This window comes from Rissa tridactyla, chromosome 4 (assembly GCF_028500815.1).
Source record: "Rissa tridactyla isolate bRisTri1 chromosome 4, bRisTri1.patW.cur.20221130, whole genome shotgun sequence".
NCBI lineage: Eukaryota > Metazoa > Chordata > Aves > Charadriiformes > Laridae > Rissa > Rissa tridactyla.
In genome coordinates this window covers 31,769,319-31,907,148 of record NC_071469.1, presented here as the reverse complement: position 1 = coordinate 31,907,148, position 137,830 = coordinate 31,769,319, and the positions used below count along the sequence as shown (strand labels likewise).

Below are 137,830 nucleotides of genomic sequence, written 5' to 3'. Positions count from 1 at the left end.
TCAGTCATGTTTTGGATGGCACAGAGGCTCACGAGGGACATACTCCAAAACAACAGCAGTACTGTGGCTCTAAAGGTGCTCTGTACCAAATGATACAAAAACTGCTAAGCAGCGATACTATCCGTGATACTAATCTTTCGTCCTGCCCTGATCGACTCATCCCAGCTCCATGTCTTGCCCTACTTTTGTCCCCATGCTCCTCCCCACTGGCAAAGCAAGGCCGGCTGCACGATGCTTCTGCTTCAGCGGCTGAGAGACAGATCATATTTGCCGTGGGGACATCCTAGCTAGTAGGTGGGAGAAGAGCACTGTCTCTTCTCAGCACTCTTCTGTCAAGACTCAGTTTGATAAGCCTGCTCGGAAGCTGCAGGATCACATTCACTCTCCTTTGAGCCCACCCCACCTAAGGAGTTTCCATCTTGGCTGTTTGCATACTCTCCTCTGCGTCTACACAACGATAATAAACCAGGTCAATGAACTAAATATAACCCAGCAAGAATGAAATTGCAGGTTGTAACGGAGGCAATCTGACAGCCCTTTGGTAACATTGCATTCCTCCCCTCCTTCTCCACACAGCTGTCTGTCTACTTTACACCAGCTCTGGTCTCCAGTGGGCCCTGACTCCAGTCAACCTGTCTCACCAGCAGAGAAATTACACGGGATAAAGGAAGGGAAAACTGTTTTGACGGGTGAGTTGCGTTGACTGATAAGCTGCATAGATGGCCCAGGGGAGGATGCAGGAGTTTGAAGCCAGAAGAAAGGAAAGTCTTGGGGCTCTCAAATTACATCTTGAGAAATTATTCCCTTTAACAACAATATCTCACTTTTGCTCCAGGACACACTCTGACTCACTCAGCTACTTATTTTTTGTCTCATTTTTTGTCTCATTTTTCGTCTCATTTTTCCTCCCTATTTTCTTCATTTTTTCTTGTCTCTCTGTGCGCAATTTTGTCTCATATTTAGCTGCTAAACTCTTGAGGCAAGCTTCATCAGTATTGTGAGATTACAGAGCAAGAAGTAGAAAGAGAGACCGATTCTGCACCAATTAGGGGAAAACTGCTGCACTCTTGCAACACACAGCCCTTCACATTTTTTTTTAAAAACATTCCCCTGCAAAGACTCGTCAGTAGATGGTGCTATATACACATCTTTAGGAATGCTTTTTGGCCGAGGTTTACCCAACCAATAACGTTTCCTTTGTGTTTGAGTGTGATACCCCCGGAAACCTAGAAGCCACACAATTTAAGAAATATTTGGCTTTTAGCAGGGAATCACTGCAGAGATCTAAAGGCTTTCCACTCCTTGACATCATGTCGTAGAGTACTAATCATGGAGCAATTCGATGAATGCAAGGGTTTCATGCGTGCAGGTGCTGTAGTTCTGCTATTTCATTAGCTGTTATGTATTTAAAAAAAGTATGAGGAACTATTCTTCATGCGCTTTTCTCTTTTGAGAAGTCCCTGGACTTCCCTCTCCAAACCTAATTACTCTCAGTTTCCTTGAAACAACGTCATGTGTCCTTCACGTGGAGTTGAAATGCAACATCTTGCAGACAAACGGTGGTCATCAGGACCAGCTTTCCTGGGTCTCAGTACCAGATTGATTCCTGCTGTCGTTTCATCTTTGAAATGAAAGTATTTTGTTCCCTTACGTACTTCATTTAAATTTTCTCTGCTGCTGCTAACTGAAACTGTATTAAGGAACCATATCATTAAAGCTGTATTGCAAGACTTTTTTGTGGTAGAGCAGAAAATTACATTTTAAAAAGATGAATCAATATTTACCTTTTATTTCTGTGGAAAACTAGAGCTTTTAAGTGTAGTGCTTTCAGAAGATTAAGGCTGAAGGAGAAAAAGACTTCAAAATCTTATTATAAAACCAGTCTAAAAAGCTCAGTTTAGCAATAGAGGCTTTTTACCTGTTACGGAGATAGATCACTTTACAGCAAAAAATGGCTATGAAACCGATCATATTCCTTTAGAAACATAAAGAGAATATGAGCTGTAGGTTTAAAAGAACAGAGAGGGGGGAAAAAGTATAAAGTTCTAGAGAAGAAAGCAAAATCTGGCTTAGTACAGTATGTGCCTAGCGACTTCTAGCCACTCTGAAGAACAATAATTTCCATCAGCAAAAAAAAAAATTGGTTTCTCAGTGTGGAATAGACTTCTGTGAATTCCAAAGCATAATGGGGCCATATGCAAATAATAAGGATGTGTGGGTTTCTATTCAGACTGCAGGGACCCTGAAAAGGCTCGCTCTGCAGTTTTGAAAATCCTGGCCTCCTTGTGCCAGATGCTGACTATACGTATGTATATACATTGTAATGCAATTCAGCACGCTTCTTCCCTAGGAAAGAATCAGATTCTTTTTTTTCTTTTTGCCTTTTTAAAATTCATTTATGTGGCATTATAGACACATTCTGTCTTTGTCTGCCATGAATGACTTAATGCATGTATACAGCTACACCGATGCAGAAAGCTGAACTATCTAAAGGCTTATTTTTCAGCAATACCATGAATTAAGGCCAAGAAGCTGTAAGGTGAAGACTATATTACCCAGTAAACAGAGGTAAAAATCACTTATTCTGAGCTCTGAACCTTTTGAAGGTTTTTGTCTTCTTTGGATTGCATAGTTATTAACCTAATCATCATATTTCTGTAACAGATTGTAGACAATCATTGCTCAACACAAATACTTTATTGCAAATGGGTGTACAAGGAGACTGCATCTTCTGTAGCTCCTATAGGATTGTCTAGGAAAGAGCCTATAAAGAAGCTGTCTCCTTCCCTGGAACACAGGGATGCATAGAAATGTTTATAAATAAAATCACAGACTGATCAGCCTTTCATCTGCCTACTCTGTATTTAAAGCCATTGAACTCATCTCTTTTCCTAAACTCCAGTCCCTTCTCCTTTATAAACCGTGTGAAATATGGAGCACTTCAGAGAATATTCCGAGAGAATCCTTTTTTATCACTCTTCCCAATCCTTAATATGTCTTTCTTTAAGAGAAAGCCAGAATTTCTGGCACCAACTTTGCTCCAATCTAAGGGTTTTACTCGCACCAAGTACTAGCACAAAATTCTTTAAATTATTGTAAGAGAATTAATTATTATAACAGAAACAGAAAAACCTTTTTTGTTGACATCACAGCTGAAACCAGGGAGATTCTTTTCCCACATTGCTTCTCAGGTTTTTAATTTTAGAGCTGCCTGGTTTAAGCCCTGGGTTGTGGAGGGCAATAGGAGTGCTTTGGGATACCAGCCTCACAGTAGAGTCTTAACTCTATCAATCAGGAACTGCAATGGTAGGAGCACTATGGGAGACTTCTCCGAAGCAGTTTTATTACTCTTTTCACATCAGATTTGACGAGTCTGAGGTAGAAATACCAGAAGGTTTTTACAGTGGTGCTTTCATCAGGTCACTGATGATTCTCGTCGGGGCTAGGGAATATTAAAATAGATTCAGAAAAAAACCCTCAGTATAAATAAGGCCTTGTTGATGAAAGTGTGACCGAGAAGGATAAAAAGCAGATTTGCTAACACTGACCTCATACACGTCATTCCCCAAAGGCCAGCTCTGCCCCAGCAGGGCAGCACCAGGCGGGGCAGACAAAGCCGCTCTTGTCATGTCTCGCTGCTGGCACAATAACGGGTATCAGGAAGGACTGCACAATGCTGCTTATTTTGCCAGAACAGACTGAATGACACTTTCTGCCTAATTCAGTAGATACCTATTGTTGGGGACTACTAGTCATTATTCTTTCTCTTTTGCTCCCTATTATCTTATTTCCTTTTCTCCTAATACTTTTTTGTTTCCTTTTCAATTATTTTTCCCTCTTTTTTAATATTTAGCATTTTTTTCTTCCTAATCCCTCATTCTCCTTTCAGCCTGTCTCTTCCTTTCTTTTCTTTGTTAGTGCACTCTGTTCCCTGTTCCATTTTCCTTTGGTCTTGCCTGAGGCCAACTGTCTGTTCTCTCCAGCTCATGACACCTCTCTCCTCACTCCTGCGCCTTCATGTCCTCTCTGTAATCAGTCCCAGCTCATTCCAGTTTTCTCTCTCTTCTTACTCTTAATCTTACATTCAATCTTCAGTGCTCCTCGCTGTCTTCTTGCTCACTTGAATTTCACTGTTGCCCTCTTCCACGTCTGGCAGACAGACACACACTCTCTTCTGAGTTCTCCCCTAAAAACCTGAGATGTCTCCTAGCACGTCCTATGAATGCCAGTAGTACGAAAGCATCACTTGCAGCAGGAGAGAATTGAGACAATGTGATGACCACTAACCTGGTCTGCTTGAGGCAACGTTCACAAGCTCGCCAAACAGTAACCAGGTGTCCTTTGTCTTCCTACACATATTGGGTGAGCCTTACCTGACCAGCATGCTGAAGACTTTCTGACCAAAGGGGTCTCATTCAAAATGATCCAAGATAAGCCAAGAAAAAAAACCAAAAAAACAAACGTTATTTCTGATATACATTTGTCAGAGAAAAGGCTCAGTTTGATAGATGCCATCAGCCAGCATTAAAACAACAATCAGCTGAGGCATTATTTAGTGGCCAGGGGCAGCTCTTCAAGCATGATGATGTCTGACTCAAAACCAAAGCTGCTTCCATCCCCAGGTGAATCTGTTGTGACACTCAAGTTACAGCAGAGCTGCATGGGAGCTGCCACCCTAAGAGACATCCTATGTTTCATTCACTGTCTCAATGCCTGCTTGTCCCCCCAAAAAATAGAATAAAAATTCTATGCTGCATCCAAGTGTGTTGCTATCTGTATAGTATCTTCAGAGACAGAGGCTTTAGGACTGACTTGAGGGGTAGTCTGAAAAGAAAAATAAATCGGGCCACACAGACATTGGCTGGCCAAACATATCACCGTCTAGGTTCTCTTTTCCTGACTTAACGGCTATGGAGATGCAGATGCTTGTTAATTTTAAATCGCGTTGTATAGCCAGCTCCAATAAGAGGCATGGGCTAAGATGCAGCTGCACAGAGCATTCACTGTTAGGCTTCACTGCAGTTTTACTTCCGGCTGTCTGCTTTTGAGTTAACATCTCCTGAGACAGTTTGCCGTAACTGATGGTGCTCACGCTGCAAAACAGCCAAGATGTGCAGGGCGATCATAATAGCTGCGCTGAATAACAGATTCCCACAGTGTGACCGCCAGCACTTGAGTTGCAGCCCATGCTCCCGGACAGGCCAGCTCTGTCTGGTTCATCACACCGGCTCTCTGGGCTGGAGATGCTGAACGTGAAACAACCATAAAGCGCAGTTTGGATTAAGCCCATCAAAGGCCATGCTGCTGCAGGAGGCGAAGTCACGCCTGCCCCTGTGCCCCCACTCCTTTTGCTGTCCCAGCCCAATTTACCTGTGTTTCTTGCAGGATCATTTTTCAGCCGGATCACTTGAGCCAGCATGATGGGAACATAGGGAGAATATAAAGGGTAGCCCCACTTTTCAGCAGCAGTGCAGTTTTAGATTGGCTTAAGCCAATCAGGAAACCTCTTGAGGCATTACTAATGGATTATTTCAAATCGCACTTCAGCGAAGATGAGCCCACAGGTGCATTACAATAAAGCCCCCTGCTGTGAAAACCCAGGGGGCACACCGGGAAAAATTCATGTGACTCCTGCTATGGTGTTTTAGAATAGTGCGGTGTTTTTCACTGAAGGACAGGACATGCCATGGGGCAAATGCACCGAGCCTGTCTCAGCGCAGATTCAGCTGGGAGAGCTCGCGTCACCGTGGAGGTCTGCACAAAGCATGCCTGGCTACAGATAACAAAAGCCCTTGTCCATCAGCCTCTAGCCAGCACTTTATGATCTTGACCAGGCCAGGCTATAATCTGGAATGAAGGCTAATGGAACAGCATTTGGATCTCCATTAACACTTTATTGAGTTGCAATAGTCCCGCGGTCACGGCAAAGATAATATGATACTATGGGAGGTTATATCTTTGTAGGCAGAAATTAGAACTGTAATTCTGTATTTGAAAGCAAACAAGCCTTGTGTTGCAATGTGGGGAACTAAAGCGTTCGGTATTTGAGATACTGATCTGTATTGCATGGGGTGAGAAAGAGAGCTATTTGTAATGCTCGTGAGCAGGTCCAGGATCAGGTCTTCAGAGGAGAACTGAGCACTGTTAAGGGTCCTTTTTGTCCCAGCTGGTCAGTGTATGGTGGAGGGGAGAAAGGAAAGTATTGGTGCTTTGACTTTTTTTTTTCTTTTTCCCCATTCATGCCTTTTGACTTACAGATTTTTGCATCTGGGTGGTTGGATCTGATGGTGAGCAGGTGAACCCACCTCACTGAGAATTTGATATGTGGCCAAAGGGAATGCTGGGCTACATGGGTGGCTCTGCGAATGGCAGCTGAGCAATGGGAACCAGCCTAGCAAACACTTCCAGTCCTCCTGCTGGGATCAAGCTCTCTCCCTCCCAAGGTACAAAACCAGATCCAGAGCATTACTTTGGGTTTGGGAAGGTCAGCTGTGTTATCGTAACTGCTGTGTTCAGATCTGTCCAGGATTATCACAGCAACTGTGATATATAGGGCCAGGCCTCCCTGTTAAGTCCCTGCCCCTGTGGTAGACACTGTACAGGTTCACAGAGCAGTACATCCCAGGAGCGGAGCTGTGCCTCAGGACTGGTGAGGCACCCTCATCCAGGCCAGGAAAAAAAGGAACTAATTCAGATCCTCCTCTGGAGTGGGTTTAGTGCACTTTGCGCACTAGGGCTGTTAAAGACAGCTTTGGCACTGAAAGTATAAGGCCCTGCAGAACGGAGCTACAAAAGAAACAAAACCCCTTAATAATCTTTATTTTTGAGAATTATTTCGGGGAGATTACCCACATGAGCAGGATAGTCAGGAATGCACCTCCTTCCTCTCAGCTCTTCTGCTAGTGCAAATCAATGTTTTTTCCATTAAAGTCAATGGAGCTTTGCTGATTACATGAAGTCAGGATCATTATGTACAATTTATTGGCTCTAGTCATTTGATAATACTCTACAATGGGAAATCTTTTACCTCTGCTTCTTTTATGAAACACAAAGGACCCGTACAGTTTCAGATCATTATATTTTGCTCCAGTCCCACCTTCTCAGAAAAATTCCTTTTGTTATTTCTCACTTGAGGGGGCAGCTATGACTAAGTGGCTGAACAAAACCTTCAGTTTTACCAAACCTGCAATGCAGCTCATTTCCCACCATTTAAGGCAATGCTATTCTTGGAATTCACACTTTGAAATCTCCCCACCCAGAGGATCAGTGCCTTAGGACAAAGGTAGGCACCAGCATAAAGCCCAATTGCAAATGCACCAAATGAAAGTTTTGGGTTAAATTTTGCCTTTCACATCTCATAGAAAAAGAGGTTTTTTGCTGTATTTCTTATTTTACACCTCCATATAATCACCGAGCTGTAGCACTGGAGACTGATGAGTTTCAGAAATATGTCCTGGCAATGGATTTCCCCTCCAGTCTGGGCTGAACTTTTTTATCTCTGGACTTCATGTAATCCTGTCTCCCAGTCATAGAGTCGCAAAATCAGCTCTGAGCCACCAAAAGCTAAGACTTCTGCTTAATCATGACTACTTTATGTTAGAACATACATTTATTTCTGCTCTGTAAAACACCCCAGTGCTCTGTAGTGGTACAATACTGTATCAAATCCTGCAAGCACAACAGAATTGAGTTACACCAAGTCGGTACCTGTGGGACGAGCTTATGGGAAATGACGGCAAAAAGTGTCATGTTGGTGATTCCTGTGGTGGTGCTCTTCCCTCTGCAATGCTTCTGAACCAATGCCCCAAAGTACAGGGAGCTCTGACTTCCACATGAATCATAAGATGTTTTGGCTGCTGGAGATGTGATTGTGTGTGACATGCATAATCTTTATGATGAGCTAAAGCAAATACCTAGAGCAAGTAAGGTTCAATACGGCTCTGCATTAAATCTACACATTTTCAGCTCAAGTCCCCACCTAGGATTCTAGCAATTCTTCTACCTCCCTCCTCTTTGGGCCCTGGAGTTCACATCTGGTTCTGAATCTAAAACACATCAACGCTAACATTTATTTTAAGGGTGTGCAATGTCACAGCTGAGTCTGAAGTGCTACCAGCAATTAATTCATATCGGGCAACCAGGCTTTCATGTGGGGCTCTATGGTAAGGTGACAGCATGCCCCATAGTTGAAAGTTGGCTAAATGATGCTTGTAGAACTTGTGAATGCCACCCACAATAAAGTTTATAGCTGTTTCATTGTTTTCATATTTCCCCTCTTTTGAACATTTCTGAGACACTTTTATAATTACTGATAGAATATTAGAAAATCATGTAATAAGTTCTCATTCTCAGCATTTTTATTTTGAATGATGTACCAAATATTTGAGGCATAATTTATTAACAATAAAGTGAGATACCAATCTCTTAATATTATTTTTTAGATATATTCAAAAAAGGGAATGAGTGACCTAGGGAGCTGCCAAAGCATGTATGTCTGAGCTGAATAATGATCAGGATTTTATGACACATTTGGAAGGGAAACGTAATAAAAGATAAAGAAGGATATGGAAGCATGATAAAAATACCCATTTATCATTGATAAATTATTCTAGACTTGTTTGATATATTTATTTGATAAAATGATTGCGTATTCTTTACAGAGATGGACACTAGACCTGACGTTGCTGAACTTCCTGCGTGTATTCTGTATAACATTAATTAAGATGAAAATCGAGACTAACATATGAACTGCAAAACATATAAGAAACTGACTGAAGAGGAGCCTTCCGTCAGGAGAAAGGGGAATTATTAATTGAGTTTCCTAGATTCAGTCTGGGAACAATCTTATTTAACCTTCTCACTAATGACCTCGGCACAAAAAATAGGAGGTAAATGAGCTATTGAAATCTGCTGACAACACAAAACTGGAAGGTACTACTGGTACAGAAGAGGGCTGGAGTATCACGCAGGAAAACCTTCCTGACCTTGAGGATTGCAGTAATAGAAACAGGATGGAATTTCATAGTGAATAATGCGTTGATGATCTTAGGGGCCAAAAGAAATTTCTATAAGCATGAGGAGGAGAAAGAAGTAGATGTATCAGTCACATGATATATATCAGACTTTAATGGAAGAAGGCATAGGATCCTACAATGCAGAGAAAGGAATGCATTAATATCTTCATAACATGTAGTGATAAAGCATGGTCAAACGTGTTCAGGAAAGAGATTCAAACTCAACCAGGTACCAAGAAGTGCTGCTAGGACAATTAAGGACATGAAGAAGTCTATCTTACCGGAAATATCTTTGTGTGAACAAATGAAATAAGAGAATATAATATCAGGGGGTACAAAAATGGAAAGGGAAGGCTATTCAAAGTAAAGAACAGTATAGGTACAAAATAAAATGCCCAAGAATATATATTTAGTCTGAAATTAAAATAAGGCTTCAAAATGTCAAAGCAGGATTCTGGAACACCATCTCCCTCATAGCAGAAAGACAAAAATTCACTAATTTTAAGGTGAACTTGCTAAATTCGAAAAAAAAAAAAAGTGGGTGGGAAGGGTGATATATGGCTTGATAGCTGGCAGTAGCAGCTGATTAGAATGACAGCCCCATTGGGTGGCATCAGGTTCTCCTTTCCTGTCAGCCGATTTGTCATAGAAAAATGATGTGCAAACTTTGACGTGTGCAGCATGGAGTCCTGACCTGTACCATCTCTGCTTACAGCGGGTTTGGAGCTCTGAGATCAGACTTGGAGATATTTCAGGTGCTGTGGTACATCATATGGCCAGAATACGGATAGGGAAAGTTTGTGTTCCTTTGGCTGTGGTGGCCCGATGCTTCAGCAATGCACAAGACCAAACAATTCCTTCACGGGAAGAACTGAACAAAACAGCTTTGGTCCTTTCAGTAAGTCCAAGCCCTGTGCAAGCCCTGGCAACACCAGTAGTGCTGTTATTTGCAGCAGTAACTGATTTTTATAGAAGCAGCTTACAGGGACACCTCTCTCACTTCCCAGACTGTGAGTGTGTGGAAGTATTTCTTGGCATCTCATCATTGGAGCTTAGACTGAGAAAAACACATTCACCTCTGATCAAAGACAGTGACTGAGGGTTGATTTCTGGAGGGAGTAAATTAAACACGCAGTGATGTTACACCATAAAAATAAATAAAGAATTCTTCCGGCAGCTGAATCTGATTCTTCAAAAAAAATCACCAGGCTTATTAAAAGGAAGTACTAAACAGACAAAAATAACATGAGTAAGGCGTGTGTTAGACATGGAGATGTTCATGTTATAATCTCGAAGAGCTGAATCTACGGAGCGCGAAGTGGAGTAGATGTGATGACACATCATCACCAGGATGATACAGACATCACCACCTCTGATTTCTAGATGTCTGCTCCCTAATCACTAACTAGCCGCTTTTTCATACAAAACATTTGTGCAGTTCTGGAGGCAGAAACGAGGCAAACAAGACCCTAACCAGTAGCCAGTGTCCTTCAAGATGTAAAGTTCTGCTGCATTCAATGTAAGGGTGACGGTGTGTCAAAGCACTTGAGAGGGTGACGTTTGTACCTGGGTGGCATCAAAGGATGATGAGTCTCAGCCATCAGGCGAGGCTGACACACGGAAATACCAGTGAAGCCCCTTAACCTGCACTCCAGAGACTGGAGTCCACAGATCTAGTCAGGGTGCTAACATGTGAATTAGAACCACATCTAGTCGACAGAGAGGTGAATTCCGACCTCTTCCAGAATGGGTGGATTATAAAATAATAACTTATTTAAAACAACCTTTTGATTAAGAGAATCGAATCATGGCTGCATTTCTTGTATATATTGGGACCCATTACATTTCAGTCTGGACTATTATCTTTGCTGTCTAAAGCTACAGATCCATGATGCACGCTGTGAAATATGTATAATGCTGGTAAAATATTGGTCTTCATCTACTGTATACCCAGAGCACTTCCCTGCAGCCATTACATCTCTCCAGGCTGTTCCAATGATTCCAGACACTAAAGAACTTGTAATAAGCGTTTCCGACTTCAATTGATTTTAATGGAGCTGCTTCTGATTATGCCTGGATTACATCAATCCTGACAAAAAACCCCAGACTTCATATATCCTTAGCACATGTGTGCACGGGTTGAATTCCAAATATATATCAGGTGAGCCATTTTGCCTGTTGCTCTTGTTTTCTAACTAGTCTGTAGTAAACTCATCATTTACTTCTCCACTCGAAGCACCACTAGATACAATTTACCTGGAATGCTAACAGCTGAAGCTGGATAAGCAAATTTTGTCTCCCTAGGAACTAAATGAACAAAGCAAAACTCAAAGTCTCTAGAAGTGCTGGATAGTCAAAGCTCTGCGATGTGCTGTATATGGAGCAAGCATGCTTGCCTACACCCTCAGGAATACTATGGCATGGCAGGACTCCCAGTCTCTGAAACGCTTGCAGTCAGCACTTCAGAATCTGAGGAATTTAGTTAATTCATATCACTGATCTTCATGGGGGAAGGGTGGCCAAAATACTATTAAAAGGAGAGGAAGCAAGAGCTGGAGTCAGGCATGCACATGCCTGATGTAGCGCAACTCCAAGTTTCATCTGAAGTTAAACATTAAAATGCCTTTACATGTCTTGTGCAGCGTTACCAGTTACTGAGATTTGATGAACTGATTTTCACCACTGCCGTATAGAGGTACAGGAGTCAGAGTAACAAAGAATATGCAGTTTAGGGTATGTTTGTGACAAGAAGTTGAGATGCAAGCAATCATCGGGCTTTACAGATTTTTTTTCCCTGAGATTTGCCAGCAGAGACGTAGAATCATAGAATCATCTAGGTTGGAAGGGACCTTTAAGATCATCAAGTCCTACCATTAACCTAACACTGCCAAGTCCACCACTAAACCATGTCCCTGAGCGCCACGTCTACCCGTCTTTTAAATGCCTCCAGGGATGGCGATTCCACCACTTCCTGGGGCAGCCTGTTCCAATGCTTAATAACCCTTTCGGTGAAGAAATTTTTCCTAATATCCATCCTAAACCTTCCCTGGCACAACTCGAGGCCACTTCCTCTTGTGCTATGTATAACCATATCAGAATTATTTCACAGGCCAAAACATCTGATGCTTCTTATCTATCTTAAATATACTGTGAATGTACATATCTGCTGTTTAATTTACGGACAGAGAATGTCTAATTCTTCCTAGAAGAGCTGGACTTACTCAAATGTACAAAATGTACATATGTAATACAATAGCCTGGCGTTGCCTGGAAATGCACGGAGCAACACGCAGGAGCACAGTGGCTGTCATGAACACAAAGTAAGTTTGACTCCTCCAGAGACAGCCTGCATACCACACACGCTGAGTTACCAAGGCTGAGGCAGTTCTCAGAAACATCTGAAACATTTCAGGCATCGTGTCTTCCTAAACAAGCAAAAAAAATAGCCTTTCCAAAATAAGGGAGAAGTGCAGGTTCCTAAATTCACTGGCTGGTGAGGCAGGGTTAAGCACCAGTAGAAAAGAGGGGGAACATCCAGCCCGGCTTCTGCAGGAATCCCCCTCTCATCCCACACGTGTCATTAGACTTGCCTTCGCTATGTTGTCGAACAGCACCCTCAGATGGCCCTACTTCATATATCTCTTCATCACAGACTTCTTTTTCTTCTCTTTTTGAGATCAGGAAAAGGAAAGAAATCTTCACGGCAGTGCCGTCGGCTTCTGGTGCTCGTGACTGCAGAGAAAAGCTTGAGGAGATGAATTACGCATAATGCCAAGGTTTCAGAACAGGACGAAGATTAAAACTCTTAAAGGTCATTATATTAATATAAATTCTGATTATACAAAAGGTTACTTCATGCCTTTTTTTATTTTCAGAACATATAAGTAGGTAACATGGACTGTAATCCTTGTGGCAGTTTTCTATACATTCTATATTCTATACATTCTATATAATACAGAGATTTTCTTGATTTGACTATTAAGTCTTAATCAATGAGCCACGCAATTAACTTTCAGGTTTCTATGTTGGTACACAGTTTATTTCACACTATTTCTACAGCTTCAGTTTTCAATATGACATAAATTCATGCATCCGTAGCATCTCCCCACACTGTAAGTACTTATCACTTTTGTGAAAGTTAATAGCTGAAACCAGATGCTTTAATGATTGCAAAAAAAAGGACAGTTGAGGCTTCTGGCACTGAGGAAAGCATAAAATAACCCAATATGGCAATTCCCCATCTAAATGGTGGAGTCTGGATTTCCGAGTAAAACTCTAGGAGCGGAATGGAACCGTTCAAACATCTCGAGAGATTATTTCAAACTCTGCCACTTTGGGAAACTGTAGCCAAGTTTACTCTGAACAATTTCTTCATAAGTATAAGGCTAAATATTTTTAACAAGAGAAAACGGTAAAGGGATCAAAAGTGATTCGGGTGTTGTTTTTTTTTTCTTCTTCTTTGCTCTATGTTTCTGATAAAGACTAAAGCACATTGCTAATATGAGGGAACAGGAGCAGAGGAGAATCGGAGCTGGCAGGGAGCGGAAAGGATGGTGATGAGAGGAGGTGAGAGCGAGGGAAGGGAGGTAAAGGGGGAGGACTGGAGGAAGCAGGTGAGCAATTCCTGCACGTAGGCCAGAGCGGGGGGAAATGCTTTGGAGGAGAAGGGACACGGAAAGCAAGCCAAAGGGAGGGGAAAGGCTCAATTTTGCCATTTTCCTCTTTAAGGAAACAAAGACACAGCGGGAAACTTACACCTGTTTAAAGGTAACAAAATGATACTGTCTATGAAAATGACAAATTCTGATCTGAGAATATTTTTTATTCCTTTTGCATATGGCATGACGTGTAACTTCACTACGATTAGATGCATTTAACATCACAGATAACAGATACTATGTCACCACAACACCCTGTGTATGCACTCTTTCACGCTGTGCCCAACAGGTGGAAAAGCAAGCCTGACTGATAACGTTATAGCAATCCCCGAAATAGATGAGGTGAACCGGTTGCTTCTATAACCTTCACTTCAATTTTCAGCCCTAGGTGAACTGGTTGCTTCTATAACCTTCACTGTAATTTTCAGCCGCTTTAAAGAGGTTAAAGAACTGCATTTCCACTAATTATGAATCATCTTTTAAAAAAACATAACGTGTGACAACATCAAAGCAGTCATCACAGGTATAAATATTCCATTCTATATTTATCTGGAGAACTCCAAGTTTATAACAATGGAAAATTATCTCAGACTAATATCATAAAGTAGCTAGAATATTCATCTCTTTCAAAGGCTGATGAGATGGTCCATGATTATTTCAGGATTAAGCACTGCAATAATAATCCCATTCCCACTGAGTGCTCCTAAATACTCTCAGCAAACCCATTCGTCCCTTTTCCTTAACTGTGATCCCATCCCTGTAGAAAGAAATAGCTCCATAAAACTGGGTCAAGCAAACAGTTTATTCTTTCCTACAGTAACTGTATATTTTATATACATAATGCCTCCGTCCCTTAATAACAATTTAATCCGGTCCATATTAGACTGAAACATGATGCAGTGTGGGGAAAGTGAGAATACCAAAACCAAGTAACTAACGAAACAGAGAGAAAAGATCTGCATGGGCAACTTGCAGCATGGAAAACTTTTTAGCAGAGAAAAATATAAGCTTTAAAAAGTTACTATTTTTTCCCCCAAATATGCCCTTTGGTACTTAAACGGTTTTATCTCATAGCTCAAAAACATGTGCATGTTCATATTAATACTGTAAAACGTGACTTGCAAAAATCCTGTCTTCTTGTCCGTTAACCACTGAATGTGATCCAAACACTATTTTAAGAAGAAACTGAGAGGATCTGTGTTTGCACACAACGTAAGATGCTGATGCAAAGAGAAATAACTCTTCTCATCTTCCCACAGTTTGCTATTACAGCGGAAAGACTGGTTATTAACACCTTTTCCAAAAAAAAAAAAAAAAAGTGGTAAAAGCAGGAAATTCCAGGTTCCTTAAATATCTAGACAAATAATATTTAAAGCACAAACATGAAAGTATATTATTCCATTTCCTGGATAGTAATTAGTAAATCTTTGGAAAAATCTTATTCTCCCAGTTTTCCAAAGAAAACAGCTGTTACATTAAAGTAAGAGTCTGAATTACTATGGGCATTAAATGTATTTTTATGTGTCATTATTACTTTGTGCACAGGAGAACTGCAGACAAACACAGGGGCACGTGCTTCTTGAATCTGGTGTGCACAAAGCTATTCTTGGAAACATCTCAACTTTGTCTTTCACTATTCGCAGCAGCAGCAGCAGCAGAAGTCCTGGTGTTCTTGAAGATGTCTAGAGCTATCGGTCACCCTGACTTCTGAAGAGGAGGGTAGAGCAACAATCTCAGCTTCCCGAAGAAGAAAGTCTAGAGCAGACGTAGCCTCGGGATGTTAGAGAGGTGTTGAAGGGACAGAGATGGAGCGACAGATACTCAGACTCTCACCACAGCTCTTTTTCTGGGCTCTACCAAAACACGTGCACAACTCAAGTTTGACACGATCACATTTTGTATCTGCTGTGACAGCCCCAAAATGGTTATGATGCCCGCATCTAATTCCAACGCCGTATTTTGGCCTTATGCTGCACAGCGCTATGGGAAGTGTGGCAGGGGGGGTGGAACTAGATGATCTTTAAGGTCCCTTCCAACCTAAAACATTCTATGACTCAGGTAATCATGACAGAAATAAAATTCATAGCTGAGGTGGTTGACCGTATTACCATAAGAAAAAGCTGTAATTGCAGCCTGCCCATTCCACGCGGAATGCAAAAGGAGGTGAGACGCTTGAGACATTGGCGCCACAGTAACCTCAACATATCCCAGGGTAGGGAATTTACCCATCCACGCAAGAAAGCAAAGCAAACTGCTCCGATGCGAACGCTCCAACCCTTCTCCAGCCCCACCATGACAATCTATGGCGGGTGTTCAGTCGGGAGCTCACTGGAACACCACCCGACTTTTACAAGAGTTGTCATCCTCCTTGCAAAACTGAGACCAGGCTATAGAAATTAAATTGATTTAAATTATTACTCGTTTTGACGATGATGACTTTCAAATGTTGTTTATGCTGTGTTACGAGCACTGTATTGGCAATGCTGAACTCCAGGCAGTTAAAATTGTAATGGAGTTGAAGTGACTGAATTAAAATGAGACCGAAGCAACTACCACAATTATCGAAAGATTATCTATCTAAATATAGCTTGTCCTGAAGATATTTGCGGCCATCGCACCTGTCAAAATAAATCTATACAACTGGCTAGAATCAGAGACAGGTGTTTTTGTCAAAACAGGTAAAAAAAAAGATTTTAAAAAGTGGTTATATCACTGTGACCCCGACAGCTGTTTCACTCAGCCTTACCAGTGAACAAGGCACTCAGCCAGCTTGTAAAGCCTTTACCTGAGAACAAATTAAGGCATCCTTCTCTGTTTCCACAAGTTTTGTGGGCCAGGCTGTTGCACACAAACCCAAATGGGTTCTGAGGTTCTCGTCCGAGTAACCCAACAGTCAGAGATGACACGCAGGGACAAACATGTTCAGTGGCCACGTAGGCTAATGCCACGCATTTGTTTCCTATGGGCATTCTACAAGATGCCTTTCTACTTCAGTCACGCAGAATAAATATTGTTTAGGAATTCTGGTTACTTGGAAGGAGAGTTCTGGGAACTGGTTTTGAAGTGTGGATGCAGAGAAATAATGCAGCACTACAAAGGGAATTCACCAACGCAGAAGAATAAAAACCTTCAGGTGACAGATTCTGCATCAGTATAGTCAACAAAGAGCTAAAATTATGCTACTGCTTCGTAAAAGAATTTATGCAGGCAATGAATTCTGTGGACCGGGAAGTGTTTCATCTCCAAGTCATGCTTAAATAACAGGGCTAAGGCTCTAAAATATGACCATAAATTACATTTGTCACTTGCAGTCACCTGATTAAGAACTCCCTCACCCCCAATGCAATAGCTTCATTATTGTATTTGGTGTAATCAAAAAAATACGCATTTTTAAGGGGTTGTTCCAATGCAGCTTGGGTGCATGGCCTATATGGTATCGCCAACCAAAAGCCCCATCATAGCACGGCTTCGCATTTATAGGAGCAAAACGCATTTCACTGATACAGAGCTGTATGTTCACGTTTCATTGCTTAAAAGCACCGAGGCAGTTGACGCTGTGGAATCAGTATGTTCAGGCAGAGCAAAAGATAACATAAGCTCAGTCTTTACAGTTGCAAGCTCGCCCTGAAATTAAAAGGAGACAAACGCTGTGCTGTAACCCTCTTTTCCCCGCTCAGACGCACAGGTCTCTATGAAAACCTGCTTCTTCTAAACCTTCCTCTGCTTCCCCCCACCTTGTTTGCTACACGCACGTTCAATTTTCTGTTGAAACAGCTAAAATGGAAGAAAAGCTTAGCTCTCCCATTAGCCTTAATAGAAGGTCACGGATGAAAGCAGCGCTGCCACAGAGAGGAAGCAGACACAAATAATGCTCTCTAAACCGGTTCTCAAAATCACATCTCTTTTTCTCAAGCCAGTGTATACCCTGCAGCTGTGCTCACCAGAGAGTAACTGATGCTTTTAACTTGCTGCATAATAGAAAAGCTTTTGAGGAGCATAATATTACAGCGTTCATTTTTTCTAAATCAAATCCCTACAATCACAAACAAGAGAGGGGGGGAAAAATAGATACTAAAAGGTACAAGTGGAGATTGTCTGTAAAGCTTTCCAGAAGATGGTGGGCAGATGGTAGGGATTTGCAGTGACACAGCTGTTTTTAAAAATAAAGAGGTGGAAGAGGAGAAGGCATGATTACAGCTACACACACATTCCTAAGCCTGTTCACACAAGAGCAAAAATTAAGCTAACAGCAGGAAATTGAAGTCGGCATTTTTTTAATCATCCGAATTGACATTTAGAATCCTTTTAAAATAATCAGCAGCACCTTCAAGTTTCTTTTCCAATCATTAGTTTTCTAAGTAACTATGAAGTAAAGCTGACAACAGAAATATTAACCTACAATAAGATATTAAAAAGACAGTGTCAAAATTACTTTCAGTACCTCCAAATAGGGCACATTTTTGCTGTAAGCCTTACAATATAAAAAGAAAGTTCTATCGTAGCATCAAACAAACAACATAAATTACGTTACCTGCTTGGATTTCCTGTGAAAGGCTTTCATTTTTCACTTTTGGGGTTTTTGCCCAGATATTATCAGTAGATGGCAGAGATACGCAATACAAGGACCAGTGAGATGTATGGGGGTTATTGTAGATTTAACAGCATGGGGGGGTGAAGCAGGGAAATGCCCAAATTCAATAGGGTATCAAGCACTGGATATGAATATATTAAGGATAGAGCATTTTTTAACTAAGCAGTAATTTGTATAGATGCTTAATTTCACAGAAAACTTTCACTCATTTTTAATGCATAATCTCATATATGTCCCCTACAGCCACAGAGAAAGCTTACGTTAGGTAAACACTAAAAAGATTGTTTTTCTATAGTGTGAAAGCCTGTCTTCCCCAGAGAATCCAATGAAGCTGTTTCTTGACGGCTTTGTCTACAAAATTAACCCTCTCCCAGCTAAACTATTCTAGATCCAAGAAATGTTACGTTAACAGGAGAGACACCGCTGATACCAAAAGGATCATCTTTTGACCATTCTTCATGGAGTCACCTTTTCCACACTGCGGCAGCTCACTTTCTTCCAAGTATTAAAAATGACTTGTCAGTGTAAACGTACTTTTTGTGACCTTTTTTTTAAAAAAAACCCAACACCTAATTTTCTGAACATAAGAGTGGGGACCCAACACAAGCAAAAGGTTACCCAGCACCGACCCACTAAAAACTTCTTTATACCCAACTCCAGAGCCACCGCTGCTGGCTTTTGCTACAGCTGGGTATTGAACTGAAGGGGCTGGTGGTGAAAACCATTCCAAAAAAGCAGCCCTTCCACACATTTATACTCCACGATCTCTCCTTTCACACTGTCTGGGCAATCCAAAGACAACAGCAAAGTGATTAGTGTAGGCGCTGCCTAGCACACAAACATACTCGACGTCGGGAAGACATTTAAATTAATTTTATTTATACCAGGTTTTCAAAATCAGAAATATTTCAAAGAAATTCAATACTTATAGACAGGTGCTACATTGATGATCTTTCATCCACCATTAGTGCTGTGTTTTCACTCGACAATCATTAACTCGCCACCACAAACTAAGGGGAACTTACAGAAGTTTATAAAAAATAGGCAGACATGAAAATTTGGTTTATACTGGAATTGGCATAAGAGAGTAAAGCTTATTCTCAAATTGTGGCAATTGCTGTATTCCATCACTCGTTCTGAGGGAATGGTACAGCAGAAAAACTCTTCCACTTAGAGAAACACTTTAGGTTTTAACTGAACACACTCAAAATGCATTGAATGACCCGACTAGGAGTGATTCTTACACTCAAGTCCATACAAATTTAAGCTTTGCATTTCTAAAATTGCCACAAACATAAACCTCACCTACTCACACTCATCGTGGACCGATTTCCCTTTTCAGAGAAATCAAACCCGTACGTCTATACCTCTTCCAGGATTTACCAAATCAAACATAACGAACTGTTGGTTTCAAGCCTTTTTTTAGAAGAAAAAAAAAAAAAGCCATTTCTGCGCAAGCTACTCTCATGAAAATTTTATTTAATGTTTCTTTATCAATAAAATAACTGAAGCCAAGATACCCAAAAGTCACGTCTACACGGAGATACACAGAAGATATTCAACTTGAGAGGATTTTCCTCCGCTTCTCGATCACAATGAGGCCCTCACCATTTTGCATAATGACAGAAAACAACAGCTGACAAACCATTTTGGAACAGATGCCAGCTGTCTCTCATTTGTTTTATAATTCAAACATTAACAGTTCTGTAGCACTTTATTGGGTTTTTTTGTTTTGGTTTGGTTTTTTTTTTGTTCTGTTTTGTTTTTTTTTTAAAAGCAAGCCATCCGAATTGGACCTCGCATCAGTCAGTCAGTCATTTCAAGAACAAACTGAAGGCAGGCTGATCCTTTCGGATCCAAAACTTGTTTTGGTAGGAATCTTACATAAATACAGTTTGTGCTTCAATTTTATATCTACTTGGACTGAGTGAATACACACCTAAGCTAGTTTAAAAAAAAAAAAAAAAAGAAAAAAAAAAGTAACCCTTAATATTCAATTTCAAAGCCACAGACATCTTTCCAGACTGTTTGCAGCAGAGACAAACAATAAATTTAAACACAGTACTGCTTAAAAAAGTTTACTGTTTAAAATGAAATTCAAATGGTTTATTAAAATTTAACTTTTCAGTTTTGGCTTTTTCTAAAGAAACCATTTATACCTTGTGAAAATCAGTTAAAAGATCATTTCGTTATACTGTACTGAACTCAAGTCAAACATAAAGCACAAAGTAGATCTTTACATTAAACTGGGCTTTGCACACAACATGAATAATCAGAGAGACTATTTTGAGGAATAAAAAGATTTTTTTTTTTTTATCTAGACAACATGCATACCATCAGTTACTTTTCAACTTTAAAAGGTACCTGAAAGGAGAGTTTTGTAGAACAAAACCAAGACTTATTAATACACATAGTAAGTCAGTGGTCATCATGCCTTTTTTGTTAAATTCTAGTAAAGTTTAGTCTACGTAGAACAGCTAACACAATGAGGTGTGCAAGTCAGAGGGACAGCCAGAAGCCTGAAACAAAGTCTTAAAGTTCTACAGGACAAGAGAGCCTAAACACAGTACAACTAGGTTATTTCAACTATTAAGAAGAAAAAAAGAAAAAAAGGTTTTGATTATGATCTGCTTCCTTTGTTGAAAAGGGGCTATGGACTGAACATAAAAGAGCCCGTACGTAAAAGCTCCCCGGTTGTACTCTACCAACTTTTTAAAATAAGGTAATGATAAAGAGCATTCCTGCTAGCAGCATGTACAGCTCGGCTGCGAGTGGCTGCCCAGCAGCGCTCCTTTACGCATACCAGGAGAATCATGTCCAGTTTTGCCATTTGTGGATAACGATGACAAGATACAAAAGCATGTGTTTGCCATAAATAGCTCTGGCTAAGGGAGGATTGCTCACACAGAGCAGATCAAATTCTCTATAAGGAGAGCATTATTTGGCTCCCAGCCAAAACATGTCCCCGATGCAAGCCTCGGTAGCGGCACTTTCCAGTTCTATTTACATAGAAGCTCACAAGTAGAACAGTTCATTTACGCTATTTCTTGTACCAAGCCCATCTTAACTGCAACACTCAAGAAACAAACAAAAAAAACAAAACCAACCTATTTACCGGATTCATATTTGCGTATCGTGTAACTCTCATTACGCATCATCTTACCGAAAAAAGACGGCGAGCTGTAAGATTTCGTGCAAGGTTTTACTCTGACATGTAGAACTTTAAGAACATTCAGGTGCGAAACACACTGCGTGGCTAATTACTTCATATTTTGACGTTTCTGACACAAGTGTTCCATGGAACTAATGGTCTCTAGTAGTGGTAGCTTCATTACTTTAACGGTAAACTAGGATCAGGTCCTTTATCGAATGATCGGAACAGAGCCGCAAAGTATTGTAAAGCAGTGCCTAAATCATGATTAGGAATGAAAAACTTGCATTAAGATGAGATTAATGATTGTTTATCTTTACAATACTTTCCACAGAAGTTATTTGAAATATGCTTAAATTAAACATACTTAAAAACTGTATTTTCCAATGAAAACAAGGCAACGCTCTGTAATAAGCCACAAGTTTTATTGCAACGTGGCCAGTTTTTGATCTCAAAAAAAACAATGTTCCATTTAAGGCTCTTTTTAATACAGAAATTGCCACCATGACTTGATGTTTTACAAAACTTTAGTGTTTCAAGACTCACATGGTAAACAGATAACTTCTACTCCTGTTCAGTAGTGTACATTCAATGGAAAACAAAAGGCATCGTTAACAGCTACTTCATTTATAAAGATATGCATGTAACAGGAATGAAACTGAGGTACTACAATAATTTGATGACACAGTTACAGCAACTTAATTGGCATTCCTTTGGGGGGGAAGGGCGGGTCAAACGTATTACAAAAAAGTGCTTTAAATGCATAGTGTTGTGTGCTGCCATGTCACAAAAATAGGCTTGTCAAGGCAGGTGAGGTGTATGAATGCACAAGAGCCTCATGGAACTGCAATCAAGTGCAACTGTAAGTAATACTGTATAGAGTCTACCATCCGACCAGTGGACAACACTTTCAAGGCATTCAATTAGCTTACCCTTTGCTGTCTGCTAGACTATTCACATTAACTATCACATTCATTGTACATGTTGCAAGGAATGCCTGCAACGTCAGTTTTGGCTAAGAGTATGACGTGAAAGCATTCCTTGGATCCTACATAAAACTACCAGGATTAAACAGTCTAATGGCAATCACTGGTAGACTGCTTAACAATGACATCTCCTTCAGGGGCATTGGGGAAGGGACTTATTTTTTGAGGAGGGAAGGGGACGGGGAGACTAATGCTATTCCAATTGAACGAGCTGCAGAAATGGAAGCTCCTTAGATCCAGATGGCACTTGTCTGTCTTTTTATAAGGGTTTTCCTTCAAGTGAAACTACCACGTTGCCTCCCAATTTCTCTCCAAGTGTTGAACGGTCCTTAATATCATCCAAACCATTTACTTGCCACTCATGTTTAATACCTGGAAGACAGACGGACAACAATGTACTTGTGAGAACCTCAACATCTAAACAGCATTATAATTAACGAGCCAAATATTTTTAGGTCTGTACCTGTAAATTTCTTTTTAATGGCATCTTTAGAGCTTGCGTAGATCATCTTGCTTTTTAAAGGTGCGCTTTCAGGAGCCCTTTAAAGGAAACAAGAAAACCACAACAAAGCAGTTATTCAGTCATCCAGTGTTAACTCCAGAATATTCAATTTAACAGCAAGCTTTGCTTTTACACACCAGAATATAAATACCAGGTCTTCTTTCTTAGATTCCTTTGTCTCGTATGTGGCATCATACAAAGCGTATCGGCAATCGTTCAAAGGTAGCAACTTCACAAAGGCTGTATAGGGGTCCTCCACAGTATCTCCAATGTCACCAACCAATATCTGCTTTGACTCCTCTACAATTATTTGTTTTTTGTCATCACTTAAGCAGAAAAGAACGGCTTTCTTCCTTTTTTTAATCTCTTCTGGGGTTGAAGATTTCCTTACTTTCATGTCATTAAAAACCTTTATGACTTCATCATTCACTGTTACTCCAGAAGCCTGTAAAATGAGATCAAAGGAATAATTTAAACAGCAAAAATTAGAAAAGATGATAGCCCACAGCGCTACATAAAGAAGTCTCCCTGCCCCCGTAGGAATAAAGATACTATACTCAACCTGAACACACTATGCATTTATTAATCTTTGCAGGACTGGAGCAGAAGACACAGAGGAGGTGTAAATTCCATACTCTCTTGTTGCAGATCTCAGCATCTTCAGCTGTGATTCTGGATAGCAGTTTTATACAACCAGGCACACAACTGTACTACTCAAGCAGTTTTCCATTACCTTATCATGCATTTGGCTTTTTTTGGGGGAGGGGGAAAGCAGGAAAGGGGGTGTGGCGGGGCAGCTGAACACAGGAGAGGAGTTTGTAGTTTTGGGTTGGGAGGGGGAGTGGGGTTTTTTGTGGGTTTGGTTTTTTTTTTTTTTTTTAGTGGAATAAACGCTACAGCAGCAGTTCACATCCAACAAAATGAGAGTCATGACAGCGCCGGGTGATGTAAGGCTCCACAAGCAGCAGAGATGTTTTCTGCATTGTGTCAGCTTCAACACCGCGCTTTAAAAACTCCTGAATTCTACTTGGTGCTGCCGCAGGAGTGCGATGTGACTGCCCTTCCTCCAGCCAAAAACACCGGCGACAACCCGCCCAGCTCCCCATCAGCCTCGCAAGCCGTTCAAAACCCGAGCCTCCGACAGCACGAAAACTAGACACTGAGACAGGGCACACGGGGAGCTCAGGCCACAAAAAAAATTTAAAAAAAAAATAAAAAGAGGGAATAATTTAGCAAACCCCATTGCGAGCGAGGGAGCTAGACCCGTCTGCAGCGTCCTGGCTCCAACGCCCTCCCCGGGCTGCCGGGGGCGGGCAGGTGCAGGGCTGGCCGGGAGCCGCCGGCTTTGTCCCCGGGGGAGCCCGCCTGCCCCCTTCCCCGGCTTTGTTCGCGGGGACGCCGTTCGCCTCCGGGGAAGGGGGCTCCCGCCGCCCCGCCTCCCCCAGCCCCGCTCTCCGACACCCGGCGCCGGCGCTCCCGGCCGATCGCGACACCCACTCCCCCCCGGCCCCGGGCCCAGGCCCCGGGCGGGCCGCGGCTCCGCCGGGAGCCCCCCCATCCCCGGCTGCCCGCCCCTCCGGCCCCCGGCCCGGCACCCGCACGGCCGGGCGATGCCGCAGGGAGCGCTGCACCGCCCGCCCGGCCCCGGCCGCCGGCCCCCGGCCCCCGCCGCGGCCCGCCCCGCCGCCCGCTCCTGCCCCGCGGCCGCTCCCACCGCCCCTTCCCCCCGCACCCGGCTAAAATTAGACTAAAATGGCCGCCGGAGGCCGCGGGGCCGGGCCGCGCCGCGCCAGGCCTGCTCGGCTCAGCCCCGCGCCTCACCGGGCCGCGCTGCCCCCGCCGCCGCCCTCCCCGCTCGGCCGCGCCGCCCTTACCATGGCGCCGGGTCCCGGTGCGGCGGCGGCTGCCTGCGGTGCGGGGCTGGTGCAGGCAGGAGAGCGCTGCGCTGCGCTGGGGGCGAGGCGGGCGGGGACTCGGGCCGGGCGGGGGATGAGCCGCGGCGGCCGGGGAGGGCCGGTCACATGGGCCGCGCCGCCACCACGTGCCGCCGGGCCGCGCCGCGCCGGGCCGCCCCCCGCGGGGCAGGGCCGGGCCGGGCCGGGCCGGGCCTGAAGGCGGCGGCGACCAGCAGCGCTCCCGCCGCCCGGGAGCGGACGCCCGCAGCGGTGCGGCTAGCAGCGCCCAGGCGGCCGGCCTTGGCCTCGCAGCCCCCGCGGCGTCCCCGCCTTGGCCGGCCCCGGGCCTACCCCGGCGGGTGGGTGGATGGGTGTTGAGGGGGCGGTGGAGCACAAGCAGCCGGGAGTCACAGAATCACGGAGCGGTTTGGGTTGGAAGGGGCCTTAAAGATCATCCAGTTCCAACCCCCCCTGCCATGGGCAGGGACACCTCCCGCCAGACCGGGTCACTCAAAGCCCCATTCAGCCTGACCTTGAACACTTCCAGGGATGGGGCACCCACAGCTTCCCTGGGCAACCTGTTCCGGTGTCTCACCGCCCTCACAGTAAAGAATTTCTTCCTGACATCTAATCTAAATCTACCCCCCTTCCGGTTGAAAACCATTAGTCGCTCAGGCCGGGGCAGGATGGCGGCACAGCTCCTTCTGGGGCCAGCCATGACCACCCGGAGGGCGGCAGCTCCCTGCCCTGCCCCACACCTCCTGCCCAGCGCTGTTCCCCTTGCCAAGGTGCTTTCTCCTGCTCTAAAGTCACAATTTTGGCATCCATCCCCTGTTCAGGTTTCACGGCTGAGCGCTGTCTGTCTGCACATGAGGTGTTGTGTGGCTACAGGGTGCCGTGGCTCCTTGTCCCCCCTTGGAACAGGAGCTGTGCTGCTGCCATGGCTGCTGGTGGTCTCTGTGGGGAAAGGCCGGGAGACCTGGGGCAGAGACAGCACCATCTGTGATTTTGAACGAGCTGCTCAGACCACAGGGTGGGACACAGCACAACACGGAAGGAGCAGCATTAAGAGATAGGAAGATGACAAACAGGAAAACCAGGAAGGATCAGCCTCTCAGGAGTGTTTCACTTCTCCGTACTGAGCTGGACGGCGCTTCAGGCACAGGACACCAATGATGTGGAGTATTTTATCTCTAGGCCATCCAAGTGGACAGGAGGACTGTCAGCACTGTGCGGCGCTCTGCTCCCCAAACCGCCGTCTCCGAAAGCCAAGAGCTCCTAGACAAGCAGGACCTCAACCAGCGGGACCTGTGAGCACCCAGCCTGTGTTGTGGCTGGTCAGCCGTCTCTCCCCAAAACACATGAATTCCTAATAGGACAATGGTGGAAACCAGCAAACTAGTGTTTCTCAGCATGCAAATGCATGTATGTATATATGTACGTACATACATATATATATGTACACACAGACACGTTCATGTTGCATTGCATGAGGGATGTGGGATTTTTTCCCTTTTCTCCCTTACCATATGACACCGTGTTGACCAGATGTTCCCAAAGGACTCCTTTTTTAATTACATCCCACCCTCTCTGTATGCAGAATTCTAGACTGAATTGCATTAATCAATATTCGAAATTTGGCCCATCAGCCTTGAAATCACTAACCTGGAGCTAATCACTAACCTCCTGCTGCTTGCATCCATGCATTCAGGAATCCCCACCACCACTCAGCTGAAAACAGCAACTCTATTAGACTCAACATTTTTTTTCCAGCTGGTGGCCACTTGTTCACCCTTACTGCCTGTTCACTGCCAAGAATGTGGGACCCAGGAAGGAGCACCTTAATTCCTCATTGCTTATTTGCATTTAAAGAGTCAGCCATTACCTAATTCAGTTTTCAAATACAGCACATGCCGCTTTTTGATCAAACAAGCAATGAGTTAGGTGAAGATTTGTTACAGGAATTAATGGGACAAATCCTAAACCAGGTAACTCTCAAGACACATTATGGTTGGCCTAAACCAACATATAAGTCCATGGGAACATCTTGACAGTCCCGTTTCTGGGCATCTGCTGCTCTTGCACAGCTTCATGGACGGAGGTGGACTTACGCAGCTTCAGATCCTCCTCATCAGGATGGTTTAATGTATCCCAACACAGCCTTCAGGGCACGGTGTGCATGACACATGCCCTTCTCAGTGTCCCAAAGAGAGGTCTGCCTCCTTGTAGCCATACACAACGTCAGGAGGCCATTGGGGCAAACAGCAGCACGAGGGTTCCTTCGCCTTTGTAAGCAAAGGTAGCCGTGCACGTGTGCAGTACATCCTCCAGTGCCAGCCACCACAGCCCCCCAGTCACCTTGGGGGCTGCTTCTAAGGCTTCTTCAATACCATGAAATGGCCATGTGCGAGTGCCCCCATCTCGTGCCCTTGCAGCACACCCTCAGCTGCCCCCGCAGGGCCTCTGCACTGCACACCCCAGCCTCGTAAAACGAAAAACCAACCAAAAACCAAAGGTGGAGAAAGAGTTACCATCTCCAGAGTTGTACGGCCGGGGACGGGGAGATGCTCCAGGGATGACAACTCCAAAACCGTGCGTGACTCACCCTCCATCTTTACTACCATGGAAACTGAATAATGAATCAGAAGCACTTGTTATTCTCCTCACCTCACAAGGTGCGTACCTGAGGCACCCAGGGCTGCTGCTGCACATCACTGACCGGTCCCTGGCAGGCGTCAGAGTACAGAAGCAGCAAGGGCTGAAGATAAAGTCTTTTATGACTTTGTAGAAATCTCTGAGAAAGAATGACTTTACCAGAATCAGAGAGCATTTCTCAGGGGTGGAAAAACAGGTCACAGGTAAACAGAAAGGGGCTCCTCATTTTCAAGAAAATGGACAATGGTCTCTAGGTGACTGCAGCCATTGGAGAAGGAACTTGTGATAGAGCCCAGCGTTGACCTCGGAGGCCACAGAAATGGCCAGTATCCAGCCACGAGCAATAATGACCAAGCAAACCTTACTGCTGGAGCACACGCAGACAAAGCCGGTTCCCCACCTTGGCATCTGGCTGCGCTCAGGCAGCGTTGAGTTTCACTGCCCTTGTGCCACAAGACCCGCATCCCACCAGGCACCACCGAAATAGCCCTATGATTCAGAGAGCCCAGCAGCAGCGGCACTGCAGGCTACGCGGAGCGCATGCCTCTGAGGAAGCCCTCCAAGCCTCCCCTCACCCTCCGGGCGCGGAAGAAATGACTCACTGTGAGGCAGAAGGCACTGTTCGTTTGGATTCAGCCCCTGGATGCTCATTAGCGCGAAGTGATTATAATGCACTAAGTTACCTTATGCATTGAGGCTCTCTGAAATCATAGTCTTGTCTTTATGTATCCTGTGCGTCCTCTTTGCTTCTCTGTCGGCGTCACTAAACTCAACGTTACCATTTCAGCCTCATTTCCCATGGAAGCAAGGCCTCTGCCTGGCCTCCTCGGGCATCCCCTCTCTCGCTTGGGCTAGTCCTTGTCCCAGTGACTTTTTAACTTGTTAGCTTATTTGAGTTAAATCTGGCAGAAGGATAGAGGTCACAAGAGTAATTAAGATCCTTAATTAAGTAATTAAGTTTCATAAAATAATTCATTCAAGATAGCAGAAAGTGGGGCTGTATGTCTACTGGTTCAACTCGGGAACTTGCTAGTTTCTGCTAGGAGACATCGGATTTCTTACAGTGTAGCCAGATTACCTTCAGGAAGAGAACTACAAAGGGAAAGCAGAGGAACTTGCGTAGGTGTACACTGAAATAGCAGAAAGTCTTAACACTGTTCAGTTTAAAAAAAAAAAAAAAAAATCAATCAGTCAAGAGAGAGAAATCCATAGGAAACTGCATTTGATAAGATCTGTTGCTCAGGGCACTTCCTTTTTCCCTTTGCTGTCCTGCATACCTCTGGAAAACGTCCATTTTCCCTCCCAACAATTCTGTGTTTTCAGTGGGAGTGCAAAGAATGACAAAAAAAAAAAAATCTAAGTTCTAGTCAAAATTTAAGTTCTTCTAATGTAAGAGAGTATTGGAGAAAACCCCAGCAAAAGGCGAACACCGAATTTTTATGTCTTTCTTTACACTGTGGATACATTTCTTTTAAAAAATTGTACAGTAGATATGTTTCACTATAAATGGCGGATCCTAGGGTGAATTTGTGGCAAGTCAGCAAGACTTGCCATGCCTCCCCCGCGTGCTGATCCCGAGAGCCTGCAGCGAGGGGCAGGATGTATGGGCTGGTGCGGAGCACGGATGCCCAGCAAGCCCTGCTGTCAGACCAGGAGGCGGATTTCCCCCTAAGAGAAGCTCCGGCTCCACCGTCCTTGGCAGGGTCGCTTCTGCTGGCTTAAGCAGCCTCTTCCACTGGTGTGGTCCCAAAATCCCGCTGGGGCTCCGAGCTATCAGTCAGCTTCTTAATGGCTTTGGCCAGGGGTGAGGATGAGTGAGGTGCTGGCTGCCGCTCCCTGAGGAGCCTGCTGGCCTTTGCCCACCTCCGAGATGGGAGCGAGCCGGCCCCATTGCGTCACCCTCGCCGGGCGCCCTGGCCACCCGTGCCAGGACATTCCTCCGGCTGAGTCACGGCCCGGGCTGCCGCCCAGCTCCCACCACGCTCGGCAGCCCCAGCGTGTCCCCGAGGATGCTGCCCGCCTGCCAGCTGCTGCCCCCGGTGTGGGGGGGCTGCCTGCCTTCCCCAGCCACCACCCCAGGCTCCAGGAATCCGACCCTCTGGCCACAGCAAGGAGATACGGCTCTCGGAGGTGAGGCAAGATTTCCTCAAGCTGCAATGCCAGTTTGAGAGCTGTGATACTTCGGTTGGTTTCCCTGCCAAGCGGAGCTGCTTTTCTGACCCAGCAGCAACGTGGCTGAAGAAAAGCCCTTATTTTTTTCCTCCTCAGAAAGCTCTTCAACCATCGGCGTTCCCTGGCTAAGCCCACCTTACCCCAGGAGAGCGGGCAGAGGGAAGCAGCAGGAAGCGGCAGCAGCGGCGTAAGCCCAGCACGGCCAGCGCAGATGCGCGAGGAGCAGCAGCCACATGTTTTTTTGGGGCAGGGTGGAATTCCTCCCTCTCCCCCCGTGACTCTCAGCGCCGTGCTGGTAAGTCACACGTGCCGGTGAATCATAACGCCGGGCAGCCACAGGCCTGTCATTGGCCAGTGGACAATGAAAGGGAGATTTAATTGAAATGTTATGTCTCATAATGACATCATTTTAGGGATGGTATTTAAACACAACAGAAAAGGAAATAAAAATTCCTCCTGTGAGAGAAACATAGAAACTAATGGCAGAAAAATGGCTAAATGGAACCAAAAAATTCCCCCAAAGTCCAAAATACAAGGAAACTTTGCTCAGCCTTATTCATAAAAACAGAAGATAAAAATTACTTTTAAGTAATTAGCACATATTCAACATTCACAAATGTTTGCCCATTTATAGCACTAGAAAAAGCAACTACTGTTTACCCTGCTAGCCTTCATAAATTCCTGTATGCCCTGCAAAATGCGTTTTCCCAGGAGCAGTTTCTTCCCCAGTCTCTCTTCTTGCTGCCTCTTGTTCACAGCTGAGATAAATTTACAGCATAACCTCAGGTAAGGAAGGATTTATAAGATGAGCCCCTGACTCCATCAATTATTCAATTAATTAACTTTTTTTTACAGACAGCTTTCACTTTCATGGTAAAGACAGCATTTTTTTTTTTTTTTTCAATTCTACTTGTAGCGTTTTTATTCCGAGGTCTCAAAGCTCTTTATTAAAATTATCAGTGAAGTATCCCTGCTTGATGAGTGTTATTTATCCTGTTTGATGGGTTGCCTGGGGTCACCCGGGAAGGCTGTGGCAAGCCGAGGGGCAGGGCAGGCAGGCTGGGGTCCCCGTCCCCGCTTTAAACCCCAGCCCGTCCCTCCTCCTAAGGAAGGAAATGTCAGGCAGAACAATCCTTGTCTTGAAACCCCTGTTTCAAGCAAACAGCAAAGCCAGGCTTTCCTTCTCAATAAGAAACACTACGTCCGAGGAGTTTGATGTTGGCTGTTATCTCCAAGTGCTGATGTGTCAGAGACGCATATATCTCTATGTACAGTGAAGCAGAACTCCGGCTGTATAGCAGACATGGATGCAATATGGTAAATCCTCTCTAAAGAGAGGAAATGTAAAAAGCAGCATAATTTTCTGGGAGCACGGTAGCTGCTGTGCATCACAGAATAACGCTTATTACAGTGAAATGGCAAGAAGGGAGCCAAAGTGACCTTTAGAAAACCGGGCACATATAGCTGACCTATACGCTGGGTAAGTGGATTAGGGGAAAAGCTGCCAGGGTGATTTGGAAGAATAGGCTGTAACACTAGACAAGATATAGATTTTATTATTTAATTATTCTAACAAAATAAAAGTCCAGAAGTGTTCTTCAAGCAGCCAGAAAGCAAAGGAGTAATTTGCTAGATGTATCGGTCACCTGCAAAAACCTCTTCTGGATAATCCATTTTCTTCTTTCATATGTGTAACTTTTTACTATAAAATGAGCTAATGGCGGAGTCCCCTGAAAGTGAAAATCCCTCAGCCTGGAAGCGTGCCAGCTGTGAAACCAGTATGAAGAAAACCCAAAACATTTTCTGGTACTGCCAGCTTGTTTTCAGCCGAAGAACGCCGCTTTTAGTTTGAAATATGTAATTCTGCCTGTCTGTGCCTGCAGCAGAGGAGCTGTGGCGCAGAGGAGGGTGATGCAGGAGAAGTCACACCTGGGGGCTCTCGTTGAAGCACCTTTTCCCCGGCCCACAGTATCCCCTCACAGCTGCACGTGAATCCAGCAGCCTCGTACTCCTCCCCGGTGCTACTCAAGGACACGCATGCGAGTAACACAGAGGAGACGCCATGAATAACTTGCTGGTTTCTGTCGGGAATTTCTAGTGGAGCTCTGAAACTGGGATGCCTGAGGTTAGCAGGGATGTTCCTGGGGAAGCACCCAGGAGGTGCTTCTTCAGTAGCGATTTCACCCCTGGCTAACCTCGTGAGCACGCCTGTGGGAGCTGCGCCCAGGTAGAGGAACTTCTCCGCTTGGTGACAGAGCTCCAGGAGGAGGGGAGTAGGCTGAGGAGCTTCAGAGAATCCAAGAGAGACTACAGGAACCCCACCCTGCCTTCCCTGGGACAGGCCCAACGGGCAGACAGGACACATGACATGGAGGATTCCCTATCCTCCTTCCACCTGGCTGAACATGGTGACTCAAGGGATAGGGGACAATGGCGACAAGTTCCTGCCCAGTGCAGCAGGCGCGTCTCCTCCATGACTGCTCCACCTTCCCGGGTGCCCCGGTACAATAGCGATGAGGCTCTGCAAGTGGAACCAAACAATGACAAGGACGATGGTTCATCTAGCTTGGAGGTGTTGCCGTGGTTAAGTCGGCCTACGCCCTGCATCAAAACTGCTTCCATAAAGAAAAAAGATGGGTCCTTGTCCACTCCTGAGGGGAACAGAAGGCCCAATATGCAGCAATGTGAAGGTCCAATATCCACTTCTCAGGGAAGTCTGCTGCCTCCCTCGGGCACGGGTTAAAGATGTGGAGAGAAAGCTTCCTACCCTTGTATGGCCCTCGGATTGCTATCCATTATTGATTTTCCAGGTAGGCAGCGATGAAGTTGTAACGAGAAGTCCAAGGGCAGTCAAGGGAGACTTCAGGACCTTGGAACGACTGGCTAACAGATCCGGAGCACAAGTGGCATTCTCCTCTATCCTTCCAGTTGCGGGGAATGATGAGAGAAGAAACAGGAAGAGCTGGCAGATAAATACCTGGCTCTGAGACTGGTGTCACCGGCAGAATTTTAGCTTTTTTGACCATGGGTCAATTTACACAACCCCAGGCCTGCTGGCCACAGAAGGTGTACACCTGTCTCAGAGAGGGAAAAGGATCATTGCGCAGGAGTTAGCAGGGGTCATTGAAAGAGCTTTAAACCAGATTTGAAGGGGGAAAGGGGTAAAACCAAGCTCACCAGAGATAAGCCTGGGGGCAGCACACCAATGTGTGAGGGTGTGATGGTTTGGGCCGGACTGGCACTGAGATGAATGATAGATGCTCTCCCCCACCTCTCTCTCCAAGGAGAGGAGGGAGAGAGAGAAAGAGATTTATGGTGAGCTAGCGAGGTCCTTCAGTCTGCCATCTCAGTGGAGGCAGGGGATGGAGAGCCACGCAACAGCAAAGACGCAAGGGTTATTGATATGTTCGAAACTACGGAAGCACCGGAGAATGGTTATGTAGGAATTAGGGCTTCTTCTCTGCCAAAGGTGATGGGATCAATAGCCCAACTGCAGTGCATCTCCACCAATGCACACAGCATGGCCAACAAACAGGAGGAGCTGGAAGCCATTGTGCAGCTCGATAAACAATGATATAGTTGCCATCACGGAAACATGGTGGGATGACTCGCACAACTGGAGTGCTGCAGTGGATGGCTATAAACTCTTCAGAAGGGACAGGCCAGGAAGGAGAGACAGCGGGGTAGCCCTGTGTGTTGGGGAGCATTTTGACTGTCTGGAGCTTAATGATGGTTATGAGAGGGTTGAGTGTTTATGAGTAAGAATCAGGGGGGAGGCCAACAAGGCAGATATCATGGTGGGAGTCTGTTATAGTCTGCCCAACCAGGTTGAGGAGGCAGGTGAAATATTCTATAAGCAGCTGGGAGAAGTCTCACAATCACTAGCCCTTGTCCTCATGGGGGACTTCAACTTATTAGATGTCTGCTGGAAATACAATACAACTGAGAGGGAACAGTCTAGGAGGTCCCTGGTGTGTGTGGAAGATCACTTCCTGACATAGCTGGTGAGGGAGCCAACTAGGGAAGGTACCCTGCTGGACCTGTTTGTGAACAGAGAAGGACTTGTGGGTGATGTGACAGCTGGAGGTCGTTTTGGGCACAGCAATCAAGAAACGGTAGTTTTTCATTCTCGGAAAAGTAAGGAGGGGGGTCAGCAGAACTGCCACCTTGGACTTCTGGAGGGCAGACTTTGGCCTGTTGAGGGGTCTGGTTGACAGAGTCCCTTGGGAGGCAGTCCTGTAGAGCAGCGGAGTCCAGGAAGGCTGTGCGTTCTTCAAGAAGGAACTCTTAAAAGCACGGGAGCTGGCTGTCACCATGTGCCGGAAGATGAGCTGGCAGGGAAGAAGACCGGCCTGACTGAACAGAAAGCTTTGGCTGGAACTCAGGGGAAACAAAAAAAAAGAGTTTATGACCTTTGGAAGAAGGGACAGGCAACTCAGGAGGACTATGGGGATGTTGTGAGGTTATGCAGTGAGAAAATTAGAAGGGTCAAAGCCCAGCTAGAACTTAATCTGGCTACTGCTGTAAAAGACAATAAAAATATTTCTATAAATGCATCAGCAACAAAAGGAGGACTAAGGAGAATCTCCATCCTTTAATGGATGTGGGGGGGGAACATAGTGACAAAGGATGAGGAAAAGGCTGAGATACTTAAGCCTTTTTTGCCTCAGTCTTTAATAGCAAGACCAGTTGTTCTCTGGGTTCCCAACCCCCTGAGCTGGAAGACGGAGAAGAGGAGCAGATTGAACCCCCCATAATCCAAAAGAAAATGGTTAACGACCTGCTACACCACTTAGACGCACACAGGTCTATGGGGCCAGGTGGGACCCACCCAAGGGTACTGAGGGAGCTGGCAGAGGTGCTCACCAAGCCACTTTCCATCATTCATCAGCAGTCCTAGCTAACTGGGAAGGTCCCAGTTGACTGGAGGTTAGCAAATGTGACACCCATCTACATGAGAGGCAAGAAGGAGGGTCTGGGGACCTACAGGCCTGTCAGTTTGACCTCAGTGCCAGGGAAGGTTATGGAGCAGATCATCTTGAGTGCCATCATATGGCACATACAGAACAACCAGGTGATCAGGTACAGTCAGCATGGGTTTATGAAAGGCAGGTCCCGCTTGACTAATCTGATCTCCTTCTATGACAAGGTGACTGCTTTAGTGGACGAGGGAAAGGCTCTGGATGTTGTTTACCTAGGCTTTAGAAAAGCCTTTGACGCCATCAAAGGAGGTTTGCATTGGATATTAGGAAAAATTTCTTCACTGAAAGGGTTTTCAAGCATTGGAACAGGCTGCCCAGGGAAGTGGTGGAGTCACCATCCCTGGAGGTATCTAAAAGACGTGTAGATGTGGTGCTGAGAGACATGGTTTAGTGGTGGACTTGGCAGTGCTAAGTTGGACTTGATGATCTTAAAGGTCCTTTCCAACCTAAATGAGTCTATGATATTTGAATTTTATGGCAAAAATTTGCTGCCTTTGCCACCAGAAGAAAGTTGTCTGTTATTACAGTAGCGTTCAGCACTGTCGTACGCCGCACTCGAGTCACGTGTCTCTTTCTGCTGCAGTATCCTTTTGCTACGCACGAGCCTCAGCAGCGGTCAGCAATTTTTGTTTTTTTCTCCTGTGTCTTACAAATTCGGTGATAGCCCTTACGCTGGCAGTCTCCGAGCACCGCTTCTCTCTCCAAGTTTAGGAAGTCCAATTCTCTTACACCAGGATTTCAGTAGACGTGCCACGGCACAGAAGTAGAATTATTTTGTTTCTCTTTAAAATCATATCGAAGATAAAACTGTGGCCTGTTTTCTTACTCTCAGTGCTGTGGCTCAACGGTTTGTTCTTCACTTGCTCACAGTATGTAAAATTTAGTACATAAATATAATACAACTTATCTACAACTTTCCTAACAGGGATTTCATCTTGTTTAGGTTTCTGAAAACTTGTTCAGCCCCAGAGCATTGACTCCTCTCAGCGGAGGAGCAGGACAGCTGGAAGGGGCAATTTCTGGAATGGCTTCAGCCTGGTTTGCAGGAGGACGACAGACAAAAGTTAGGATGCGGTCAGACATCTCAGCAGATGACACAATTGAAACTGGTACGCCTCCGGGAGAAGGTGGCAATGAATTCAGAAAGCTCTTTCCCTTCTGGATAGATGCTTCCAGACCTTCAAGACACTGGGGCTGGCTGGCACGTAAGGAATACAACGATTCAACTTTGTTACGCTCTTCTTTACAGAAGAGCCCCCCAAAAGCAGGTCCCCTGAGACAGCCAGGGTTCCTGGTGGGACAAGGAATCCTTGTTTTCCTGTGCTGGGCAAGTGCAAAGCAGCACCGTACACATGTTGCACGCAGATTTTGGGCACTAATCCCAAGTCTTGCAGCCTTGGCCTGATTCTGCTACTAACCTTCATCGCTCCGTGCTTCCCCTCCTACTGGGGTTATGTCATCACGTTGGAATAAGATCCTTGGAAAATGGACTGTTTCTAATCACAATCAGCCCTTCTATGACATTGTAGGTCTGATTTAAGGAGACATCTGTGCAATACAAAAAATAATCACCAGGAAAGGATCAAATCCTCCCCAGGAGATGGAGGAAGCCATCACAAAAGTGCCAAGACAGGGGAGATGATTCATATGGCCTGTTCAGATTGAAGGTCGCAAAGGCCAGACAAAAAGGAGGACAGACACTTTTGGTTCTGAAGTTTTAATATTATTAAAATTGCTCCAGACAGACCTAGGACTCTGCAGCATTGCATCTGTTTGATGAAGGTTGAACCCAAGGACTGGTTCTAAGAAACCTGTTAGAAGCAGACATGGACAACTTATGGAAACAAAAGATGCACAGACTAAACCTACTTAAGCATTGCAAAGCCCCCTCACAAAGTATGTTGCTTAGAAAGTTGATCTTGCCTTTTAAAACCGCTAAGTTTTTCTTTTTCAGTTAGCGATCTAAAAATAAAACATTAGCTAAGCCTAACATGCTAAATACATGAGTTGAGATCACTTTCTGTTGGTGGAGGATAGGCTTTAGGGATGACTGGGGCACGGGAATATTTATAACCGTTGCTGGATCGCGGGACCTGTTGGTCAGTGCGAAAGTGTCCTCGGTCGACAGCCGCGCTCCCGAGGGGTGCCAGGACCGCCGAGCCCCGCCTGCGACTGCCGGTGGGATCTGCACAGGAACGCTCGCGGAAGGCAGCTACGAAGCCCTCACCCCACCGGCAAATGCCCTCCACTGCCCACAATCAGCTGCAGAGCTGCAATCCAAAATCCAAACGTTTCAGCATCCTGGTTGAAGCGCAGCCCGACTCCGCGCAGCCCTTCCCTCACCAAATGGATTTCATCTGTAAGGCCCTTGGAGAAGAAAAATAGGAAAGCACATAGAGTGTTAGATATGTTCTTATAGGACTGTTAATCTAGGAAATAGCTATATAAAGCCTAAATAAATTGGTAAACTAAGAATAGCAAATCGACAAAACTCAAGTTAGGCTGTATATTAGCCTAGCAGAGCAGGAGTATCCTCTAGAGGACAGCTTTGTTACAAGGGACATTGTAGTGCCAGCGTGCCGTTTTCGGTTCCTCCGCACAGCACAATTAAATCAGGCTGTACTTGGCGCCAGAATAACTCTGCGCTGCGATGCGATGCCACCGCAGCGGCACCCCGTCACTGGAATAAAGACCCTTTCTTTCCTGGTTCTTTGAAACAAGTCTACGAAAGGAAAGGCGAACGACTGCAGAGAAGAATACGTGAAAGCTGATCTGCGGTGGGCAGCGGCCAGCGCTTTGGAGAGTATGCTGTCATGTAACATCCGTGTAGGAAACTTGGCCCAATCGAACATTTCTATCATCAAAAGCGAGTGACCTGAACAGCTGGATATGCTCCGGGAGCTGCCGGGAGGGCGCGGGCAGCCCTTGCTGCCTTCTCCCCCTTCTGGCAAAGGGCGAGGGACTCTCGCATGGGACCAAACACCTCCCGCCCCGGCCGTACCCACAGCCTCTCGCAAGGCAACGGCTGACACGCTCCTGTGTTTGGAGGCCCAGAAAACTTTTTTTTTCCCCCGTTCTTCTTTCATCCCTAAAAATTTTTAAAGATGGAGGCTGCACGTGAAATAAGTCATCTGAAGTTAGTTTCAGTGATTCAGCTGCTGGAGAGTGGACAGCAAAGGGGACTAGAACGTCTCTCTCATGAGGAAAGGCTGAGGGACTTGGGTCCTTTTAGCCTGGAGAAGACTGAGGGGGGATCTTATCAATGCTTATAAATACTTAAAGGGTGGGTGTCAGGAGGATGGGGCCAGGCTCTTTTCAGTGGTGCCCGGGGACAGGACAAGAGGTAACGGGCACAAACTTGAGCATAGGAAGTTCCACCTAAACGTGAGGAGGAACTTCTTTACTTTGAGGGTGGCAGAGCACTGGCACAGGCTGCCCAGAGAGGTGGTGGAGTCTCCGTCTCTGGAGACATTCAAAACCCGCCTGGACGCGTTCCTGTGCAACCTGCTCTGGGTGACCCTGCTCTGGGAGGCAGGTTGGACTGGATGATCTCCAGAGGTCCCTTCCAGCCTTGACCATTCTGTGATTCTGTGATAATTTTCCAGAACAGAAGCACTACAAACCCAGAAAATTGATATATTATGGTAGAGAAATAAAACTCAAAGTTGGCCTCAGTAGACTTTTTGGAAAACATATGCAGCCTGTGTCCTTCTGCCACTGAAAACCTCAGGTGTGCTTCATATTGATGTTCAGCATGTTTATGCACTCCAAATATTAAAAAGCATTGGTTTGGAAAAGTATCCAGAATGCAGCCCTGGGTGCATGGCTGAGGGTGGAGTGTTTCACCACCAGCAGCTCAGATTTGTTTGATTACTTAGAAAATAAGCCCAAGTTCAAAGGCAGACCCAGCCGCACGTTACCCCTGGAGCTCAGACTCGCGGATGCTGCTGGGAGCAGGGGGGGCAGGAGGAAGCTCTGGGCTTTGCTCCCAGCACCGCTCGTGGTCTGAGGAAATCACAGTTTTACCAGCACTTTCCCAGGTACAGGAGTTGTGCCTTTTAAAGACGTAGAAGTACAACATTCAGGAATGATAACCAGTATTTTAATAGCCAGTGCCTTACAGCGGTTAAAATTACAAAGCTTTGCTCAAGGATGCACACGTACACCCACAAACACACTGACATGTTTTAGGGATGGTGCTACTTCAGCATCCCTATTAGGAAACAGAAGGGAAACAAGGCGATGGCGTTACTTACCCGTCCTTGTAATTCTCTTGATTCGCAGCACAAGCCATTTTACCTTTTGCATTGGACTTAATCCAAAAATCTTCAAACCCGAGTGTCCCAACACGGGAAACTTCCTCATCAGTGGTAACTGGGGATTCTCCAAGAGGGGATGTTAAGCAGGCCTGATACTGGACATACGTACAATTGAGCACTTAAAGGCAAAGGTTTAATAGAGTGCTGCTTAAGGAAGCACCAAATTAAGGGAAGTAGGTTGCTGATGAAGGGGGGGAGGAAGCAGACACCAGTTGGTCTGATGGTAGCAGGCTGAGAAACCTCAGAGTAGCCCTTAGAGCAAGCTGGGGAAAGCACAAGGAGCCCTTCTTGCAGGACTGGCCCAAGCAGCCGCTGCTGTGAAGATGAAGGCAGCGCTTTCATTTCATATTTCATTCATATTTCCAAATACAGGTGAAGGGACCCGGCACAACAGCTTCACTACATTGGTGCTACTAGCAGACACGTAAGTGCCAACAGCCAGTATCAGCCTGACCGCAACCACCACACGAGGTGACATCCAGCATTTCCGAGAACAGGCCTTCTCCTTGGGTGGGAAGGGCAGCTTCCAGTAACAGCAGCCACTCTAGGGATTTGTCTTCTGAACATTTTGACAGCCTGTGGTGGCCGGGAGCAGAGCGAGTTGGTTTTGAGGAAACGCTGAGGTTTCCTGGAAGAGACAGTACTTTGGGTTGGAGCCCAGTTCCTCCAAAGGAACTGGCCCCACGGTTACGAAGGCGTTACGTACAAAAAGCGTGAGAAGAAAGTGCCTAGGGTGGCTGGTTACTCAGGAATTCTGAGCTCTGTCATGAATGAAACGGGTGGGAGAAGGGAAGAGAGGCAGAATTTGCACAGCGGGAAAAGCAGCTGGTAGAGCAGTCTTTGGACACCTGCCAGGGCTAAGATATATTGGAGCTACCAAGAAGGGAAAGACTTTCACCATTGGATCGTGTCAAACCCACGCTTGGAGGTCAGGTCCTGGACTTGGAGCTGAAGGAAGCCTACTGCTTGTTTTCCTGAGGAGTCTGGGGCAACCTGATTAGCCGGGGCCTCTGAATCTGAGAAGGAGCCGTTGACCCTATCCATTTCTGCACCTTCCTGAAACTTTGGCTCGGAGCCCCCAGCAGATACTGCACATCCCTTGCTCTGGCAGTAACAGCATGTGGGACGGCTGGTTGCGGTAAGGCAGGGCTTTGTTTGGGGGGAAGGATGAACAAGGAGCATGAATTATCTCAGCCTGTAAGACAAGGAGGGAGATATGAAGCAATTCCTCTTTTTCCATGAAGCAATTCCTCTTTTTCCAAAGGGGTACGTGTGGGGGAAATAACCAACCGTAAAAAGACATCTTGATGTAACTCGGAAAAAGCATGGCTGAAGCTTGAAGAAGCTGCAAGAAGAGTACCACGTCAGGCAGCCCGCTGCCAGAACAGAGGGCTTGGTTCATGCCCTGCGAGCACCACGGAAGCCAAGAACAGCCAGGTCTGCATTTTAAGCACAGCTGCTCAAAGGAGAAGCGGGGACTCTCCCCCTCGGCATGTTTAAGTAAGGCCTTAGGCTTGCAAACTTAATGACAAATCGGTAACTCACAGCACAAGCACACAGACACCACCGTCACAGGCAGAGATTTGGGTTAAGCTGTTCCCACCTGCTCTACCCACACTCAAAATTGTCGTCGCGTTGCCGAGGGGAAGCTGTTGAAGGAAATAACCTTGGAGAAAGAGTGATAGGAATGAACAGCTGGGAGTAGGTTGGGGACAGTAACAATTGAAATGGCATCTGCCACAGATGGACTCGTTCAGCTCCCTGTGCCGCCCCCCAGTAAGTATTTGCATTTAATTCAATGGGAACTATTCATGTGAACGAGAACTTGCACAACTGTTCATGCAACCAGCTAGTCAGGATGTTCACATCCTCTTGGGACGAGACAGATGCAGGGATATCAAGTACGACCTACACCCTGCAAAGTCATCGTCTGCTGCTCACATTCCTTATGGCATTTAGCATTCTTTGTGGTGGGAACAAGAAATGCGTCTTTGATCTGGACAGCAAAGAAAACCCACACCGACCAAGCGAGTAATTCTTTGGGTCCGTGGCACATACAGGTCCTCATGATACAACATACGGCAGCACAAACACTGAGAAAAGCCGCTGCAGCAGCAAAACTCATGTTTGTTTTTCACACCTTCTTCACTCCTACCTCCAAACTTCTGCTCCACACTGTTTTCTCAGACCATGGCGTACCTCCAGGCGTGCAAAACTGGTTTTAAAAGGTTTTAAGTTATTGACTCTAACTGAGTTTAATAAATTTAAATTAATACTGGAAGTAAAACTATCAAGGATAGTAAGTACAGTTTAAAGAAGCTGCTGGTCAGCTAAACAAAGCTATGAGGTTTTACACTGTTAGAATAACAATCCTAATTAACGAACCATACAACTTATACACGTACATCTGACATACTGACGAATGTTTGCATCACTTAGAGACCAGGTATCCCGCTGATTGTGGCTGCCGAAAAAGCCGGTTGGTGTACTCCCATTGGAACCCAGTTCTGCTGTGTTCTCTCCAGCAACTTGCCCTAGTAAGTTAATGGGGAAGATGGGGTAGCGGTGTAACTCAAAGGAAATGCCACAAGCTCAAAATACTTTGAAAAATGTGTCATTTTATTTGTACACTTCCAAAGTTGTACGTAGAAACTTATAGTACAGTCCTGTAAATTTACTCATTGCTAGAAGAACTGCCAGGGACACGGGAAGGTATTTATTGATTGATCATCAAGTTAGAGGGGAATAAACAAACAAACAAAAAAGAACGACCAGAAAAAAGAATTTAAAAAGTTATGGAACTCTCCCTCCCCCCCCTTTTTTTTTTTAATCCCCAAGTACAAATTTTATAAATACAAAACAAATTCACAAATTACTTTGAATGCTAAATAAATATCTACTTAATAAACTCAGACTGAATACCTCCAGCCAGCACTGGTACAGTACTTAAAAGATATGCAGTTGTACTCATTCATGTGTAGTGTTGAGAAGATTCACTCCAACAAGTTCTAAACATACACACAGTTTCTTCAACTGTGCTACAGCAGATTTTATTTGAGTTGATAAAGCCCTCAATACCACAGCTCCTACAAAATCTAGAGGATGAAACAAGGTCATTTGGTGCAGGACAAAACAATGTACTTCTGGAAGATATTTGGACACATGAATGTATTAAAAATGTACAAAACCTCTGTAAACCAGTACTGTATCCAGTACATCTATCAAAATTATTAGACACTGAATAAAACTGTAGCAAAGGTAATCTTTCCTACGTTCTCCTGAGTGCTTAATATTACATTGAGAATATAGTGCAGGCCACACTTCAAGGTGGTTAAAACAGTTGTTATTGCTTTATACAGGTATGACGACTGCGTGATTTAACATTTCATTTTAATGAACATAACAGATTCCCTCAAAAAATCCTTTGGAAGGCAGAGGTTAGATTCGTGACTTCTTTGCCGCGGGAGCAGCGTGGTCCACATTACCAGATGTGATCGGAAGTCCAAGCTTTTGAGCCTGAATGTGGAAGAAAGCTTGAAGTCTAGTTCCAGCTTTTGCTTCACTTGTGTTACGAGGGTTGTATTCAAAGCAGTTTGAAAACATCAGCTCAATGTCTTCAATGAATTCCGCTGGCAAATAAGAAGTAAATTAATTAATTTAGCGTGTCTCAAGTCATCAGAGAGCAGCGTGATAAGGCAGCATGGCACCGCTGAATCAGTGCAGTGATCCTACACAGAGTTGCCACACAAAAATGTCTTTACGTATGTGTCAAGTTTCTATCGTTATGTTAGCGAAGTGCCATGCAAACATTCTTACGTTTCTCTGATTATCAATAAAGGAACTACAAATCAAGCAGTAACAACAGCGCCTTTTCTAAATATTTCATCAGTCACTCACCAACATCAAAAGCTTGAGAAATTACCAACAGTTTCCTAGCTGCTCATTTCTTATCTATCCATATGCCATGTATTTTGGTAGTAAAACAACTATGTTCAACAAATCTTATTTATAAATTATTAGTGAACGCTCTTTTTAAAGAAAGAGAACAAAACACACCACAAAACCCCCAACAAAACACAATTTCAGCTTTCCAGTCCTCTGACACAGCTCTATTTTAGGACAAGAATTTAATTTAAAGAGCAAACAGGGTTCATCACCTTTTTCAATAAATAATACTTACATGCTAACTTATATTCACATTTATTCACTTTTTCACGGATTATATTTAAGGCAATAGGTTTTTTGATGATATCATAGTAGTCTGGTACCTTTAAAAGAAAAAAAAAATAAGAATGATTCACAGACAAAACTAAAAAAAAAAAAAGAAAAAAAGTCAAGCAAACCATGCATTAGCAGAAAGCATTTTGGTCTTATTTTTAAACAAACAGAGGAGTCCCAAGCAGCCACCTCCATTTCCTGAACTGAATATTAGTTTTCAGATATTGCTTTTACTTTTTTTGTATCATTAAAGTAGCCAGCAATTCAGTGAATAAATGTAATCCTAAATACACTGTGAACAACTATAAGAAAATTGCACGAGCAGATAAGCATTACGGCGTTCCAGCTATTCCCATCTGTCAAGCCCAAGAATTATTTCCAAGATTTTAAAACTTTTCATTTTCCTGTGACGTATTCCAATATTAAAAGCTCCTTAATCATGAGTAATGACCATTTTTACTCCACTACCATTCATCGTCTCGCAGTCTTGCACAAGAAGTGAAATCCTGCGATTCCATTTAGCTGTGCTGAAGAGAAGACAGCGAAGCGTTCTGTAGCCAGCAGGACGCAGTACGCAAGTACCAGCGATAAACACGGTTCTGAGTGGCTGTTCATGTGATAAAGCAAAGGGAGGAAAAGGACTGCCTGACCCTTAAGGGTCACAGATTTTGAATTCCAGGTAAGCACCAAGCTTAGGGTGATTCTGTCTCACTCACAAAGCGGGGCACGGGGGCGAAAGAAAAAAATATCTGATCCAAATTTGACCTTTTCTACAAGAAAAGATACCCGCATGCACCATCATGTATGTTTTAAAACCAAGTTCTTGGTTACGGCCTGTAACTTTATCAAATAAAACCTGCAAACGAACCTAGAGAAAGAATTAGTAGAGAAATAGAATTAGATTGACACATTTTTCATTCCTTTCCCTTTAGGAGTGGTGTTTACATAAAAAGAAAGGTAATTTTCTCTTTCTGGCTTACTGTACACTGATCAGTGTATTATCTGCATTGTCTTAAAGACAGCAAAAAGTTTAAACCAAAATTTCTATCACGATGAAGAAAATCTGGGGTTACTCGAGTATGAATTTTATTTTTTGATATACAGAGACTATCCCATAGTGACTGATGCAGGCAAACCGGAACACACTGAATTCTAGCAGTTTCTTTTCAGGATCAAAATTAAGTTGAATTCTCCATCCCTCCCTAAGAAGCTTCCTTGCATTCACCAGATTCTTGCACTTTCCAGTGTAATTCCTGTACTCTAGGATGCAGACACTAGTCTCTGTTCCCTTCAAAATTCCTTTCCTTCTCCTCCTCTGCACTTACATCTTTCATTCATGTTTGTACATCATTCTTTTGTCCACATAAATCCTTCCAGCTACCTGTGACACCTTAGCTGTTAAATGAAGACTTGAAACTCTATCACCATCGATTTTAATAGAGCGCTTAAACACCGAGCTCTAGATCCTGCAAGAACGTCTGCGCAGATTTGCTGCGGGGGGCTTGGAGAGGACAGGCGCTTTGTTAGGGTAGGACAGTTCCAGCAGCACCTTACGACTAAGCAGCCAGTGCAGCCTGCAGAGAACCAGGAATTTGGGAATCTTTATTGCAATACAAACCTCTAAAGCAGCGCTTAATTTGGGTGCCTACTTTACCATCAGGTATTTTAAAATCTAAATAAGAGGGTAATTAAATCAAGAAATAAGCTAAGAAATAACCTTTTTACTGCATTATAGTTATCATCAGAGTGAAGTTGCTCCTACCTTGTTATTTTATTGCAGGTCTGTCCTCAAAATACCCTTGCATAAATTGAAGATTAATTCAACTAATTAATTAATAACCCTAAGCTTAACTTTAGCAGTCCGGTGCCCTAGTTGTTTTGGTTTTGTTTTTTTTGTTCCCCCCCACCCCCCAAATTAAAGCATTTCACATTTTTAAATGCTTGATGGCAAGCATATTTAAAATTTTCCCAATAATGTGTCAATTGTAAAAGTTATTTCTGGCACCAAATATTTGAGCTGAAATGCAAGGGTTCTCCTGAATTGCATTGCTTAGCTGCATCCCCCTGTTTGGGCAATGCTATAAAATCTTGAATTTTATCGGCAGCAAACAGGGTTCCGAACCATTATCACTCCCTTTACAGTTCTATCAGTTACCTGGATTTTGGAAACCAGTTTCATGAAAGGCCAGCTGTCATCATGTCGTACCAGCTCCACTACGAGTTGTTCAAAAGCTGAGAGTTCATGGACTCCCCCTTGACGTCCTGAACTTCTCCTGTTCAGTGAGGTTTGAGGAGACGATTCTGGAAAAAAAAAAAACAACACAACACCTCACCAAATAAAAATAAAATCCTGACAAGTAAAATATTAAGAAAAAAAAGAAAAAATGAAACACCATTATTTTGGGGTACTAAAACTTTAGTTTCAGGGCACAACTCATGCTGTTTGGCTTCAGGTATTAACTATACTACAGTCTTGCTATTAACCACTAAACGTCTCTCTTGCCGTACAAAACACTAAGTACCAGGACTTAGCTGAGTTCCTCCATTCTCCTTCATCACATTAATTTTGCAAAGGATTTTTTCCACCGATTTCAATTTTAAAACAATTTGTTAAACACTTAAAGAAAAGCCCTGTTAGAGAAAAACAGAATAAGCTGCCTGCTCATAACTTTTACCTCCACAAAACCTCTATTCAGAGTGGTTTTATCTGCTTTCAAGAGTAGTCAGCAGGGTGGTTAGAGGATAAGCCCAGAAACTCCCAGTGGTGAAGGACAGAAAAGGTGCAGAACACAAGGCTGCCACACTGGAGCGTAAGCTCTTTTACACTCTTCAGTCTCACACTGGGTCCTTTTTTGTTTTTAAAAGGTTATTGTAGCTTTCCGAGTATTTCCTTGACACCAAATACTTGGTATTAGCTTAGCAAGAAAGGACACTGTCAGCTCTATACCAGATAGATGACATTCTTCTTCTAGCAGAAGTTTCTTGTTGTGCATATATATTCCCAGTTTCACTACCTTGCCTACATCTACGTTCTTCACTGTTGAACTCTTTAATAAAACAAAACCATAAAAGCTATAGGTAAACATTTGCATGGGTTAAGGCATAAATATCACTTTCCCATTTTCCATCCACTTATTAGCAATTGCTCCAGATTGTGTGCAAATATGAAATGTCAGGTATGGATATGGTAAGTCTCCTTGGAAAATAAAGTATTTGTTCTTTAGATGACTGAAATTTTTTTTTTAAGGTTCACTTCAGTGATTGCAAAAGAAGGGAACCGTCTTGTTGGAAGTGGTAAAAATGCCTTCAACCACCATTTCTAGTCTCCTTGCATTACCACACAAATATTTCAGCAAGGAACAGAATGTGGTTTTCGTTCTGGACAAACACATTTTTCTAACCTGTGGATTGTCGTTTCCTGCCTCTTCTCTTGGGTTCAGTAACAGGAAGAGAAAGCTTTGATGCAGAAACTGGATACTTCCTCAGCCGTTCATTCGAGTCTGCAGTATCAACAATTCTAAATCCGAGAGAATTGGAAGGGCTGTTTTCCAGTGCATTATCAGCACTCTTTCTTCCTCTTCGTCTTCTTCGAGGACCGAGTAATTCCACGAATACATCTGCTTGTAGTGAACTTTGGCTCTGACGAGTGGTCCGGCTATTAAGTCTTAAAGAAGGCTTTGTCCCTGACGGAGGGGCTGATTTTATCTTTCTTAAACCCCTTCTGGTAACTTTAGATGAAGATTCAGTTTGCTTAGGTGTGTTTTGCTGACTCCGAGAAGCGTATCTTGCCTGACGTTGGCTGTTCCGACTTGAGAATGGGTTGTTGAGTTTGGCTGCTCTCATTTTTAACGGAAACTTGACCTGGGGTCTTCCTTGCTTTGATGGGCTACAAAAAGTGAACAATTATGTTTACTTATCCCAAAATTCCATTCCTCTCTTTTCCCTCAGTTTTCTAATTCTGCAACTCTGATGGCCATCTCTCACCCACACATCCAAGGCTGGAATTTTCATCCTGAAAAGTGAGTCTAAGTCCAGTGGACCTAATTTTTGTTAGTATTAAACCCATCAGCAAGCATGAAATTCATAACAAGCTGTGATTTTTTTTTTTAAATAAATATCTTTTTTAGGCAGGATTTTCAAGATACGTGTTTATGTGAACAATTGTTATACCTAATAATCAAGATGATATTTCAGTAGGAAGCCACTTTAAGATATGTCTGTTTACCTTATCTCTTCTTCTTCTTGAGATTCATCCTCCTCATCTTGCTCTTCTTCATAATGCTCTTCCTCACTTTGTCCCATTTCATCGTAGTTTGCCTCTTCTTCCCCTTCTCCTAGCTGTTCAGCAGTCTCTTCGTCACTTTCCACAGAAGGTCTCTGTCTGGAGGAGAGGCGTCTAGAGCGCTGTTTTGGTCGGCACTCTGGACAAAACCAGTCTCCTTCAGGAATGACCTAGGAACAGAAAGGGGGGGAAAAAAAACCAAACCAACCAGCATTAGTAATGTGCAATGAAGTCGTAAGAACTACTCAAGTTTTGTGTGAAAAGGAAACACTTCTTTTTCCTTAGATACCTTCAGCTTGGGCCTGATACAGTAAGTATGATAGCCTCGATCACAGCCATCACACAGCACCATGCTTTCTGCATCGCCCTTCTTTCGACACACTTTACAGCGAGCATTGAGGATGGACTTTGACCAGATCACACTTCGATCCAACGTAGACAGATGAAGGAAGACTTGGGACAAGCTGGTAGAAGAAAGAAGTGACTCTCTCCAGCGATCCAAAACTGTTTTATAGGATCGTCCACCATCACTGGCATCTTCCATTTAAGAAGGGGATTTATAAAAAAAAAAAAAGAAAGAAAAAGAAAAAGCAGAATGATGAAACTTCTTTTTCAAACGTTCAGGTTATTTCAGACTATGAGGTAAGGCTCCAACTTTCAAACAGACAGCAGTAGTAAACTGGGGTAATATTATAGCCTTTGTCTCATGTCTTCAATACTTGAATATTTCCTCCTTAATTTTCACGCTACTGAGGCTGTACAATTTTACTCTTCAATACCAATTTAACTTAGAACTTGCATATACATAGGACATGAGTAAGACATAAAAATCTTACTCAGATGTCAATCTGGAAACCTAACAATTTGCTTCAATTTATAAAGTATAAAATGAAGATTACTTAAGATTAAAAAGTAAAACCAAACACACAACACACTCCCAGTTTATTTTCCCTTGCACGTACATTCTGAAATCCCAAAATACTCACATTTAAACAAAGTACCTGGCATTAAAAGAGACTTTACTGGCAAAAATAACAGCTTAAAGGGCTCTTCTCACCTGCACTTGCCCCTGCCCCTCTACAGTCTATCAGACCATCTTTCAGCCCTCTCCCCATGCCTCAGTGCCTTTATCCCTGCCCTGCACTCTGCCTTCAGAAGAACCAGACTGGGTGACTGGTCTGGTTCAAACAGAACTGTTTTCTTGACATTTTGTAAGCAATGTAGCACATGTGAGTCTGTGGTACACACCTAGTGGGAAACCAAGACCTGGGATGCTAATTGTTAGAAAAAAATAGTGCGGGGGGCAGGGTGAGAAATTATAATGTATTTTCAAACAGGTTTGGTTTGCGATCCAGGCCACAGAAATACAGACACAGAATACTGAGGGGGGCAGTACTGAACGGGAATGAGCATCTGGGAATTACAGCAGCAAATGGGCTGTTTGAGGAGGCAGAGAAAGGAGAAGGTACAAATGACACCCTGCACTGCTGCTGCTGAGCAGAAAGGGCATTTCTTTATGAATGCTGAAAGGGATTTCTTGCATTTTAAAGCAATAAGGTTTAAGGAGAGGAAGTGACAATATAGCACTACTTTTGACTAGATAGCCACAGATTTTCCTTCTAAAAGTGACAGTCGGGTTATTACCGTGGGATCTCCAGCTGATTAATGATGCACTCCACTATAAAATGCCACCTTGCCTGCTGCACTAGTCACAGTGGGCACAGGAATGGCCTATGATCCACCTGTCTGCCAAATGATTTCTCCTCAGGAATAAGAAGAGAAAATATCTAATTACAAATATAACGAAAGAATAAAAATGAGAATAATTGCTCTCCTGGCAAGGCCTTTCTGCCTTCTCATCAACTGGCTGCCAGGATTTGCCTAATCTTGCATACATTTGCATGAGCAGCAACCAGCACAAGGGAAGTGATGGGAGAAGGCAAAGGATAAACAGGCAACACAGCTTCATAAATAAAATATAGCCAGTCCTGAACTGCAAATATAAATCAGGACTTCCTAACATTTCCTATTACTTCGTCCTTAGGTTTCCTGTCTCAAGTTCAGTCCCACTAAGGGTAGCAGACAAGGTCCTTTCCACAGCACTGCAGCATATCTCTCAATGTATTTTTTTTAAATTCAGTAAGAAGAGAATTACAGCCACTTGTCAGGACACCAGACTAACGTGAGACCGCCTTCAGTTCTACTGCCAATTTCTACTATAACTTTGGCAAAGATACTTTATCTTAAGCATATATATAGTTTGGCAAGCATTTCTTTTGCTGACAATGGCAGCTTGAGCATTATTACTTTTTTTTGGTGGTTATTTTTAGCCTAAATTGGTTCTCCAATATAGTTCATCACACGACAACAACACATTTTTGCACAGCAAAACTGCAGTTGCAATATAGAAATAGGAATTACTGACCACGACCTGCTGCAGAAAGAAACATGCCAAATGACACCCACTGTTTCAGATCCCAATTTGTAAAATAAGAATAACACTTTTTTCTTCCATCCATCATCTTTCTCATTTATATTGTTAACTTGGAGGGAGAAACAGCCTCTCCCTTTGTGTCTGAGCAGCTCTACATTGCGCAGTGGGATACCCCTCTGTCAGCTAAGCCCTCCAAGCCTCGCTACAATGCAAATGAAGTTGTTTGACAGATCTATGCACTCATCTATCAATAGCTAATTGAGTTCAGGGAAGGGTTTTCCATTTCAGTATTTCTAGAAAGGATATGCAGTTGCACAATGCTGCAAAGTTTAAAAAAAAAAAAAAGATGGGGGCATTAAAAGGAAGGGGGGGAGGGAGGCAGGATTATGTGAACATGCAGATTTCTGTCCCAAAGTGATAAAAAGAAAAGACAGTTCTTTATCTCTAGTTGCAGAAAAGTTTAAAAAAAATAAATTAAAAATTAATTATTTAAAGGTGGGTGGGAGGGGAATAAAATCTTTGAGCTGTATTTGTTTTACTACTCATGGTTAAACCTTTAGCTTCAATACTGCAATTCCTTCAACGTAAGGAACTGGCTATAAAATTATTAAAGTTTAAAAAAAAAGGAAAACCTAATAAAATATTCAATACTTTCTAATTCTTAGCAATACAAGTAACATTTAAAATTTACCATCTCTCTGACTAGTCTTGTCTTCCACTCTCTTCCTCTTTTTAGCCCCCCAGTGGTTCCTTTTATCATCTTCTGTATTACCTAACATTAAATTCATAAAGTTATTCCAAATACCTTTTTGAAGCATGGCAGGTTACTCTTTTAATTAATTTTTATAATCCATACCTTTGTAATCTAAAAATGTAACTAGAACAGCAGTTCCCAACATATGCACATGGAAACAGGTAGGCAGGGAAGGGTTAAGATTATAATGTGCATGGACAAATTGCACATCCCAGGATTTATTTGAACTCCCACTACAAACAGAAGGCTTAAACTGAAAGCTCTTAAACCTACCCCCCCTTACCTTTCTGTCCATCTCTGGTACAAATGTCTATAGGAGCAGCCCACTGATGGCAGGTTTCTGTTGCAGCAAACAACTTCTCTGCTCTATGCTACCACAAACCTCCTAACATCTCAAAACTGTAGCCAATTTATGGGCACAGTCCTCAAGGACCAAGAGAACAGCTTGTATGTCCATGTGAAACAACATACTTATGGTATTTTTGTGCAGGAGTGTTCTTGAGTATTAAAATGATGAAGTTACTCTCCCAGGAAGTCAGAGTCTCTCCTGGTTTAAGTAAGAGCCATAGTAAACCTCACCTGCTCCAAATGCAAGGTGTCTTCCTTGACTGCCTTCTCTGAAGAGTAAATAAAAATTCTTCTTCAGTAAAAAAGAAAAAAAAAAAAAAAAGACCAGTTCGACCTTCGCTGCCTCTGCTCACGAAACTCCACAGGGAAGTAACGAAAGCATGAGAAAAAAAAGCATGCATATATACTAATCCTATCCCAGTTCACTGCTGGAAGATGTCTAATGCTATTATGAGGAGAACAATTATAAAGAGAAAAGGGAACACATTTGGGAATAGAGGAAACAAAAATAATCAAAGTCTAGAAAGAAAGGAATGGAACAAAGACAAGCAAAAAGGAGCGAAAAAGCTGTATTTTTTTTTTTGTCCCACAAGAAGTACATGGCACAAGTTAAAAAGGAGGTAAACGGTTCCCTGTATCAGTCACAAAGGTGCCCCCATGAATTATAATCCAACCTTTCGTATGGAAATCTGAAGGATGCTTAATGAGTGAAGTCCTGCAGTAATGCAGAAGGCAGGGATTTTTTTTTGTGGCTGCCTCACTGAACCCCAGGGCAACAAAATCACTTCATAATTTTATAGCTTAACTTTCACATCTATGTAATAGGAGTGTGATGAGACCTTCTTCACTGCAAAGTATTTTGAGATGTAAGGAAAACTAATTTATACTAAAAAAGAAGCAAAATCCACAATAAACATTGCTTGCATTTCTTCCCCCTCAAACATATTTGTTATCCGAGAAGTAGCACTTCAGAGTTTCCCTCAAACAGCTATTACAAAAAAACAAAACAAAAACAAAACACCAAAAAAAGCTTTTTTACATCTTAACTCAGAATTTTTGCAGGAAAAACATGTACTGCAAGCTGCACTCCTCTTTTTGTGATCTCCCCAAACACTACCTCGGGCTGGACTGAAGGCAGAAAACCCAAATTTTCATAGCTAATGTCTAATGAAAGGATTTCTAAAGCACAATTCATAATTAAGAAATGCATACAAGTCATGTCACTTTTAATCACCAGACAACAGAAGATTAGCGGCCATCTAGCAGCTCTGCAAGGCAGAGGGTGCTGTTTCTGGGGTTTCTAGATCTCCGTTTGCACTGCTATCTTCTGTGTCAGCCTTTTCTTACTCTTCTACTTGAATATTTGGTATGCACCACAACTCTAAACTTATCAGAATCACCAGCGAGGCTCCTGGCAGCCCGATAGAGCCTCAGAACAAAAACAGAGCACAGAGGAGCAGCTGGTCCTTTTATTGCTGTGCTGGGTCCCTTTGTCTGCTCTGCACCCTGGAGGCCACCGGCATAAACTTGCCAGTGACTGCGGTGAATTTCCCTGCACTGTCTTTAGTACTAGAAGCTGTTAAAGAGAGTGAAAACTAAAAATTGTTAAGTATGGCTCCATTCCCTAATAGGAACAGAGAACAGTGAACGGCGGGTGGAGAGGGAAAAGAAACTCCACAGTGAAGGCAACAACTGAAATAATGACACAGACAAAGCACGTTCAGTTTGGTTTAAAGCAGAAATGCAGGGGTACTCTTTTTACCAAAAGTGTTCCCCTGTACTGCTACCAAAACAGAACTCCTAGCACTTGCTTCACTTCCCATGTTTTTACTTCAGTGGCAATTAAGTCAGCCTAACAAGTAGGGTTTGTCAGGCCTAACATTAGAAACAGATATGCAGGCATTTTGTCTAGGGGATGGTTCCATTAAACAGTTGGAACAACTATAAAAACAACCCTCCTGTTAGAAAAAAAAAAAATGAGTGTACAGACACAATGATCTACATAAGGACAGGAAAACAAAAACCCCACAAACCAAAACCTAGTGGCTGCAAACTAAAAGCTAATTTCTATCATCAGAGTACCGTTGACCACTTTCTAGAGGGGTCAAAAAAAAAAAAGAAGGCATCACAGTTTTGAGCACAAGGCAGTCCCCGAGAAAGCAGCAGTGTCCACTTGTCATTAAAAGGTTTAGTAACCCTGCTAACACCTCCTTGTCAAGCCAAGTAGATAACTTTTCTTTGCCTGTTTACATATGCAAGTTGCAAACTAAGAACTTGCTGTGGTAGCATGCAAAGACATTGTTTCCAACTGGGGAGCTTAAGCTGAACATGAAATTATGCAAATTTTACACTCTTGGATTTTTAAACATGTCTGAAACACTGAAGAGTTACATCCAGAAAAGGCTGCATCGGGAACTGCTGCTTGACCTCTGAAGTGCCTAAGTTTGCCAGATGCCTTTCAAACACCCAGATTTCCGTGACACTTTGCAGTTGCACCTCCTGGGCAAGTCCAGAAGTTCCCAAATCAGAGCACCTTTCATGTAACTAACTGCCTGGTGGTCAGAAAAAACAGGTGTGTGTTTTCAGCTTTCTTTACTACAGAGCCACTCAACACCACCACGGCTCCTCCAAGAGCTCTCTAGTGACAGAAATAAAATCTCACCTTCATTCAGACTCATCTCCTGCTAAAAGCAGCCCATTACACAACTGAGAACATGAGAGGCTTGGCACCAAAGGAGAAGCGAGGAAGAGGGAACCTGAAGCTGTTGCTTAATGGTTAGGGCAGTAAGCCAGAGCAGAGAAGACCTGGGATCCTTCCTGCTCCCTCATACGCATTACATTTTTCACAGCAGAAGAGATGCACAGGCACAGTATGGTAAATGAACATACAAGATTTAAGACATGCAAATCACGTAAGATTGCTTTCCCTATATACTTTCTTCATCACGCAGTATAAAGCATCTAAAGGAAAACAGGATTCCCAAGTTAAAAACAAACAAGAAACCCCACCATCATTCAAAAGGTCAGGCAAAAACATGAACCGTCATGAGATTACGGCAGAGTTGGGACCACTGAAAAAAAGACGCAGGAGGATTGCTAGAAGACTTGATCTCCAGTACTCCAGGGACGCTTTTCTTCTTTTAGTCCTTTTTCGTCTAACTCAGGATGCCCAATCTATGGCCATAAGCTACTAATAGCCATGGTTTTCCCCATAGGGGCACACTGTGGTAAACTTCTAGCTGTAAGCAAGTTGCTGTTGCCAAAATACCCTCAGAGAATTTAGAAATGGAGGCATATACTGCACAATGTGTTTACAGCCTGCACATGCAGAGTAAATACAACAAATGCTAGGTGTACTGTCAATTAACTGTCCCACGCACATGCTGTAAGTCTAGTCATATAGCAGGAAATAAGCCATATCATGCCTGGCTTGGAAAGGGCAGACATACTTGAGTTGACCAAACACTTAGCCAAGTAAAGCTTTTAAACAGCTGTGGTTTAAACCACGCCTATGCTCTCCCCTTTCATCTCAGTCATTTGCTGCATTTCCCTCTTCTAGAGGTCATCACACTGATAACGAAAGCTTGTGGAAGGGAACCCATGCTTGCATGTCAGAGTCTCTGGCACAAATCTAGCTGAAACTCATCTTTACTGGCAACCGATATCCAGACACCAGACTCCATGCAGGAGCAGTCAAGATGCAGAAACAGTTTTAGGTCAACTGTGCCACAGGGCGCTAACGTCTAGTGTTAATACACCAAAACCTGCATTTTCATCTTAAACTAGTGCAGCAAAATCTGTCAGAGCCTAAGGATTTTGTACGCTGTTGTTAACAGAGGAGAGTATAAATTTAACAGGATGCGCAGCAGTTGGTGCCCTGGAGGACCCCCGGTATGTGCTGTGCTGGTAATCACGCTGCAGGCCTGCAGGTGAGAAGTAAAGCAGCCTGGCCAAGCACAGAGTGCAGCTCATCCTCCCTGCGGCATCCCAAAGGGACACCTGGCCACAACAGCCGCCTCGGGAAGGATGAGCCACCTTTACACACTTCTCCAAGTCAAAACCCCAGTTTTGAATTGCAAAAGGATCCTAAGGAATCCAGACCTAAGGGATCACTGAAAAACAAAGCGACTTTATGCACTTTGGATCCTCCCTCTCACCCCTAGAGCTCATCATAGGAATTCAAGGCAGGAATAGGTGTTAAAGTCAAGCTAGGATCATGCTTCGGTTTAAATTTTTCTTGCAACCTTTTATTTCCAAGTTTTGCAGCATAAACCCAAAACCTGAAGATCTGAAAAATTTGCAATGTAAGTCTTTACTCGTTTTACTGTAAATTTACTGCTGAACAAGGTGATCCAGATAAACCAGGCCTATATTGCTTTCACAGAAACAGTATAAAAAGGAGATACATTTTTACAAACTAAAAAAACCACAGAAGAAACTCATGGTATAGCTGCATGATACACTGGCCTCAACAGCAATTCTGAATTACAGAGCATTCCCTCAGAAAGCTCACTCATTCTGCCTACGGGCACAATTGGTCTCCCAATGCCTCAGTATAATTGTAGGGCCACATAAAAAAGATCACTGAAATGATTCAGGTTAAATAGGCATGTATTTAAGAGTAAAAGATGCTCTTACTTAATTAATACATGTAATTCAGGACATGCAGAATAATAAGAAAAATATTAATATTTCCTCATGAGCTATGGTCTTGTAAACTGACAATCTAACGTTTTTTAATTTTACAATGGTACATAGGAATAGGTTAGTTATTTGTTCTTTTCCCCAACACAGCCTCTAAAGCATCTAGGTACAAAAGAAGCCAGCGGGTCTGGGGTGGGGTGGGTTTTTTTGTTGATTTTTTTTTTTTTGGGGGGGGTGTGGGGGACGTGGGGTGGTGCATCTTTTGTTTGGTTGTTACAAAATCTTGCATAAAATTAGAGACATACAGTTTCAATTCTGAAAGCTTACCAAGAGGTGCTTTAAGAAACCTTCGCTCAATTCCTTGCTCTATCTGAAGCAGTGCAGATGCCAAGTAGTGGACCACATTATTAACTGGCTGAGGAGTACTCGTACTTGTTGATGCAGCACTTGGAGCTTCAGTTTTTAACCCAACAAGTCTAGAATAGAAATGTATTAAATTATCTTTTTTTTAACATACTTTGAATTTAACAGCATAGATATTTGTACAGGTCTGTATCCACAGTAGATTTTTATTTTCACTTCATTTACATCCATGGGCTATGAACATTAACAGATACTGCACTGGTGTGATTAGTTATCCTGGTTCTCAAGTTTGCTTTATTAGTCTAGTTAATCTAGGTAAGTCATCTTTAGGTAACAAAGTTATCTAAATTTCAAGAAATGTGGATGACAAATTTCAATAAAATTACTAAGGAAAAAAAAAGGCAGGGTTGGTTTCCAATAAAACAGCCTTCTTTGACCAAAGACTAAGTAATCATTTCAAAGTGTGGTTAGTCTTCCTGAACCACAAACATAAGTATAGCCGAGGAGAGCAACTCACACTAAGGAAAATAAAATACCATTTCTACTTGGGGTTTATAAAAAAAAAAATAACTAATTAAGACTGTCTGGATTCTGCTTTATTCTGTTGAATGAGCAATGCTTCTGGTTGCCCCTGTTCTTTTTTCACACTTAAAAGCTGTTCATTATATTTTGCAGTCACACACATTTCAAGAGCCTGAAAGCAAACAGAAAAAAAGCTGCATAGTTATTTACATTTCACTAGTCAAACTCCAAGGTCTTAATGAGATGTCACTCGCTCCGAGGTGCATAAAAAGCCCAGCATCAAAAGCAGTCTGTCACATGATTTCAGAATCCCATAGTCTCTGTTTTAATATGCAAGACTTTATTAGAGTAGATTTTATTCAGAAACTTTGACAGAGTCAGTATCAAATGGAAAAAAAATGAAGCAACAAGCTTCTGCAGTTGAATTGAGAGTTAGCAATGGAGCAAGTGCCCAAGGTAACTGGAGGCATAAATTTTAGCTTCTTAATTAAAAGAGTGGAATATTTCTGTGTTGTGGTTTTCAGGAAACAAATGTCTGTAAATTGTGTCATTAATATAAAGAAGGATGACCCTATCTATTTTGCATGCAACTAGAGAACTCAGATCCAAAGGGCAGTCTAGAATGAAAATACTAATTCAGCAAACTGAAATAAAAAGGGAAAAGCCTTAAAGAACTTTAAATTTTAAATTCCTTTATCCAACACAGCATTCGAGAGTCCACCCAGAAATACAGGTTTCATAAAATAAAAGTCTAATTGCAGAAAACCTCATACATAAGGAAGCAGTATGTTAGTACAGTTGTCACCTTCAATGAATCTTTTTTCCTGCAATAATTCAACATCCACATCCTATCAAAACATACAATTTTATACGTATTAAGTAAATTAAGGCAGATATTTTGAAAAGTATGTAATTTCTGAGAATTAAATATTTCTAAATCTTCACAGTTTTTATAGTTCGATTTACAACAAACACTGATTTAGTGTAGAGTCCCAGGTCTCAAATGTTTGTTTAAAAAACAAACAAAAAACAACAAAACACTTTTACAGTTGCAACACTATGACTTGAGGTTTCCTCTCTTTTACTATGTTGCAGGTTGCTCTACAGAAGGATCATCATTCATGAAATTACAAGATTATATCTCTGTTTTGCTGCAGCACTAGAGGTTAATCCAGAACATGGTGTGTTGCACTGATGGTTCTTACTGTGACTCACGAAGAGGTACACTGGCCAGTTCAACCAGTAATTTGTTATTATTACCATTTTCCCTTTTCAACACTCCTCTTTCTACAAAGTGGTTGGGGTTTTTTTTTGTTTGCTTTGTGTTTTGGGTTGTGTTTTTTTTTCTTCTGGCAAACAAAACAGAAATTGCCTGATTAATTTTTCTCTGCATTTTAAATGATTTTAAAATGAATTCACATATTCCTTATTTGATAATTAATGTTCACTTTGAGCAGTGTAATATCTGAATAGTAGTTGTAAAAACTGGTGTCTTAATCTTATATGGTAATAGAACAGTGTCATTTAGAAAATATAAACCAATGCAAAAATCTCACATTTTATAACTCAAGTCTTAAAAAAATACAATTCCAAAGAAGTTGAGGGTAAAAACAATCTGAAGGTTAAAAAAACCCAGAGCACTGCTATAAAACTCACAGGGAAGAGCAATTATTTAAACCATGGCTCTTACCTGTCTTTCACAATAAACTTATCTTGATCATCAGTTTCCATTTCTTCAGATTCTTCATTCACAGTTTTAATTATACCATTTTCTTTATTTTCATCATTCAGAAACTCATACCGCCCATGTTCTAAGGCTGCTCTCCAAGACTGTCTGTCTGTAACCTAAAGCAAACATACAAATTTGAAGTTTCCAAAGAATCAAAGGCTGCAAACTTTTAGTGCTAATTACTGTCTACACCTAATTTAATTATACTGTCAATAAACCCCACAGCATGCAAGAGCTCTCATTTAAGCTACAGACTCGACGGCACCACCGCGTACCTAGGTATTCTACAACTCACAAATACCTTAATAGCCCCCAACGTTCCTTGGTAGATCCTGTCTTCAATATCCAAAAGAAAGTCTCTAAGTCTCAGTTCAAGCTGCTTCTCTGCAGATATGTGAGATCCATCATGGGCATTCTGCATCCTTGTCCGTCCTGAAGGAGGTCTGATGTCACTTTGAGGTTTGTCTGCAAGAATACCAAGTAACTTCTTGTTAGTGAACTTTGTTCCTTAAAGTAGCTGGTGGTGGAGAGAACAAAAGCAGTACAGGGCAGATCAAATTAAGCACCCAGGTTCAAAACTCCTTCCTGTTGTCAATACCAACATCTCCATGCCAACTAAGGCATGTGATCCAGCCAAGTCGAGTATACGTTTAAAGGAAGACCTATAGATTAGCATCTGCTCATCCCAACACACAGGATGAAAAATTCTTGTCAATCTAAAAGTCATTCTTTTGTCTTAAAACGCTTTCTAAAGTGGAAGATAATCAACAACTCTCTGCTATAAATGCAAGGGGGAAAAAAGGAAAGAGAAAGAATAAAGTCACATTTCTAATATTTTTCATATCTGATGGCCCTTCCTTTACAGGAGAACTCCTCAGCTTTCCTTCTTGCATGGATCTTTATCATGGCAACATTTAAAAGAAGCATGTGCAACTGACAAGCCACAAAAACTAACTGAACAAGACATAACCCCTTTTAAAAAGTTAACTTTAAAACAAAACAAACAGATAAAGTAAAGTTGACAGAGGCGCAGACTAGACTGACTGCGTCCTCTAATTAAAGGGGAAAAATAGATAATTTATGAAAAAGAAGGGAAAAGCTGATGATGGGCTATCAGGTAAAAGCGTCTTCATAAAAAACCTGACAATTCATGCAAAAGCTCAAAAGCCATAGGAAAGACCTGAAACCATGCCCAGATCCTAAATTAGTGCTCATAAGTCTACATAGGTGGCAAACGTTTCTGTTCACAGCATTTACCTTAAATCCTACAAGTGCAGTGATGAGGAGGTGTATGCAAGAACTTAGATGTATTTAATAAAAAAATTACCATAAAGCTGCTGTTAGGGAAGTACAGGATGAATTTCTAAGATGCTCTCAATTGCAGAACCAATTCCCTGTAACTGAAAGTAACTATGCAAATATTCTCAAAAGATGTACTAGCATACTCTGATGTCTGGATGTCAGAAACATCCTTTTTGGTTTAAAGGAAAAAGCAGAAGTGAAGTGTTGTTGGTTTTTTTTTTTTTGTCCTTGAGCAAAAGTGAAATAGCAGCAATTGACTTACAAATAATTGATGGGGAAAAGTTAATGGATACTGGAATAAAATCAAGTAATAGCAGATGTCAATTTTTTTTTTCCATGCTCTTTTGAGTGGGAATTGTGAAAGAGAGAAGGGCAGTGTACAGCACAAGAGAATCAGGGAGGAGTTCTCACTTGTCCTGCAAGTCATTTGAGTGAAGGCAATAGGGCAGCAGCAGTAAAGCTCCTCCCCAAAGTACAGCCACTCATGGCCACTTCACACGCTTACCACACAGAGGCAGCAGCATTGGTATTGGACCACTGCATTTGAATTTTAAAGTGAAGTTCAAAGGTGCCTTTTTTTAAAAAAAAAAAAAAAAAAAAAAAAACCAATGTTTTGCTACAATTCTAACACAGAAAGAAAAGAAAAACCTATGATTGGGGAAATCAAGTTGCTTCAGGGCAGAAAACACCACACAAAATACAGATAAAGGAGCAACTAGGAAAATAAGGAACCACACACACAAACATACCAGAAAAATGACAGATATTTTCTCAGCAAAATCCACAAGTAGAGCCATCAGGCCTCCAAATAAAGCTTCATTACTATGCAGAAACTCTGTGGTGTGCTAGTTTCCACCAAAAGAGATGGCAGACTGGTTATGGATTTAGTAGTATCTGACATGTTCAAGGCATGTCCTGGCATACCCACTCCGGTAAAGCAGAACTCAGCTCTGCCATGAATAATTCTCCCTTGCCCCAATATAGATAACTTGAAATCCTCACAGTAATTTGGCATAATTTGAAACAAAATGGAATTTCTTACGCATTACTCTAGAGAGATTCATTTTGGTAACATCCTCCACCCACCAACATATCACAAACGAGCCAGCTACAAGCTCGCGTACGCAGAATTTTATCAGAGATTGGAGTTAGTACCTTGCCATGGTATTACTGCAAATATTTGGCTTTAAGAAAAGGGGGAAAAAAGTAGGTCTAGGATGGTTTTAACTACACTCCTGTACTTTGAAATCCATAAAAACAATACTGGTCTGCAGATGTGTGTCTGCCAAAAGAAGAAAAGGAAAAAAAAAAGAGAAAAGAATAACATCACAGAATCCACTGCACTGACGTTAAACCACATAACAACCAACAGAGCTACACTATTTTTCCCCCCTGCCAAAGGTTTTAGTATGACCCTGCAATGTGCTACTGTTCCCTTGTTCACAACAGGCCAGTAAAGGCTTTTGAATAATTTCATGCACTATAATGTTATGAAAGAGCATGTTCTCCTCAACAAAAAAAGGTAATAGTAATTGCCTCCCTTTGCGATGTTTCTGTCTCCAGTGTCATATCTTGTGTCTCCTTTCACCATACTGGAAATGAGGACATCAGATGATCAATACTATGATTTCCCTTTAGCAGATATTAATCTTTACTCCCCCATTAATCTTTTCCCAAAGCTCAAATTACTTCCTGAAGATGTTTGTTTACAAGCCAATCCCATTTTTACTACGCAGTGAGAGAACAGAAAAATTATTGCTTTTTTTAGCATAAAACACTGAAAAAACACTACAAAGATCCATCACACAAAAAAACCCCAAAGATAAAAAAGCAAGGAAAAGACCAAACCTGTTTTCCCATAGAGAGAAAAAATGCATAAGAAGAATTCTTATTTCTAGGAATTACAGTTAAACGTGAATTAGAAGTTTCTAGAATATTATATAGAAGTTACAGGTGTAGAAGCAAATTAAGATCAGGAACCTTTCATTTACCTGGAATATGGAATTTTTCCACAGGAAAACTGCTTAGCTGTTCATATATTCTGCTTTTCTCTTGTAAAAGAGTTTCTTTTAAGGCACTCTCCCTATGTCCTCGGGAATTGAGAGCCTCTAGGAGTTGGTCCAGTTGTTCCCGAGAATTGTAAAAGCACCAACGGTTTGGTTTATATACTGGCCTTGGCACCTCTACGACAACACTGGTGTGTGAATCTTGGTCAATATTGGAGGTAGATTCAGAGGATTTCAAAGACTCTCCAGTTTTACTGAATACCTGAGGTTCGTTTGTGCAAGACTGTACATTATTCTGAAAGGAAGAGGTTCGAGGCAACAACATGTCTTCTGTGAGACCAGAATAGTCCTCTTCTATAAACAAGCCAGGAACAGAGGGGAAAATCCAGTAGCGTCGATACAGACGGTCACGACCTAATGGGGTGATATTTGTGCAGGCTGTTGCATTCTGAATCTTTTCTAACAGTTCCTTCTCTTTCTTTTGTTGCTCCTGCTTTAAAGCTTCTTCGTCTTCAGCAGTAAGAGGTTCACTCTTTTCACAAGCGGCCTCTTCTTGTCTTGTAAATTCTTTATATCCATTTTGCCCTCTCCTTCCTACAAGTTAAAGGAAGAAGAACAATAGCAACACGCTTATAAATTCCTTCTTTAAGCAAAAACTCAAGTAAAGGGTGGGTTTTGGTTCTGTCCCTTTCTGACTAGCTAAACTTACACTGTCAAGGACCATCAGTTCAGCCAAGAAACAATAGTAGTTTTATTAACGAAAAAGTCAAGCGATTAACCACGTACCCTCAATAGAGAGGAAGCTATCTTTAGTGATCTAGCTTCTGCAAAGTGAAAGTACAAGGCTCAGTTACTGACATTGTCATTTTGAACAATACAAAAAAAGAACCAAAATTTTAAGAACTTAAAAGCGTGTTATAAAAGTATCTTACCATGATAGAGTGAAATTCTAGCAATTTCGTTATTGAATACAAACTATGTTTTGGACTTCATTTATCATACTAAAAATTATCAGCTTAAACCCCTCAAAACCTCAAGCAAAACCAGAATCCCTATGTAAGAGCTTTTATTGCTAACTCAATTACCTTTCTTTATCCGTTTTTTTTTTTTTTTTTAAATATATATACTACTCTCTTTTCCCCTCAATGTGTACCAGCTGAAAATACTCCAGTTCACATCTTAGTTCACCAAAGAATCAGGTCCCAATAGTCATCTAGGAAAGTACATCTTCTAATTAACACATGCAACGGTGAAAGATGCTGTCAGTACTCAATTTCTACTGATTTCCATCGTGACTTTCAGTTTCTCCAGTTATAGGAATGAGATAACACTTGTTTACCCTCATAGAATCATTTAGGTTGGAAAAGACCCTTGGGATCATCGAGTCCAACCATCAACCCCACTCTACAAAGTTCTCCCCTACACCATATCCCCTAACACTACACCTAAATGACTCCAGGCACAATGTCTCAGATGTGGGCGTTTAAGAAACTTGAAATTCTGTTTAAAAACTCATTGTTTCGCCATCATAAAGCTGCAATAAACATGCAAACCAGTATTACTCAATGACTGAGAACTTCTATGACAGGTACTGTTAGGAACTGTACAAGTTTGCAACCTTAAGTCCACAATCATCCAGGACTTTCACTGTCACAAACACCAGCACAAAGCCTTCACGGGCTAGAGACACAGATGAGCTAGCAACCCAACGCCATCGATAATTCATCCTCCTTTGCCGATATCTGTGTTTAATTACAAATAGCAGGCTGTGCCATTTACTGCACCACAGTGTGGTGGTGCAGTACTAGCACAGTACTAGCACACTGCTGAGGAAATTAAACCTGGGGATGAGTCTGATTGCATTTTTGTACAAAAAACATGCTGCTTCATTAACAAAGGCAAACTAAACCCAACCACTCAATGTAACATTTTCTTTGAAAACACCTGTTGTTTTCAATAATAAGAATCAAATAATAATAAAGAATCAAAACCACATCATATCCTATTGAGTGGGACTCCTACAACTCGCTCACTCACTCTCTCCCAGTGCAGTACACATAATTGCAATGCTTTGTCAAGCAACAGCCTGGATTTTTTTTAGACAAAAGAGGAATCCAGGCAGCAAGTATGGAAGATAAGAAGAAACAGAAGTGTGAGAGAACATACAGCTGGCCACTAGAACTACATCAGGCCAGCTCAATGCACTTAATAGCCCATTATGGTCATGTTTGGATGTGGTGGTTTGTTGTTTGAGGGTTTTTGGGGTTTTTTTCTTCTTTTCCTTTGAAAAAAATTACAGGAAAGATTGATACTTTATAAAAACTTACTATAAACCCCAAGAAATGCATGTGCATACATGTACACACATGAACAAATACATTATAGAATTACCTCTTCCTCGTTTTTTGTTTGGTCCCAGCTCTTCTTCATCCTCTGTCACTGTGTCCATGTCTTGTTCTTTACGTTCAATCTCTTTGCTCTCTGTACTAGTATCAAGGTCTTCCCGTTCCTCCTCCCTGACAGAAGAAAACAAACAAAAGATGACTAACTGACCATCCATATATTAAAAGCTGAATGGAAAAAAACTGGATACAGCATCCTCAACACAAACAGTATTTTCCTCTTAGAAGTACTTAAGCTAGTAAAAGACCTATAATGCTTTTTAAAAATGAAATTTAAGTCCAGTATATATTAAAACCCAGAAGAAACCCACTGAACTATAAATAGAAAGTTCCATATTAAAGAGTAAAAGCTGCTCTTTGGTATTCAGTCTTTCATTTGAAGAGCATTATTCTAATCAGATCCTTTTTGGAAACATCTTAGTGTAGTTCTACTGACCTGATTTTTTTTCATGACTAAAACAAACATTTCCTCATCAAAATCTATATCGTTTTATAAAATGCTTGTTACACATTTTTTCCTCATCTAGCAAATATAATTAAAAACCTACAGAACTACACATAACTATTACAGGATAACATTTATTTTATTATTTTTCCTCAATTACAGTTTCAAAAACATAGCACAAATCTGTCTTTGGCTCATGCTCACCTTTTGCAAGCAGACTTATTTAACTAACTCCCTTCCTCAAGCAGGTAAAGATATAGTGTTGTATATATACTTTGCTTTTTTTTTCTGGAATCACATACAGCTGCATATGCATGAATCTTACCACCTGAAACCATACAGTTTTATTAATAGAACAAAAATCCTTGGGTTTATGGAAATCACTTGGGATAGCACAGCATTTTTTTTTAAGAAAATGCTATTAAATTTCATTCATAAAATGTTATGTGAGGTCAGTATTACCTAGCTCAAATCAGACCAATTCCTAAAATTGGAAAATGAACTAGAATGGTTTATTATGAAAACATTCATAGATATGAAATCAATGCAAGACAAAAAGTAATGCAAAAAAAAGTTAGACTTTGCAAGTTTCTCTTGTTAGTAGGTAAAAATTCTTTCAGTAGAATTACGAGTATAATAAGAGATGATTTTAAAAATAAAATCGCTTTCCTAAAGCAATTCTAGAACACTATGAAGAAAAATAAAATCAACATTAAGGGCTATATACTAAAAATACACCTTTGTATATAATCAAGTCAATGAAAACTACACACAGGTAAGGTCTGGCCACCTAACTGCAAAGTGCTGTATCATATATATCACCGTAACACCATGTATCATACCCAACAGATACTTCTACAGCAGGATTTCTTTGCTCCTCTTCCTTCAGCTTTTCTTGTTTCTCTTTCATTTTTAACTCTTGTTCTTTTAACCTTTCTTCTTTCCTCTTACGTATCCTAATAGTAAGAACAACATAGAAAAACAGTTGCAATTAATCTAGTATCTGATCTGGCCACATCTTTTTTTCTTTTATACTACAGGATCATCTAAAAATAACAGTAACATGGGAAAGCACAATGCTAAGCACAATGAAGTTTCACTCCTGCCTAGGGTCTCAAGAAACCAGTATGAAACACAAATACTACTACTGTTTCTCGTATGCCTTTTGTAATCAAGGAATTAATCTAATTTGTAGCAACAAAATTTAGCTTTCCATATCCTAGATTTACCTTGCTGCTGCTGCCTCTCGTTCTTTGCGATGCTGTTCTGCCTTTAATTCTCTGAACTCCTGTTTTGCCTGTCGTAACACATCAACGGAGTCCTCAATGAAATCTCGAGTGGAGACGAGGGTCAGAAGTTTCCCACAGAGGGCATGAAGGATCTTCATCTTTTCTCCTAATACAATTCAAACTCATGTTTATATTTTGTTATACAACCGATTAATAAGCCTTACTCTTACACACTCTAGACTGAAGATTGGTTCTCAGAGAAAAAGTGAACAGTCAAACATCTGTAGGATGCCAGATGCACCTGCAAAGAGGCATTTCCTGAAGTATCTGCTTTGCTCAGAGCTGTGAGCCTTTATTTTTAATTTATTAACTTTTAGCACCGAAAGAAGAACTACAATGCAGTATTATTTTCAAAATGGAGATGAAGGAACAGCAGATAGTAATTTTTTCTCTATTTCCAAATAACAAACAAAAAACCCAAACCAGAACAGCAATAAGAAGCAGGGTCTGAATCAAACACTCACGTGCTTCTCCCAGAGAGATCCCCTTCTGCAAGAAAAACTGAGGATTTAAGAAAGCTACTCAGAAGTAATGAGATTGACCATTATTGATCTGAAGCAGTTAGAAAACCGATCGCTTGATGAGCAATCTAATAATCTCGAACATTTATTATCTTTTATTACCTGGCAATAAATCATACACTGAGGTACTTGAAAGTTTCTTCAAGAGACCAGGATTACTTAATCTCAGCTCCATGCAAGCATCATCAGTAGCATCAAACCCTCCTCGTTTCTGGTAACGGTATTTTGCATTGGCTGATGTTACATCAGCGCCTGACGCTAGAATGTGAAGTCTGAGAATCTCAGAAAGAGTGCAGCTATCAAGATCCAAGTTTTTCAAATTGCAGCCTACAGTTGACAAGAATGAACGGTTATTTTATATAGACATTTAAATGTATATAAATATTTAAAAAATGTGCTTTAAAATACAGAGCAAAAAAAGAACAGTAACAAAACAAGAAGTGAAACCCACACATACCCTGATGTAACTGGGGCCATGCAGCTGCCAAAGTTGCAACTGCAGACAGTGCAGATTTTGTGGGGTCTGCATCTTCATCCAAAGCCTCTGTTAAATCTTTAAGGAAATAAACACTTTATTCTAGTGCAAATTAAAACTTGTACTGTGGAGGGGAGGAAAGCAAGCTGTTTTTTAAAAGTTGCAGATAAAGAGACAAGAGGGCCGATATTTACAAAAGCATCAATGTATTCAAAACTCAATTCCACATCCAAATTAAAATTTACATATCTTTAAGTGCAACTAAAAATCCAACTAAAAGCTAAGGACATGCACCACATGCTGTATGCTGTTCCCCCATATATAAGCTGTTAAAGCAACCACAAAACATGCAAAATGGCAACATAAAAGGCAGCAAAACCAAATCCATAAACACACCTGAAAGCGAAAACAAGTAACAATGCAAGAACACCTGTATTTCATCCCCTCAAATGAACTGTTATTTCCTATCATCATTTTATTTTTAGAAAAGGCCATCCAAAACCAATCACGCATTTTGATACTGGTTATCACCATTTACTGTATACTTTTAATCTCCGAGCTATCGCCTTACTGTTCTGCACAATTACAATGGCATTACAAAGAAACCATATTTCACCAAAACAAGCATCTGCACTTAATAAGGAGCATCACACATCAGCAAACTGACCAGGAAAGCAGGGCAACGAAAGGGAGAAACAGCAAAATTTCTGTTTCTTAGACAAAAGCTTCCTTAGCACTTTCAGGTATTTCTCCAGAGGGTTGGCAGAATTTTTTCAGTGCTGTATGCTGTTTCAAAAATTTCCCTTTATTCAAGTCCAAATCATTAAGTAGTCACAAAGTCACGAAGTCAAGAGAGCCACAAATCCAAACTAAGACTACATAAAAAGCAAATCCACAATGGTGTCTTGTATGATGACTGATGTTGTTTGAAAGCTGTCACTCAGACATTGCAAAATTAACCTGTCCACCTCCCCTTCTCGCTGTATCTGTATAACATGATTTGAGAAAGTACCGTACACACCAAAACCTCATATCCATAGTGTTTTTTGTTGTAGAAACACTGCCTGTACAGAATTTAAGTGAGCAGACATGCTGACTACTAGTAGTTTGGTTAGCCAGAATTACAAAGCTGAGAACATGTAATTCTTTTATGGGAAAGATGATGTCTAAACAAGAGCGACAAGAAAGGAAAGATCCAAGGCAGGTAAAAGATAATGGATAAGGCATCCTGTCCACAGGTCTACTAAGCAAAATGGCAGATTTTTGCAGTTGCTAGCTCTATATAGTCAAATGAAAATATGAAAGTATGAAAGTTACATTACTTTTTTTTGATCAGTCCTGTGAATAATAATCAACTATTCTATGATTACCTGATAATGGAATCCTTGCTTATATTGCCCAAACAGTGTTCTCAGTAGTTAAAAGACAACTTAATTGCTAAATGCAACAATAATTAAAATATAATCTAAATTTCTTAACACTGCATATCAAATCTGTAACTTTCTTCCAAGAGCAGCCTCTATTGCTGAAGATAGTGCCCATGTTTTCCATAAAGACATTTTATAGGACATAACTCCTCAGCATGAGAGCACCCATAGTCTTCGAGAAAGGAATTAGAAGAACCTCCCTGTACCTCACACATCTGTATTACGGGGGAAACCACAGTATTCACTTGACCTTAAATGGGGTATGCTCTTATGTTCCTATCTACCTCTAATGAAATAGTAGCAAGAAGGGTCAAAGCTTCTCCTTTAACTAGTCAGCAAATTTGGCAGTCCATAAACACAGAACCACATAAATTTGGAACACTTCTTTCTGATCAGTGGTTAGTGTATACCTCTGAAAGCATGGGCGACTTCAGCCTTAGAGTGAAAACTAAAGGCAGAGCGACTGTGAGATCCTTTACTGGAAAAAACACAGAGACATGGTAGTATCTAGGAGTTGTGGATGCAAACTGCGAAGTCTTGCAAGGATGATGAATACTGAGTTCTCCATTATAGTTGTGCTGCAAATTTTAGTTTTTAACCTGGTTAGGTCCAGATTTTTTATTTTTTAATAGCTAAAGTCCTTTGAGAAGATTTAGGAAAATGCCTTGTCTTCTCACCCTCAGGAGAAACATCTCACAGTGCTGAAGGAAGAAGAGGAAGGTGAAGACAAGTTTCCCTCACCCCCAAAACACAAGCAGTGCTGTTAAAAGCTTATTATGCTTTGCTGGATACAACTGTAGTAACAATGAGCTTGCTTTTTCTCTATTCCCCCCAGATCCCACCCTCACACCCAGTTTAAAGCTTTAATTTCAGATAAGAGAGAAAAACCAAGTCCATTTACATACAACATCCATGCATAATAAGACAAGGTTAAACAAAAGAATGCCATAAATCATGCAGTTTAAAGTTAATTCCAGTGGAATTTCAGTTTCTCAGCAGTAAAATTAAGGATCTGACCTTTGGTCTCAGCATCAGCTATTTGATCTTTGGCCACTTCCTCTTCCTCTTCGGCCATTGCCTGAAAGATGGCAGTCAGGAAGAAAAACAGCAATTCACATAGTGGGCCTTCAGTGTCATTTCCTACAAGAGCTTCCTCTAAAACTTCTGTGAATAAAGTTTAAGAAGCGTCACTTTTGCCGCAAAATTGGAAAACAATTATGTACTGAAGAATTAAAACATTATTTTTTTCCTTCGGTTATGATAATCAATTTACTTTTCCATAATTTACTGCAAATATTCCTAAGGTGATGCCATCAGAAAGAGTGTTGACAAAACAGTATTATTTTCTTAATATATAACTGCAAGAGTAAAGTACAAGTAGACATTTTAGTAAGTAGATTAACAGCTTCTACATTTAAATTAATTTTGATTTTATAAACACTGCAGAAGTTGACTGTGAAGAGAAAACTGGATTGATATGCACGTCTAGGCACTGACATATTAAATCTGCACAGAAAATTCTGTAGCACTGGTACTTAGGTGCACTTAAGATGTTTGGTCGGAGAAGGGACACCCCAAAATTGGGGCACCTTGCCACATAAACGACAACTTGCCTAAAGTCACTCCTTCAGGAAATTCATCTTGAAGATCAAAAAGTTCCCCAAAAGCATACAAAAACTCCAAAACCATCAGAGCATCACCAAAGATCTCAGGAGGAAGTCTCGTCTTCACTGGCATTGGAACAGGAAGTTCCTGCAATCCAAAAGGGATAACTTAGTAACTTCTTTTCTGCAGAGTGCACAAGTGATTAAAATCAAACAGTCCCTGATTCTAAGGAGTGTATCTCTCGGGTTTCGTTACATTTTACTGAATATAGTTCTGTAAGACACAAACAATTATCACGGTAAAATCTGTGGTAGTACTAACTTTAAAAATCAAAGAGTTTGCAACTTGGATGTAAATTTTCTTTTGAGATAAAAGTTTACTCATGTTCCTGAAGATTTTGTATCTTTGTGTAAAGGAACTCAAATCCACTAAAAGTTAAGAACACTGGCTGTCAAGATTCTTCCTTTAAACCTGTATTATTTCACAAGAGTTTTGAGCTTAAGTTTGCTGGAACTGTCCAGACAAGCAAAAATAAACATAATTCTTAAGAAGTTACTCATTATTGCTTGCAAAGACAAGCAAATAAAACCCCAATACATTCACATAAAAACACACCCATCTAATACTAGGGTATGCAAGATCATGTCTAATGACCAAGTGCTTTGGCATTTGGGTTTTTTCGTTGGTAAGACAATTGTGATAACTGAAGACATTTTAAAGGGAGCTGATGTAACCATGTAACCAGACCACTCAACAGAGACACCACCTCCAAATCACAGGTGACAGTGTCTAACAACAAGTTTGACTTTCAAATTAATATCTTGATGTAACTTTTCAAGGTTTGTCTTCACTTAATGTTTCTCAGCAGATGGAGTCAAACAACTTCCGGAAGGATGGCTCCTTAACACAAAGGTGGTAGTTCACAAACACTAGCGAGAAGAATGCCTAATACTATGCTTTCAGAAGAACAGAGTACAGTATTTCATACATTTCCTGAGAAGGATATTTTTTTGAAAAGCAGTCTATGAGCGGATCTGTCTTCTTGCTTCCTCACCTAAGCTGAGCTTTATTCACATGCTTGTCAGTTTTCACTGTAGTGATGATACTACTTTCCCACCCCTCCCTTTTTCTTTTCCAGTTGAAACATAGCAGCACTGCTGCGCACAGCTTCCTCTCATTTTGACAATGCTCTTCCCTTTCTTCAGTTTCTTCTCCCTTTCTATAAACTCTCATCTTCAAGGGCCTATACAGCTCTCCTTGCAAATACAATCAATTCTCATATTCCTCCCAACCAGTGCTATCACTTCAATTCATTTAACACTACTATGTTTCCACCTGTCCTCTTTGCACTTGTCATGTTTCCTCTTGTATCTCAAAAAACCCCATTTCAGACCATTTTGCCTCATTTTGCTATGCCCTGCTGAAATTAATCATAATAAGGTGTACATAAAGGTATAACACTAGAGAATCTTCTGTTATGTACAGTCACACTATATTCTTGTTTAGAACATTAAGTTCTTTGGGAGGTAAATCATTATCGTTGTTACTTTCTATGGGTTTCCAGGATCATCCAGAAAAATACTCATTAAGCAAGGATACTGCTAGAATTTAATCAAAAGAATGCCACAGGACATAACAAGCTAACGTCCTTTCTACCTTTTGCAGGCAAAAATTTGGTTTATTCAACCCCGAGCATTCAGATCAGATCTAGATCTGCCTCGGCATTAGGGAATCTAGTTTGGGGACCCTGTAAAGTACAAGCTTGAGCTATTCCAAATTCAATCATACCTTAAGATCATCACACTCCATATCTTCTCTAGGCTTACTCCATTGTTTCAGGTATTCAACATATTTTCTTTTTTCTTCACGCAGCTTCTCTCTTTCCTGAACGAGAGAGTCACAATCGTATATAAAATATGGTCAGATAGCCCGCCTGTAATTTCTAGAACTGCACCACTTACTATTTCAATCCCACTGAAAAATAAAACATATTTAGTTAGAATGAAACAATCTATTTTTTTTTTATTTTGGATAAGAAGATATTGGCAGAAATGTTTAGAAATAAACTGTGGCGATACTTTGTTGGATTAGACATAGGATTTTGTTAGGGGTTTGAGGGTTTTTTGGGGTTTGTTTTTTTTTTTGAATGGAAGTGGCTGAGGAAAAAGATATCTAAAAATAAAGGGTATTTATGAAAGTTGCCACAAAAAAAAGACCATCAATATAGGTAGTGGATATTGGCAAAATATAGAGGAATAAATAATTTCTTCATATTCAAAGTGACAAAAAGATATTTAGCAATTTCCATCCAAAGAGAAACCACAAGGAAACCCATGGCCATTTAACATGCTATGAATCTGATGCAGTACAGTGTCTTAAAGACAGAAGACAACCATCAAATCAGTCATGCATTATCAGAAAAAGAAAATACAACAAAACAACCCCACCACTTCAGAAGTTCAAGAAATATCCAGAAATACAACCCCTAATGATATCTCATAACTGCCTATTCTTACAAAGTGCATTTCTATGAACTGAAAACAGTTAATGGAAAATAACTTGAAGGAGATAGCAACTAATAGCATTATACTGTTCCTGTATGAAACACATATACTGCAAATGCATTACTTTTTCCTTCTCTATTTTGAGTCTCTCTTTCTCTTCTTTCTTCTTCATCCTTTCTTCTTCCACAATCTTCTTTAATTCTTCTCTCTTTTTTTCCTTATCTTCTTTCTCCTTTTTCTTAGCTTCTATAGCATTTGCCTTCTCTCGTTTTAATTTAGCTTTTTCAAAAGCTACAAAGCAAAAAAAAAAAAACCAGTTATTTTTTCTTTTATAAAATGTTAATTTTATTTAACTGTGCTAAATAGACTGTTTTTTATAATTACCATATTAAAAAGATATTGTTATGAAGACTGAATTGTTTCTATGCCAACCAGAAATTCAATCACTTGAAAGTTCTTTAGAGAATCAGAATTTTAAGCCTAAGTATTATGCATGTTTTACAAGGTTGTCATCAATGTAATCAAGTCAAATTTCTTTGTTTTTATGAGTATACAGAAGTTTATTACTTGTTTATTGGTTTCTATCAAGTGACATAAAGATGAGAACTGATTCCAACTGCATATAATTACAGCAACATATTTAGTAATGACTGCTTAATAAGAGAATGTCACAACTAGGTGTGGCACATAACCATGAAATATTTGTGATATAAAGATCATTTATTTAAAGGGTTTTAAGTAATTTAGTAATAAACAAAATATTTAAAGTCAGTACATTTGAAACCTACTTAGTATTTCAGTGGGTTTTGCACAAGTTTTGTTTCTGTTATACAGTTTAAGATGAACTTTAATTGGTAATAAATGTTATTGCCTGAGGAGATCCAGATTTCTTTGTAGTTGTCTGCAGAAGAACAGCAGGATACAAATTTCCACTTTCTGTAGACAGACAATGTCTGTTAACCCACACACAGGCTAAGAAATAAAAGCAGGTCAGGGGGCTTACCATTTTAATTGAATAAAGAAGAAAGCTAGAATCACAAGTGATCCTTACTTCTATTACCAAGTGGATGTCACTCAAAAAAAGATTTTGATTACGTTTTCCTAGAAAATTCTGAAAACGGGCTAGATTGCTTTTTACAAGATAGTTACTACACATACCAGCAATGGCTCTCACCCAGCAAACAAAAGCAGTGAAGCTGATCCCCATAGTCTTCTACATACCGAGAAGGTTGATTTTTCAAGGTACTTGGTTATTTTGCTACTTTTTCACATCATTACTAAAGCACTATAGCAGCTCTTTATAAGATACTTTAATAATTAATAAAAATTTGTAAATATACTGCAAGTAATCCTGCAGAGCTTTTAGACATACCTTAAATATCTATCTACACACAGACATCTTCAGAAAGACTGAAGATTTCTAAGAATTATTAGAGGTTTAGAAAGCATTGCAGTTCTTTTTAAATGTTGAGGTAGTTTTTCCATTTACAGATTTTCCTCATACAAGTTGATTTGTGTTAAATGTTCATGTTCATACCTTCAGCAGGTAAAATTTATACATGACTTCAAAATTTATTTTGCTTTTTATCGGAGATGGAAATCAACACAGCTGGACTACAAGCTTCCTACATTTCCCCAGTTCAATAAAATAAAATAAATAACATTCAGGAAACAACCATTCTAACCACTGAAAGGAGCACTTTGCAACAGTGCTGTGGCAGTGTACTCTTATTACGTTTTCCCTTTGAAAGGTACAGTACTCTAATTATGGCCTGCTCTCAAACCTGCAAAAACTGGTTCTACTAGTCATAGGACTAAACCTCAACTTACCCATGGCCTGCATATCTTCTTTTTGCTTCTGGAACCTTGTCTTTTCCCTTGCCACTTTACTTTTATTTCCTTGGGTACTTTGTTTAGCAGGAATCTCATCCTCCTGACAGAGAATTTGGAGGGGGAGTGGCAAAAAGAAAAAAAAAAAAAAAAGAAAAGAGAAAACATAGTATCTACAGTGAAATAACAAGCAACAGATATTCCAAATTTTTCAACAGTTCTCTAAAACAAGAATAAAAACAGGCTATAGAAATTTCCCCACAAATATACTAAGAACTCAGAGATCCTGCCTAACAGTTGGCAGAGGGTGGTGGTGCATGGGTGAAATCCAAAACTTTTTCTTCCACCTTTCTTTTTAAAGTAGTTGAGAGCAGTAAGCTTTGCTGTGTTTAAATACAGGCAAGTGACATAACTGTATCTAAGAGTACAAATTAAAGTTTTTCTAAAGTTTTTTAGCAAATTATTTATTTATCTGCCATTCCCAGAAGAGACAAGTACTCTGTGCCTTCATAACAATCTGAAAAGCTAGTTTTTTGGCGGGATCACAGAAATAAGAGAGGTACAAATAAGAAGATAACATATCAAGTATGGTCCCTTTTACCAGCTTAACTATAAAGCAATCTACTTTAATAGCAATTTAGTTATATATGCCAATTCATCCTCAAAGAAAAAAAGCACAACATCAGTCTTGCATTCCAACTGTTCTGAAAGTTCAGAGAAGATGGAAGAACTTGAAGGCTACGCTGATGTGTCTTCATCTGGATTAAAAACATTACTACTTACAAGGCTAGTAGATGCCCTCTTTGGAGGTCTCCCTCGCCGTCTGCTTGCAGGACTGAAGACAAACGTGGGTGGGTCATCAGGAAAGAAGTAGGAGAAATTTTGTTCTGCTAGATTGTATTTTGCAATTGATGTTGCCTTAGTGAGAAAGATGAGGACAGATATACATTGTCAAATTCTTTCCTTTCCATAAATATAAGCTAATTAATAAATCATCAATTCACAAAAAAGACAATAAATTTAACTAGATTCACAACAGGTTAGTTTAGGACAAGAAGTAAAACTCTGAAATACTGTAACTGTAGAGTTAATCCATCAAGTGGATAAAAATGTAAGCAACACACATTTGAAAACAGAATTTGGCCTCATTTGGTAAGATTTTATTTCTTCAGATGCCTTTTAGCAAACACAGCTGGCAGTCTTCCTAGCAAGTTACTGAAACGTGTTGAGAATGACTTTTGCAAGAGAAAGCTGGAAAACTAATCTACTGAAGAATCATATAACCCTCTATCATACTTAAACATTTCTACAGGAGGAGAAAACATATGACTTTTCTCATTCTGAATTGTCAAATTTTGTTTTCAAGTCAGCTTTCTCAACCTGGCGAATTCAGAGAGTCTGCCCTTATCAAGCAATACGGATGAGCATACAAAGGAGACACTCCAAATAGAACAAGATCACATAACAGCTGAAACGCAAGGCAATCAGCAAGGGAACAAGGAGATGTTCCACAAAAAGCCCAAACAAAGAGAAGATGACAAATGCACATATACACAGAATATAACCATTTTCCTGATGCACCAGAAAGCAACGCTAATAGATCACTAAACCCAGCACAAGTCACATCAAGGACAACATGATCACTAACAAGCCCAAGGAAAGGGTAGTGGGGGGGAGGTGTTATCCCTTTCAGGTCTCTTTTCTTTTATTTCCATTTCTTTAAGAGAGAGACTTTAAAGTTACAAACTTATTTAGAAATCAATTGCCTTTGTTATTTTCCACAATTTTTAGAGGCAACACTTTCATTGATGAAGATTTCATCTCTCAGAGCTTGCCTGTACAGAACGAGCAGTTACACAGCTGTATGAGGATCCCTCTTAAACACACACAAAACACAAGAGGTAATAAACATGCCACTTTCTAGAAACAAGATGAAGATAAGAAGGATTTCAGGGTCAAGTGTGCAATATGCAGTGAAAGAGTCCGGGATCTCCTGTGGCACAGCAAGCAAGGCAAGGGAAATTGCTGCCTACTTGTTAAGTGTGGGAAAAGCTGCGCGATTCCTTGAGCACAAGGAAACAGGAATTCTGAGTCATCCTGCACAGACTAAGATAACTTCAGTCTGAACTTATACTAAGTATCACCATGTATTTCCACATAAGATAACAAAAATATGCATCTTAACATCTTCAACATCTAAGGCCTCATCAAAAGCCCATTCCAGCCACCTGAACTCTTTGGTACTTCTGTCTCACTGAAGAACTGGAGACTGAATTCAATCCACAATAAAATATTTTCCAGCTAAAAGCATTACAATAGAATAATATTAGCTTACTGTACCCAAACAAAAATAGTTAATTTTTATTTGACTTAGAAATACCAGCTGCATACCTTGAAGAACGAAAACAACTCATGTGTTAGACTAAGCAAAAATATATTATGTTTTAATTAACATTTTTCTAGGTGAAAACTCCCATTTTTATTTTGGGGACTTTTCTAAACTGGTAGCTAAAGAAGAAATAAGAGAATTAAATTATGCTTCATGTACAGAAAAACTACCATCTTTTTTACAATCAAAAGTTAACAAAAATCTGTTTTTACAGAAAATGTTGCAGTATGCATCCTTTTATTTTGGAGAAGTCAAATACTAAGTCAATACGTTATACTTACAAAAAGCTAAACTTGTAGTTTAAAAAAAGAAGCTCTGAGCAGCTAGTAGAGAAGAGGGGGAAAAAAAAAAAAAGACCAGGTAGTGTCAATATTCTATCCCACAAATTATTCCTTGTTTTTTACCTTAGTTTTAATGACTCCATCATGTGGTTCACAGTGTTGTTTCAGAAAAAGTTTAAGTCTATCACGAGAAAATAAATGTTTCCTCCGGCTGTATTAGGAAAGAAAGGTAGCATTATTAAGCAACATCTTTAATTATTGTTTGAGTACAGCTGACAATATGTGCAAGAACACATGTAACAGATCATATGATTGACCTTTTTCTCATTTTCTTAATTATAAATTACACCCTTACTATTGTAACTAACAATAGCTACTTTGCAACCCCAGTTCAATTAAAAATTTCCTTATGAACAAAACAAAACCCACATAATATTTGAACAGTTGTTTTGTGCATCTGTAATTTTTGTTTTGAAGATTGTGGTATGTCTTCTTTTATACACACATACAGACAAACTCCACAGCCTCTTCATCCCCGCTAGATCCTCCAAACATTCCTTTCTATCACAGTAGCTTTTAAAATCCCCAAATAGAATTCAAGTCTGATTGCTTCAGAAGAAGGTGAAAGCAATCAAACAAACAAGGACATCAGGAAAAGAGCATTCAAATCTCTCAAACGGGGAGGTAAGGCACTGCCGCCAACAAGTGAGAGGGGGGAATTCACGCACTGATGGGTCAGGCTGTGGCACTCGCGGCAGGACAGCACGTGCTCTAAATGCTTCCTGACATCCCAGGGAACCTGCACTACTTCATGGCAAGGAGAAAACCAACTACACAGTACTAGTTAATGAAAAAACAAATCTCGATTCATGCTGGAACTAAATGACTTGAAGTCACTGAAGTTGTTTCTACCCCCCCTTCCCCTCAAATGTCCTGTTTATAAAGTTTTGATATACAATCTACTCTAGAAAAATGTTTTAACTAAATTCAAGACACAACTATGTTATTTAAGAAGGAAAAAGTCTTTCCAGCTTTCTATTTTAAAGCAGTAAAGCAGTCTTATTGCCAATGTCTGCTCCAACATTTCAAACCAGTAATGCTACCACACAGAGAGAGAGCTCACAATGCCAACAGTTCATCAAAATTATAGAATAGGGTTCTCAAACTCTTTCACCTACTCCATCATTCACAGCAGTAGGCACAGGTATCAGAAGCAACAGCTACATCTCATCCGTGTGCCAACGAAAGCAGACTTGTAAGGAGCTGGTGTCTGTGTTAATATTAGTAAAGCTTAGAACCCTTGCTACAGGATGCCTGTGAAACACAGTATTTTATTCCAGTGCGTCTAACTAATAGTTCTAACATATTATTTTAAAATGCCATTTTGTATTAAAAACATCTTACAGTGACTTACACAACTCACGCAGTTATAAAGTACAATTTTAACTTTCGTATACTAATTTTTACCTTAGTTGAGATGCTTTAACGATAACAGTTTCATATAGTTCTTTTTTAATAGGTTGGACTTTGTATTTGAACAAAGAAGGATCAATTATGGCTTTCTTCTCCCTAAAAAAAAAAACAAAATTAAAAACATTAAAAAGTTAACTACAGTCACAAAACAGCAGTCATACTGTACACATTTAATGTATACACATACACAATGGACCTCTTGAAAACACCCAGCCATATTTAATATAGGCTGTATTCCACAGATATCAGAGAGAACCTATTCACTTCTGCCAACTTTTCTGCCACTAGATTTAGACTTGCATCAAAGTCAGTTCCTGCCAGGAACAGGAAAAGGGATCACGGATGTTGGTATTCTTAATGGAGAGATGAGAAGGGAAGGAAGAACAAAGAGGGAGACAAGTAGTGATACATCTCTATCCCTCAGAAAATCATCTCCTTAATACTCCCAGAACTCATGATGGCAATAGAAAGGCAGAAAAAAGGAGAAAAAGATGATGAGGAAGGAGTCCAAATGACAGAATTGAAGAAAATTAATAAAATAGTAGCCATAGAGATACACCACATTTCAAAATGAATAAAAAAGATAGAATATTTTTCTGAAATATCAATTCAGAAAAAGACACCCTCACAGCATTCTGAGAAGAATCACAAAGCAATGCAACTACCCTTTAAAATAAATGCGTATTGAGTTACACTTTTTTTTCCCCAAGGTGTCCTTCCCTTTTACAGCCATCAGTTACAGAGAACTTGATTTTTTTCCCCTATGGAAAATATTTCTTCCGTTTCAACTTAACGGCACCTGTTCTCTTACTCCTCTTCCTAGGAGAATAACAACCTAGGTCTGGTGTGCTACCAAAACAGAATTCACTCCTTTAAAAACAAAGAGAGGATTTTTGCCACAGACAATATACTTTTTTGCTATTAAACAACTGAACTAACTTCTCCTAGGGTGGTAATTTGTAATACAATGTCATATTACTTTATCAGGAAGAATTCAACCGTCATAATTAAGGAAAGGTGAAGAAGTTACGTGGATGAACTACAAGATTTACAGCTATGAATTTCATCATCATTGTCACTCCTTCTGGCATGTACAAAATGCTTGAAGATCGAGTCTGTGACAAAACAAAATAAATAATATACCACTTGCTGTTTTTTACCCCTATGAAGAACACACAAGATGTAGTGAACTGTACTTTGCAAGGGTGTGGAATGCGAGATTTGCTCCAGTTCCTATTTTGCCCCCTTCACTAACTCTGTGAAATAGAAGTCCAAAGAAATGCAACATTCAGATACCTAATAATAAATACATTAATTCATAAAAATGAAGTGCAAAAGAAACTGTACTTATCCACAGTTAGTGTCATTTTAGATCAGAATAATTTGCAAATTTCTGGAGAAAAATAGGTTATGATGATTAACTGATCAACATAGTTAAAAACAAATGAAGGGACAGAAAACAAGATTTAGACTTGTAAACAACACCATGTGTCTACTAGACCTACAGATAAAGCACTGTCTGCCTTGCATGACACTATCTAACTCAAAGTCTCAGGCTGAGTCACTCAGACCAATTCCAATTTAAGAAAAACAATAAAAAAAAAGCCACTCAGCTACTCATACGAGCGAAACAGAGACAAACTGTATAAACAAAGTAATCCAGTATACCCACTGGCAAGATTTTAACATCTCTGCCTATAATTTTAAGTTTGTTAAAAGAGGCTTCATATTTTGGTCAAACTGTGATTTGGTCTTCCATGATCATCTTCAATCTCAAGATAGGAAAGCTAAAGTAATGAAGGCTGTCACTAGGAATTTCTGGATAGTATCAAATACAAACTTGTTCCCTCACCATACACCTCTGTTACCAGTCCTTTAGTCTAACATGCTAAAAAAGGACCGAAACAGATAAAGTTCAGATACAAAATAAAAGTCAGAATGCCAATGTTACACCAAAAGTATATTAACTTATTTATACATTTTGAATAGAGGCTCAGCTCCAATGTTGTCTGTAATTGAAAGCAGGGTCCAAAGAATAATCAAATGGTTAACTCTTGTATTGGTAACCTTTACTTTTTAGTTTGAGTAAATCCTTCTCTCACTGTCAGTGGATCATATATTAGCCCCAACCTGATTTCCAAACACGCTAAGTTTTTTCTGCTTAGTTTCTGAGTTTCCAGTGATTATCCTAAGAAGTTAACATATTCCTGAAATACTCCTCCACAAATCCAGATTTAAAGTCAAACTTTCACTGAGTGCAGAAGAGGAAGAAAGAGGTCATTCAGTACACATAGAAAGCTTTAAAAATTACATAATTTTGTAATCACTTTGGCATAAAAGTCATAGTATTATTTTTTGTTATTTTTACTTTATGAAGTATTATATAAAACGCACGAGTTAGCAACAGTTAGACCCATTTTGCAACAGAAATCCCCTACAGCACGTCTCCACAGAAGAGCTCTGACAGACCACCAGATCCAGAGGAAAGAATAATAGAGTATCTTGTAATTTAGTAGAGGGAAACTGGAACTGACTCACCTGTGTTACACTAGTTTCTGCTGCACTCAAGTAAAGGTGCCTAGCACCTGGCAGTGTCTTGCATTTTTTCAATGAGGCTATTCTGAACCACCAACAGATAAGAATCTCATCAGCCCTTCAATTACTTTGGCACAGCGGCCACATCAGCTGGGTATAAATTTCTGCTTACAGTCCGGCTGTACTATAGTCAGACAGCATGGTCTTAAGGTAGCTTTACCAAGAACTTCTGAGACCTTGTCTTTCTGAGTTATCTTGTCCAGGACACGAGTATATTATCTGGTCTAAGCCTTGCTGGAGCTACTTATATCTTGCAGTATATTAATAGAACTAGAAAAATTGCACAGAAAAATACTGAGGGTTAGAGGATCTAAAATCAACGCTGTCTTCCTATTCCAAAAAAGACCCAGTGGCTTTTCTTCTCTTTGACTAAGTTTGGGAATGGGAAAAGCTCCCTTGAAGAATGCTTGCTAAATAACACAATAATTTATCATCCTCTTCTGCTCCAGTGCAAGCCTTACACAGAGCAGAAGTCAGTGTACTGATCCTGATAGAAAAGCTGGCCTCTGCACACCTTTGAAGGTTGCTACTGCCAAGCTACTTTATACCAAGCAATTACAACGGCCCATTTGGAACTGCAAATATTTTCTGGAATCTGAATAAAACTTCAACATGGAAATACAGCAACCTGAAGACTGCTAACAGCATGCTCGTTATGCTGCTCTAGGGACAAGACAACTGCACTTTGCAACAAAATCGAACCTTTTGATGAAGATTTTAAGCTGCCTTTGATCCAGTACTTTGGTCTTGCCTTACAATACAAATTGGACTAAGACACCATTATTATTAGATTTAGGGGGTGGAGGGATGAGAGGAAGAAAGGAAACATAAGAATTAAAGATGAGGAAAGATTTGTTCTACTGAAGACAATATATAGCTTTAATGACAAGCTATGACCATATTTCCTGAAAGATCCTGTTTGTATTTCTTCTCCAAATAGAGGCAGAAAACTAGGCTGAAGGCAGTGAAAACTCTGGATGGTAAGGTTCCACTGACATTATTTACAAAAGCTTTCCGTTATCTCTGCATTCATCCCAAAGTTTGCAGAAGCAATTAACCCTTCCCCAAAATAAAGATGATACTTCACTTCAAATTAAATAAATGCCCTGATTTACTGCCACAGATCCACCAGCAAGCCAAGAAGTTTTTCTTCTAGGATTTGTGAGGTGGTTGATGGTTCACATTACTCATAGTCCTGGCAGGAGGAATGCCATGAATTAAGTTGCAGTTAGTATTGTGTATATTTGGCAGTACAAGCCCCTCAATCTCCAGTCTGCTGCTGAGTGCTGAACAAAATGCAAGAGTTCAACCTTACCCCAAAGTCTAGCAGTTTCAGGTATGAACACTGCTAATCTATAATGACCACAATCCTACAGTACCAGAGGGTCGCAGGGCATAGCATCAACAGTTTAAGATGTGAGAAGATTGTTACTTTTTCCTTCACAACCCAGGCCTTCGAAGGCAGCCTGTTTTTCTGAGGGAGTGCAGGAGTGAGAGTGTCCTGGCCTCCTTCTCCCTGTACAACCTCAGCTTTTACTGCAAATACAATAAAAAAGGTCAGCAGGAACACTTGTACAGAACGCGTGGCTATTTCTGCCCCACGCAGACAGAAGCCGGGTCAGAGAAAGGCTGGGATCTCTAATGACATCTATTTTCAGTTAAGATTCTCTAGCCTTACAGATTCTTTAGGAAAAATATTTGCAGATGGCCCATCAATCTGTGCTGTGCTCCCCTCCCCCTCTCTCACAAACACACCGAGCATCTGCTGTACCATTGTTTAACGGCACGGCAGCTTTGCACGAAGGCTGGGTCTCAAAACCTGGAGATTTGTGTGCCGACGGAGGCAGAACTGTGGTTCTGCGCATATCAACTTGACACTGGTCCCAAGGCAAATAACATCCATATTCTCCACAAGCAGCAAAATATAGTCCCTGAAGGGTTAGGGCTGCAAAATGATATCATTCAGTTCAGTGGGATTTCTCACTGTTATAAGGAAGGGTATAAAGAATCTTAGATGCCAATATATAAAAATTGACAACGATGCTCTACTTTCAGATCAGTTTTACAGGTACAGCAAATAATACTTCCCAAGTTTATGCATACCCATAATATATCCAGAAACTAACTGAAAGTGTTATTACACTCTCACATTTGTTATAAAAAGACTCACTTAAAACTTCCAGTCAGCATTTTAAAGCCGTAAAAGATTTGCAATTTAAGCTTGTAGCATAAATGTTTGTTAGGTATGCCACAGAACAGTCCTTCAAAAATCTGTATATTCTTACAGGATTTCTCTTTCTAACAGAAAGAAATTATTTTCCCTCTCTTTTCTGCATTGTCAAAATACGTAATCAGCTGGAGAACCAAAGACTGACTGGGAGCGTAAGACTCAGTCTTACTACCAGCTCCACATGCACCAAAGTGACAGCAATATAAAAGGATCAATCTCACAGTCGGCTCTGTGCACGCTTGCATTATTCCAAGAATAACCTCCTTTCAAATGCCATATGCCTTGTGGAAAACAGAAAATGCATTTACTTTCTCAAAGATGTAAGACCTCTTCATGAACAACTTGGACACTGCCTTCAAGAGACAGCAGAGAATTTTAGAAATTATTTATCCCATATTATTTTCTCAGCCAAGAGAGGAGCTCCACCCTAGTTATTCAAGGCATGTCAGGACACTGAAGTCCTCATGCAGCAATCAGTGAGAATAACTTCTGCATCCACGTGACATCTCAAAGTCAATGACAGTTCATGTAAAGCCTGTATGTTGCTAGATGCAAGACCGGGGCCCTCTTCAAACCCTCTTCTTTCATGAACATTGTGCTTATGAAGCACAGATATCTTTCTTCTCATTATACTGCTAGGATAAGGTGCATATATAAGCTCAATTACTGGTCCGTAAAGGGATACTCCAAATTAAACACTGCAGTTATAGTCAAGATGCTCTCTTACTCAATGTTATTAAGCTACTCCAATCTATAGGCAGTTCCTCAAGACAGGACACACACAGTTTTACTGCATCTAAAATCATAATCAAATCCACGAAATGGTGTGTGTGTATATATATATATAAAAAAATATATAAAAATATGGACACACACACACAATGAAGAAAGCTTTGTACATTTTTATATTTTGTACACATGAAGTCTCTGTAAAGACTTTTCAGAGAGTTCCAGTAAGAGCATGTCCATGTATTATGAGGCAATCTCAGTTCTGAGCCCCATGATGGAAGTGAAGTAATATATCATGCTAAGTACCAGAGTCTAGAAACGTAGGACACAACTGCATTTTCCAAGCTATAGCAGCACAGGTTCTGAAGCACAGAGAGGACTAGTGATAGGCATACATGGCTCTTCTACCATCTCTCAACAGAAACACTGTCATTCCAAGTAGATTAACAATTATTATTCTGTAGGTACTCCGTTTCTCACAACGCACAGTTCTCTGGTAGATTACACATAGTGTAACTGGCACCTGTGAATATTCAGCTTGTCACCTTCAGCTGGCTGAACACTCATGATCCATACAGATCAAGTAATTTGTTTCGGTCAGACCCTGCCACGTCTGCTTTAGTCTCATTTCCATCCAGCCCAAATGCTTTATACTGTGAAAGTTTCGTTTACCCATTTTGTGCAGAGCTATTGTGCGTTTCTGAGTCGTCACTGTCGCTGATGACAATTGTGTCTCCATCAGTGCTGCTGGCATGGCCATTCGCCATTCCATTGTGATGGGCTGGAGCTATGACTTCCAAAATCTTACACTGCAACCTGAAACAAAACACAGACATTTATTACCATCAGTGTCTTTCATTAGTGCAAAAAATCTAAAATTGTAGCAGATGTTATTTTCAGAATACATATATAACTGAACATTGTATGGTCTACTAAAGTAAATACTTAAGAGCCTTGCACTGAAACACTAGGTAAAATATTAATTTAATGAGTTCCATCAAATAAATGAACAAATTCATTTGCTTACACAGCTATCAGCTTTGCTACTCAGGACAACAAATCAAGTCACTGGCAGAATTATTTGTGGTTGTACATTTTTTTTTTCAGTTCTCACTTAAGTAAACTAAAAATTAATGTGTTACTTTAAAACTACACACCAAACCTTTTGCGTTTATTTTGATAGCAGTCTAAGAAAAGCAAAAGATTTTCAGATCCCAAAGTATTTTTACTTATAAGAGATCATCTTCTACTGCTGTCGATGACCTAAATAAACAAGGCTGAAATGATCATTATGCATCTAATCTTAATAATGGCCCATTTATCTGCTGACACATATTAAGGCTCCATCTGGCATGCACACAATTGACAAAACAAGTCTATCCCTTTGCCATCCTCAATGCTAGTTATAAAAGGCAGAATTAACTACATATTAAAAAGTATAATTAATCGACACTTCATGCTGGGTAACTGTATTATAGCTGGTTCTTAACAACTAACTTTCACCCCTTTCTGGACTTCGATGATTCATATTTTTTTAGTTTAATCTCCTAAAGCCTTGTGTGCTTCATGAAAATTAACTATTGCAGTCAATGGATGCTGTCAAATACTACCACTAAAAACTCAAAGGGTAGGGGGAGAAAGAACACATAATAATTCTCTTCTCTGGGCACCAAACTGTCACTTGAAATGAATAAAATGGAGAATACGTGGAGCACAGGGCTTGAATTAACGTGGCATCATGCCTAAGTTAAAAACAAACAAAAAAAACTAACAAATCTATGACAGACAAATTCTAAGTGCTGCTCTATCTGAACTGAACACTGGCAAAGGAAAATAATGTCAAAACATTTCTTAAACACCTCTTTCTGCAAGAAGACAGAGGGGATCCAAAATCTGCACACACTGGGGGGGGTGGGGGGGTGGGGAAGGGGCAGATGGAGAAAAGTTGGAAACATTAAAATATCCCAGGTCGTATTCACTTGTGAATTTAGCTAGGACCCGTAACGCAGTTAGTGCCTGTAGTTGTCTTCCCCCAGCCTCTCTCCAACAGGGAGAGAGCTCCAGGATGCTCCAACAGGATATGTTATTTAAAAAAATATAAAAATAATTTTTAAAAAACAAACTATTAACATCCTTATGTGACAATATGCTTAATTACCCACGGTTACACCAGAGCTGCCTACATGCAGAGGCAGCCTGAGTCCGCTGGACTCAATGACCGCAGGTATGCTGCCATTCCAACACAGCCAGTCCCAGTTCCAAAGCTGGCCAGTCTGGAGCTGGAAGACACGTTTTCCTGGTGAGTAGAGCCCGAGCTAATTAACTGTGCAAATCTAAATAAGACTCCATGTAAAGAACCAAGAGCACCCAAGTATGTAATAGAGACAGAGCCTAGTGGCTGTTCACAAAATAAGTCCAAGTCCAACAAGGCTTATTAAGGTCTGGCCCAGCACCAGATTCTGGCTCAGACCCAAGACAAATGGCTGTCATTACAGTATCATGGTATTCCAGTATTTGGAACATCAGAGCACCCCCTTCATACTGAATAATATGGAGTTGACTACATAGCAGGATGGGTATTATTTTGCTGGGGTTCTTTTTAAATCCAACAGAGATCACCTGCTAGAAAAGACTTCTTAATAGAATTATTTCTGTTTCAGATTCTAAAATATATTTCCTAGAGAGTTTAATTCAATTTGAAAACACTTTAAAATTCATTTCTAATGGAAAATAATCAAAAGGACCAATGCTTAAGGCTACTGACACTTTTTCTAATTTGTTTACTATGTGAAGACCACTAGAGGGAGTGCATATACACTAAATTTGCAATCACAGTACAAGAGCCACATGAAAGCTAAATCGCAACCTACACTACCCAATGCCATGAAAGGACAAAGAGGCTAAAACACACACACGAATCAACCCTCCTGGTCAAAAAGACTTGACTATTTAGTCACTGAGTATTTTACCAACACTTAATTTACCTGTTTATCCATCAGACAGACCTGTAATTTACAGGGTATGGCATCTACTTCTGCAAAAACAGAAATTGTATGTTCTATACACTTGATTCAGTAAGTAGCGAAATCCCCAATACAGCTTAGAGATGCTTTTTTTTTCCTTGATATTATTAAACAGGGAGAATGACTAATAGAATAAGTTATCACAGAAAACAAGTGATTCTCCATCCTCTATGCCTTCATTCAAATAATTACCAGAAGTCTTTGGGGAAGGAATCAAGTGAAACATGTATTACCTGGCTCAATAAAAGCATAATCCAATGAAATTTAATGGTTACTGATAGACAGAGGATTAAAGAAAGTGATGCAACCATTCCTTCTGGCATTAAAGAAATAATAATCTATGAACGAAGACTTTTTTTAGCCTTGCTACAGTCAAGTCGTGGCCAGTAGCAGCCAACTCCCTGGGCTAGGGCTAAGAGAGGCAAAGACACTCTGCTTCTAGTGTGAATGAAGGTCTGCTCTTCTCAATAACCTAATCATTCCCTGAGTTCAATACAACTTCTTTTATATCATAAGGCAGAGCCAAAAGATGAAGCAAGACGCTCAAAGCACACTACCTGAAATACTTTCTAAAAAAAGGATACCTTAAGATCTTTACAGAGCTTATGTCAAAGTCAAACCATGCTCACTCTCTCTTTCCCATAAAATAAGAACTGAGGGCACCTCACTCTAAAAAGACAGGGGCATTACAGTAAATAAATATGTATCCCAATACCCCCCTCAGTCAGGAAGCACTTTCTTCAAATAATAAATATTGTGAAAAAGCTTACTGCCACACTAAATGAATCCCAAAGGTATTCAGAAAAGGATCGGATAAATTGAGAATAGAGCCATCATGAACTTTTACACAATAGTCCCAGCAACTCCAGCTCAGACGCTGACAGCCAAAAGCTAGAACAGTAAACATGCAAAAGGATTACCCCGTACTCCTACAGTTGTGCATATCTCTTTCTGCACTACAGGCTGCCATCAACAACAGGATACAGGTCATCTGATCTGTCCCACGGATGGCCTTTATGCTCACAGCTTTACTTTTTGCTAAGCTCCGCAATCAAGCTCCTTGAGGTCCTCTTATATTATGGGAAAGGTTACAAGAAGTGCTCAGCCTATGTGATTAAATCTGTTGGGTTTTTTTTGAAGAAAGAGAACACCACCACAGGACCCCAAAAGTTTTAAACACAAAGCCAAAGGAGATATCACCAATGTTGGTTTGTGTTTTGTTTTTTAAATACCAGTGCAATTCTCTCAGATTAAAAAAACTGAGATCTTCCATTGATTTCCATGAATTTCAGCTAGAGCGGCTCAGGTACGCAAGTGAGAAAACGTAACAGACTCCTGCAATCTAAGGACAAGAGACACTGACTGGAGACTGTGGCACGGGACATAGTTTCTCTGGAAACCCAACTCCATCACTCTCGCTCTAGAAGAACGATTCTGGGCTGTGCTTTGAAGAGCAGCTTAACACAACTAGTAGAAAACTTTAAGGTAGGACTGACCCTTGTCACTGCCAGAAGAACAGTAAGGAAGCAGCAGGCTGAAGGCGTAAAAAAGCAAACTGCAGCTGCAGCCTCAGGCTGCTGCTTCAGGAGATAGAGATGACGTAACAGTTCAATCTTCCCTTGCCATTCCTCCTTCCAGCCACATACTTGGTGCAGTCCTTGTTTTTTGTAGCTCTGGCACTCAGTATCATTTATTGATTGCCATTAAGTCGAATTCACTAACTTAAAAAAAAAAAAAAAAAAAAAAAAAACAAAACACCAAAATTAACCCAATGTGAAGAGCTGGGTGAGCTTTTGTCCTATCAAGTGGCTTCTGTGGCTCACTGAAGGATCTGATGAGGAGAACTAGAGCATGTGCAAGAGCCAAATACCAGCCACAGACAAAAGCAGAGGAGAAAGCAGCAGTAAGACCTCCCTCATCTAGAGGCCCTGAGAGACTATGATTTCTTGAGTGGCTCAGTGATTTCAGGAGTTTATCCTTCCTAACTGAAAATGACACCTAGGCAAAGGAACACTGGGTCACTAGGAGAATCTGTTGCAGGGAAACCACACATCTAACAAGGGCAAGGCACCGTACGTGCTTCAAACTCACTGGCAGTCCAAGATGAGAGTGACTCAAGAAAACCCAGAACAAAGGCTAAGTATAACTTGCCACATTGCTCTTTCATGCAGCTCAGCAACTCAAAGGTACATACACAAGCTATTATGGGCTGCAGGACAAGTAGTTTGCGGGACAAGTTTGAAGAGGAGAAAGAGAAGCTGCACTCCACTATGTAACAGGCCAAAACCAGCCATCTCAGGATGTCAAGCGGAAACCTTAACCCTACGGTTATTGGCACTTTCACTTAACTCAGAGAAGTTCTTCCCAAATGCTGAGTAGGCCTTTACATCTAACCAAGGCTGGAGTTGGAAGCTGTGAGAGATCACTTCACACTGCCCATCAGCTGAGCATTCTGCACAACAGCTTTTGATGTGGCTGGCACTACCTAATGTGAGATAAATAATAGTCCGGCACACTGCTATGTCCTCATTTCAGGTCAAAAAAGCAAGATCCCTTGAAGGCCCGGGTGAGTTACAAATGTGCCTCTGAATGCTTTACAATAAGCAGACAAAAACCATCCCTGGGACACAGAGGGCTGTTTCAAATGGGGTGGTGGGGGAATATTGCAATACTTTGAGGCCAACTTTTAACATAAAGAAAATGATGATCAGTGAGTCAGAAGCAAAAGAAAATTCACTTTTTAAAACAGACACCGGAATGAAAGCAAAGTTTTTCCAACGCCAAACTTAAAAAGCACAACTTTGCTAATAGTATATGAAGTTAGTTGAATACAGAAACCCCCAAAAGAGTCAGCAATACAAGAAGGTATAGTAGCAAGTACCAAGTACCACCAAAAAGCTATAGCCTCATTCTGTTTTGTCAGCTTTTAGTAAGTTTTTAAGAAGTAAATGTCAGTTAAGTGCAGTAACTCATATCCTTGTACTAACAGTTCTCAACACTTGAAAGTAATTAGAGAGATAAAAGCAAGGCAAGATCTGAAGGAATAAGTGACATCTTTTACTAAGCTAACTGGTAGTTTAATGCACACACAAAACAAATGCACACAACAAGGCGACAAGTTTTATGCACATAATGGTTTCCTGAAGTACAGTAAGAGCTACTGTTTTCGAGTTTTAGCATCTTCATTTGTCTGTCACATTACAGGCAAGATTGTATGCTTCAAAGAAACTAGTAAGAAGCATGTTTTTGCTTAGGACAAGAGAATCTATATATACAGTAGCTGCACCGGCTGTCTCCTGTGGAATTAGGACAGCACTAACAGTAACACCAGTATATGCATCATTTCGACTGCCCGGTCTTTTGTTTGTAGTATTGTACTGATTAAAAAAAAAACCCCATATCATTAAACAAACAACCTCAAATCCCTACCTTTAAATTTATAGTTATAAAAGTAGAGTGTGCACAGAAATGAAAGCTAACGGAAATTGACAGTGCCCAAAAATAGCTGTAACAGCTGTTCAACAGTCTTTAAGAAAGGAGCTGCAGGTTGTCTCCCAGATATCATCATCTCATAGCTTCCATCAGTCAAATACAAATATATTTATTAGTCAACAAACATGAATATATTTATATCCCAAAGGACTTAAGGGCAGTGGAAAGTGAATGCCTTAAACGTGATTTTTCCAGGCGAGGAGCTGACTGATCCTTTAAACAGCAACGCCGGAAGAATGCGAACTGTACTTGCTCTATGAATAGGTAAGCTGCTCTCCAGTACTGTCAGCTATGCTGTTTCATAAGCACCACACTAACTTTGCTACTGGAATTCAAATTCACCTTCCAGAATAAAGTAGGAAACCGTCTTTGTGTACAGGAACCTATGCTTAAGCCTTACCACTACAAAACACACTATAACTTTCTGATTCTGTAGACATTAGCTCCAGTGCCTCTGCAGCCAGACAGCTTTGAAGCCTACATGTCAAAGGGAAAAAATTCTTGGTGGACTAGAAAATAATTTAAATTCACTGTAACTTGTTAAAGTCTAAACATGGAAGACACTTTGCCTTTTACTACCTAGAGGTCTTATAATAACTTATCCTAGTTCTCAGAAGACAAATAAATATATTTATATATATAAAAAGCAAGTAATACCTTGTTGCCAGTTTAAACATAAAAGTTGGAAAATTAGCTATAACCTTATCTCTTACAAGATTATCTTCTACCATCCCAACTCCTTATCAGCCAGGCATAGTCATGGGCAGCAACACACTTCCTGTGCCCCAGTTAAGACTTACAGTGATGAAAACAGTATGCAAATCTTTTAATTGGCCTAATGCAGTGGCTAATCCACTATGAACAGTCCTAAAGCACTGGGACACTAGCCAAAAATTTGATGAGTTAAAAAAAGAATTTTCACTTACAGTCAAAGTTGTTCTGCGATTACCTAGGTTTCCTACAGCCTGGAAATGGTCAACATGTGCAGAGAAAGGATGTTAACCTATACCCAATGTATGATCGCATGCAGCAATCTTCCTAACAGATAACTTCATCTACTACTTCTGTAAACAGGTTTATTTTAAAAACACTTATGTTCTCATAAAGCATTCTGGTGTTGCCTGCTCACAGACATTAGGCAAGTATTCTTTTGCAGTGGTGTCATCTAGTGGTCAAATTCAATGAAAAAGACATTCCTTTTTTATGTCTGCCACATTCTGTACGATTTCTTCCTTCTTATACAGTACCTTTAAGCTATCTATTTCAGTCTGCAGGCAGTTGACTTCTTAATTAAAGTTTTGTACTAATTGTTGATCATCAACTGGTTGTCCCCCACCATCCTGTCACATAAGCTATTTTTAAGGGTGGGGGAGGAGGAGCTGAAGGGCTAGTAGAGTTGTCCAACCTAAAACCTTAGATCTCTTCACTGCTCAAGTCAGACTGCAAGCTTACAGATTAATTAACTAATTATCACCCTGCTCACTTGCAAACCCTAGTAAAGACAGCCATTATTTCTTGTGATGGCATTGAACCTCAGAACACTGATGATAAGTCACAACTGGTTGTTCACACACGCTTTAAATCCAGTTTTTTCCTCTGACAAACTAGAATAACAAAAAAAAGCACACTCCTGACCTCAAGGAGAAAGGAACAGGTCCTACAGCTGAGTTACACAGTTGTAGGTTTTATTTGGTGTGCCTGAGGCGTTCACTGAGGTTATTTCAGGTAGGCCTTCCACACCACATAGTTCCAACTTCCAGGTAACTGAGTTCAGATGCCCAGACGTTGAAAATCAGTTTCACAAGTTTTAAGTACCAATAATACAACAGGCAGCAACAAATGAACAGGTTACTGCAAGAGATGCCATTCCTTGTGGAAAAACAAAAGGCCAACAAGTATGGTATGGGTTTTAAACTCTCATTTCTGAAGAGCAAATATAGGAATCAATTCCGGTGACGTGGTCAGCTTTTTTCCTCTGCTTCAATAAAGTATGAGATAAAGCATTAGCTGCTTACTTTACATCTTAACTGACCACGGTTAACATGAAATATTGCTCTAGTTCCCCCCCCCCCCCCCCAAATCTCAAATAATTTCCATGCCTTTTTCAATAAATTACTTTCCATAAACAGCAATTTGACTTTCTAAGTAACAGTAGTTATAGTGCCAGCTGTTTTCAATTCCTTGGCAACTCAGTCTTGAACTTAATTTGATATTAAGTTTTCTGCCTATATTATATGAAGTTTCTGACTGACGTTTCAAATAATATTGTCTTTTATGAAAGCAATAGTAGGAAAACGTTGATACGCAACTCCTACAGTTCTTTAACTGGGAATCCAAGCACCTCATGTTTTAAAGCACAGCACAGCTGCCACTTTGGAGTAACGCCAGCCCCAGTTTGGCCAGAAAAGCTGGACGCATAAAAACCAAAAAAGCTGGCCATTTTTAATCAATGCATCATCTGAAGGGGTTAAAGAGCAAGCAGAATTACCTCCTTGTTGCTTCTACTAGATTACCAAACGGATGCATCATTTTCAGAGACTGCCTGAGCAAGCCACATCATAGGACTGGGGGGCTTTCTCTGCAATTTCTTTCTGGTTGAGGAGGCCTGCTAAGACACCAGGCACACCAACAGGAAGACAGAATATCTCCCAAACTCGCCGAGTTCCTCCTACCAGACCTCAGCAACAAGGCGGAAGCAGCCAAATTCAAAACTGATCAGCACAACAAAAGCCAGAAACCAGAAGAGCCTGATAAGGAAGGACTTAAGACCAGAAGAACCAATAGGACATCAGATTTTGCAACAACCAGAACACACAGGCTGGATACAAGAACGAGCAGTCTCACAAAAAAAGTCTTCTGCTTAGCCTCTGCACAAACCGCTTGTCCTCTTACTCTGTCTAGATCACCTGTCCATTACTTACAGTACTATAGACTACTTCATACGCTCAAGATAAAGACATTTCATTAAGCCAAAATGCTAACCCTTCCAGTGTTTGGCTTCCCTCCCACTTACTTTGTTCAAAATCTAGAAAGCTGCATCAAAGCAACCTATCTGACAAGAATATTACATGTGCAAATTTAGGAGTTATAAAATATCAATACTTAAATTGCTTGAGCAACCTTCATTTATCCCTGGTTACACATGCATGATGATGTGGGCTTTGCATTAAATGGTGCACGCAGCTCAGATAACAAACGATCCTGATGACATTACATGTGCAAAAAACTTCATACATAAATGCAGTGGAACAGTTTACAACATCACAACACAACTGGGTTTTCATGATCTGCCAAATTCTGCTGGTCTCATAGGATGCTATTACACTATAGATGGACTGTGACCATTTCTGCTAGAAAAGATCACAAAAACATAGCTGCACGTGACAAACACACACAAATTGCGCTGTTGAACAGCAGTGTTATTTACAAGTAACATGAGATGGTATACTTAATCCCCAATGTAGTACTTCAAAATATAGGTCAAAGTCAACTGTTAATTGGGCGGAAGAATAACTATGCCTCACCTCCTCCCACTTTGTATTCTTTAATTATGTATCTCATAAGCATAAAAATCCCTCTGCACTACCATGTTGTTTGCACTGTTTCCTGGATTTAGTACTAAAAGTCTCAACTAGCTCTCTGCTATACATTTGTCTAGAATATCGATGGCATACAATCAGCTAAAGCAAATTTTTCATGCTTCATTTTACCAGGCACAAGTTTACACTTACTTATTTTAAAACATACAATCTCTAGCAGGTTCATTTTGATGGAAATAGATTTTATCTGAAACTTTGGTATTTCAAATGATATCTAACCCACCCCAAAGGCTTAGGAAATTTAGCTTATACCCTATTAATATATTGATCTATGAAAGTGGAACATAAACACAAAATTCTTAGATAGGTATCAACACAATTTTGAATAACCAAGAAGACTGAGTGAAAGGCTGGGGAAAAAAAAAAAAGATAGTGCTATCTTCATGAGATAGAATCATATCACAATTTTATCAGAATTTAGCTTACGTGGTAAGCAGAAACCATTTTGTTAAAGCAAACTTAAAAACTGATTTATGATGTTCTATAGAGAAAAGTGAAAAGTATTCTGAATTTCAAAAGACGAAGAAACAAGAGAGACTTGTATTTATTGCTTATAAGCCTACTTTTCATTTAAGCTTTGAAAAGCTAAGATACACAAGCATAAATACTTTAGCTAAGAGTTTAGAAAAGTAACAGAAAGGCAGGAGGGTTATTCTTGTGGGATAAAGAGTTTGATTTCTAAAGCATTCCTTTTGCTATTAGTTTGGAAATTGACAGTATCTTCAAAGATTGAAAACAAAGGCATTTAATTGAGCAAATGAAAAGCAACAGCTGAACTACACTGATAGTTCATAATATTCAGGTTTCTGAATTCAGGTTTAAAAAAAAAAAAGAAAATACCTTATTCTCTAAGCAAAAGGAATGTAATACTAGTAGTAAGATGGGTGTAATCATTAGACAAGTATAAAGATGAGAAGGATAGAAACAAACTTTAGATACAGGTTTTCTGTGCAGTAAGCAGCAAGTCTACCAAAGTTGTTCTTGTCCTGGGTTTGCAGACTGGGACTTCACTGGGTTAAAGGAACAGAGCAGGGAAGAGAGGGAAAGCTGTTCTATTGAGCATCAACCTTATGTACATACCCACACAAATTTCCTTAAAATTTATGTTCCGCCGCACATCAACAGATATTTCTTCCTGATGTAGGGCAAGATTTGCCTTAAATAACATCTGTATCAGCCAGTAAAAATGCCCATACAGAATAACTGTGTTCTCTGATGACTGTTTTGAACCAGCCCACTCCTGTCACTCAATAGACATCAGATTATGCACAGAACCTCAGGCTACCCACAGAAGCTGATACGTTGTGCCCCATCTACTCTGCAGTATAAGAGGGCACCTTCCTTCTGAGGAAAAAAACCAACAACAAAACAAAAAAAAAACCCACACAAAACAACCCCACAAACAAATAACAAGAAGAACCAGCAACAGCTGAACCCATAAAGCTTTAGCATGCATTCTGCGGGTATATCCAGGTTGAGCATGTTTAAATCTTTCCCATTTTAAACCTCAGTTAGGTGACACTGCAAACTCATTTAGACAAAACATGGACATTTTCTCTCCCAGAAGTTGCTCTTTTAAAGAAAGACTCAAGCTAGCTATGTACAGTAGAACAACTTATTTATACTATAGAACCTACGTACCAATGATATGAAAAAGCATCTGAAGCTTTCCAAGTTTTTAAAACTTTTACAAGTTTTAAGATAATAATAAAAAAACTTGCAATATATACCTCAGTAAAAGAGCAAGCATAACACTCAGTGGAAAAAAAAAAAACAGACTAAATCCCAGGTAATCACCTCTTACAAACACTTTACAATTAATTCCCAACTTCTCTGAGAATGCACTCATAATTTTCATCACTACCTAAAAAAACAAAAATCCAACTTTCATCAATTTTTTAAGCTTTCTATGGTTTGGCCATTCTGAGTACAGAAAACACGATGTGATGAATTACATTCTGGATGATTTCATCAAAACTTTCATGTAATTTTTAATTCATTGTAATTAAATCTCATTCTACAGACAAGACACCTTTCTCACACAAACACACCAGGTGACTGACATTCCTTTGCAAATCCATCACTCCAATGAAAAACTGCTGTGCGGAGACCTGAGAGAGCTGTTCTGCCTCCACAGCTGCTTCTAAGCTAAAGAAAGAGATACCAAGCCCAGCAATACAATCCCACTCCTAATTAAAGCAAGTAGGAGCAGTAACAGTATCACTAGCTTGAGCATCACACCTCACTTCTGGTGTACTTGATGGAGTTTATTATCCCGATTTTTGGTTTAAAAGAAGCACGCACAAGAAACACCCACACCAAACAAGAAGAAATACACATTTATTTTTAAATATACTTACCTTGCACCATTATTTCTAACTACTTCTACTGTTTCACCAACAAAATACCGATCCTTGACATAAGCAAAGATTTCATCGCAGATCTCATGAAGTCGGGAGCGATGGGTAAGGGTGGCCAAGTAGAGAACTGGAATGATGAGTGCCTCTGGAAAACTTTGAAGATTATGTCTGGCTTTCTTCTCCGATTCCAGTGCTTCCTGATATGTGAGTCCTGGTTTACCTGTGACAGCACAGCTCCACACAAGGCTGTTGCACAGAATGGTGCGTTCAAAAAAATCACTGAAAAGAAAGAGGGTGGGGGAGAGAGAAAGGAAATGCTTAAGTTCTGACTAACATTTTCAATTTGCTCACAATTAATACAGCAACAAATTTCTTTTACAAGCCTGAAATCCAAAGGCAGCTCTACCCCTGTACAGGTTGTAGATAATCAAGGTTTATGTAGCACTTTTTAGCCATGGCATGGTAAATTGCTGTTGTAAAACCAGTGGCTCCTCTCACTACAGACTACAGTAACAGCATCAAACCTAGAAGTGCTGCAAACAAATATTCATGTATAAGCCTTATGCATAAGAATATAATCACACTGAGTTTAATAGGTGTCACATCCTCCTCACATCCCCCACATTTCCACAAATATTTGCAAGAGGAGGGTCTAAAACTGTACAAACATAAAATAACCTTAAGATCACAGAAACATGTTGAAACTTATTCAAGTTTCAGATTTTGAGTGCCCTAGCTGACAAATGAAAAGATGGGAGAGGTAAAAAAATTAATGTCAAGTAGTTCTCTAAATAGTTTTTATTCCTTCACTGTTTGCATTGCTCTTAGAAAAAGCATTAAACTATTTTTTTTCCTACAGATTCTTCTCCTCCCTTGTTCCATTAGCAAATATTGATTCTCCTTCCCTGTGTTTCCAATTAATGCTAAAATTACATTGTTGTTATTGCTTGCTTACTAGTTATTATAATGGAATCAAGAAAGAAGAGCTTTCATTAGCCAATATCTGTCAATTTTTGACAGGTATCGAAAAACATTGGTTTGTTAAAACACTTTCTAGATGAAGTAGATTATGTAGCTATTCACAAAACCACGTTAAAACATATCATATACTGCAGATCAGTGATGGGAACAACAGAGCAGTCTTTCAATATGCCCCAGTTCAGACAGTGATTTTTATTTGTCTTCCTTTAAAAATCTTAACGGACTAATATTGATAAGCATGCAACATGCAACATGACAAACTGAGTTTTGTTTTGCCTTGTATCAGTTCAACATAGCTATTTCAAAGCAGACAAAGTACTTTCAGAACACTGCAGGCTACACGAGATACCTAAAATGAAGTTTCATTCCTTTAAAAAAAAAAAATTACGCTGCACAGTGTTCCTACTTTTAAAAGGACAGAACTGTTCGAATCATTTCTGGTAATGGGGTTAAAGAATTGGACAGTTCACAATTCCAAGTTTTTTCTTGCAGGCTCCCTGCAAACTCAAGCTGGCAAACATGCATCAGTTAGACTGATGATGACATTCACTGCAGATGGACAGATGAACCATAACATTTTGTAAATTAAAATGGAAATTCCCAGTTGAGGACAATGGAGGGTCCTGGCTCAGATAATCCTTTCTGCATGAGCACAGGATTCCTCTGAGTGAGAGGAAGATGCTTTACGAAGAACATCAACTGCGAGAAGGTAAAAAGGACAGAAGAGAGATACTACCTGAACAGCATTCAATAGCTACAACATTTCAGATTTTTATATCACCTGCATCTACTTAATGTATTTGACAGTACGTGGGTTTAACGCTCGTAAGTAATAAGGAATGATTTGGGTTTGCTTACTCTAAACAAGAGGAGAAGAACAAAGGAGAGAGAATGAGAGAAATTGCTCTTCAACATATGAAGAACGGATGGCTGTCAGTCATTCTTTGTGCATAGGACAGAATATTCTTTTTTTGCTGTCAACCATGGTGAACCAGTATCTTTAAGGTATAGAATAGTTACTTAAACATTTTAAAGAACAGGTTAGACAAAAATCTCTTCCCCACCCCACCCCCCAAGGTGATGGAATACATAAAACATGATCTTTTCAGGTCTCTTCCTGCCCTACATTTCAATGCTTCTGTTATTAGTCTCACAATAACTTTTAGTGATCTTACTGACTTCAGTGGATAAAGAAACATTTACTCAAATCTTCATGCAGCTGTGTGTCTCTACATAGATTTTTGTGTCTCACTTACCAAAGAGGTTCTTGATAATTATCTGTAGCCAGGAAAGAGAAAACCACCCTAAGAGTTATTAAAAAAAATGTACCAGAACGTAATTTTCAAAAATTATGGAAGTAAAAAGGGAAAGAAAAACAAAAAAGGAGGGGGGGGAGAAGAGCAGAGAGGGAGGGATAGACTGAGGTTGACGCTGACAGTATCCCTTTAAGAGCTGCTGTTATTCTTTGTGAGGGGACACCGGGCAGTCATGCTATTTAAAGCAACAACATTGAACTTACAGGGGGGAAAAAGAAAAAAAAAAATAATAAAACCAACCCAAACCAACAAACCCCTCTCTAAAAATTTTTAATCCATAATTATTACAAGTGAAAAATTCTAAAATTAAACTGAAATATATTAGAGGAAAACATTTTTTCCATTTGCATACAAGAGTAGTTTGTGTATCTAGTTTCATTCTCCCTCATTTCCTCTTTTGTTTTGTGTGGATTTTTCCCCCCCCATCAACTTACAGGGAAGAAAAAAAAAAAAATCCTGTGAAAAAAAATCACATTCAATTTTGAAAGCATTATTTGTCTTTTGCTAGTCATTACCTATCGCACATCAAAACCATCTGTGGCTTAGTCTGTTAACACAGTTTTATTGACATGTTTTAATGATCTCACTTTAACTTGGTTTGAGAGGAGAAAACAAAATCCCAACAGTACAGCAGTAGATGTTATTTGTAGTACTCTTTCTGTCCCTGTCTCTCTGTGGTGCACATCAGTTATCACAAAAAGATTTACAAAGAGCACAACAGCTACCAAACCAAGAGAACGACAGCAGCAGTCACATGCTTTCTCTTTCCTTAAATAATGCACTTGATCATATTCTACATTCAACTTAAATTCACAACAGCATCTGCTGCTACATCACATCTGAAGCCTTATCTATATCTTTATCTAGGGTATTACAGTCTTTGGGGCTTCCTCACTGGTTCAAGATCTCTGTAACGCTTGATGACATGGAGAAGGAAGTTCACACAAAGCACGTCCACAAAGCTCGCTTTCATGCTCCCACCTGCCCGTGAGGAGTCAAATGGGACTGCAGCGCCCTGGAGAAGATGTCCCCATCAGCTCAACTACTCGAGGAACAGGGACTAAAAACTGAGTTGTCTTTGCAGTAGTAATCAATGCTGACTTCTCAGCTGGATTTTTTTTTTTTTTAATCATTTACATTATATGGCTGGTTTTCCATGCAATGTTAGGAAAACAGCAAAATTATCAGCAAATGATACTTTACTTGATAGGTATCCGATAGGAGGCAATTCATCAACAGAAGCTGCAAATAAATTACATGCAGTCTCTCTGCTGACTGCACTTGCAACGGATATAAAAATCCAGCCTAGAAATTATATGCCTTTTGCTTGAACTAAGCAAGTACTCCCATTGGGTCCAAGATCTACTGTATTTTTGGTGTGTTTCAAGAACATGTTTGTTACTTTCATTCATTTTCTTAGCGTCTATTAAAAACAAGCTGGAGGGGGTGTGTGTGTGTTTTTAAACAGAAGAATTACATGTCAGAGAATGTAAAATATGAGAAAGTCATGTTAAGTAAGTGACATTTAAGAGAGAAGAAAAAGCAGGAAGAAAATAAATCTATGGAATGGCTAATTTGTAATAATTGTTATTTTTAATTCTGAAGCCCCTGTGAGCCTCTACCATATCTATTTAATCTCTATAATCTATTTAGCCTATGGTAGGAGGGTAATCACAGAAGACAAACTCTGCCATTATGGATCACAAAAGTGTTTTCGTACACTGTGTTGTCTCCAGAAGGGGTCAATAATACATATTACAGAATAATGTGCAAAAGAAACAAACAAAACCTATATAGAGAGAGATTTATTCCTTAACATTTACAGGTTAATTATGCATTAAGGAATATATTTCAAGTTCATGAATTCCTCTTCAACAAAACAGAAAAATCCACCTAATTTAACTAAGGACACTTTCAAAAGCTTTTTGAACAGATCTCTTTTTGACTGTACAAGAATTCCACAGACCAATCTATAAAGACATTTCAGTAAGTTTTGAAGATGCAAAACTCCTCTTTCCCCTCCGTGTTTTAGAATGAGGAACCCTCCTACCACTGTATCTATACTACTCATAGTTTTCTTTTCCAGGCTGTCTTCACAAGCAAGACTTCCCATACTTTAATAGTAGCTTTCACCACACATCTATGTCAGCTATTAACTTCCACAGACAAGGTGTCAAAGACTGGTGGTAACATCCCACTGGTTTAATGTGTTTCTCATGCATTCCATGCACCCCCATACTTGCTTTTCCAGCTACTACTACAGCTCCAGACACTCTTTTGCTGGTCTTTCCCCAGGTCTGTCCCTCTAATGAGGACAACAACCAAGCATGAAGAACATCAGTTCCCCCAGTTCCTGTTACTCCTGATAAATATAATCAAACACTACCACCTCACTGCACTTTTGTAAAGGGTTACAAAATTATGTGATGGTATTTCAGATTAAAAAGGAAATACATTCTTAACGGGAAAGTCACTTTACAAAATACTAGTCTTGCCAAATTCTCCTCACATTAGCATAATGACTTCTTATATAGAGAAGAATAATACTAATGTACGATTTGTATCCATCTCTACTAAAGCTGGCATTGGCATGAAAGAAGCTTTTCACCACCAAGTTTGTGCTCTGTAAAAAAAAAAAAAAACACCAAACCACAAACACCACCAACAAAAAAACAAACAAGAAAACAACTTAAGTCTTAACCATTTGTAGTAATTGCAAGCGTTCATATAGTTGAGAAAGGGGGCGAATTCAGGTTACCATACGTATCTATGCAGCCTGCCTGATCTAGTCAGGCTCTATAATTTTTAAATCCTCCCCTCAAAAAAATTAAAGTTGCTATTGCAAAAGTAGATTCAGAGAAGCCTGACTCAGACAATGGTTTTCTTTCATGAAACAGCTAATAATTTTTAAAGAGTGGGCCCTCCGTATCCCTATTAATCTAATTGCCCTTGCTTAGGAAAAGAAATGGGAAACATTGCTTTCAGAAGGCATTAGCTACTTGAAGCATCACTTTGCAACCAGCAGAGACAAGGATCAGCATCTTTAAAACTTGCTGAAAGATGACCCTATGTTCTCCAGTAGATTATGCCACAACCAACTAACATTAACTTAAACTTACTTATCTGTGCCAGGACACCTTACTGAGTAAAAATACTAAACTTTTCAATCCAAAGCACCAATTTAACCCAACCTAACAAAAAAGCCACAAGAGAATGAAAAAAACAACAACCAAAAAAAAACCAAAAGCAACAAACCCACCCCACATGCATGAAAAACAAGCATAGCAGAGTTGTCCCAAATACTATATTCTAAGCCCTGACCTCTGAGGTAACCACCCACTGACATTTCTAGGGATGGCCTGTGTGAACACAAGTCTAAATTTATCCCTTAATTCATGAACTTTGGTTAAATATGGAATTTGGTCTTTCATACTTTTTCTTAGTGACAACATCCTTGCAATGTAAATAAGCCTGTCAGAGTACTTAAAATATTCACCGAGCCCTTTGAGAGCAGAAAGATGTTTTAAAAAGATACTTTTCACACTGAAATTTTAGCAAAACTACACATACCTGAAACATATTTCAGTGCAGCATCAACAAATACCTGAGAGTCATCTAATTATGTGATAATAATAATTGTAACCAGAAAAGCAACTTTTAAAATATTGGAAGCTGGGGGAGGGGGACTTAATTCCTACAGAAACAGGAGGCTGTCAGCTCTTGCTCGTTAGGTTCTCATACGCCCTATAATGAAAACACCCCTTACAAAGCTTCCAACAAAATATTCAACACCCCTTCCCTCCCCCTCCCCCCCGAGTATATCATCCAGGAAACATTGCCCTCCAAAGTTACCTAATCCAACTTCTTTAAAATTTTATTAGGCAAAGTGTATTTGAGTAAGAAAAACAAGTCTAAACACGAAAAAGATTTAGGTGTGCTCTAATTTCATACGCTACAAATGAAAAGCATTTCAGATTTAATCTCATTAGTCTGCATGTCTTTAAAAAAAAAATAAAAAAATAAAAGAGTTTGGATGCGGGGGCCTTTCTGTAGGTGGGGATGGCGCTGGATCAGACTGGGGGTGAAAATACATACGTTTATCAGCTTTTGGAAAAGGTCTGGCTAAATACTTTCTGTCCATTGTTCTTACAAGCGATAAAGTAAAGCGGCAGCGAGTTCGGGACTATCCGTGCAATTACGCCTTCAATGGTTAACGACGATTTCACAATTCCCATTGGTCTTTTTACACACGGGGAAGAGAAAAAAAAAAAAACACAACCAAAAAAAAGAAAAAAGGAAGCAAAAAAAAAAAAAGGAAGGGACGGAAAGAGGGAGAAAACCCTAGCTGGGACAGGTGTGCCCGCTCGGTCTCAGGCCGCGTTGGCCGTCGGCGGTGCCGCCCGGCCGGGAAGGGCCCCGCGCCCCACCGGACAGGTGCGGCCACCCCCGCCGGCGGGACCGGGCCGCGCTCGCCCCTCTCTCGGCCCGCCGGCCATTTCCAACCGGGTCAGCCGGCGGCTCCCCGCGGAGGCGGGGCGAGAGCGCGGCCCTAGGCGGCGCGGCGGTTCCGACACCCCGGCCCGGCGGAGGGCCTCCAACGAGGGGTTAAGCGCAGCTGGAGCCGGCCGAGGAACCGGGCCCGGCCGGGCTCCGCAGGCGGCGCCCCCCGCTATCACAACAATAGGACGGGCGGCACATGCCGGGCGGGCGGCCCCGCTGCCCCGGCTGAACCCGGGCCCCGGCGCGGCCCCTTCCGCGGGGCGGCCTAGCGCCGTCGGCCGCCGACACGCGGCTGCCGGCGGCGGGGGGGGGGGGGGGGGGACAGAGCCCGGGCCCGGCAGACGCTCTTTACCGCCCGCCGCCTCCCACACCGCGCAACTTTCACTTCCCCGGCGGGGGCCGAGGGACGGGGCCGAGGGCGACACGGCGGAAGGCGGGGGGGGGGGGGGGGAGGAGGGGAAGGAGCCGGCTCCTCTCCTTCCCCGCGAGGAGTGGGGACCGCGGGATCCCCCCGCCGAGGAGGGGTAGGGATTCCCCCTGCCCCGGGCGAGAGATCCGCCCTCTCCCCCCACCCCCTCGGTAGGGCACGGGCCCGGCGCCAGCCGCGCCCCCCCGTACTCCCCCCCGCCCCGGCAGGGCTCCCCGCGGCGCAGCCGGGGAATCCCCTCCCCTCCCCGCCCGCCCAGGTGTCAGCCGTTCGGGGGTTAAACCGCTCCCGGAGGACAGACGGGGGAGGGGGCAGGACGGACACACGGAGGGACACGGACACAGACGCGGGGGGTCGCCTCTTACTCGTAGTCCCTGAAGATCTCGTTAGTGACCCTGCAGTAGAAAACGCGCTCGTCCGGCCGAAGGTCGGCGGGGGGCTTCTCCCTCACGAAGGGCTTTCGGTGCAGCAGCGGCATCGCCCCGCTCCGCGCTCTCTTCCTGCCCCGGGACCCGCTTCGAGAGGGGACGGAAAAAAATTAAAAACACGGAGGGAAGGAAGGAGGTAGCAAGGCGAACGCGGGCAGCGGAGACCCCCGGCCCGGGGAGGAGGGAGCGGGCCCGGCGCGTCCCTCCCCCCGGGGGAGCCGGCGAAGGAGCGGGAGAAAGCGCCGGCGGCGGCGGCGGCCTTTTGTGTGCCTGACACGCCGCTGCCTGCCTGGGACTGCGCGGGGAGCGGGCGGCGGATCCTTCCTCCCGCCTCCGCCTCCCTCTGCCTCACAATGGGGCCATGACGCCGAGCGGCGGGCGGAGGCGGCGCCCCCCGCCCCGGCCAAGCAACGTGCTCAGCTCGGGGATACCCCAACCGCCGCCGCCGCGCTTTGTCTCCTCCGGGTCACCCACCCCACCCCCGCTTCCCCCGCCTCCGACCCACACACGCCGGGCCGGACACCAACTCCCCCCTCCGCCTCCTCCTCCTCCTCCCCGCAAAGCAAACACCCAGGAGGGGCAGCGCCGACCACTTATCTCCCTCCTTCCCTTCCTGCCGGGGCTCTATTGCCTAATGGGGGTCTTCGCCCTTCCAGCCTCGCCCCGGCCTGCCCGCCGCCGTCTCCGGACAGCGCGGCCGCGGTGCGGGGGGCTGCCCGCCCGGCCGCTCGTCCTTCCCTCCCTCCCTCCCTGCCTACGGCCTGCCGCTCCGGGGGGCTCCCTCCCCTCCTGCCCACCTGGTGCGGCCGCAGGCTGCCCTGGCTGCTCGGCCGGTGCGAAGCGCGGTCCCCCTCGCCGCGTTTTTCCTCCCCTTTCCTCTGCCCCCCCCGGCTCCTGGGAAGTTTTTGATCTACTTCTTCAAGCCCTCAATCAGGAAGAGCTGCGGGGAGGAGCCTTCCCCTGCTCTCCCCTACATCTTTATTGGCCGCTCGGTGCCTTCCAGCGTGTGTCACACAGGAAGACAGCGAGCTACATTATTAATTAATGGCTGAGAGGGCGCATCCTCCATTTTTGAATTATCAGCCAGAGATCTCCGGTGCGGGGGGTGGTGGGCCCAGGCCGGCGGACCGCTGCGGGGGGGAAGGTGGCTCTTGGCGGGCCGGGTTGCGGGCGGCACGGCACGGCACGGAGGGGCGGCCGAGCCTGCGGCGTGCGGCGCTGCCCGCCCGCGCCTCCTGCCACCGGCATTACCAGCGCTTCCGACACCGGCGCCGAGGAGCCGCCGAGCCCCCGGGAGACCACCAGCCCCCTGGGTCCCCAGACCACCGGGTGCCGGAGCGATCCCCTGTCCCCAGTACCTGCCCGGCCAGCGAGGGCCGGGGCGGCTCCCGCGGGGCTGTTCCCTTCGGCTGATCCACCGGCGGCTGCGGCGTCTGACAGTGCGATCCGGAGACGTTTCTCCCTCGGTTACAGCCCCAAAGCCGCGGCGTGTGCAGCTGTCACAGCGGGCAGGGGCAGGCGGATGTATTTTGCTGAAAGTGAGATTATATATAAGTAAGACGAGCATGAGAGATGTACGTGGGCCCCTTAACGTTGCCTCTTTTTTTTTTCCAGTTCACTACACGGTTTTACTGGTGTATTAATTTTTCACTTTTTTTTTTTACACTAATGCATTTACATTTTAAACGGAGGTGTTAATTTAATTGTGTTCTTAAGAGTGCTAGCCAGCTTGAAGATATAAAACCACATAAAGCCCACATCCATTACACTTCATCATCCCAAGGTCCAACACTCGTATGAAAAACCTGCAGAATAATTGTAGAAACTACAGAGGGGAATAATAACTGAAGGCTAATATCTAAATAGTTTAAGTTTGCAACTAAAAACGCTGTTCCTGCAAATAAAGGTCCCGTGCTGATCCCTGCACCTGTGCATAGGTTGTTTTCTTTACCCCTGCAAGTAAAGGCAGCGATCGGCACTGTGTGACTAAAACCTAAAAGAATCTTTACATCCAATCCATGAATTGCTTTGTTTAAAAAGTTTTAATCAAAAGCTGTGAGAAATGTTAATGCTCTCTTCTTCTAGTTAAGTTTACAAAACACGAAGCTTTAGCTACCAAAAAAGCTTAACTCCTGAGTCCTTCCAGTTTATTTTCATTTGCCATTTGGCTTCACTTTCAGTTTTTAATTACTTTCTAGCAAAGAGCACAAATGCAACTTGAGTTAATGCACTTGTATCTAACATCTGGTAATTTTTAGTTCCTTTTGCATCAAAACTGTACAGTATGCCATGGTTATAACATTTAGTGTTGCCAGCTCTTACGATTACAGTGAGATTTTGCCACACTTTTAGCTTTGTTTTAAGCTCTAGCTCTTCAGCAGATGTGCTTAAATTGGAACCTCAGCACACCTTAAAAATAATTACATTTCTAAATCTTAAGTTTGATTGAAAAGCTTAAATACGTGAACCCGAAAGGCTCACAAATTAGAAGGGAATGAAAAGCTCTGAGTTTTGAATTTTTGTAAATCTCATTATTTTTAAGCCAGTATCACGATGTTTGGGGACTTGGCTGGTTTTTTTCATGCTCGGATTGTCAGCACAGCATTATTTTAGCACTAGTGGGTACCCATGAAAAATGCATGAGTTGATAGAACTGTGACATCAAAAGCAAATTCCCTTTCCCTCTTTGCTCTCTCTTGCCCTCTTTCTCTTTTCTTCTCACCTTTTCCTCCTCCTCTTGCTCTTCCCCGCTCATTATTCCCTCGATGATTTTCCAGTGAAGAGATCCTCACTGAGTAATAGGGTTGCACTACGTTTTCATGTTCTTAGGATACAGAGGAGCAGTTCATTTAGTTTTCACCTCTGAATCCAGCTCTGTTCTTTAAAATCCACAAATCCATGCTCTGCTTCTGCTCCCAATAAGGTCAGCAGGAACTAGAACAATTTTTTATGACACCAGCTGATGTCTACTAAGTGGGCATGGAGACTTCCGTGGAAATTAATTCCGAGAAATCAGAAAAGGGTTGCTTTCCTTCCATGGGAATATTTATTGTATTTTTATACTGTGTTTAATTTTTGCAATAACTTGGGGGTTTTTAACATGTCACTGAAAGTATCGTTTTGATTCAAGATACAAGAATGGGATTATTGATGATGTCCAATAGGGTTGTTGATGTGGATTTTGCCACAAAGCATCAAAAAAGAAGCTGCTTTCTTTTTAAAAGATGACTTATACACTAACAGCCGTAGTTCCCTAGCCAGGGAGGCTGTCGTTCTTATTCATAGAACTTTAAAAATAGTTGTATTGAGAACATAAAATCTTATAAAACACTTGGTCTCTATGCTTTACAAGGGTAGAACAATTTCCTAGGAACACTGTCGGCCCAGACTTGGGGCAACCCCCCAGCTGCTCCTTCAAAGCTCCCCACAATTTCAAATTTTTCATTTCTTCTCACTTGCTCCCTGCTTTATCACAGACTTCTTTCCTTTTCCTCTCTTATTTCTTCCTGATTTTAAACTGCAAAGGACTGCTTTACACAAAGACGCTCTGAAACATCTATTCAGGTATTCCAAAATATCTATTCAGCTATATCCATTACCAAATACTTCCACGTGTGACTATTGTTATTCTGGAACAAGTAAAGCACATGGAATTCTTTTACTAGAGCATTGCCACTTTAAATTCACACCTAAATTTATATTGGAATAACTAATGTTTAGCCAAATCATATACTTGGAACCATGCAAAAGCAAAAATTTTACTCAGTTTTACCTGTATTATCATGGAATTGGTAGAGTTTTTTCTGTAGAATATGTGTAGCCTGTTGCTTGCTTGCTTTTTTGTTCTTTTTATTTTCCCCCCAAAGTGGCCACTTTGTTCTTTCTGGGTTTGGCTGAAGTCAAAGGAAAAAAAATTCATTGGATTTCTTCATAAAGAACTTCCTTGGACTTTGAATGACACGCTAGGTTCTCAACTCTAGCTTCTGTAAAAAACATAAGGTTGAAAAGATAAATGTGAAAAATGCACTAACTTGTGTAAATGATAGATTGCTAGTGAGTTGTTCAGTCAAATGACATAATATCAATAATTTCTACCTTTTTGTCCATTGACTGGAGCATGTAAAAAAGGAGAGGTATAACATGTATCTAAGCATCGACTCCTTTTAATCCACTGAGTAGATTTTTGGGGGATAGCATCATCCCTTTTTTTTCAAAACACTGTTCCAAAAATCCTTCATTTCCGTAATGCAAACAAACCGTAGATTACTTTTTTAAAGTTTATGGCACCCAGCAAAACCACCTTATTTATCCAATTATGCATTTTATAACTTACCGATATAGCTTTTTTTCACCTTTTGCCCTTTCTCTGCCATCTTGCTGCACCAATTTACTCTTTTGATCATATATCTTTATTTAGACTTTAAACTATGTGAGCAAAGACAATGTGCTGGTTTTATCAATCCGCTCCAGCTGTGGGTAGCGGTAACATTTGGTCTATTGTCTTTTACTGGCTGTAAAGTGCTATGCTCAGTTTTTAATAACATACTCGCTTATAAATAACATACTTCAGTCAAAAAGAAAAAAAAAAAAGAAAGAGATACACCGATGATTTTTCACAACGCATTTCATTTTTCTTTCATTCTACCTCAGTTGTATTTCAACATGCTTTTAAAGCAGTTCTGTAATCACCAAGACAAGAAGGTTCCTTATTTCTGCAGCTGTTGGATGCATTCAACACTTGTTGCTTTCACATGAGCCACAAACAAAGGTAAAGAATCAATCCCTATGGTCAGTGAATTTTTGGTATAGTCACATTTTTTGGTAGTTTCTTAATAGTCTTAAGCCAAGCGTTCTGCAGTTCCAAATGCAGGCACAATCTTTGTGTTCGTTGCTATCACAGAGGGCAGTAAGTCATGGCCGGAGTCTGCTTTGCCTATTGCTAAGGTTAAATACCACCCAATACAGCAGGGCCCATCTCTCAACAAAGCCCCTGGGGGGCACTGAGATGTTTCTTATATCATCAGAGTTATTCTGCAGAAAGGTATTCCATCTTCTTCATTTCTTTTCACAGTTTAATAGGATTTAGACACACAGTTCTCACTGCTTTTAATGGATACTGCATACTTAATTTCCATGCAACTCCAGAAATTAAGAGATATGTTCCTTTAAAGTTTACTTTAATCATATCCTAATTTTTCCCTCTCAGAAAGGGCTATTAAAGGTATTTAAGCTGATATCCTTACACTGGTGGGGAGGACCTCTGACCTCATCTACTTTGCAATGATGACCATGTATGATTGGCCTCTAACCTGATTACAAAATGATAAAATGGTGTTGTGAAACCACTGTTCATTTCCTAACAGTGTCTCTTGAAACCAGCTTAAATTCTGGAAAGGATTGGTGCAGCATTTTCTTAGTTACAGTTGTAGTGCAGTGGATGCAAGAGTATTGACACTACTGTACTTTTCTGACAGTAAAATATTCTGAATTTCTCATTGCTAACCAATATTTAGAATGAGTGATGACTGATGAATGATTGTAAATGAATGATGGGTGAATTTGCTATCTTTTGCTACATAGGCACATTGTCACTACTGGAGTGATGTATGGCATTTTAGAATAGTTATAAATATCCTGCATCAACATGCTTGAAACCTGGATCTGAATCGATAAGATATTCTTTATGCAGCCGAATTTAAGACTGAGAACTCTCGAACTGCATAATACTAACCTACCATTTATTAAGTTTGCATTCATCTTATTTGAATTACTTATATTGAACACCTCTCTGTCCAGTTTATGAGTAGAACCAATAATTTCAAGGATGCTACTTTATGATTTTGTTATATGACTATACAGTCCCAACTTTTTTTTCAGTAATACTGAGATTAGAGAAACCTGCTTGCATATTGAAAGAGATGCCATGCAGTGCAGTTTTTGTTGGGGAGTACATGAAGAGAAGTTGGCCCAGCAGCTGATCTGGCTTATTTAGTCAAAGATTACAGTGATGAGCCAATGTAAAACGTACAATGCTGCTCAAATACAGACCATGTTGGATTTTCATAGAGCTATTCATTCAACAAATGTGATGACTCACAACTGTGACTAGTATTCTGACTTACTTACCCACTTAATATGAGACTCCTTTGGGCCCCCACCTTATTTTCCTCTGTCTTGCTACTCATCTCTCATACAAGGCTTTAGGAAGGACGAGGCAAAAAGATTAACTACCTAGGCACTATTCCGACGGTAGATGCCAAATATGAGCAGCATTGAAGAAGCCAGTAGCTGCTGGAGCCTCAGTTTGGCTTGATGGGGACTCTGGATGTCTCCCCACTTGGCAACACAGGGGCGAGTCGTGGTGTGTGCAGGTGGAACAACCCCACCACGATGCTTCTGCATGTGCTTAGACCCCAGCCACCACTTCATCTCAGCCAGACGAGGGCTGGAGTAAAGCGGTAGCTTGCCCTGGGTACAAAATAAGCTGCAGTTTTGATCTCATGCTTTTGCAGGACATCATTGCTTTTCCATAACTGCTTGTATTAACAGGGTGCTGGCGGAGTGATCCAAGCCTGACGTGCTGAATCCTAAAGCTGGAGGGGAGCCCACCATACTACGTCACGGCCACAGACTATATCCTTAGGGCAACACTGTACTTAAGGGAGATCCTCCTAAAGGAAAGCTCCTGAGGCACAGCCTACATGATCATTCTCTCTCCTCCCATGCATCCAGGGACAGGCATGTATTAGGTGGGCACCACTGTCCCATGATGCCCATGTTGGGGCCTCACACTCAAGAGAAAGTGAGATACTGACGGAATTTCTACATTTCTTAAAAAGTTTGCACCCTAGTTATCATAATTACAGAACATCACAAAAAATTGCACGCTTACAGAGATAGTAACACTTAAAACAGCATACTGACCCTCCTATTGTTCCCCAGGAATCAGAAAATTTACTTTTAAGTGCAAGCCTCCTTTAGGGCAAAACAAAAGGTCGCCTACAGCTCTGCCTAGTCCCTAATGGATGCAATGGGTTAGTTCCCTCCTTTGCAAAAAGCTTTCAGTTACATCCAGTACCACTGACTCATCTGAGGTCCAGCGACAGAAATGCAGTTAATAATGAGAAAAAGGAGAAAGTGTGCAAGATGGTTCTTGTGTACCTTACCTCGGTAAGTACCCCCACTAAAGTCAGTACCACGGAGAAAGGTTTAAAAGGTCAGATCAGGTTTAAAAATGCCCATGCCTTCCCATCACTGCCCTGAACTACCTCGATTTTTGTTTTCCTATGTCTGTGAGTGGGTGTGTTGTGCCTCTGTGACAAAACTAAAGTTCAGTGAGAGAATTTCCTGCTTCGTAGATAGGTTTTCAACCATGCAAGGCATACGCATGACCTCAATTCTCCATTTCTTGCCTGTTGTGAAACTGAGTGTTTAGCAGCAAAAGGAGTTACAACCTCAGCATTATCTAATACTTGTGCATATTGCATGCACACATGCTTGGATAAAAATGTTTAACAGCTGACATAAATTGAAATAAAACACTCACACACTCCCAAATAATACTTCATTCACACAGTCTGAAGGAATCTCCTGGCAGGAGGACAATTTGTCATAAAAACTGGGAGGAGGAAAGGGAAAGGTATGCCAGGAAATACAGCTTGCTTCTGCGCCGATGGTCAGATTCTCGATGAGTTCCACAACAGCCCGTGACTACAGCCCATTCCTGAGGCCAACGCATACGAATTCTTTTTAACATTCACATAAAACCTGGTTACAAACAGTTGTGACTTTCCAAACGACTTTGCAGAAGCAAATAGAAGCAGTGATCTGCTGGCTGGCAAAGCTTGGTCCGACTGCGTGAATCAGTCAATGCTACCAGAGAAGCCTTTACTTACTGCTGTCAATTTGCTTCTTAGCTTAGGCCAATGCTGCCACCCCGATGGGCACCAGCTCTGCAGTCAGTGGGGTTTGGACAGAGTTTGGTGCTAACTGTGGAATCTGGGAGAAAAACACTTTTGGGAACTACATGTTTTTTGAGGAGTGTGGAGGAGGCCAGAGCTGCTCCTACACCAGCCGGTTTTTAACAGCCAGGGCTCTGCCGCAGTGCCTGGGCGATGGTCGGAGCTTCACAGAATCATAGAATCATTTTGGTTGGAAGAGACCTTTATGATCATCAAGTCCAACCGTTAACTTAGCACTGCCATGTTACTACTAAACCATGTCTCTCAACACCATGTGTACATATCTTTTAAATACCTCCAGGGATGACGATTCCAGTGCTTCCCTGGGCAGCCTGTTCCAATGCTGGACAACCCTTCCTGTGAAGAAATTTTTTGTAATATCCAGCCTAAACCTCCCCTGGCGCAACTTGACACCGTTTCCTCTTATTCTCTCGCCTGTTACTTGGGAAAAGAGACTGACCCTCACCTCGCTACAACCTCCATGCACAGCTCCCGGCTTCCCTGAGGAAGGCCTGGCTGTTTTCATGCCCCTTCTGGCTGTCTCACTCCTGCCTACACTATGAGTGGTTTGGCCTTGCTGTGGGGACGGCGACATCCATTCACCATGGGGCCTCGAGTCCCTCAGTCTGGGCGACAGGGAGGAGGCCAGGCTGGCAGGGCAGGCCGCCACCGGAGGCTCTTGGCCCCTTGGACACCAGCTGTGCCAGCTGCCCAGCCGCGGGCACTGCCAGCCGGGGCCCGGGCCGGGCCTGAGGCAGGTGGCCCGGCGGGGGCGCCCCCTGGCGGCGGCGGGTGCGGGCGGGGGGTCGCGGTGGGCGGGTGGGTCCCGCTGCGGGGTCTCTGGGTGGGGAAATGGCGGCCGCACGGCGAAGCCCCTTGGCCAGCCGATCGTTTGGGGCGGCCTCGTCCGCGCGCTCGCCTGTCGATAAGGCGGCTGGTTAAAGCTTAACCCGAGCAGGCCGAGGAGGCGAGCGATGGCGGGAGGCGGCGTTCCAGGGAAAGCTCTGGCAGTTTGTCCGACCCCTCTTCCAGGGGCTGCGTGGGGAGGATGAAAGCGGCCCTTCCACAGGTGGGCTGCCCAAGGAGGAAGGCTCGGGGCTGCAGCTGCCGCGGAAAGGCCACATAGTCCGTCATGTCGACCTCCTCCAGGCATCTGCCTCCAAACGGCGGGCTAGGAACCTTGGCAGCCGCCAGGGCTGCCACCAGCCCTGGCGCGATGGTCGTGCACCGGTGGCCCAACATGAAGGCGGTCACCCCCTGCCTGAAGGAGGCCCACGGCCCTCTCCATGTTGTAGGCCTTTGCCGAAATTGGGCTGGAAGTGTCTTTTAGCTCCAAGCCATGCGAAAGCTTTGGAGCATGTGGGTTATGGGCACCCCTTTGGTTGGTGGTGAAGAAGCAGCACTTGCTTCAGCACCGTAAGTGCCATTCCTCGTACACCAGCCGGATCATGTACCGCGCTCAGTATTGGTGCGTGGTGTATATATAAAACCTCTCTGAAATTAAGAGGTCCTTCTGCTGAGAGTCGTAAAATGTAATCAGTTCCAGTGGGGCTCAAACAACAAAATGCTGCTGGGAATAATTTGGACTTTGTTTCTTCAGTTTAACCAGAATTAATCTATGTAACTGGTCTTATATTTCTATGGTGTGTAGACTTTGTGCATGTGCCCATCCTTTTTGGTAAAATTAAATCTGTCCCTTCTGCCCCTTTATTTTATAAACTATCAATTCATAAGGATTTAGGGAAGGATAAAAGCCCCTGTAAATTGTTACACGTTCACAGTGTTAGGGAATGCAGGAGGGAACATTCTTGACTCTTCTTTTTTCTAACATAGTCTACTCCTAAATCCTGCTCTTAGATGTATCGTGAGCTTTGCATGAAGACCAGACCATGAACTAGTTTAACTAGAGTTATTTTGGCATCAGTTTAGCTGCTGTGGTGTGAACCGTCAGGTGGACACACTGGGAAACAGGTTGCAAACATTATATTAGCACATTAACACAGGGTTTAAAAGATATTTAATTAAGTAGGCATAAAAAGTGATCTAGATGAGCCAGCACAAGCTTTGTGCATAGACTAGTTTTAGCATTATTTGGAATTAAGTTCCCTTTGTCTGGAGTTTGCCTGTGTAGGAACTCTGCCTAATTCTGTATCGGATGACTGGTGTATGTATATGCTTTTCTCACCAAAGGGAGATTTGCCTTGAAGTATCTGAAATATGTGATACAATATGCTTCCCTCCTATAGTATTAGTAAAGCTAGAAATCCAGCCCTATCAACTGGCTTCACGCTATTTTCTTTACACTTAAATGTAATTTAGTAATTCTTTTTAGATAGCGATAGTCGTGTATTTCAAGACATAAGTATTTTCCCCATACAAGTGTGTTTCAAAGCCTTTGCAAACAGTCTGTGAGAGGAAAAGCTCATTAGTGTGCTTGAACTTTGAAAAAAGTTAAAGGTAGACTGAGCAGTAAGACGAAAAAGTATCCAGAAGGGGGGAATGTTACCCCCATGAGTTTAATCACACTGAAATTGCTCTTTAGTTCATTATGAAACCTGATTATTTTTTCCTAATAAAAATAATATGGATTAATATAATCTGTGGTTTTTCTGAAGGAGCAAGTGAATACACATGCATGCACACACAAACCCCTTGTGGGCAGGATCTTTAAAGATTCAGTGGTGTTTACTATCTATGTCAAAACACTTGAGCAGCTGTAGGATCAGAACCCAAAGTCCTACAAGCAAGGATGCAGCACCTGGAAGGACGATTAAGGTAAAGTGAAAAATGCTTACATGGGTCCCATTGTAGTTCCTATTTAAATAATCCTATCTGAACTTAACCATTGTACTAAAAAAATAATCAAGTCTTGCAGGTTACTTGCACTTACGCAACTTGAAAACAAAATCTATCGGTTGAACCAGGTCCTTGGCACTACTCCAGCAGTTCAAAACAGGTCTGGAGCCAGCTTAACTGCCCCAGCCATAACTATTTTCACTTCTCCAGGAACAGCTCTGCAGGGCATAGACCCACTGAGACAGCCTGCACTTCCCTACTTCTGAACTCTGACTCCCAGAACACATGCAAAGAAACAAATGGCATGGGCAGCATGTACTTTGCTTTGCTCTGCTCTCTGCCTCGGGAACGCTCCCCCTGGGCTAGGAGCAGCTGATTAATTCCTTAAACAGCAAAACAAACCCTAAGATAATTAAACAAAATGCTCATTGTACTTTTCCTTTTTTTTTTTTGCCCTTTTTCCTTTTTTAATTCTTCATCTTTGGAGATAGGATAGAATCAGCATTGAGAAACTACTATTTTTTTAATGTGAACTGATAGGGTTTGGGCATGTTTGCTTTTCCTTGGTCTCTAGCAAATCAGCCCAGGTATCATTTTAGAGTTCCTGTTGCTTGTTTTAGACAAACACTTTCTCAAGCTTCTGTCTGGTGAGGAAGTAATGAGAATTTGTGGAGTAATAAAAAAGAGTCAACATTTTACAATGTTGAAAACTGTTAATAATCAACATCAAAAGGCTCTAATCTGTTGACAGTCATAGAGTTGATTAATACAGCTGGCTGCCCTACCGGCTCTTTCAAGCTAACTGGAGGGTGATCCAAGATATGTGTCTTTCTACAGCGACAACTGGAAATGTTGAGGTAGCAGCTATCCAAAGCAATGGGTTGAACCTGAAGGCCCGAGCAAGTAGTAGGCCAGGCAGTATGTGTGATTTTCCCAGGATGATGTGAATGAATTAGGAGCAAAGGCACTGCCTCCAGGAGCAAAAAAACCCAAACAAAACAAACACCAAACAACAACCCCAAAACAAAACAGAACAAAAAACCAACCCTCCATCTAGCAGTTGCCTAGAGCAAGGGGACGGAAATTTTGTTTTTGTGTTCCTGTTGCCTAGAGTCATGTAAAACCTTTGCTCTTTTACAACTAGCTACAAATCCTGGGGCTGACTGGGTATTACCCTGTGTGAGAAGGAAGAAGAAAGAAAAGAGAGAGAAAGAGCCCTTTGGGGCATCGAATGGGCCTGAGGGCCAAGCACAGGATTTGGGAACAAGAAACTGCTTACTGTCTGTTTATTTACAAAGAATTTAGAGGAAGGGCTAGAGCTGGTACTACCCCTTTGTCCTCCTGATAGACTGCTAATTCAAAGACTCCAATAATAACTTCTAAAGCCAGGAAGAAAATGTTATTTTCCCCTTTTACGACAATCAGATGTTTAGGGGGAGGAACACTCAATGTGCATCTAAGAGATAGGTGATGCCAGTTATGAAGAAAAGAGGACTTCACACCCTCAAACTAGACTAGTTTAGTTGCCAGTACAGTAAGCAGCCTAAAACAGTGCCAAGATAGGTTCATAGTCATTTAAAGTATAGTAGGTAACACATAAAAAACCTTATCTAGAGACACCATAAACTTGCAGCCCTTGCTTAGCAAAATGAAATGACAGCTAAGGTTCTCCAAACATGGGCTAGTCTCCTTCCAGGTTTGACTGAAAGGGAACAGAACAAGGACACCTGAGAAAGATGCTGATTTCAGCCGGTTTAAAGCTGCTTCACTCGCATAAGTTATTATCACATCCTGTCCTCTGTTTCTGCAGGTGCATGAAACCCCATTTCAAAGAATGATTTTCATCAGTGCCATATTTCGGAAGGCCAGGCAGCAACAGCGATGAAAACATGACAGACAAAAAATTAAAAAGCAACACAGTTACCTATTTGAAGGTACTCTTTTCATAATTTCAGCACTCACCTTCTCCTAATTTGCTCCATCTCTTTATCACTTCATGTGAACTTTGTCTCATGAAAAGATAAGAAAAATATTATGCACCAAATGATTCAGCTGACTTGCTATTCTGACACTCTTCAAGGCAAGTGGTATATAAATGTTATTAGTACAAGGTGAATTTCACCTTGCTTTTCGCCGCCCAATTTAAAAAATATTAGATTTATAACATTTCTGTTAACGTTGCCCTTTTCAGCTCTTGGGGTTTTGTTGGTTTTTTTTTGTTGTTGTTGTTGTTTTTGTTTTAATTTCTAGTTCCAGAATAATTTAGATAATTAGGAAAAATAAATTGCTACTATTACTTTAAGTGCATCCTTATCAATCAGAAGCACAGCTCAGCATTGGACTGTCATATCCAGTTTTACAGCAGTAGGGTACATCAGAAGTTAGTTTGCTCTGATGTTATAAGAAGTTTTCGCGGGAGAAAGAAGTCACAGTTGCTTGGGATATTTATAGTATTTAAGAATGCTTTTAAGTAACTTGTAATGGCAAATGCCATCAGATACTTTGTCATAAGTGGTTTTCTTATTCATAACATGTAATGCTTATTATGGTATGTTTCAAGCTAGGCTCACATTAAACTTTGTAGAAAAAATAAAGACCATGTCTGTATTACTGTATGAATTCCATTTGGATCTTGTTAATGCCACATTGTATTTTGATTTTTGTTTTGAATACAGCTCTTAAGTGGGGTTTTTAGCCATTAATTTGGTAGTGTAACACAAGATGGACAAACAAACTGGATTACGTTTAAAGCTCTAACACAGGGATCGATGGCACACGCTGAATGGTGTTACCATGGGGTAGAAAATGGACTTGTTACAACTTGACTAACCTTTGAATGGCTTGGGCAAGTGGCTTGTGGAGTGAGATTCCTGCTCTTCCAAGTGCTGGCCCCTTTCTCCCTTTCACAGGAGGCTGCCTTCTCCCACTGCTACTATGCAGCCTCTCCCCAGGAGAGCATTCTCTTGCCCCTGGGGTACGTGGTTGTGGATTGCTGCCCCAGCAAACAGGGAAATGGCTACAGCACACCCTGGCTTGGGTTAGTGGAGCAGGAGGAACTTGGAGGACCACTGTGAACTCAGAAGGGCTGGGATACCAGTTCTGGGATCTAAACAAGCTTCCGCTGCCCCAGAAGGATCCCAGATGTGGAGCTAACAGTTGGCAATGCACTGGAGAGACAGAGTTAGGAATTATTGACCTGTAAGTGATAGAATCAAATCACAACACTGTAAGTCCTCCTAGAACAGGACCAGACCACATTCTAACAAAAATTGCCAAATTGTACCAGATTTAATGTTTCGCTCAGGATTCTCCAGGCTAGAAAGCCCCATTCCCTTGGAAATGATAGTGGCTTCTCAAAACTACAGGTGTGAGGCTCCTAGCACTACTACAGGAGTTTGTACCTTCTTTCAAATAACACATTTCTGTCCTGTAGGCCCCAGTCCCACTTACCGTCTCTGGCTTTACCTTTGCTTCCAGCCCTCATACCTTCCAACTGCTGCTCTTAATCATCCAGTCATAAACATCCCTTCTAACACTTATGCTCAGCTGCCAGCTTGCATTTCTTCTTCTAGAATGGCTGTGGTTATTGATTATTCAAAGTTATACTGTAATTGGCAAGTAACAAGGGATTACACAGTTGTTTAAAAAACTTCCAAGAAAATGAAGTCCAAACTTCAGGGGCATGTAGACAAAAATTTTCGCAGTCATTGTTAAATAGGTTAAAAAGTAGGTCATTCTTCTTTTATTTCTTCTCTTTCCTCTGACGTTTAACATCATTTGTGAGGATTTTCCTTTTGTAAGTTACATAGCTGCCTTAATTAGCAGTTATCCCCCATTTCATGAAAACCAAAGAAACTGGACTGGTAGCTTCTGGCATGTTCTCAGTTGACACATCTAGTCCAAACTCCATCTTAAGCACTGGCAGTATGATCCTCACTGGGAAGATGTAGTTCTGCTGATTTCTGAGTGGGTTTTTTTCTTTTATGTAGAACTAAGCAGATAAGTCTCTGCGTGGTGTGCCTCGACATGCTACTTGAGTCACTCTGGCTTTGTTGAAGGACTGAATTGACGCCCATCTTGGTTTACTGCTCTATTTGTAGCTGCCGAGTCCTGCCTACCACAATCGTTCCACAGCCTCGTAACTCAACAACCTGTCCCTTTTCCTGTCAACACAGCGTTTCTCTAAAGAATGCTGTTGACCAAACAAATACCTGCAGAGAGGATGAGACTGCTATCCCACATGTAGCTTTCTTAAAAAGTCAATCATCTGGTGAGGTGATGAGAATTTGGGGAATTCTGTGCTATAAATACACACATGTTTACAGTACATATATTATGGCTTGCTTGGAGACAAAGCCAGCACTCAGGAGACTTCAGCATATAGAGAGAAATATAAACAGGAGATGTTTAGTTCTGTCCTAGTGAATTATGTACCAGACACAGAGACTGGGGATCCTGAGGATTATTTTTGAAAAGTCGAATGTTTGAGTCCTACACCATTCCTAAATGCCCTAAGTGAAGCGGGGGCTGAAAGAAGAAAATTCATATTCCGGTGACAAAGGAGATCTTTATATCGCTGCTAGCTTACAGTTTTTAGTTATTGCATTTAATTATTCTTGAATTGTATCATATTAGGCATGGCTTATTCAGGTGTTTCTCAAGGGCAACAAGTGTTTTGTTTCAGCAAAGCATAAGGATTACCAAAAAAGTGACTCCCAGCAAGTAATAATTCAGTACAGAAATGTAGATTTCATTCAGAGGAAACTATTTTTAAGATGTGTCATCACCAACAGAACAGACTTGGGTTGGTATAAGCTAGTTATTAATGGCTTTCTGATGTTAGGCACAGTATAGGTCTGAATGTGATTAAGTTAGCAGGAATTCTGACACTCTTTGGTGACAATGACGTTGAGTCCTGAACTGAAAAACAGGAACATCTTAGCAAGAGAGTAGTTATTCTGAATAATTCAACTAAACTATTAGAAAATTTCAGGTTAAATGGAAAGGGCAGACCTCAGCATGAGTGATTAAAAAGCACTACAGCTGTTAAGATCTAATTATTAGGCAAAGACCGAGAAGCTTAAAAAACCCTTAATGTTGCAGTTTACCATTATCAGCCTTTTGAGTACCTTATTTCTAGGCGGTGGCGTGGTTAACCTCTAACTGTGGAGGTAGCTCAAATTCCCTATAATACTGCTTTAGCCGTTAGTAATACTATCAGCCCTAGCAGAATTCCTACACCTAGTTTTCAGCATATTAGTACAGGAATAATTTGTTTCTCAACTGTTACTTTGAAACTTATTGATTTTTCAGCCTACACATGTTTTTACTTGTTTGTGATCTTATCTTATTCAAATTTCAGAACCACACAATTCACCGCTAAGATAAAGAATGGAAAATTATCCACCCAGTTTGGCTTCAGACAAACAAATGCAACTCAACACAAACAAAGGGAGCTGTATCCAAGCGTTATTTGCCTGTGTTCTTAATATTTTAATACTTTGTGGAAGAAAGCAAGTTGGGTAACAAGCTGTTTTGACTTCATATCCAGTACACTTTCAGGTTTCTCTAGTCTCCAAAGCCAAGAATCCAGTCTAAAGATGCCACAAAGCTTCAGCATGCTTAAGGCAAGGCAGTGCCGTGCCTTTTTTCGATCTTTGTTGCCATACCTTGGAATAAAATAAAAGTTTTGCTGTAGATAAAAAGAAAAGCATGTCTGAGACATTACCTAAATCTTCTGCACCTATTCCATATATGATTTATGCTCGGAGGAAGGAACCTTGGGTTGGAGCTTGTTAGATTTGCTTTTTCTGCTGAAACAAGCTCAAAGCTTGAAGTGTTTAATTGGAAGCACTCTGCTTTGATAAACTTTCATCAATCAGAGCTGAAGCCAAGCTCCCCAAAACGGGGCACCGCACCAGACAGGTCTCCAGTTTCCGACCCGCTGGCAAATGGTCCGTGGATACAGCATCCAAATCATCCATCTCGATACTGGCTGACACAACTTCCTCAAAGAGCAATTTGTGACTTTTCCAGGAAAAGCTCAGGCCTCACAAGTGTGGACGTTGGCAAGGGACTGTTGCTCTTACTATCGTGTAGGAAACGGGGTCAGCTTTGTAGAGAGCAGCCTCTTGACTGCTCTGGGTTATTAAACTGGCAGCTTGAGAGCCAGCCTCCCGCAGCCCCAGAAACCTCCTCCCGAGCGTCAGCAAGCCTGAACTGCAGCCCTGTGAAGGACTGCACTTTCTAGCTAAGTAAAACCCTTTCTGATTCCATGTCTTGTAGCGCACTTTCATTTCGGAGCGATTTGTTTGTCCCCATCAGGACCAGGGAGGACAGGACCTGACTTTCCAAGTAACTTTTGTTTGTCCCCAGCAGGACTTGACACATCTTGCCCATGTTATGCAAGGCTGTCCTACCCTGCATGTGACAGAACTCTTTGGCAAGATCTACTGCCACCTTTCTTTACACTCTTTCAATCCTGACTGAATGGAAAGTGTTTGCCAATTTGTGTTTTATTTTAATTTCCTCTGCACAGATCTGGAGAGTGCCTGCCTATAAATACCTGCTTATAGGGTGGTTGGGGAACCACTGTTTTCTCCAGGGATTAGATCGTGTTTTCAAGTCATATCTTGCCATGGAAACAGACAGGTAATGAAGGATCTCAGCTGGATTTCTCTGCATCAACATCTCAGTCATTCATTCAACCAGGTGGCAACCGGTCATTACGAAATAAAGGCTGCAATCCAAAAGGAGGGTTACGGTAAAAGCGGGATCCCAAAACCAAAGGGTTCACAGTTTAATAGAGATAAGCAATCTTTTCCAAGTCAAAATAAGCAGTGCAGTGGTACCTACCAAATATGACAAGGACATTTTCAAGTCTTACTATAAAAAGTTTTCCATTCAATCCTGAATGTGTTTCAGACTAGTCTATGAATTAGAAAACGTATATTAAAACAGAGACCAGAAAGTGTGACTGAATTCTGATTCAGTCTTTGCAACTGAATTCCAGACATCATAGAATGATTTTCAAGATGTTACTCAAAGCAATGGAATATGTATTTTAAAGTGAGCTTAATCTTGCCCAGATTTTGCACAAAATCATTTGGAAATGCACGCTATTGCAATTTTTTATTACACCTTTATCTGTTACAGTATTCAAAAAAGCTATTGGAAATTAAAGGCTATGATCCTGCAAATATCACCATTAACTTTAATAAGACTACCAGCATGCTATTAGGGGCTGCTGAATCGCAAGAATAAATAAATAGAAGTTTTCTTAAAAGTCTTTGCTGAACGAGTACAAAACTATGTCAGCATTAACAATAAAATCGTTCAGATTTTTCAGAATGCTATTGAAATTATCATGAACTTCTGAATATACAGATCGATTAGAGCAACCAGCCAAAAAATGAGGGTTTTGGGAAAGATCAGACATTTCTTTGACAATATACCACACTGAAATGCCTAGAACCTCTGCAATGGATGTACAAGATTTGCCGTGGAACATCTCTCTGTGCTCTTGATCAGAAGAGACAAAGAGTATTCCCAAAAAATTCACCATATGTTTGACAGCCCTTAGTGAAGACTGAAGAAAGACTTTAGAAATCTGAGTTTGTCCAGGCAGAGCATGCAGTTTCTATCAATCAATCAGCTTTAGTAAACCTTGTAATAAGTCTCATTGCATTATTTTAAATATTATTCATATTATTTTAAAGATTATTAAAGAAACTTAATCCTTAATAGTAGTTTACAGTACTGCCATTCCTGGGTAGGAATTACTAATTGCTTGATGCCGTTAATATATGTTAACTAACTGGAAAGTGTTGTGGAGATTAGAGAGAATGTCAGCAGAGAAATAATTTTTCTTATCTTTTGCTTTGCTTAGCCTTTTTTCCTCTTTTGCGTGAGAGAGTAGTGGTAGCATTTCGTTCCTTATCCTTGTTACTTCACGGAATTATTATTTTGTGTCTGATCATCATTCAGCCCAGTTTGTACCTCGCTCGTGACGCTGGCCCAGTAAAAAGGATGGTAGGAGCATTCTGCCAGAAGGTGAAGAAAAAAAAGCTATAGAAGGACTATGTAAGTGAAAATGTTTGAAAGTCAAAGGGAGGGCACATGTTTGACTTCACAAAAGAAAATGCTGGTTTCTGTTGCAATGTTGGTTACACAATCACATAAGGTTTTATTTTTAAAAGCAAGTAAAAAAATTATAGTGCATCAGCTCCTCGACTGGTGTAAATCAACATGGTTTTATTGACTTTGATGGAGCTATGTCGATTTATACCAGATGAGGATTTGGCCCACTGTATGGAGATATTTTTATTTCTCTTCCCACTCTATCAGTTAAGGAAAGGGTAATAATCAGCAAGCTGGAAGCAATTACGTGTGTGTGAGGAGGGGGTAGTTTCATAATAGCTAACTTGATATTATTTCCTGTAAAATGCATCAGGAGAATAGAGCCTGGAGCCTGCTGACCAGTTTGTTTTGTAAAGAAATATTTGTCTGAATCTGTTTATAATAATTTGTCAAACGATGGGCAGACTCGGCTCAAGCACTTGCCTTCCACGGACACCAGAGGCGGCAGTTCTGGTGCTGACCAGGGCACCGAGTGGCAGCTGGCGAGGAAAGACCCAGGCAAAATTCGGCTATCACTTGCGTCCGCATAAATCTGCAGTAATTCTACCAAAATCAGTAGAAATAGTCTCTATTTACAACAGCGTGCCTAAAAGCAAAATTTGGCAGAGTTTTCAACTGAGCATTTATAAGCTGTTTCTGGCAGCAAATAAGAATGGGGGAGGGGAAGATTATTCATTGCAGATGCTTTGTAAGATTAACAGAGGCTTTCTGGTGACAATAAAGTCTACTAATATAGTCACTTTTGGAAAATGCTTTTTAAAATGTGATTTGAGGGAGTTTTCTGTCATCCTTTAATTCTTAGAGCATTTCACGGTGGTAAAAAATGCTAACTGAGACCTCAAGTGAAATGATCGAAATGGTTCTCTTTACCCTGCGAGGCAGATGAGTCCCGACCTGCGATATCAAGTGCACTAAAGTGATTGATGGGAAGCTAAGATTTCTAAGAAATCATTTTGGATAAATGCATTTCATAAAGTTCAGCTTTAATTATTGTTAAGTGGCCATGCATTGACAAGGGAGCGGAAGGCAAACTAGTCACAACTAAAATAAATTTTATCAAATTACTTCTAAGTTATAACGCAGATTATTCTAAAGTACCAACACTAGCACTATTAACACTAAAGTATTCCAACCAGGTCTTGCAATATAGCTCACTCATCTGTTAACTTTGCTCTCAGCAATGATTTAAACATATTTTTGTCATGTTTTTAACTTACAAATATCATTAAAATTACTTCACGCCCTGTTAAAGTGGATGCAGTTATACTAGGCTAACAGTGCTTCTATCACTGTAGCTTGTACCCATATGGCTACCTCTTTCTGAACTGATCTACAGTTAAATCAATCCCCAAACCAGCATGTAGGTGAACCCTTAAGCATTAGCAGACAACTCATAAAAGACTGGAGAATACGTGGTTCAGAAATTACTCTGGAAAGATGCAGAAATGCAGTTCTTGTCCCGACTACGGAGAGCCCTGTGGAGCTGCGCAGCCCGTCTTCCCCGTGCTGGCCCTCGCCAGCCCTCCCTGCTGTCTTTCCCTGGGAAAGGTCAGGTAGCCTATTAATCACGCTCTTGTCTTTGATTTGCGGTATATATACGTCTACCGCTTCCTGCATCCTTTTGAAGCAAGGAACAATGAGCAACTTTCCAAGGAAAGAGTGGGTTTGCTTATTTTGGAGTTCTTTTTTTTAATAGCTTTAATACAACCTCCTTAAAACCAACATAAGATACGGCACCGTTTCAGCTGGGGCAGGTGACAGCGTTCTGACATCATTGAATTTAAATCTACTTTCCCATAGTGAATATGTAACTTAGGTATAAGCTGACAGGTTTTTTATTCTATGTGTTGTTACAATGCATCTTTCACTGGGTTTGTTACTCAGCTTTTCAGTTACTCATGGAAATTCATGGGGTGTTTCTTCCCAGTAAATTTCAAATGTATATGCTGTTCTGCACTGGAAAAGACAACTGCAGGGTCATTAGCATCTTTTCTAGTGAGAATACAGACTTGAAAAACAAGTGCAGTATTGTAACCAGCACTGCCTCTTGACTGATTTAATTTCTGTGGTTATGTGTGTATATTTATCTACGTATATGTGTTATATGTATAAAAGAATTATTCTATTTTTTATAAATACATGCACCCAGATCCTTTTATTATTTAATATATTGCACAAAACATAACTGCGTACAGACAGTGTTCCTAGAATCAATACCACAAAATCAATTCACGCTAAGAATAATTTAAAAAGGATCAGAAAACTTTGAGCATGACACATCGGTGAAATGAAGGCAGGCTCTTTTCATTATTTTTCTGCTTAGGTTTTAGATCTTTACAGAAAAAAAAAAAAAAAGATGAAAAGATCATTTTCAAATCTGGTGCGTGCTGTGAAGATGATGTCCCAACTAATTTTGATGTGGACGGAGATTATGACTGAAGTCAGGAATACACAGAAGATTAAATCCTAAACTGTAACCCTGTTTTCATAGAAACGTATTAAGGAAACAAAATAGAATGACATACCTAAACGAAAGCATTTCTAAGTAAGGCATCTGTCAGATTTTTCCACGAGGTGTAGGCAGTTTAAGATGTGCTGTGACAGTATTTGAGATTGTTGTGTTTTAGTATTGCTCAGCTTTCAGGGTAAGGGTGGTCCAAAGCCTGAAGATGAATTTCAGGGTCAAGCTGAGCAGTAGCCAGGAAAAAAGGTTAATATTATAGTAGCTACCAGTGCATACACGTCGGCTAATCTTTAACTTGCAAAAACACTCTATGAGGACATCATTAAACCAAGTGAAGCTCGAATGTATGAATGAATTTGGTGTCATCGGGTATTACATCAATATCTGATCCTGTACATACTACTGGAGTTAGTGCTTAGCACAGCAGAACTTCAGGCTGTAAGCACACGTTCTCATAGACAACATCTGGGGGATGTGGTGCATCCCTCTTTGGTCATGATCAGGGACCAAGATAATCCTGTCACCAGATAGAACTTAGGTCTGCTGACAGACCTCTGAAAGGCACCTCTTGGGGTCCTGCAGGAACTGGTGCTAATCACTGGCTGCTTTATTCACCCACCATTACCCAGGCACGGGAGCGGAGGGACCCAAGGACCAGCTGAAACCCATGGCCAGGCAGGACTAGGGTTAAAAATGACAAACTACCACAAGTTCCCTTCCAAGTGCTCTAGCCTGACCTGAGAAGAAATACAAATCACATCTTTGCTGTCTAAAATAGAGCTCAGCTATTTTGAGGTACGTATTTAAGGTTCTGGAAGCCTCCTAAGGTTTTTTGTGGATTTTTTTTTTTTTAACTTAACATGTAGTTGATTTGTTTACCAGTTGGAAATAAATCTTTGGAAGCAAAAGGCATCCACCTCTTTTTGATCATCATGTTCCTGTAGATATTGTGAAGACGACTGTAAAAAATAGGGCTGGAAGTGATCTCTGAAGGTCATCTAATCCATCCTCCATTTTAAGGCAGGTTGAAACAGCAAAGATCAAATTGCTGGAATATCTTCACTCACATTATCTGCTTCTAGCGTGCAGCCTGTGTCTGACTCCGCTACAAGGTTTTACAAAAAGAATTACTGCGGGACTTACAGCTCCCCGGGGAAGAAATGAAAACAGGAGTGGAAGTAACAGAATGACTTCTAACATGCTGTTGCGCAGCTTGGCCTCCAATTGAGTATTGGTTTAGTAGAACTGTTAATTAAAAAAAACTTAATTTGATTACTCTAGTTAGTCCTGAAATTTAAGAAGCTAGTGTCAAGGCCCACAGAGCCTGAGACCAGCTACAGTCTAATTACTAGGCTGGAATTTTTTAATTACTACAGATAAGAGTATTGGGGAAAAACTGTCATGATTCAGAATTCAGAAACCACATCCTCCCTATTTTCTAGCCATCCCACTCAGCCCCTGAGAGGGAGTGTTGAGAGTGTAGTAAGTGGAGGCAGATAACCACATCCCCAATCTACTGTCATCCTCAGACAGCAGAATTTCCGATGTGCCTTCTGCCTAACGAAGAGAAGTGATGAAAACAAAGAGGATGTAAGTAACCTCACTCGTTAACAGGTGCCTTCACAATAATCACTTGTAGTTGGCCTTTCACCTAAAGGCAAAATTTCCATTGGCTTTTTAGCAAATTTCTGCCACGTCTCCACTTAGAAACCTCAAGATGAATCAGCTAAAGGCATGAAGACAATGTGAACAATTTCAGACATCTTAAAGCCTATGGAGATCCTCTCATTCGGGAGCAAAGGGCCTGCAGAGCTCTGATGGATCTCCCCTTCTGAATGTCACCTTTGTCGAAAAAGGCTTAAGATATCACAGTCGTGAAGTTACTGCCTCTTTTGCCAGGTAGCAGAACAGGATTCAGGCATTTCTGAGGGACATCCTTATTCACAGCTTGGTGCCTTAGCACAAGCTCACCTTTATTATTGGCTTAGGCCGAAATGCTGGGCTGTGAACGGGGAGGGGCGAGGTGTGGTACCCGTCCTGTTCTGCTTGAGGGGGGGAGAGTGGCACCTTGGTTGTGATAATGCATTAAACTGCCTCGCTAGATTTGGCTGAGGGTGCCTGCCCAAGTTTTCAGTTGGTTATAAGCAGACCCTACTGAATAGCGTCAAACTGAAGCCGCCTGATTTCTAACGGAAACCTCCATCTTGGGACTGAACGCATTTTAAGGGCCGTGACAGATGGGCTGCGTTGGATTGAACAACAGCAGTCTTTAACGCTTTACCTCCCCCGTGTCTGCTGTAACCCTCTTCCAGCGCCGTCTGTCCCAGCAGCAGGGGAAACAAGAGCAGATGCTGACGAGGGTGGTTTCGGTCCAGAGTGTGGCCTGGGGACTGTGGGGGCCGAGGCAGAAAGCCCCTGCTCCGGCCACCATAATGTGCCACCGCCGGCACAGGGGCAGTGACCCCTGTCAGCGAGGTGGAGGAGGTGGGAGGTAGAGAAAGTGTAGCCGTCACGGCTAAACCTGGCAGAGTCCAACCACGATGTCTCACACGGCTGATTTGCCAAAACCTTCTGTAGCTGCCTCACGCTGGCAGCTGCTTCACGCGCATGATAATTTGACCACAGTGAAAGTTTTTGCTTAAAGCAAAGCGTACGAGAGTGCTTGTGCAGCGCAGGCAGAGAGCAGGATGGATTTAAAAAGCCCTTTCACAGCTTTGATCTGAAAATTTTTGGGTTCCGGTAAACCCCTTTTGCCCTGCCAGCAGCAATCCCCACAGGAACACCAACATGGGCCCCGTCTCCTCCCTCTTGCAACGCCCACCCCTCCTTGCATCTGGGCTTACCTGCCAAGTTCTATGCATCTCTGTGTCTGGCACCTATGCAAATTAAGCAATCTGTATCTAATTTATACCTGGCCATAAATATGGCTTCTGAAAAAAACACTGGCTGTAGGGGTGTTTAAAAGCGTTAGGCTGAGTGAGCCTAGGCTTTGCAGGGAGAGCTCCTGCAGATACCAGGTCTGGGCGCAGGGGAGATGGGATGGAGCCTTCTTGCTAGCCAGCCTGGCAAGAGCAAGTTTTTGTGGAAAACGAAGGTAACAGGTGAAGACCAACGAGCACAGCAGCAGAAGGAAAGAACTTCAAAGAGGGCTGGTCCCAGCAGAAGGAGGAGCTGCCATCCCATGTTGTGTCCACGTTAGGTCCTGCCAGTCACTGAAGTCCTCCGTTGGCAGAGCCCTCCTCCTGCCAACTGGCTCCCTGGCCCCTCTTCCCCTTAATCCACCTCTTCCTCTGTGTTGGATGCCCGGTGCCTTAAAACTGCCCTGGGAACGGGGAGCACCCAGAGGAGGAAGGGAAGGCTGTCCGCCAGCTGTGCATCACCCCAGCTCCTGGTGAACAGACGGAGAAACCGCAGCCCACAGCAGCCTGCTTGCCTGGAGCAGTTTTCCCTGATTCTCTCAGAACAAGTCTTGCCGCTCCTGATTTCTCCTGCTTTTCCTTCTCGCCTTGCCCCCCTCTCACCTCACAGGGAGGCTGGTTGGGAACCAGCATCCAGGTGAACCAGTCTGGGCAGAAAGCTATCCCAGTCTGTTGACCTCCTGCTGCAACTCCCCTTACTGAGGTGAGGGGTAATGGCACAGCCCGCATGGATTTCTGAAAACATTGTAGGAAGAGTAAAGGAGATGATTGGGAGAGGTGGCGTGGTTCTGGAAGGCAGGGGAGAGAAAACCAGCTGGGTCATGGAGGAAGAAAAGTGGGAAGCTCGCCCATGGGGAGAGGTCCTGACTTAGCAAACCTAGTGGCTGCAGCAGCACAGGGTTCAGCTCGCCAGGGCTGCAAACGATGGAAAGGGCTTGGCTATGGTGCAGCACTAAACAAGGTTCATCCCCAGCCTCAGGTCATCATTGGGGCTGTAGGCTTTACTTCTTCTTTCTGAGACACTGAGCAATATATTGCTACTTTCCCCACTGGACAACCATCAGTGTTTGCTGCTCTGGGGACGCTGAGAAGTTTGCAACCTTCACAGTTTCTCCTGTGCTGTGATCACAGCAGTGAGGTAAGCCTGTTCCCATGGGCTGGAAATACCTGCTTTGGAGCCTAGATAGCTCTGCCAGGTAACCCAGGCTGTGAGCACGGATGTCATCCACACATACAGGAGGCTTGTCCGCTCTCCTCTCTGCCAGGGTCCTTCACCACCACTAAGGCCTGCACGGGGAAGGGGGAATTGGTTTCTGACCAGCTGTGTGTCTTTTCCACTCCCTTCATGCCCTTGCAGACACTTGCAGGAATGACAAAGGAATAATCCTGAGTCTGGATACCATAACATTGTAGTTACAAGACAGTAAAAAATCATAAATGCGTTTAACTGAAAGGCCAGAAACTCTGGGTTGAATGGTCTGCTTCTACGTCTCAGCAAAATACCTCTTTCTAGCTACTAAATAAAAACTCATCGCTGTTATTTGTGAGAGCTAAACCATATGTACAGTTATGATGAAATGTGGGTGCTGCAGCTAACTAACTTCTGTTAATTCAGAGCATGAATATCAACTCAAACTGATGGGTGGTAAGAGGAAAATATAGTAAAACATGTAAGAACATCCTTCTGTTACCAAAGAGTTTCAGGGTGGCATCAACTGTTCTGAATACAAAGTTTGGGCAAAATAGTTGACCAGAAAAAAGCAAACAAACAAATCCAAATACAAAACCAAAAGACAAGAACAAGAGGCAGACCACAGTGGCTCAAAGAAAAGAAATGTGGTGTTGGATTGTATGTCATACATGTATTGTAAAATAGGATAAATTCAAAAGGGATTGGAAAATTTCACAGAAACCACCTTGTTACCTATGCAAGTAAAAACCAAATCTAATTCTCATGCTGTGCTCAGTCGTGCTGTTCTGTGAGCAAAGCCCTTTCAGAACTGAACAACAAAACAAGTCATTTTAAGGTTCCTCTTACCTGCAGGGAAAGCCTGAGGCGGTTAGGAAGGAAGAAAATAGTAGCCTTAAGAGGTGCATTTGGCCTTCTAGACCTTACCTGTTAGTAGAGACCCTGAGAAAACCCCTAACCAGCTCATATCTAGTAATTCTGCAAGTTAAAGTACTAGGTTGTTTTGTTTTGTTTTGTTTTAAATCAGAGCAAGCAAAATAATACAGATATGTAAGAACTTCAAAAGTAGCTTAAAGCCATTTTTGTACTCTCTCCCTCAGCCCACACCTTTGGCTGTACCTCAGGATCTGACTATCTGTGCATAAATAGGTTTAAAGATCTGACACCAATCAGAAGTCTCCGTGCCCTGAGTTAAAGGTGCAGAGCCAGATATTCAGCTGATAAGAACTGAAGGAAATTCACTGAAGTTTTACACGCATGGAGTTACAGCAGCAGGCATCCGAACCAGCACACTCCCCTTTACTTTTATCTAACAATTTCCACGTTCAGCACCATCTGGTAGGTCATGGCGGCTCTTGTAAAGGGAAGGCGCTTAAACCGTGCAAACTTCGTGCTGCACAGAGATGCTTCAACTCGTTACCTGATGGGAAGGGATGAGTGGCCTGTAGCAAACCCTGTGCTGGTGCCAGACTTCTTCTGGCACTGGAGCTAGCAGGTCTCCTGTTCCCCTGCGTGCCTCCAAGGCACCAGTTCCAGGGAAGCAGCGCAGCATGCCTCCCTGTGGAGGCACACCAGCATCCGAGATGAGGCACGGAGCAGGACACAGGCTAAAAACTTCAGCTGGGTGTGAGCTGAGGCTCCTCTCCGAAGCTGGCACTCATCAGGAAGCAGTAAGCAAGAGCCCAGGGAGTGGGGTTAGGAAACATCCCTGCAGAGAAGCGTGACACAGCAGAGCTGGCAGCGGCCAGGGACGAGCCAAGAGGCAGAATCACACCAGTGAGTAAGAGCCGAGAAGGTAAGAGCCAGGACAGTGCGGCAGCGGCAGGAGGTGGCCCAAAAGCAGGAGCTGGGAGGAGAAGACGCTGTACTCAGAGCCTGCACGAACAAAAAAAGTAGCTACATCTGAAAGGAGCTCCCCGGCTCTATCCCACAGCTGTGCGCACGCAAGTAACGCGGCAGAGGTGGCATTAAACGCTGGTGCAACACCGCCACAGCTAAAATGTCAGCAGTAGCCTAAAGAGGGAATTTCACTCTGAAAAATGCATAGCTGCGAAATCCATAGACAAAACTAATGTCTGCTTCTATTAGTACCAAAACAGCAGTTTGACCTAAATAGCAATTTGTTTGGCGTTGAAAGACAAACAGGAATAAGGTCCAAAATATGAGTCATTAAAAAATAAAAAAAGCCCAACAACACGTACGGTACTCCACAATCAGTCCCTTCCTGAAAGAAGGCCAAAAGCTGTACATATTTTGGAGTCTCCTCTTCCACAGCAAATCTTGGTGCAGCTTCAGAATTTTGGCTGACACCTTGATGACACTGAAATAGAGAGTCAGCCTACCAAGCACAAATTTTAACTAGGCAGTGGAGGCCCTTACTAATTCCAGTAAGCGCATTAGAATTACAGACTCTATTTACACTATTACAGATTCACACCACATGTTGTACTTACACGTGCAGTAGTTTTGATTATAAAATCCTTGCGTGCTTACTGTGTCCCACTCATTGCCTGCCTCTGTTTTGGATTTTTTTGCCGACGACCTCCTGGGTCATTGCCCCAGCAGGAACAGAGCTCTGACAGTGACCTACCAGTCATCCATCCAGTCATCCTAACATGCCCAAGTGGGAAAGGATCAGTGAGATGGTCTGAGATACTCCTGTCCAGACTGCAAAGAGATACCTCTGGTACACATACGTAGCATAGTAGTTCAAGATTACTTGTAAGATTACTAGCAAGTTCAAGTAATCGTTTTCCCTAATTGTCACAGTTCATAACTGAAATGTACTTACTATTCAAAACGCTTTCAGAATTACCAAGATAATTTAGCAATTTATGTACACGCTCCGCTTGCACACCTTGCAGGACTGAAAGAAAACACGCAGGCATCTATTCTCTCTAGTAGAGAACACCACTCCTCAGCATCCAGCCGTAGTTGGCAAGCACTTTTGCAACATCATGCTTAGTTTCATTTTAAGACACTCAGCCTCGTGTTTTGTCAGCTTTCCATTTAACTTACTACTAAAATTGTTAACTTTTCCTTTGTTTGTTTCTTTGTTAAAGCAGTTGGAAGCAGGCAGCTCCACCCAAATTCTTCTTTTCATTACACCAGTGCCCTTGCAATGTTTATCTGTGTGTCAGCTTGGTGCCTGTATTCTAGTGTCTTAAACGTTTTGCCAGGAAGCTGTCAGTGATGTTCCCCTTCCTCCCTCCCCAGTAAGTTGTCTACTATTTATCTTCTTAATGTCACTTTAAAAATAGAGACTATTTATTTTAACAGCTATGTGTATATTTCCATGCTCACAATTCTAACTCCCTGAATATATTGACCCCAAAAAGTGCACTCCCTGATCCTGCAGCAGACCATGTGCGTGCAATTACCTCATTTACACAATCACAATAACGACACAAAATTCAATGCCCCATCTGGAAGACAGGAAATAGTATTTCCTTTCTTCTACCTTTGTCCATGTACGTAGTAGACTCTTGAGGATAAGCAGAGTCTCATTCCATGGGTGGATATATATACACACGTACACAATACACACGCTCACACAATACTGCAGACAATTGGGGCCTGATCTCTGCAACCAGCAACTCTGGTAAAATATTTTGCTTCAAATTTTGGCATGAAATCTCCTGCCGACTTTCCCCATCCTTGCTATTTCCAGCCCAGGCTGAGAGTTTTGGCTGGCACATTTCCACGTTCCGGCAAACCTGGGGAAGCACAGCTGAGCAGCGCGGCGGGAGGAGAGAGGCAGAGCCACCCCTCTCCCACACTTGCCCCATGGGCTTTGGTGGCGCTTGGGGCAGGTGATGGAAGAGCAAGACCTCCCAGCCATTTTCACAGAAAAAGGGGCAGATCAGGAAGAGCCCATGAGGACTCTGCTGCACCCTGCGACAACACATGAAAACTGCTTTCCTCTTCTTTCTGTTCCATCAAGTGCAAAGAAGAGGAACCTCCCAAAAGGCATGGATCCAAAAATCCCTGAGATAGTGTCTACAGGTAAAGACCTACAACTGCAAGAGGGGCTGGGACATCATGCAGGTCATGCAGCAGAAAAAAAGTGGGGCGGGGGAGATGCAAATGCTTAGCAGAAAAGACTTGCAACCAATAGGGAACGTCTGGGTTTGGGTCTTTAAGACTTATTTGTTGGCATTTCTGAAAAACAAGCGGGGAATGACTCCAACATATGTCCATGTAGGGGACCTCCTACATTACAAGCTACAAGGGACTCTGGAGGCGATCAGCTCCAAGCATTTGAGCATACTGATACCTTGTTCCTGCTGGAAAAGACTCATCCCTAGGGACACACAGACATTTCATTTTTTAAATGTGGCAAGCTGCATTGAGTTGCAGGAATTATATATATATAAAAATATATAAATATATATATATTTAAGCATTATGTTCCATCTCTCTTCATACCTCAAAACCCTGTGCCAGATTAATCTGCTCTCAAATAACGAGAACAAGTATAGACATTTCTAGAAAGAGCATTTAACATACATTTGTTGGCCAAGCAGCACTGCCTCCTCCTCCACTTATTTCTACAAATACAAGCCCCTCTACTGCAGAGGGCTTGTGACAGCCCAAGGGCAAATTTTGAGAGACCGTTTGTTAAAATGCTGGCAACGAGCAGTGGCATTGTGCATGCCGCATTCCCATTTTACCGAGGAGGGGGGAGCCGGAGCCTGGCTCTGTCGCGGTGCCTCAGAGAGGAGACAGTGCTGGTTCTGCCCGTTTCTCTGGAGTCCCTACCAACAATTCCTGGAGAGTACAAAGCAGCCCCTGAAAAACGTTACTCCAGTCAGCACTGACCCCTAGAAGCTGCTCAGCTAAAGTTACCAGCTACTTTTGCTATTATTGTCTTCCAGTAACAGAGAAAACATGCAGGCTGCGGCCACACTCAGGCAGAGCTTCTGCTGCACCACGGGATGGTCCTGGCACTGGGAGAGGGAAGATGGCTGAAAAGAGACAAGAGACAGGAGAAACCTGGGGAAGAGAAAGAGAGGAGGACATAGGTGGTGAGGAATGAAGGAGCCGGATTTGGGTTTTTTTCAAGCTTGCCCCACTGTCAAGTTTTCCCAAGCATGGGTCATTAGATCCTTCTAGTACCGCTTACTGGGAAAAAGGACACATGGAAAATGACTCACCTTTGAGAGCCAGGCAGCCCACACCAGGCATTTCATGATTTTTTGAAAACACAATCTCAAGTGAAAATATTTGCAATGTTTCTATCTGCAAAGTTAATCTGTCGTTCTTACGGCTTGACAGTTTTTGCGCTATTAAGTGGATCCAAAAAGTCTTCTTTGGTTTACAGAAGTAGTTCTTGACGGATTTAAATTTCAGATAGCTCATTCTGCAGAAGCCAGAGTACTACTTGGAAAGTTATGCTGCTGGGGAAGAGCGGAGCTGCTTTCCGTGTGTGCCAGAAACTCCTGGTGATTACAACAAGCATTGCAGATGTGCAGCTCCCTCCGAATAATTTGTTCTAATTCAGGCCTACCAATGTGAAATTTCATGATTTATGAGTTGTTCATGACCACAGGGTTTCGGTGCCGTAGCTGGGGTTAGGACCTCCAACAGGTCACACAGGGAGCTGTCTTTCACGGGAAGACGTAGCACACCAGCTGTGCGGCCCACGAGATGTTGGGGGCAGCAGCTCACAACACTCACCGTGTCACCTGCGGTAGCTGTCACGGAGCTGCCATGCGCGCAAGCCCCAAAACTTGGGTACCAACGAGGGTTTGTTTCTCCCCTCTCGCCTCTTCCCAACACCGGTGGCCATCTAACAGCAAGGAGAGTGCGAAAACTGAGGACACTAGGAAATAATTGTTTCCGCATTTTTAACATTGTAGCGTGGTTAATCCAGGCTTCCTTTTCAATGCTGTCTTGTGACAAAAAGGGCCAGAAAGTTTACCTCAGAGAGGTGCTGATACTTTCTTTGCGTTTCATATCTTTTAAATTAGGTCAGTTTACAAAGCACAGCTTGGATGTTTAGCACTTTTTATATGACAATCTCGAAGCAACTGATATTCAATTAATTCACAACCTTGCTCTGATTTCAGATTTGTAATTCCCATTTTTACTGTAGACACTGAGGCAGAGAAAAGTTCAATCATCTGCCGAAGACCGCGCAATGCAGCGGCAGCAGAACTGAGAACAAGGACTCGGCACGCTGGATATACCCTTGGCAGCTTTGAAGCGAACAAGCAAAACCTGAGCTGAGGCAATGCACGCTCCCCCGCGAGCACTTCAGCTGACGTCCGAGGCCTTCTGAGTGCGGATAGGGAGGACAGATTTGCCCACTTTCACGCAGGGTTTTGCAAACCTCCTCACAGCTTACTTTTTGCAATCCTTGTGTGTAGGAATCTGTAACAGGACTAACGGGGGCCAGATAACAAAAGTTAAATCTGGAAGAGGGAAAAATTAAATTAATACCTTCTTTCGCACACTATCTTTTTCCAGCTCTTCAGTAAACGAGGTAAGCAGCTTGTAACATCCTTAGGAATGGCCCTACGAGCTCCGGCCCTACGAAGCTAAATTAGGAAGAGATGTCTAAAGGGACAGAGAAGCTGTATTCCTGAGTATCAGGTTAATAAAACCAAATGGAATTACCACCACCTCTTCTCCATGAACATGTTGGGGTGCAGGTTTAAATCAAGGACCCGTTAAGGGCAGGAGAGGAAGACAGAAGTTTCATCAGCTTGAACTCACCTCTTGAGTTTCTCCTGATGTCTAAAAAAGACAAGGGGAGCTTCCCTGTTGCACCCTCTGTTGCATATGAGCTCCAGATGCGTGCATGCTATTTCCAGAGTCAGAGGATACAGATGTCATTAAATATGCTGGTGATGTGCTCCAGTCTATTGAAATTTTTTTTATCTGAGATCAACACCCAAAAAAAGTATTTGAAGACTCAGCATGAAGAGGGGAAGCAACTGCAATGAAAGCTATAAGTTCCCGTATTACCAAAAGAAGGTGCAGGGCACAGATTATATCAAGTATCGTGAGCCAAAAGTCCTGACAATTGATTCGGGAGATCTTGCAGGACCTCTGGAAGAAGCAAGCAACATTACAAAATGGTGTTTTCTTCTCACATGATAGTAACGTTATGAAGTAGCTTTTTAAGACCCACTCAGGTTTCCTTTTATAGCAGCCTATTTATACACTCCAAATTCAGTCACAGCTTCCACTGTACTGTACTGATTACTACAGTGCTCATTTCCTCATTCTGAATTGCACATGCATTTCTTTTCTCATTTTTTATTCTCTCCTTGTTATATGTATTAGCCTTGCATTACCTCCACCCCGTTGCTTAGCCTCTCCTATGTTCCTTTTCTAGGGGCTTTTGTTTCATTGACAATTAAGGAATCAACAGTTCAGTTATTGTACTTAAATAAAATAAACATTTTAAGAAATGCTTTCCATCCTTGTTCATTTTTAAACACATGAAGAATAGATTCAACACAGCATTTGGGCAGCAGTTCAGTATCACTCAAGTTAAAATATCCTCCTTCACTCCAAACAGACCATGAAAAATAAGACTTCTTAAAATTCACTATCCTTTCTACAGTACCGTTTACTTACTATGCTAGTGAGTGCCTAATAGCCACTGCTCCTTTTTGCTTACAGCATATATTATCAACTTCACTGACCTGTAAATCATTTGAAGACCGAAATCCAATTTAAAGTTTTCCCATTTGCACTAGACACAAGTTATGCAGCAAACTTTTAGACACTAACAACGCACTTAGTCCAAAACTCCTGAAGTTAATATTTTTGCACTCGGATTGTTTAATGTTTGCTGAAAACTGAAATGTTCTTCAGCTGACTAAAAGCTTCACATCCTTAGAACGTAAAATCTATATATAAATGTGGTGGGCGTATGTGGATCTTTTCTCTCTGAGGAGGCTCTGTTACGAATTTCCAATGTTTTACGCCACCACCAAGCCTCTGCTAAGCCGTGACACCTGTTCAGAATTTTCAGCTTCTTAACCCCTTATTACACTTCCTACCATCCTCAGCAGAAGTGCAGGAAGTGGAACAGAGTCCTGTTGTCTTGGACTTGCTGTATTAATTCTCAACGTCTCCTTTCGGTACTTCACATTAATAGCCACCTGAAGGACAACTAACCAAATGGAAGGACTTGCTTCTCATAACTGATGCCAGTAGGTGCTCTGGTTATCAAGCAGACCCTGGCAAGGAAACCTACAAATTCCATAGGAGGAACATTAAAGATAATACTGTTAATAATAAATATTATTACTGATAATAATAAATGGTCTATACCAAAACAAAACAGCAAACTCTAATGTACCACAGCTTGTAGGTAACATTATGCTAAATGCACTCTTATCATTCACATTAATAATGATTTGCTGTTCTTAGGTTTTATATATTAAGCAAACATTAGCAGTGCATAATGCTAGAGAACAAAAATTCTTTTAGCATCAGTATGTAGCCACTCTTTCTAACATTTCTGCAAAAATTAAACCATAAGGATATCCCCTAG

At 41.7% G+C, this 137,830-nt stretch overlaps 3 protein-coding genes across 7 annotated transcripts in view; all 3 read right to left on the bottom strand.

Moving 5' to 3' along the window:
- Positions 1 to 19,121: 19,121 nt before the first annotated feature.
- CFL2 (cofilin 2) lies at positions 19,122 to 24,924 on the bottom strand. Its single transcript, XM_054200708.1, has 4 exons — positions 24,777 to 24,924; positions 23,040 to 23,347; positions 22,864 to 22,940; positions 19,122 to 22,772 (listed from the first exon to the last, which is right to left on the bottom strand). Exons 1-4 carry the CDS (start codon positions 24,777 to 24,779, stop codon positions 22,660 to 22,662), a joined length of 501 nt encoding a protein of 166 aa, XP_054056683.1. The 5' UTR covers positions 24,780 to 24,924; the 3' UTR covers positions 19,122 to 22,659.
- Positions 24,925 to 41,523: 16,599 nt separating this feature from the next.
- Positions 41,524 to 105,310, bottom strand: BAZ1A (bromodomain adjacent to zinc finger domain 1A). Of its 5 annotated transcripts, none has more exons than XM_054200694.1 (28): positions 105,207 to 105,310; positions 103,786 to 103,935; positions 96,197 to 96,475; positions 84,395 to 84,538; positions 78,163 to 78,264; positions 76,819 to 76,906; positions 74,809 to 74,943; positions 74,026 to 74,128; positions 72,320 to 72,486; positions 71,480 to 71,575; positions 69,700 to 69,838; positions 69,104 to 69,250; positions 66,642 to 66,737; positions 66,287 to 66,511; positions 65,604 to 65,769; positions 65,217 to 65,330; positions 63,919 to 64,043; positions 61,513 to 62,121; positions 58,521 to 58,684; positions 58,181 to 58,335; positions 55,933 to 56,081; positions 50,551 to 50,631; positions 47,715 to 47,962; positions 47,369 to 47,595; positions 46,545 to 47,029; positions 45,299 to 45,444; positions 43,106 to 43,193; positions 41,524 to 42,554 (listed from the first exon to the last, which is right to left on the bottom strand). In XM_054200694.1, the coding sequence occupies exons 2-28, from the start codon at positions 103,896 to 103,898 to the stop codon at positions 42,364 to 42,366; spliced, it is 4,782 nt and encodes a 1,593-aa protein (XP_054056669.1). In that variant the 5' UTR covers positions 103,899 to 103,935; positions 105,207 to 105,310; the 3' UTR covers positions 41,524 to 42,363. The 5 variants fall into 5 exon arrangements, with proteins under 5 accessions (XP_054056669.1, XP_054056668.1, XP_054056670.1 ...); XM_054200693.1 differs by lacking the exon at positions 105,207 to 105,310 and adding an exon at positions 104,646 to 104,791; XM_054200695.1 differs by lacking the exons at positions 50,551 to 50,631; positions 105,207 to 105,310 and adding an exon at positions 104,646 to 104,791.
- Positions 105,311 to 135,375: 30,065 nt separating this feature from the next.
- LOC128909275 (uncharacterized) overlaps positions 135,376 to 137,830 on the bottom strand; it is a 25,417-nt gene continuing 22,962 nt past the window's right edge. Inside the window, exon 9 of the mRNA XM_054200705.1 lies at positions 135,376 to 137,830. This exon is cut by the window's right edge and continues 322 nt beyond it. The gene's annotated coding sequence lies outside the window, so the exon portion shown is untranslated.

Excerpts from the sequence above, each read along its gene's own strand:
- BAZ1A (XM_054200694.1), bottom strand. The coding sequence starts at position 103,898 with ATGCCGCTGCTGCACCGAAAGCCCTTCGTGAGGGAGAAGCCCCCCGCC. Across the intron at positions 84,539-96,196 it reads GTTAGAAATAATGGTGCAAG|GTTGCAGTGTAAGATTTTGG; the intron begins GTAAGTATATTT and ends GTTTTGTTTCAG. Across the intron at positions 76,907-78,162 it reads GTTAAAGCATCTCAACTAAG|CCGGAGGAAACATTTATTTT; the intron begins GTAAAAATTAGT and ends TTCCTAATACAG.
- CFL2 (XM_054200708.1), bottom strand. Across the intron at positions 22,941-23,039 it reads GACCTGGTATTTATATTCTG|GGCTCCTGAAAGCGCACCTT; the intron begins GTGTGTAAAAGC and ends TTTCCTTTAAAG. Across the intron at positions 22,773-22,863 it reads CATTAAAAAGAAATTTACAG|GTATTAAACATGAGTGGCAA; the intron begins GTACAGACCTAA and ends TCTGTCTTCCAG.